The sequence below is a fragment of the Scyliorhinus torazame genome, chromosome 1 (genome assembly GCF_047496885.1).
Source record: "Scyliorhinus torazame isolate Kashiwa2021f chromosome 1, sScyTor2.1, whole genome shotgun sequence".
NCBI classification, from domain to species: domain Eukaryota; kingdom Metazoa; phylum Chordata; class Chondrichthyes; order Carcharhiniformes; family Scyliorhinidae; genus Scyliorhinus; species Scyliorhinus torazame.
Window position 1 is genome coordinate 167,241,180 of NC_092707.1, and position 121,896 is coordinate 167,363,075.

The 121,896-nt window shown below is 47.3% G+C and overlaps 1 protein-coding gene across 2 annotated transcripts; it reads right to left on the bottom strand.

Annotated features, from left to right (window-relative positions):
- Positions 1–8,650: 8,650 nt before the first annotated feature.
- Positions 8,651–121,423, bottom strand: ncmap (non-compact myelin associated protein). Of its 2 annotated transcripts, XM_072501119.1 has the most exons (5): positions 120,874–120,940; positions 117,982–118,259; positions 26,950–27,036; positions 14,794–14,878; positions 8,651–9,599 (listed from the first exon to the last, which is right to left on the bottom strand). In XM_072501119.1, the coding sequence occupies exons 2-5, from the start codon at positions 118,028–118,030 to the stop codon at positions 9,458–9,460; spliced, it is 363 nt and encodes a 120-aa protein (XP_072357220.1). In that variant the 5' UTR covers positions 118,031–118,259; positions 120,874–120,940; the 3' UTR covers positions 8,651–9,457. The 2 variants fall into 2 exon arrangements, with proteins under 2 accessions (XP_072357220.1, XP_072357221.1); XM_072501120.1 differs by lacking the exons at positions 117,982–118,259; positions 120,874–120,940 and adding an exon at positions 121,289–121,423.
- Positions 121,424–121,896: the final 473 nt, after the last annotated feature.

Here is a 121,896-nt window from a genome sequence, read left to right on the forward strand (position 1 = left end):
GGGACTGCATTGGGGTGATGGGTGTTAGGAGTGTGGGACGGGGGTGGTGCCAGAGGCATGGTGGTGGTGGTGACTCACTATGGCTGCCCTGAAGAGGTCGCGCAGCTTCTTCTTGCACTGCTGCCCGGTCATGGCAGTGGGGTCCATTGGGCTCACGGCTTCTGCCACCTATGCCCAGGCCCGGAAGATGTCGGCAGATGACAGCCTCCTTCCCACTGCAGGGAATAGGGTGACCCACCTCTCCTGCACAGCATCAGCAATGTCTCCAGTTCTGCATCGGCGAATCTCGGGGCCGCTCATCGGGGTGACACCTTCTTGGCTGGAATGAGAATGTACAGGGAGTGGAGAGCTTACATGCAGCCCCACCATGTCAGGATCTCGAGTACCTATCCCAAACCAGTGATTTACATGCCAGCGTGCATTGGAATCATACTAGTTCCATGTGGTGCTGGCGCTGGCCTATTAGCATGGCCTGAATGGCTTCAGGACAGGCACCGCCATCGAGACAGTAGAACATCAGCGATTCAGTCCTGGCCAGGACTTAGACTTTCAAACGGAGAATCCTGCCTACTATTTCTCAGTTTTCAATTGCATATAGCGATTTCAACATGGTGACTTGAGTCATGCGACCTTCTTTCCCCACAATCATATCAAAGGGGAGGTTTAGCCAGTTCCCGGAACAGGCTTTCATTTCAGGAGTGATAATGTTCCTGTCATTAGTTGTTGAAAGAATTACCATCTATATTGAGGGTCTGGTGTTGGGAAGTCTAGGTAGATCCAGTGACTCTGCTAGCATGATGAACCTATTGGGGGACATCCTCAGAGTTCCTTTTTGAATTTGGCTTGAACAGTCCCAGGTGTGATACGAGCTTGTTTGCGGTTTTGCAGGTGCAGAAAGTTTGGATGTACAAGTGTCCTGGCTTTGTGACTACAAAGAGTCTGGACAATGAGGTGTGACATTTCCCCAGCTGAGAATTTGTTTTCGTCCTTGTAACTTCTGGGCATCGCTCCCAAAGGATAACCCAGTGATCATGTGAATTGTAGGAGCCATCTTTTTGGTTCAACATTTGAGGTCCATTTTTAAAAATAGTAATAAGGATAACATTTTGAATATACAATGTTGGAATTTTTCTCATATTGTAGGAACCCAACAAGAACACAAAAAAAAGAGACCCAGTTCATCTGTTATGGTGTTGCTGCTCAAGGACTCTTGCTCAGGACATCTGATCGGCGGTGAGAAGAAATCAGTACAGTTTAGAATCATAGAATTTACAGTGCAGAAGGAGGCCATTAGGCCCATCGAGTCTGCACCGGCTCTTGGAAAGAGCACCCTACCCAAGGTCAACACTTCCACCCTATCCCCATAACCCAGTAATCCCACCCAACACTAAGGGCAATTTTGGACACTAAGGGTAATTTATCATGGCCAATCCACCTAACCTGCACATCTTTGGACTATGGGAGGAAACCGGAGCACCCGGAGGAAAGCCCACACACACGGGGAGAATGTGCAGACTCCGCACAGACAGTGACCCAAGCCGGGACTCGAATCTGGGACCCTGGAGCTGTGAAGCAATTGTGCTAACCACAATGCTGCCGTGCTGGCCTTGCCTATCTCTCTCCTGTCTGTAACACTTTTTTTGGGACCCAGCTTTGTGCAAATTAGATGCCACATTGTCCTACATAGAAACTGTGAGTAATTTTAATCATTTGGCTGTGAAACATTGGGATGCCTGGAGGACATCAAATAACATAATTGCATATTCTACATAGGTAAGAACTCAGTTTAATATTTTATCAGGAAGAGGACAACCTCCAACACTGTGCCTCTCTCTCAATGCTGTACTGAAGTATCAACCTTGATTATGAACTCAAATTCATGGAACGGGACATGAACACAAAACTGTATGACTTGAATGATAGTTAGCACCAAGCCAAGCTGACACAGACATGGAGCTGATGTTTAGTGGACTTGTTTTGTTTTGAAAACTTAGTTACTGGGTGATGTGTTGGGTGTTCTGCATCACATACAGGTCACCAACACTTGAAATAGTGCAACACTATTTTATTGAATCATTAACTGTTTAAACATACTCAGACTGTGGGTTAATATGATACTAGCTTTAACTAAATACCTTTGCCTTGTCCTAACCAGTTGGTGCACTCAGCACATGGTGAATGTCTGTGTTGCAGGCTGTGAGCTCCGTCCTCCTAGCTAGCTGCAACTCGAATGAGCGGGAACTCTGATGCCCTCTGTCTTTATAGTGCGTGTGTTCTCACTGGTGATTGGCTGCGGTGTGTGTGTTGATTGTTCCCACTGTGTGTCCATCAGTGTGTGTCTGCACCATGATATACTGGTGTATATTATGACACTGGGTGGGATTTCCCAACCCTTCCTGCCCAAAAGCGACGTCCCCTCGATGGGTCCCCCTGCAGCAGGACGGATTAGGCACGCAAAATTCCGTAGACGTCGGCGGAACTGGAAGATCCCACCAGCGGCCAATGATGAGTTGCCTTTGATGCTAGAAAACTTGCCATGGGAGTGGGGGTGGGTGGGGGGGGGCTGCTGGGGGATGAAAAATACCCGCCCACTTAGTCTCAAAACAGCATTTTCTACATAATGACTATTAAAGTACCATTATCCAATGGTTTCATGTACAGCTTCAATTGTCAGAGTAGCACGGCACTGTGGTGTAAATAGTGTCAACTAGCTTGCTTGTGAAGGCAGATTTTAATTATTTTATTGTTGTAACTCTACAGGAAGCCCAGGGATCTGCAACCTCAAAGTCCATGTGGGCTCATCTGAATACGATTTACCCAGATGAGGGGACGAGGCTACCCACCTTTTCCTCGGACTGCTGGGACATAAATACCCTGGCCTGGGTGTGGGCCTGGTGCGGGAGACCTTTTGGGGAGTAAATAGTAAGGGAAAAAAAATCAAAACTTTACTACAACCGTCGCTTCCGAGTGGTCGCTTGCCTGAGACCTTCAGCGTGATTCTCCGACCCCCGCCAGATCGGAGAATCCCCAGGGGGGTGGCGGGAATCCAGCCCCGGCGCCGGTTTTCGGGCGGGAACGGGGTTCACGCCACGCCGGTCGGGGGCCGTTGGCTGCGGCCCCGCTGGCAATTCTCCCGGCCCCGATGGGTCGAGCGACCGTTCGTTTTTGGCCAGTCGCGCCAGCGTGGGTTAGATATGGTCCCACATGGCGGGACCTGGCAGTTCAGTCTGTGAGGGATAGAAACGGGACATGAGAAATACTCAAGAGGTAGAGGCAAAGGTGATCTGATGGGAGATAATAAGGAGAGTGTACCTCAGATAAAAAAAGAAATCCAGGAGGGTGGAAAAGAAATGAAAAGTTTCAAATGTAATAAACTAGGCCATATAAAGTCAGTGTTGGTGGTTAAAGAAAAGCACTGGGAAGGCTGATGTGATAAAACAGCATAAGACAGTATGGTTTGTTAAAGTGGTATAGGAAAGCCCAAGTGAAGCGAAGGAGGTGCAAAAGATTGTACAGCCTGATCAAGAGGTGATTGATAAGAAGGTGCCAGATCTCTTTAAAGAATTTACTTGTGTGGGTAAAGTTTACTCATGTGTATCAGGAGGAGCAGGTAAAAGAAGTCACAATTTTAAAAGATACAGGAGCTAGTCAATCTTTAATGGTAGGAGATGAGGAGTTATGTAGTTTGGGAAGAATGTTGCCAGAAAAGGTGGTAATATGTGGAATTCAGGGTGAGAGGGGTAGTATTCAATTATATAAGGTAAGGTTGGAAAGTCCAGTGAAGAGTGGTGAAGTGGTAGTAGGAGTAACAGAGAAACTATCTTGTCCAGGAATACAGTTTATCTTGGGTAATGATATAGTTGGATCGCAGGTGGGAGTGATGCCTACTGTGGTTGATAAGCCAGTGGAAAATCAGACAACTGAAGTGTTGAAGGACGACTATCCTGGGATTTTTCTGTATTGTGTAGTAACAAGGTTGCAAAGTCACAGGTTAAGACAAGAGGAGAAATCAAAGAGTGAAGATGAATTTGAGGTTCAATTATCAGAAACGATTTTTGATCAGATGGTTGAAAAAGAACACGAACAGGTGGAGGATGAGGCGGATATTTTTAGTTCAGGAAAATTGGCGGAGTTACAAGAAAAGGATATAGAAATAAACCAGATGTATCAGAAAGCATACACACAAGAGGAATCTGAGTGTATACCAGAGTGTTATTACCGTAAAAGTGATGCCTTGATGAGAAAATGGAGACCTTTACATATGCAGGCGGTTAAAAAGTGGGCAGACGTTCATCAAGTGGTATTGCCGGTAGAGTATAGAAAGGAGGTGTTGCGAGTGGCACATGAGGCACCAGTGGGAGGTCATTTGGGAATAAGGAAAACTCAAGCTAAAATCCAGAAACATTTTTATTGGCCTGGACTACATAAAGATGTAGTTAAATTTTATCAATCATGTCACACATGTCAAGTGATAGGGAAACCTCAAGCTGTGATAAAACCAGCGCCCTTAATACCCATTCCAGCCTTTGAGGAACCTTTTACAAGGCTCCTAATTGATTGCATAGGAACGCTTCCTAAAACAAAAAGTGAGAATCAATATCTTTTGACTATAATGGATGTCTCTACTAGGTTTCCAGAGGCCATTCCAGTACGTAATCTTACAGCTAAAAAGATTGTGGAGGAGTTACTTAAATTCTTTACTAGATATGGATTACCCACAGAAATACAATCAGATCAAGGATCAAATTTTACCTCAAGGTTATTCAAAGAAGTTATGGATAGTTTAGGAATAAAACAATTTAAATCAACTGCGTACCATCCAGAATCACTGGGAGCGTTAGAAAGGTGGCATCAGACATTAAAGACAATGTTGAGGGCTTATTGTCAAGATTATCCAGAGGATTGGGATAAAGGAATTCCATTTGTACTGTTTGCAATTAGGGTGCATCGAATGAGTCAACCAAATTTAGTTATTTTGAACTAATTTTTGGCCATGAGGTAAGAGGACCACTTAAATTGATTAAGGAAAAATTGGTGAGTGAGAAATCAGAACTTACATTCTTGGATTACGTGTCAACTTTTAGGGAACGATTAAATAGAGCAGGTGAATTGGTTAGACAACATTTGAAAGTTGCACAAAATGTGATGAAGCGGGTGGCGGACAAGAAATCCAAAGTTTGTAGTTTTGCCTGTGGAGATAAAGTTTTAGTGTTGTTACCAGTGGTAGGTGAACCTTTAAAAGCTAGGTTTTGTGGACTGTATCAAATTGAAAGGAAATTAAGTGAGGTGAATTATGTGGTAAAAACACCGGATAGAAGGAAAACTCACCGAGTGTGTCATGTGAATATGCTTAAAAGGTACTTTGAAAGGGATGGAGAGAAAAAGGAGGCGGTTTTAATGATTCCAACTCAAAGTGACGAACCAAATCCAGATGACTGTGAATTTGACATACATCAAATTTTAATTGGAAAACGAGGATGTTCTTAAAAATTGGGATAAATTGTTGAGTTACCTTCCAGAGGAAAAACGGACTGACCTGAAAGTTATTGATATCACATGGGCATATTTGTGGAGATAAATTGGGAAGTACTAAAATGGCTATACATGATGTGGATGTGGGAAATGCTGTTGCAATGAAACAACATCCATACAGACTTAACCCTTTAAAATTGGCACAGGTTAACAAAGAGATTGAGAGTATGCTTAAAGATGGCTTAATTGAAGTGGGTTTCAGCCAATGGAGCTCACCCATAGTGATGGTACCAAAACCAGACGGTAACCAATGGTTGTGTGTGGACTATAGAAAGGTTAATGCAGTTACAAGAACAAACTCTTATCCTATCCCACGTTTGGAGGATTGCATTGAGAAAGTGGGACAATCTGCTTTTATTTCCAAATTGGATTTACTTAAAAGGTTACTGGCAGATACCTTTATCCGAAAGGGCGACGGAGATTTCAGCTTTTGTGACTCCAGATGGTATATGCCAATTCAAAGTTATGCCCTTTGGCATGAAAAACGCACCAGCCATATTTCAACGATTAACTAACAAAGTTGTTTCAGGACTACCCAATTGTGCGGTATACATCGACGATCTGGTAATTTTCAGCCAGACATGGACAGAACATTTGAAACATCTGATGGAGTTATTCGATCGACTTCAGGAGGCGGGTTTGGTGATAAACCTAGCCAAAAGTGAATTTAGAAAGGCCCAAGTCACTTTCCTTGGCCATACAATCAGACAGGGTCGAATGGTCCCACGGGATGTGAAAACAAAAGTTATTGGGGAGTTTCCGATACCCTTGACACGATGGGAGATAATGCGATTTCTTGGCATGAGTGGATTTGATCGAACATTTGTGCAAAAGTTTTGTAGCGTGATTGCTCCACTGATGGACTTGCTAAAGAAACGTCAAAACGTTCAGTGAACAGTGGTCTTTCAACAGGCATTTGACTGCCTTAAAGCTGTGATAACCAATGCTCCTGTGTTGGAGAATTGCAAGGGACTCTTGTGATCAGATTGGATAAAGTATCTGAATTTAAAGAGAAATGCCGAGGCGTAGAGAAATGGACGGATCGTGCAGAGACCTTCTTGTTCAAAGAGACTGTCAATCAAGAGGGATTCCAGTGGAGGAAGAAGAACAAAAATGGACTATAGTATTATACCTGTTTGTGGGTGTTGTTTTTTGAAACGAAAATGTATATTTACTGTGAGCATTTCTTAAAGGAAAGTGAAAAGGTGAAAAATGAAACCATCTTGAAGTTGATGGTTTATTTTGTTTCCTTGGGGGGTGTCATGTGAGAGTACCTTTAAGAAATGGGTGTTTATAAATGGGTGTGTGTATATAAATATCTGTTGTGAGTGAAACTTGAAGAAATGGGTGTTTACTACTGCAGTGATGTCAGAGAGTGGGTGGAGCTGGGCTGTCTGTCAGCTTTTTACTTTCGTTTTTGAGCAGGCTGCATTTAAGTTTCATTTTCAGTGTTGGAAACCTGCCAGACCAAGCAGGTGTACTGCTGTTCTCTCTGCCATCAAAAGACTATCTCTTGATCATTTGGTGAATTCAGAATTATAAATGTTTTCAGTAGTGCATTTAATCTGATGGGCTTCTGATAAAGGTTTTGTTTTTAAGTGGTATGGATGTTAAAAAGGAAAGCTTAAAGGTTTACTCAGTGTTGTAGTCTTTGGGGGTTGTATTTGAATTAATGGTTGCCAAGATGTTCACTGTATGTTTTAAAATGGTTAACTTGAGTTCATAGAATAAACATTGTTTTGCTTTAAAAAATACTTTCCCATTTCTGCTATACAACACCTGTAGAGTGGGCCGTGTGCTCCCCATACCACAATCTATTAAAAGTTGTGGATCAGGTGAACTCCATGATACACTTTGGGGTTCTCTAAACCCTGGCCCATAACACTGCATATACCTGACAGCGGCTGTGGATCAGGAAAACTCTATAATCAACTATACTAGTCTGCTAATACCAGACTCTCTAACTCTAAGAAATGCATTTGCACAAAACAGTAAGCAAAAACTATTCAATGCAGATTAGTCTGCCCAAGTGTCATCTTTAATTTCCTTTGGCTGTAACTCCTCTCAGAGCCAAAATATGTGGCCGACTCTTGGAAACATCTCACCACAGGGGCAAACAAAATAAATTACAAGTGATTCGAGACTGTATTACTGTACAAATAAATGTACCCAAGAACCTCGACATTGAAAAGTTAAAACTTGAAAACAAAATAACATAATTGTTTCCGTGGAATGCAGAAAATGCACTGCCTTTTAAACTAAACCATCAGGTTTGTGAAACCTGCAAATGTAAATGGTTCGAACACAACTTCCTTCATTACATGTTTTAACAGAAAATATTTTAATGGCAGGGCGCATCTGTCGGGACTGGAGACGCCCACATTCTTACTGTATATAAATCTGCCAAAAGACACAGATCTGATTTAGGCAACTATCTATCCATTAACCTATTAAGAATTAATAATAAGTAAAATCATTTATTCCAAGCAATAACTTACTAAAAATCAAGCAAAATGGATTTAAAAGGAAATCATCCTGCTAGACTAACATCTTCATTTCTTTTCAGGGCATTAGTGATAAAGTCGGTATTTGAACATCCTTCATACAGTTTACCTACATTTTCAGGTTTTTGGAAAAATTCCATTTAGAATGCTCCAAATTAAATAATAAGCAGGCAGAACGTGGGTGGCACGGTGGCACAGTGGTTAGCATTGCTGGCTTACAGCGCCAAAGACCCGTGTTCAATTACGACCTCGGATGACTGTCTGTGTGGAGTTTGTACTTTCTCCCCGTGACTGCGTGAGTTTCCTCCCACAGTCCAAAGAAGTGCAGGTTTAGGTGAATTGGCCATGCTAAATTGCCTCTTTGTGTAGGTTAGGTGGGGTTATGGGGAGTGGGCCAAGATAGGATGCTCTTTCAGAGGATCAGTACAGGCTCAATGAGGCTCAGTCAGGCTCCACACTGTAGGAATAGGAATTCTAACATGGAACCAGAAAGGAATGTGGCTAAAAACAGAAAACCAAGGTCATGAATGTCAGACTGGAGGCCCATGGGAATCAGTGCTTGGGCCCCTGTTGTTTCATTGATACTGAAACGATCAGAGGAAATTAACGCGAAAGATTTTCGAAAGCCTTTATGTCAGTTACATATTTGGGTAGAAAATCTGCAAATTAAATTTAACACTGATAAATGTAAAGTATTGCACATAGTCAAACAACAAAGGTCACAGGTACATACGAATGAAACTAGGCTGACGCAGATAAACTTAGAATGGAACTTACAATGTGCAGATAATGCAGTGAAAGAATGAAAACAATGGAAATCACATCAGAAAACTCAAATACTTTGGAGACAATTGTGTCCACTTTGACTCTTGGATTCCTTTTTCAGTTTCTCTGTGCTTCCAATTCCATTCACGTATACTCTTTTAATCAGAGAGGTAAACATTTGGGATATTTTACCAACAAGTTAATAAAGGCAGAATCATTTGTATTTTTCAAAATACACTTAGATGTTATAATGAGAGTTAGAGGATTAAGGTTGGTGGGCTTTCCTTGTCTCTGTTTTTCTCACATTCTTTATTCTAATCCAGCGGGAAAGATCAATTATTTCCACGCACTTTTTAAAAAAAGAGCTTTATCTTAGCACATTAGTCGACAAAATGACAAGGTTTTTCGAGGGGCTGTGATCCCGTGCATCTGTCAAGATATTACCATTATTGTTGAAACTGCTTTCTTTCCCACAGTGCCTGGAAAAGCCAGGTACAGCCCAGATAGCAAGTGAAGTCGGTGATAATCATTCGCTGGGAAAATGGATAAAAACAGTCATTTTAACAATGCATTTATTTCACACTCATGTGGCCCAAATAGTCCGGATTCATGGTCTGTGAAAGCACGCTTCTGTCCCAGTGCCATTAGCAGTTCAGTTAATATTTCCTCTCCATTGGAATACTCAACGAACTAGAAATCTGCGATATTGGTGTGCTTGTGGTTAGACTGCTCTTTGGAAATGGGCTTGAGCGATGTTTTGACGACTTTGGTGCCAGCTCGCTTTTCAATCTGTTTTGCCTACAGAATAACATCAATTGTTAGCGTTGTGACATTTGTGTAATAGCTACATCCAAACTATTGATTGTTCTGTGTTCTGAGAATGTAATAAGTATGGGAATAGGTGATTATAGTCCATACATTTTCAGATACTCAGAAATATAACATCATAAAATATTAACCACAAGCACACAAGGGAACCATGTCAGTTTTTGCTCCTACTTCATTAAAAACTTTCTTGTCCCTGCATCTTCATCAAATTTTCCCTTTGTATCATTTTAAAGTGTTAGGAAAATAAAGGTAGTTTTCAGGGATGTGTATTTGCATTGATAAACATTAGAAATAAGAGCCAGATTTCTCTGTCCGTTGGGATTCTTTGTTCCCACTAGCAGTGAGGCTGCAGGTTTTGCTACGGCGAGGAGTGGCTTAAATGAAATCCCATTGACAAGTGGCTGGAGTAGAGAATCCCATCACTAGTGAATGTTGCACCACCGAGAAACATGTGGCTCAGGGATCGGAAAATCCAGCCCAAGATAAAGTTTTAAGTGTGTTTAATTAAATTTTTCGATGGCTAGAAGAGTGAAACCTACAGTTAGATTCATGCTGGACAAAGATGTTTGGATGTGTGAGGGTTGGGTCAGTTTCAACTCTGTTTCTATTAGGCTTAGAGAGGATTACGGCATGTAGAATATATAGGCCAGTTTAAGTATGCGGGCATTGCTTATCAAGTGGAGGTCCTTGTAAGGGTAGTAAAGCTTTTGAGTTTTAATTTTAGCTGGATATAATGGAGTTGGAGATATGAGACCAGAGACTAAACATCTTTCAACTCTTCCAGGAGAAGCTGGACAGCACAAGGGAGTTGCAAAGATGCAGGCTTCCTAAGGAACACGTTACAGTCCAGATAACCAGGAAATTGGGACAGAAAGAACATTTAAGACAATTGGAGTTAAAAGAACAGAGACCAAGGTATTGTTCAGAAGAATTCAAGGAAGAGTAAACAAAACGGGCGGGATTCTCCACTCTCGCGCCGAAGTGGCCGCGCCGTTGTGAACGCCGCCGAGGTTCACGACGGCGCAAAACGGCCCCGATCCCGACCGATTCAGGCCCTGACAATGGGCCAGGATCGGGGCCGCGTCATCTACACGCGCCAGGCCTTGTCGCCCGCGTAAAGGCAGCGCCGCATAGATGACGCGGCCGGCGCCGCATAACGGGCGTCATCCGCGCATGCATTGTTGCCGTCCTCTCTAAGTCCACCCCGCAAGAAGCTGTCTGACGGATCTTGCGGGGCCGCGGAAGGAAGGAGGTCCTCCTTCAGAGAGGACGGCCCGACGATCGGTGGGCACCAATCGCGGGCCGCCCCACATTTGAGGTACCCCCCGGTGCAGGATTCCCCCTCGCCCCCCCCCCCCCCGCAGGCCACCCCCCCAGCGTTCACGCACCGCTCACGACGGCAGCGACCAGGTGTGGACGGCGCCGGGGGGAACCCGCCGTTTTGGCCTGGCCGCTCGGCCCATCCGGGCCTGAGAAAAGCGGGGGTGCCGGAGAATCGCCATTTTGGGTGTCTCCGGCGATTCTCCGGCCTGCGAAACTCGACCAGGCCGTTCCCGCCGCTTGGGAGAATCGCGGGAGGGCGTCGGACCGGCGTCCCGGGAAATTTTGGCGGCCCAGGCGATTCTCCCAACCGGCGCGGGAGTGGAGAATCGCGCCCAATGTTCTGCGTTAAAGAGACCATTGCAGTAATCAGATTTAAAGTGGGACAGCAAAGTTCAGAAGTAAGTGGAACGTTTGATGCCATTTTACTAGAGTCTGGGAATTGTGAATTAAAGCAATTGTAAACAATTTTTACAGCAGTTAAGATTAAGAAATCCTAAAGGAGTTGGTGTGAACTTTGGAGTGGATTAGCTGTTAAAAGTGGAGGGGACGTTTTGCTTAGCAGTGTCATTTGGAAATTCTGGACTGGATTTCGGAATGCAAACCACTAAGGAAAAGCATTCATAGAATTTACAGTGCAGAAGGAGGCCATTCGGCCCATCGAGTCTGCACCGGCTCTTGGAAAGAGCACCCTACCCAAGGTCAACACCTCCATCCTATCCCCATAACCCATGAATCCCACCCAACACTAAGGGCAATTTTGGACACTAAGGGCGATTTATCATGGTCAATCCACCGAACCTGCACATCTTTGGACTGTGGGAGGAAACCGGAGCACCCGGAGGAAACCCACGCACACACGGGAGGCTGTGCAGACTCCGCACAGACAGTGACCCGGAATTATTATGAAAGAAGATTTTAAAGTACATTTTTAGGAGTGGAGTTTGGAAACTCTCATGTGATAGTCATCTGGAGGGATTCTGAGGAGAAACCCACAGACACTAACTTGGGTTCAGAATGGAGTGCGTGTATTTGACCATAGTCATCTTGTGTGCTTAAAAGGGACTTTGTGTGAGACTGAACAAAGAACAAAGAAAAGTACTGCACAGGAACAGGCCCTTCAGCCCTCCAAGCCTGTGCTGACCATGATGCCTGTCTAAACTAAAATGTTCTACACATCCGGGGTCCGTATCCCTCTATTCATGTATTTATCAAGATGCCCCTTAAATGTCACTATCATCCCTGCTTCCACCAATTCCTCCGGCAGTGAGTTCCAGGCACCCACTACCCTCTGTGTAAAAAACTTACCTCGTACATCTACTCTAAACCTTGCCCCTCTCACCTTAAACCTATGTCCCCTAGTAATTGACCCCTCTACCCTGGGAAAAAGTCTCTGACTATCCACTCTGTCTGTGCCCCTCATAATTTTGTAGACCTCTATCAGGTCGCTCCTCAACCTCCTTCGTTCCAGTGAGAACAAACCAAGTTTATTCAACCTCTCCTCATAGCTAATGCCCTCCATACCAGGCAACATCCTGGTAAATCTCTTCTGCACCCTCTCTAAAGCCTCCACATCCTTCTGGTAGTGTGGTGACCAGAATTGAGCACTATACTCCAAGTGTGGCCTAACTAAGGTTCGATACAGCTACATGAATGAGACCATAGAATCTTAAAATGTACTTTGTAATCCGTGTTAATCTTAAAATCCGAGTGTAATTGTTAAGCTAAGGGGAGAGTAAAGGAGTATTGTATAATTATCCAATGTTTTCATATTTAATAAATTATTATTTTTTGTTGTTGAAACTAATTAGTGGTCCTTCAATATTTTATATATAAAAAAATAACATTTACAGTCTTTTGAGTCAGGGTTCCATTCTGGAACCTTCCAGTTATAACATCAACTGGGATCATAACAAAAGTATTTTTTTTCCTCTGGAAATTCCGTGTCCTTTCCCCTGCGGCTTCCATCTCAGCCTATTCCAGCCCCAGGGGCCCTGCCACTGCCTTACAGTTTCTTTGCCGTCCCCCTCCCACCAACCCCTGCACCACCCGCACACCCCTACCTTCATCTCATTTTACTTTCTTTCATCTCTATTCCAGCCTACAACATATATCCTTTTCAAAGAAAAGAGGTTATCTATGAAATATTCTGAAATGAATATTAATAAACTTCTAATTATTCTCCCCAGTATTCCTCGCAGGTAGTGAAGGACCTGGAGTCTAGGTTCTTCTGATTTTTACTGCTGACCCAATACAATCTAAACCATGGCTGCCATCAAGATACAAATATTATACAAAATCTGCAAACCATTGAAGGTGAAATTGGTATCTTTATTTATAGAACATACAGTGCAGAAGGAGGCCATTCGGCCCATTGAGTCTGCACGGACCCACTTAAGCCCTCACTTCCACCCTATCCTCGTAACCCAATAACCCCATCTAACCTTTCTGGTCACTAAGGACAATTTATCATGGCCAATCCACCTAACCTGCACGTCTTTGGACTGTGGGAGGAAACCGGAGCACCCGGAGGAAACCCACGCAGTCACGGGGAGAATGTGCAGACTCCGCACAGACAGTGACCCAGCGGGGAATCGAACCTGGGACCCTGGTGCTGTGAAGCCGCAGTGCTATCCACTTGTGCTACCATGCTGCCGGCAACACTTATAGCAACCAGCAACATTTATAGCAACACTTCTTTAAATCCCCATCTCATGTCATTCCATCTTTCCCATCCTATTCCTTTCACCGCTCTCGTAACATCCCCATCCCATCTGATTCCACCCTTTCTTCCTATGCCACCCCATTCCACCCCTCCAATGCATTTTCTGTACTCCATGCCATCCCTCCCCCCAGTGCTGGCACCCTCCTCCGATGCCCTATCACAAACCCCACCCTTTTCACCAATCTCTCCAGCTGGAGTAAGTGTTGTTGGGATCCCCTTATGTCCACTGTTTTGTTTTCTCTACCAATCTCTTGCCCACCCGCCACTGCCACCCACTGTTCCTCCTAAGCCATTCCCTCCAACTCTTCCCCCCAATACCAGCTTGTGTAACTTCGTCATTGGTCTCCACTTATCTTCCAGTGGTTGCTTCCTCCACAAATCTCACCCCTTGGAAAGGAAAATTAATTGGGTACTTTAAATTTATATGAAAAACAATTGCATCAAACCCTGTATTTTGCAGGCGGCACAGTGGTTAGCACTGCTGCCTCACAGCGCCAGGGACCCGGGTTCAATTCCAGCCTCGGGTGACTGTCTGGGTGGAGTTTGCACTTTCTCCCCATGTCTGCATGGCTTTCTCCAGGTGCTCTGGTTTCCTCCAGTCCAAAGATGTGCGGGTTAGGTGGATTGGCCATGCTAAAATTGTTCCTTAATGTCCAAAGGTTAGGTGGGGTTATGGGGTTCCAAGGTGGGGGTGTGGGCCTGGGTGGGGTGCTCTTTCAGAAGGTCAGTATAGACTCAATGGGTCGAATGGCATCTTTCTACACTGTGGGGATTCTGTGATGCAAATGACCTGATAACTATGCAAAACCCTTTGGGTATGCTTTGGGCTCCCTGGATGGAAAACTGCTGCAAATTCTTTGGGTGAGCTTGCAAGAATCAGTTTTATGCTTAGTTTAGTAAAAGTTGAATCAAGACTCTTCAAACCTATCTCACACATGACCCTTCCAGTCAGTATGAAGACTTTTCGGGATCGAACCTGGGTCCTCAGTGTCACGAGGCAGCAGTGCTAATCACTGTGCCACCGTGTGTACCTAACTACCTTTACATTTGGGGCTTTTGTTTGAACGAGTGAACAGATAAATCAGTATTGCAAGTAGCATTGGTCAATTTCTTCATTACCTGTTGCAATGCTTTACAGTGACCAATACCAGGGTGAATATAATTATCACTCCAATTACAATGACAGCTACAATCGCACCAGAACCTGGAACACAAAAAAGAATTCAGTTAATATGGAGCTCGGATTTCTACCAATATCATCTGTTCTTATCAAAAGAGTTGGGTGAAGGAAAGCTCATGTTGTTAGTATGTTACTCACAATCTATTACTCCAATTAAAGACCACTTCAGTCAAGTTATTTAATTTTGATCTAATGCAAAAATAAGACTATTTTGATCTTTATCTATACTACAGTAAAATGGACCAGAGTAGGAATAGTAAGTAAGTATTATCTGGGTTTTTACACTTCGTTTTCAAAACTTTAAAAGCCTGCTCATCTTTTGTCGCCGAACCAGATTTATGAAGTAGAATAGTGGGGAAAGCTATGAGAAAACTAGAAAAACAGGACAACTTTAGACCATGCAAATAATAACTGTGTGACATTGTTAATGTCCCTCTCGGCAAGTGGAGAAAACAAAAATGCTTTTTAATGAAATGAGCTGCTATGGGGCGGGATCCTCCGACCCCGCTGCCGGGTCGGAGAATCGCCGGGGGGCGGTGTGAATCCCGTCCCCGCCGGCTGCTGAATTCTCCGGCACCGGAGATTCGTCGGGGGCGAGAATCGCCGCCCCCCCCCGGCGATTCCCCGGCCCGAAGTCCCGCTGCTGTAATGCCGGTCCCGCCGGTGTGAATTAAACCACCTCCCTTACCGGTGCGAGCGGGCTCTGGGGTCCGGGGGGAGGGGTGTCCCAGGGGTGCCCCCACGGTGGCCTGGCTAGTGATGGGGGCCCACCGATCCGCGGGCGGGCCTGTGCCGTGGGGGCACTCTTTCCCCTCCGCGTCTGCCATTGCCTCCGCGATGGCCGACGCGGAGGAGACCCCCCCCCCCCACGCGCATGCGCGGGAATGACGTCAGCAGCCGCTGACGCTCCTGCGCATGCGCGGACTTCCGCCGGCCGGCGGAATCCCTTCGGCCCCGGCTGGTGTGGCGCCAAAGGCCTTGCCCGCCAGCCGGCGGGACGGCAACCACTCTGGCGCGGGCCTAACCCCTAAAGGTGAGGGCTTTGCCCCTAAAGGTGCGGAGAAATCTGCACCTTTGGGGCGGCCGAACGCCGGAGTGGTTCACGCCACTCCATCCCGCCGGGACCCCACACCCCGCCGGGTAGGGGAGAATCCCGCCCCTCATTTTGCTAATTTTCATGATTAAAGTTGTTATAAGGTATCTACGAGCATATGCTATGCAATTTTTAATTGAGTTCTGAATTTAATTCTCACTTTTTAATTTAATGTTAACATCTATCTTATTTTAATTATTTGTGCCACTGACAGGATTGTGATGAGAAATGGAACAGAATAATACATGTACATGCAACATCTGTGGAGAGAGAAACAGAAGCAACTGTTGTCATCAACTTGAAACACTGGGCGAGATCTTCATGCTGCCGGGAACTTCCAATCCCCCTGGCAGCGCAACCCTACCGCAGATTTTCCAGTGGCGTGGGGTGGATTCAATGGGAAATTCATTGACTGCGATGGGACCAGAAGATCCCGCTGCCGGCCAACAGCAGGCATCTTCCCCCCACCCCGCCCAGAAATTTGCCATGGGGAGGCCAGAGAATCTCCCCCATTAACTCTATTTCTCTCTCCACAGGTGCTGCCTAACCTGCTGAGCATTTCAAGCATTTTCTGTTTGTATTTCAGATTTCAGCAGTATTTTGTTTTTGCATATGTGAAGGGAAGTTGTTGATAGCCAACTCATAGTCACATCTTTAAAGGGGCAGCTTTCTCCTGGGATATGAAACTTATTGTAGAGCTCCACATCGCTCGAACCTTTGTTTTCATTGTACATTCTATCACATTAAGCACGTCCCTGACCGGAATATTCTGGCCTCAGCGTGGGGAGGCGGCAAGCCATTCAAACACCCATTGACTTTAGCAGGAGTGGACGTTCCTGGGAGGGGCCCTGTATTTAACTTTTTAATTGTGTTTTTAATTGTTTTTTAAAATAAATTTTGAGTACCCAATTTTTTTTTCCTCGGACCGTGTTGTCAGAATCCTTAAGGGGGAGGGGGAACAGTCACAAGTCGTGGTACATATCGGTACCAACGACATAGGTAAGAGAAGGGACGGGGATTTAAAACAGGAATTTCGGGAGCTAGGGTGGATGCTGAGAGCCAGGACAAACCAGGTTGTCATCTCTGGTTTGTTGCCGGTGCCACTTGCTAGCGAGTTGAGGAACAGGGAGAGAGTGCAGATAAACGCGTGGCTGCAGGGATGGTAGGAGGGAGGGTTTCAGTTACGTGGATAATTGGAGCACATTCTGGGGAAGGTGGGATCTGTATAGACAGGACGGTTTGCACCTGAACCAGAGGGGTATCAATATCCTGGGAGGGAATTTGCTACGGCTCTTCGGGGGGGGGGTTTAAACTAATTTGTCAGGGGGTTGGGAAAATGAGCTGTAGTCCATAAGCCAGTGTTGAGAGTAGTGAGGTACTGAGGAGGGTATCAAGGTCGCAGGCGTGTACCGGTAGACAGGAAGGTGGGTTGAAGTGTGTCTACTTCAATGCAAGGAGCATCTGGAATAAGGTAGATGAACTAGGAGCGTGGATTGGTACCTGGGACTACAATGTTGTGGGCATTACGGAGACATGCTTAGAACAGGGACAGGAATGGTTGTTGGAAGTTCCGGGGTATAGATGTTTCAGTAAGAGCAGGGAAGGTGGTAAAAGAGGTGGAGGAGTAGCATTGGTAATCAAGGATAGTTTAACGGCTGCAGAAAGGCAGTTCGAGGGGGATCTACTTACTGAGGTAATATGGGCTGAAGTTCGGAATAGGAAAGGAGTGGTCACGTTGTTAGGAGTTTTCTATAGGCCCCCAAATAGTAATAGAGATGTGGAGGAAGAAATTGCAAAACAGATTATGGATAGGTGTGAAGGTCACAGGGTAGCTGTAATGGGCGACTTTAACTTTCCAAATATTGATTGGAACCTCTATAGGTCGAACAGTTCGAATGGAGCAGTTTTTGTACAGTGTGTGCAGGAGAGTTTCCAGACACAATATGTGGATAGGCCGACAAGAGGTGGGGCCACATTGGATTTGGTACTGGGTAATGAACCGGGCCAAGTGTTAGTTTTATTTTGGGAGAGCACTTTGGAGATAGTGACCACAATTCGGTGTCTTTCACTATTGCAATGAAGAGGGATAGGGCCATACAGCAGGGTAAGGTTTATCATTGGGGGAGGGGTAATTATGATGCGATTAGGCAAGAATTAGTGAGCATAAGATGGGAACAGAAACTGTCAGGGAAAGGCACAAATGAAAAGTGGAGCTTGTTAAAGGAACAAATACCGCGTGTCCTTGATAGGTATGTCCCTGTCAGGCAGGGAGGAAATGGCCGTGTGAGGGAACCATGGTTCACAAAAGAGGTTGAATGTCTTGTCAAGAGGAAAAAGGAAGTGTATGTAAGGATGAGAAAACAAGGTTCTGTTGGGTCACGTGAGGGTTACAAGGTAGCAAGGAATGAGCTAAAAAAAAAAAGGGCTTAGGAGAGCTAGGAGGGGGCATGAGAAGTCCTTGGCGGGTCAGATAAAGGAAAACCCCTAGGCTTATTACTCTTATGTGAGAAATAAAAGAATGGCCAGGGTGAGGTTAGGGCCGGTCAAGGACAGTAATGGGAACTTGTGCATGGAGTGAGAAGAGATAGGAGAAGCGTTGAATGAATCCTTTTCTTCAGTGTTCACCAAGGAGAGGGGTCATGTTTTTGAGGATGAGAGTGTGATACAGGCGGGTAGGCTGGAGGAGGTAGATGTTCTGAGGAAGGAATATATTAGCAATTTTGAAAAACCTTAGGGTCGACAAGTCCCCTGGGCCAGATGGGATATATCCTAGGATTCTTTGGGAGGCAAGGAATGAGATTGCAGAGCCTTTGGCTTTGATCTTTGGGTCCTCATTGTCCACGGGGATAGTGCCAGAGGACTGGAGAGTGGCGAATGTTGTTCCTCTTTCAAGAAAGGGAATAGGAATAAACCTGGTAATTATAGGCCGGTTAGTCTTACTTCGGTGGTCAGTAAGTAAATGGAAAAGGTCCTGAAGGATAGGATTTATGACCATTTGGAAAGATGCAGCTTAATCCGGGATAGCCAACACGGATTCGTGAAGGGTAAGTCTTGCCTCACAAATTTGATTGAATTCTTTGAGGAGGTTACTAGGTGTGTAGATGAAGGTAGAGCAGTTGATGTTGTATACATGGATTTTAGTAAGGCGTTTGATAAGGTTCCCCATGGTCGGCTCTTGAAGAAAGTAAGGAGGTGTGGGATAGAGGGAAATTTGGCCAATTGGATAAGTAACTGGCTATCACATAAAGACAGAGTGGTGGTGGATGGAAATTTTTCAGGCTGGAGACCAGTTACCAGCGGTGTTCCACAGGGATCAGTGCTGGGTCCTCTGCTATTTCTGATTTTTATCAATGACTTGGAGGAGGGGGCTGAAGGGTGGGTCAGTAAATTTGCTGATGACACCAAGATTGGTGGAGTAGTGGATGAGGTGGAGGGCTGTTGTAGGCTGCAAAGAGGAATTGATAGGATGAAGAGCTGGGCCGAAAAATGGCAGGTGGAGTTTAACCCTGATAATTGCGAGGTGATTCATTTTGGTAGGAAAAATTTGAATGCGGATTACAGGGTCAATGGCAGGGTTCTGAGGAATGTGGAGGAACAGAGAGATCTTGGGGTTCATGTCCATAGATCTCTGAAGGTTACCATTCAAGTGGACAGAGCCGTGAAGAAGGCTATAGTGTGTTAGTGTTTAAATACAGGGGGCTTGAGTTTAAGAGCCGTGGGGTTATGCTGCAACTGTACATGACCCTGGTGAGACCACATTTGGAGTATTGTGTACAGTTGTGGTCACCTCACTATAGGATGTGAAAGCATTGGAAAGGGTGCAAAGGAGATTTACCAGGATGCTGCCTGGTTTGGAGGATAGGTCTCATGAGGAAAGATTGAGGGAGCTAGGGCTTTTCTCTTTGGAGCGGAGGAGGATGAGAGGCGACTTAATAGAGGTTTATAAGATGATGAGGGGGATAGATAGAGTGGATGTTCAGAGACTATTTCCTCTGGTGGATGTAGCTGTTACAAGGGGGCATAACTATAAGGTTCAGGGTGGGATATATAGGAGGGATGTCCGAGGTAGGTTCTTTACTCAGAGAGTGGTTAGGGTGTGGAATGGACTGCCTGCTGTGATAATGGAGTCGGACACTTTAGGAACTTTCAAGCGGTTATTGGATAGGCACATGGAGCACACCAGAATGACAGGGAGTGGGATAGCTTGATCTTGGTTTCGAACAAGGCTCGGCACAACATCGAGGGCCGAAGGGCCTGTTCTGTGCTGTACTGTTCTATGTTCTATGTGACGCCACAAAATGTATTACAGAGTGCCAACCGACACATGGATCCACTTCCAGGGGTGGCCGGTTTTGAAAATAAAATTGGCCAAGACACAGGACTGGATTTCCGTGGAGTTGGGCTGATTCCAGAGACCTTTAAAAATGGTGGACCCCCCCCCCCCCCCCCCCCCCCCAGCCGTCCCTTACATTTGTGGCTTGGTTATTTTCTTCATTTTCCAATTAATTTTTTAAAACAGAAGCTGAGAGGGGTCCTTCATGTTGAAGCCTCCTTGCATATTTTTCAGTCACCTGCTCCTTTTTTTGACCCTCTACTCAGAGGGTTCACCTGCCACCCTTAATTGGAGAGGAAATCTGTTTCCATGGCAATTAAGGGCATTCTTGGTCACAATTTCAACAAGGTATTGTTCCCCCCAGGGGAGTGTTTGGAACATAGACAGCCCTGGCTCCTAGATTCCTCACCTCAAAGTGAAAAGTCAGCCTTTGGCTTATGTTGGGCTACTTGGCCTTAAGCGAGGGTTGTAGTAGAGGAGGTCAAATGAGCTAACATCCCTAGGACTGCAGGAATATTGGGAGGTGTGGAGGGGAATAAGAGAGTTTCTATTCCTGATCCAGTACATTTTTTGTAAATCTCCAGTAAACCTTTATAAATAGGCTGATTGAAGATGAGATGAGGTGGGCAGCACGGTAGCATTGTGGATAGCACAATTGCTTCACAGCTCCAGGGTCCCAGGTTCGATTCCGGCTTGGGTCACTGTCTGTGTGGAGTCTGCACATCCTCCCCGTGTGTGCGTGGGTTTCCTCCGGGTGCTCCGGTTTCCTCCCACAGTCCAAAGATGTGCAGGTTAGGTGGATTGGCCATAATAAATTGCCCTTCGTGTCCAAAATTAACCTTAGTGTTGGGTAGGGTTGCTGGCCTATGGGGGATAGGGTGGAGGTGCAGACCCGATGGGCCGAACTGCCTCCTTCTGCACTGTAAATTCTATGATAATGATAATGAATGCACAGCAGTGTGACGAGGATGTGCGAATAGAATATCATTGAAACACTGACAATCTAAGCTTGCTCACGAAGAATGACCACTTGACGATGAAAAACCATACCTCAGCATGAAATTCTGGGAAGAGAGAGAGGAAAGCAAAGGTGGGGGAAAAAATCTGAATGCTGCACTCTTCAACTAGTTTATACTGAGGGAAATGTACCATCTAGTTTTGTGGAATAGTCAAGGTGTGTTTCCACCTCTGATCTTCGTGTCTTGTTGCAGTTCTTTTCCATCCAACTGACAAGATTCTCTTTCAAATTAGAAAGCCACTTCATTCCTTTCTAGAATCTAGTTGTCTGGAATTCAGTGGCAATTGATTAAATGAAAGGTTCAAATAAATGCAGCCCTATTCATGAAGGAGGAGATTAGTGGAAGAAATTGGCACTTAAACAAGTTCCACTGCATCTATTGTTTCTCTTGGGTGTTAATTTTAAACTTTCTCTCACCTTCCCCGCCAAACTGGTTCAAGGTTTCCCTTGTAGCCTTGTCAGCAAAACAGAGGTAGTTTGAAGTGATCGAGATTTGTAATGTGAAATATTGGAAATAAAGTATAATTTTAAGTGGGTTTATGAAATGAAATGAAATGAAAATCGCTTGTCACGAGTAGGCTTCAATGAAGTTACTGTGAAAAGCCCCTAGTCGCCACATTCCGGCGCCTGTTCAGGGAGGCTAGTACGGGAATCAAACCGTGCTGCTGGCCTGCTTTAAAAGCCAGCGATTTAGCCCAGTGAGCTAGTGTTTCTGTGTAAGGAATGGAAATATTATAGTTAGATTCATGCTGGACAAGAGGGTTTTGCATCTGGGGGCTTTTAATTTCAGATAAAACTGTGCTTCCATTTTGCTTAGAAGCATTACGGTGTGAAAAGTAAAGAAGCTGGGAGAAAAATAAAGTCTTTGCTTGATAACCAGTGGCACCTTTAGGGTAGGAAGGCTTATTGAGTTTAGTTTTAGCTGGATTCATTACAGTTGGAGCTAGGAAGTGAGAGGGTGAACAGCTCTGTTCTGCTAGAAGTAGCAAAGCCATACAATGGATGAAAGTGCACAAGAGCAAGCTCCAGACAAACTGAAGGACAGTTAGTTTTAGAAACCAGGGAATGGAAAAGAAACTCCAGGAATATTGAAGTAAAAAAGATTAAAGAGGAACTGGCTATGGGGCAGAATACTGCTGATGGAAATCAAAGTCAGACCTGGGAAAATAAGAGCTGAAGAGGTTCGCTACAGAAAAGCCACAAATCTAAAGCAATCGTAAGGTTTGGTGTCCTTATTTCCAGTTTTTGAAGCAATAATGTTCTGTTGGGGACTGGATACCTGAGTTTGTGAAGAATTTAGGATGCATGTTGCAATTCAAGATAAAGGAAGCCTGGAAGGAAAGGTGGAACATGTGGAACTGGATTCTTTGTTAAAAGTGGTGTGGAAGCTTTGTTTGAAAAGGTAGTTGGAAAACCTGGAGTGCTGACTCATGTTGGGTTACAGTCGCTGAATGATGTTGGGTTACAGGTGCTGACTGATGTTGGGTTGCAGGTGCTGACAATGTTGTTGGGTTACAGGTGCTGATTGATGTTGGGTTACAGGTGCTGACAATGTTGTTGGGTTACAGGTGCTGACTGTTGTTGGGTTACAGGTGCTGACTGATGTTGGGTTACAGGTGCTGACTGATGTTGGGTTACAGGTGCTGACAATGATGTTGGGTTACAGGTGCTGATTGATGTTGGGTTACAGGTGCTGACAATGTTGTTGGGTTACAGGTGCTGACTGTTGTTGGGTTACAGGTGCTGACTGATGTTGGGTTACAGGTGCTGACTGATGTTGGGTTACAGGTGCTGACAATGTTGTTGGGTTACAGGTGCTGATTGATGTTGGGTTACAGGTGCTGACAATGTTGCTGGGTTACAGGTGCTGATTGATGTTGGGTTACAGGTGCTGACAATGTTGTTGGGTTACAGGTGCTGGCTCATGTTGGTTACAGGTGCTGACTCATGCTGGAGTATCGGTGCTGACTCATGTTGGGGTACAGGTGCTGGCTCATGTTGGTTACAGGTGCTGACTCATGCTGGAGTATCGGTGCTGACTCATGTTGGGGTACAGGTGCTGACTCATGTTGGGGTACAGGTGCTGACTCATGTTGGTTACAGGTGCTGGCTCACGTTGTGTTACAGGTGCTGACTTCTGCTGGGTACAGGTAATAACTCATGCTGGGGTACAGGCGATGACTCATACTGGGTTACAGGTGCTGACTCATACTGGGGTGCAGCTGCTGACTCATGTTGGGGTACAGGCAATGACTCATGCTGGGGCACAGGCGATGACTCATGCTGGGTTATAGTTCCATCCTTGCCAGTGGCCCTCCATCATCTTGGCTGTGTTCATTCTTCAAAGTAGAGTCTAGAAAGTGAATGCGAGCAGACGATATCTAACTGAACAATAGAGCCATAGAATTTCTATAGTGTAGAAGGCGGCCGTTTGGGCCATCACGTCTGCATCGACCCAATGAAGGGCACCCCACCTAGGCCCACTCCCCTGCCCTACCCCGCAACCCCACATAACCTACACATCCCTGGACACTAAAGGGCAATTTAGCATTCCCAATCCACCTAACCTGCACATCTTTAGGCTATGGGAGGAAACCAGAGTACCCGGAGGGTACCCACGTGGAAAATGTGCAAACTCCACTCAGACAGTTACCCAAGGTCGGAATTGAACCCAGGTCCCTAGTGCTGTGAGGCAGCAGTGCTAACCACTGTGCCACCAACTGACGTTTTAGCAGGAATCCCTTAATTGCATTAAATAGAATAAACCCTTTTACTCCTTAAATGAGGTGAGATTATTTTAAGTTATTTTCATATTAGTGAGGATATATTAAGACCATAAGACATAGGAGCGGAAGTAAGGCCATTCGGCCCATCGAGTCCACTCCACCATTCAATCATGGCTGATTTCAACTCCATTTACCCGCTCTCTCTCCATAGCCCTTAATTCCTCGAGAAATCAAGAATTTATCAACTTCTGTCTTAAAGACACTCAACGTCCCGGCCTCCACCGCCCTCTGTGGCAATGAATTCCACAGACCCACCACTCTCTGGCTGAAGAAATTTCTCCTCATCTCTGTTCTAAAGCGATTCCCTTTTATTCTAAGGCTGTGCCCCCGGGTCCTAGTCTCCCCTGCTAATGGAAACAACTTCCCTACGTCCACCCTATCTAAGCCATTCATTATCTTGTAAGTTTCTATTAGATCTCCCCTCAACCTCCTAAACTCCAATGAATATAATCCCAGGATCCTCAGACGTTCATCGTATGTTAGGGCTACCATTCCTGGGATCATCCGTGTGAATCTCCGCTGGACCCGCTCCAGTGCCAGTATGTCCTTCCTGAGGTGTGGGGCCCAATATTGCTCACAGTATTCTAAATGGGGCCTAACTAATGCTTTATAAAGCTTCAGCAGTACATCCCTGCTTTTATATTACAAGCCTCTTGAGATAAATGACAACATTGCATTTGCTTTCTTAATTACGGACTCAACCTGCAAGTTTACCTTTAGAGAATCCTGGACTAGGACTCCCAAGTCCCTTTGCACTTCAGCATTATGAATTTTGTCACCGTTTAGAAAATAGTCCATGCCTCTATTCTTTTTTCTAAAGTGCAAGACCTCGCACTTGCCCACGTTGAATTTCATCAGCCATTTCTTGGACCACTCTCCTAAACTGTCTAAATCTTTCTGCAGCCTCCCCACCTCCTCAATACTACCTGCCCCTCCACCTATCTTTGTATCATCGGCAAACTTAGCCAGAATGCCCCCAGTCCCATCGTCTAGATCGTTAATATATAAAGAGAACAGTTGTGGCCCCAACACTGAACCCTGCGGGACACCACTCGTCACCGGTTGCCATTCCGAAAAATAACCTTTTATCCCAACTCTCTGCCTTCTGCCTGACAGCCAATCGTCAATCCATGTTCGTACCTTGCCTCGAATACCATGGGCCCTAATTTTACTCAGCAGTCTCCCGTGAGGCACCTTATCAAAGGCCTTTTGGAAGTCAAGATAGATAACATCCATTGGCTCTCCTTAGTCTAACCTATTTGTTATCTCTTCAAAGAACTCTAACAGGTTTGTCAGGCACGACCTCCCCTTACTAAATCCATGCTGACTTGTCCTAATCCGACACTGCACTTCCAAGAATTTAGAAATCTCATTCTTAACGATGGATTCTAGAATCTTGTCAACAACCGAGGTTAGGCTAATTGGCCTATAATTTTCCATCTTTTTCCTTGTTCCCTTCTTGAACAGGGGGGTTACAACAGCGATTTTCCAATCCTCTGGGACTTTCCCTGACTCCAGCGACTTTTGAAAGATCATAACTAACGCCTCCACTATTTCTTCAGCTATCTCCTTTAGAACTCTAGGATGTAGCCCACCTGGGCCCGGAGATTTATCAATTTTTAGACCTCTTAGTTTCTCTAGCACTTTCTCCTTTGTGATGGCTACCATATTCAACTCTGCCCCCTGACTCTCCTGAATTGTTGGGATATTACTCATGTCTTCTACTGTGAAGACTGACGCAAAGTACTTATTTAGTTCTTCAGCTATTTCCTTGTCTCCCATCACTAGATTACCAGCGTCATTTTGGAGCAGCCCAATGTCTACTTTTGCCTCCCGTTTGTTTTTAATGTATTTAAATAAACTTTTACTATCATTCCTAATGTTACTGGCTAGCCTACCTTCATATTTGATCCTCTCTTTCCTTATTTCTCTCTTTGTTATCCTCTGTTTGTTTTTGTAGCCTTCCCAATCTTCTGACTTCCCATTGTCACATTATAGGCTTTCTCTTTTGTTTTGATGCATTCCCTAACTTCCTTTGTCAGCCATGGCTGCCTAATCCCCCCTCTGATAACCTTTCTTTTCTTTGGGATGAACCTCTGTACTGTGTCCTCAATTACTCCCAGAAACTCCTGCCATTGCTGTTCTACTGTCTTTCCCACTAGGCTCTGCTCCCAGTCGATTTTCGTCAGTTCCTCCCTCATGCCCCCGTAGTTACCTTTATTTAACTGTAACACCTTTACATCTGATTCTACCTTCTTTCTTTCAAATTGGAGATTGAATTCTACCATATTATGATCACTGCCTCCTAAGTGTTCCCTTACTTTAAGATCTTTAATCAAGTCTGGCTCATTACATAACACTAAGTCCAGAATGGCCTGTCCCCTCGTGGGCTCCATCACAAGCTGTTCCAAAAAGCCTTTTTGTATTCCTAGGCAGCTACGCTTGCAGAGGTTGCAGCACCAAATTACCAGAATAATACCTGAGCTAAAGGGTTAAATTATGAAGACAGGTTGGTTTGTGTGTGTGTATGCGCACGTGCCGGATGGTGCAGAAAGCTAGAGGGATTAAATGGCTTCTCCTGTTTCCTACCACCCTAGTTGCCCTCTCTGGTTGGGATGGGGACATGAAGAATATGATAAAACCTGGGAACTTGTGGTTTGTTTGACTCGGCTCTGCACTGACAGATGATGGGGTAAACTCTTTTTTCTCCTCCACACCAATATGTTATATTAACAAGCAGTTGAAGTCAAGATTATTCTTTAAAATTAAACATAGAAGCACATGGGAGCACAGCCTCCACTGCGCCTCCACATAAACCAGTTTACAATAGAAAACAAAGTAACAAGCAGCAAGAAACATCCTTACTCTGGTACAGAATTTCTTCAGGCGATTTTGTAGCCATCGTTGCGTTGACAATTCCTTCTGTTGTATTCGCAGCCATGTTGAGGGTCACTGACAAAGGAAAAAAAAACAAAATCAAGGATCAGAGAGGGAGTATATTTTCCAAACCTGAACACAATCCAGTTGGAATTGCCAAATACAAAACTACAATTTTATCACAGGATTGAAATGCCATTTTTGGGCACATAGTGTACAGAGGGGTTCCGCTCGCCGGTGTAGCGAGAGACCAGGGCACCATTTTTAAATGGCGTCCCAATCTCCGAGGCCCACAAAGTTACCCCTGACCCTCCTGCAAGCCCCAACGCACTATGGGCGGGTTCCTCATCCTCCAACACCCGCATAGGGCACCCAGCCCAATCACACCCATGCAAAAAGAATGCCAGCTTGGCACCTTGGCAGTGCCAGTTCCAGGTGGCACCAGCAGTGTCAGGGTGTCACCCTGCCCAAAGGGCATGCAATTGGGGGCCTCTAAGCCCCTGGGGGACCCCGAGTGCCGTTCCATCTGTTCCCCATTTGTGGAGACCAGTACTGAACGGCGCTTGCCCGAGGTCTCCAAGGTGACGGAGATTGATCCCGCACTTTGGGCAACTCAGGAGTCTGCACATTAAAGTGACACCAGCTGTCTTGCTTTAAGATGCAGATTTGCCAAAAAGTGATCCTGCCAACAATGGGCTGGATTTACATCGCAACGTCTTGCGAGATCACGTTAGATCTCATGATACAGTAGATACAGTTGTTAGCCGGATAGATCCTGGGAGCTGGGTCTCCGGCTTCTATTGGCTATGCTGTGCCACGGCGATCTGCTTTTCGGGCGCAGCGTGACCATTAAATCGTGCCCATGGTTACATTCCACCGAGAGCCTCAAAAATACCTGTAAGAATAACTCCATATGGCCCAAGACATTTTGACGAAGGTAGTGTACTTGTCTAAATGGATTGGGGCATCATTTATCTTGATGATGCTACTTGACTATTACAAAGAGTCAGGCCTCTAAACCAACATTTACAAATAATGTCATCCTCCAAACACATCCATGCATGCACAAATCCAACTTTGGGGCAGAATTAATGCCAGCAGCAGTTTGGAAATACTGAACTAAAACCCAAATATTGCATATCAACCCACCAAGGTTTTATGCTATGACTTTACTAGTAAACTGAATAATACATCATGTGTTGCTATAAAAATGGCTTTTTCCAACACAAACTTAGCTGACTCAATTCCTGAAAAATCCTGCTTCCAAAACGTTTTACATCTAAATATTTGTTCTGCAGCAGTTTGCATGAGAAATGGACACTTGCCCCGATAGGACTTGGTGATATCATTGGACAGAATCTTTCAAAGGGCACGTAACCGCTGTTAGAGCACCCATGCCCATGAATTGGTCTATCGTCTTTTATTTAATATTTATGTTGTCAGTATATGAAACTGTTGGGATTGGATGAAATAGGGACAGAGTGCAGACATTTATATAATAGAACATATGGTGCAGAAGGAGGCCATTCGGCCCATCGAGTCTGCACCGACCAACTTAAGCCCTCACTTCCACCCTATCCCCGTAACCCAATAACCCCATCGAACCTGTTTGGACACTAAGGGTAATTTATCATGGCCAATCCACCTAACCTGCACATCTTTGGACTTTGGGAGGAAACTGGAGCACCCGGAGGAAACCCACGCAGACACGGGGAGAACGTGTAGACTCCGCACAGACAGCGACCCAGCGGGGAATCGAACCTGGGACCCTGGCCACAGTGTGAAGCCACAGTGCTATCCACTTGTGCTACCACGCTGCCTATTGTGCACTATTGTGCTATAGTTTTATTTATTTTACGGCGCTGACTGGGTCACCATTTATTGCTCGACCCTAACTATCCTCCATTTCAGAGGGCATTTAGGTATCATGTACAAGTATTTTAACTAAGTGTGCCTATATTTTGTCAGCAAACATTACAAAACAAATGTTATAATAATGAGTAACTAGCTCGTCACGGTACCAGGCAGTACGTATATGATCTAGGCCACACCTTTAATTTAATTGTACTGTTCATGTTTCAACTCAATTGTGGCAATAAAACAAAAACACTGATTTACTATGTGTTGCGGAACTCTATCAGATTTTAACAGCCCTTTGTTTGGTAGCTCAGTGTCTAATCACCAAGGAAACAAGAAATTCAGTGCATGCAATAAGGGTGAAGCAGTTTGGCCTTGAGGTGCTGTTATATCAGAAAATTATTGTTTCTCACTTCCAATCATTTTCCACTTCTCCTTGACCAATGAGGTTATGCTTTGAAAAATGATTTTCAGCAGATAAATTATTTTCCCTTTATTTTTCTCCTCTATTTTCACCCTCCTCACCTGATGATTGCTTCTGATGTTGAAAGCTTTGGTTGAATGGGAATGGAGTTCTTGCAATGAGTACAGGAGCCCTTCCTAATGCACGGTGTGCAATCCTGACCTCTGCACAGAGTGCTAGCTGCAGCAGGAAATCTGGGGCTGGATTCTCCCAAAATGGGAATATGGCCACACACCGGCGTAAAAACACTGGCGTTTTACTCTGGAGATTCGTGGGAAAAATGGAGCTGATTCAATGACCTGCAGGGGATTAGCAGGGACCCAGAGTAATTCACGCAGCTTTAGCTGTGGATATGGACCCCTGCACGTCCGGTTTTGAGTCCGTACATGTGCACGGCGGCTGCCTCCAGCGGCCATGCTGAGCGCCATGGCGGACTCGGACCGTGGAGCCACACCGAGGAAAGAGACCCCCCTGATCGGCTGCGCGCCCGAAGATTTGACCATGCGGATCTGTCCCCCGACTGCCTATAAGGCCCCCCACCGGTGTCCGATCCTCCCGCCCCCGACCAGAGTGGCCACGGTCTCCTGACCGGCAATAGCAGGTTAGTTCCACACCGTTGGGAACTCGGCCAGTTGGGAGCGGAGGATTGCTGGGCTGGCCTCTGGCAATGGGCCCCCAGCCGCGTGGAGTAGTCCGCGATCACGCCAATTCTCGGGTCCCGGAAAATCGCCGGGCCCTATTTCGGCGTGAAATTGGATTCTCTGCCCCCGCGCCGAACGCGATTTCACGCAGGGCTGCGGAGAATCCAGCCCCTGGTATGTAGCTCACCAGCTGCACAGCCAAGTTTTCCCGCCAGATTCTCTGGCACTCTGTGCACAGAAAGTATGGGGGCGTGATTTCCGCCATCACGCTGGTGGGGCGGGGCCTGATAGAGCCAGCAAAGCCAGATCCTCAGTGATCGGGCCGCTCTTTTCCAATCTGCATTGAAAGCAATACTCCCATACCCCCCCTCCCCCGCCAAAATAGATATGGTGACACCCCCAAGCACCAGGGCATCCTCCCAACCCCTCCTTGTGGTTGAAACAAGTAATTCAGATAAATTTAAGGGGAAACTAGACAATGGGCGCAATTTAATGGCTGCGCCCGAAAAGCAGGTAGCCGCAGTGCAGTGTGGCCAATAAAAGACGAGAGACCCCGGCTAACAACGCCTTGCAAGATCTAACTTGATCTCGCGAGACATTGCGATGTGAATCTCGCCCATTGTGGGCAGGATCACGTTTTAGCAAATCTGCATTCTGGAGCAAGACAGCTAGTGTCACTTTAATGTGCAGATTCCAGAGGAATCTCCCTTGTCTTAGATACCTCAGGCGAGTGCTGTTTAGTACTGGTGTTCACAAATGGGGACCAGACGGTAACGGCACTCATGGGGGTCTCCCAGGGGTTCAGAGGCCCTCAGGTGCATGCCCTTTTGGCTGGGTTATACCCTGGCACTGGGCGCACTGGCACTAAACTACTGAATGCCAGTCAGCAGTTCAGCTGCCATTTGCTGCATCCTATGCAGTGACAACGTATCTTTCAATTACATAATGATCAGAATTATACATTGTACTCTATCTGAGGCTGGACACGTTTGATGCACAAACAATTTAACGTTGCCTCACAGGCAGGTTTGCTAGCAGGGGAGGGCAGCACGGTGGCACAGTGGGTAGCATTGCTGCCTGACAGCGCCAGGGACCCAGGTTCAATTCTGTCCTTGGGCCACTGTATGTGTGCAGTGTCTGCGTGTGTTTCCTCTAGTTGCTCCGGTCTCCTCCCACAATCCAAAGATGTGCACTTTAGATGGATTGGCCATGATAAATTGCCCTTTAGTGTCCAGGGATGTGCAGGTTGGGTTATGGGGTTACGGATGTTGGGGGGGGGGGGGGTGGACACGGAATAGACTTGGGTGCAGTGCTCATTCAAAGGATCGATGCAGACTGAATGGCCTCCTTCTGCGTTGTAGGGATTCTATGATTCTATGAATGAAGCTCGTAACATGCAGTGCGTGGCCTGCCTGCTGCCTACCTGTCGGCCCTGACGTGTCTCTCATTTTACGGCAGTGGAGGCATTGGGCAACTCACTGGCACTTGGGCCTCTAAGAGCCTTAAGTGTCACTTAAGTGCCTCATCCCACTTCTGCTCGCAGCAAGGGAAGGCTCAAGGCAGATGGGTAGACCGGCAGCTTTTACAGGATGAGCTTGTGTCGGGGAAGAGCCTCCTTTCGGAGTCCCTGATGCCCATCACAAGCGCTCTTCTCTCAAGGTCATTGCCACCCCCTCCCTCGCCCTCACACCTACTCCCGTGCCCACTTCAACAGTCCCTTCCTGGCCTCTCAGAACTGGCCTCCCACCTTCTCTCATTGGAGCCTGTCAGCCCTTGACATTCAACGGCATTACCATTGCTGAATTCCCCACGATCAACATCTTGAGGGTGACCATTGATCAGAAACTGAACTGGATTAGCCATATTAATACTATGGCTACCAGAGCAGGCCAAAAGCTAGGAATCCTACGGCGAATAACTCACCTCCTGACCCCACAAAGTCTGTCCACCATCTACAAGGCAGGAGTGGGAGTGTAATATAATTCTCTCCACTTGCCTGGATGAGTGCAGCTCTAACGATACTCAAGAAGCTCAACACCACCCAGGACAAAGCAGCCCATTTGATTGCTCCTCCTTCCACAAACATTCAAACCCTCCACCACCGACAAACAGTGGCAGACACGTAAGTCAGGAACTCGCCAAGGTACGTTTGACAGTACCTCCAAACAAACGACCACTACCATCTGGAAGGACAAGAGCAGCAGATAACTGGGAATCCCAACACCTGGAGGTTCCCTTCCAAGTCACTCACCACCCTGGAAATATATCGCCGTTCCTTCACTGTCGCTGGGGCAAAATCCTGGAACTTCTTCCCTAACAGCACTGTGAGTGTACCTACACCTTAGGGACTGCAGTGGTTCAAGAAGGCAACCCACCACAATCTTCTGAAGGGCAACTAGGGATGGGCAATAAATCTTTACCTAACCAGCGATGCCCACATCTCGTAAATTATTTTTAAAAATTTGTATTCCCAGTCCTGTTGCAACTAGTCTATTTATACCTGTCTCTAGTGCTTCCCTCTAGTGATTACTTAGCTATTATGTCTATATATTAACCCCTTGTGTACATACAGATATGCAGATCACTACATCCCCCCTTTTTTCTTTTACATATTTTCATTACTGTTTTAAAGAAAATTGTACAAAACAGGTAGATAAATGATGATATGTATATCTGTACAAGTTGTGACGATATTGATAATTATACAAAGCCAATGAACATTTATGAGTCCTATCTTTATAAATTTAGTGGTTGGGTTCCTTTCTTCTTCTGTTGGATCTTCTTAACTGTTGAAGTGATGATGTTGATATTTTGATGTCCTTGTTAGCATCTTCTGTCATCTTGTTGTGAAGTAAGTCCTGTCGACTAATTGACTCATTCAGATCCAACGTAGTAAAAACTGGTGTTTGAAGTTGAATCTTTTTTTGTTATCTGACCTAGACTTTTTTTCTGTGCTTGCGGTATCGATTCTGCATGCCATATGCCTTGAAAACTGGTTTGCTTGTTTGTTTTGGAGCAAATATGAATTTGTGAGATTTGTTGTCATGCCATGCTATGTTTGTCCTCTTGCCATTGTTTTGGACTGTGCTGTTACATTGCCCTCCGTGTGCAGAGTTGTACCAAGTTGTACAGGTTGTTGTTTCATTGTTGTTGTTTTTGTTGTGTCTGTTGTTGCTGTGCTTGTTATTGTTTTTGTTGGGCTCAATGACTGTTCCTTGTGAATAATTTGAGTAATTCTCAAAGTTATTGGTATCAGTGTCCTTTGTGGTATCTGATGTTTCATTGAGCTTTTCGACTTGAGGTTTGTGTGAATGATCTGACGTTGCATTGATCTTTCTGACATCAGTCATTTCTGGCTGATTTGATTCCTCTTTGCTTCCTCCTCTTCTGGAGTAATTTCTGTTTGATCTGCTTCATCTTTGATCTCTTAGTGCTCCTCTTCTGGAGTCAAAGTCTTCAAGAATTCAGTTTCTTGTAGGCTGTCAAAAGTAGATGAGGTTTTAATTGATGTGGTCTCACAGGACTCGTGTAGTTTTACTTTGATTGCCAAGTTATTTTGTACAGACAAGCTGAGATCTGTCAGTCTAGATGTGATCTTGCACATCTTGTATGCTGATTGTGATCACTGTGTCACTATTCTTACATACAGTGGTTAGACATTCATGGTCTTCTTGTTGTTCATCAAATAAAGCAGATAGATCTTCATCGTCTTCGTTTTGTTATTCAAATGAGTTGGGTAGACTTTCATAGTCTGCTTCTGGTTGCTGAAATAAGGTGGATAGACCTTCATAGACTTCTTCATGCATGGTTGTCGCTCTGGAGTCTTTAATTGCTTCCATTCTGGAGTTTGTCAACGAGCTCTCTGTGGAGGCTTGCATCACTCTCTGTCTGGAGTCCTTCATCGCTCTCTGTGTGGAGTCATGCAGTGTTCTCTCTGTGAAGTCGATTAGTGCTCTCTCAGCGGAGTCAGTCAGTACTCTCTGTGTGGCATCATTTTCTTCCTGGCTATTTGACAGGTTGCTGTCATCCAATGTATCAACGATCTGCCATTGCATCATGGTATTGGATTCACTTACCATGAGTAGAGTCATATTGAGCTTTTCAACTGTGTTGCTGATGCTATGGTCATCATGTCCGAATAACTCAGCCATGTCTGAGTAGTATTCTTCAATAAACAAATCATCTTCTTTGGTTTGGGATTTGTTATTGTGCTCTTCACTTTTAATTAACAAATCATCTTTTTTAGTTTTGGATTTGTTAATGTGCTCTTCACTTTGGATGCTGCAAACTGCTTGTTCCAGGGTGCTGCAAAAGTTATTTTCAACTGCTGGTCGAAATTCAGGCAATGTTATGCCATTTGACGTAAAAAAAATTGGGTTTTGTACCTTTAAGAGTCTGATGTGTGATTTTCGGGCAGTTTCCATTCAAGTGGGCATGGTCTGAGTCTTCTAAAGTCATGACGGTCATGACGCCATGCGTAATAATCGATTGCGCATGAGCAAATCGATATTCGGACGGTGTGCGATCTTTTTTCAAACTGCATGCGCACATTGATCTTCAACCAGAGTGCGCTTTTTCAACTACGCATGTGCGGCTTCTTGCGCATGCGCAGAACGGAATTTTGACGGTAAACGTCTTTCCTGGATGTGCGCACTGATTTGAATGGGAGCTGCCACCATTAAGAAGCTGTTTTGAATGCAAAGACACCATTTTAACTTCCTCAGCCTCGTGGTGGACATTTTGTATCTTTTCACGGTAGTAAAACTCATTATACTGTTCTTTACTTTGTTCGTGAGTTAAACACTTTTGAATCGCGATTTCCAGCGTTAAATCTTTCCGTTTTAATAATGATTCTCGGAGTCCCTCATCACATATTCCCTGTACAATTTGGTCTCTGAGCATTGAGTCTCTTAAAGCAAAGTTGCAGGCTTGTGCGAGTGACTTTAAATCTGTGACAAAGCTGATGAATCATTCTCCATGTCTTTGCAAATGTCTGTTGAACTTGGATCTCTCAAAGATTTCATTTTTCTGCGTTTTGCAATGGTCTTCAAATGTTTTAATTATTAAATCAACTTTGCCTTTGTCCTCTCTTTCAGAGTAAGTGAAAAAGTTGTATATTTCTACAGCCTGCTGTCCTGCCACGAATAAAAGCAGAGCTATTTTTCTAGCTTCAGAAGCAGTGGTCAAATCATGTGTTTCCAGAAAGATATGGAATTGCTGTTTAAAAAGTTTCCAATTAGAGTTAAGATTACCGGTAGTTTGGAGTAGACGTGGAGCTTGAACTTAGGTTCGTCGAGCCGATTGTTCTTCGAGGGATCCGAATGCTGCAAAGCCTTCCAAAGTCGAATATTTGGTACGAATGTTCTTTTTTTTCTTCTTTCTAGTTCTGATCTAATCTATCTAGTAAGCTTTCTTGAAGTCAATCCTGGTACTATATTATATAACTATTTCTGATAGTTATGTTGTTGTGCAATATTAGTTACTCACTTGCTTCTTCCAGAATGATCTTCCAACTCGGTGTTGATTAACACTCATAATCTTCCAATTAGAGCAAATACTTTATTGAATAACGTTGACAAATTAACTGAGTTTGTTCTCTCGCCAATGCTTAAAACTAGATGTTACATGAACAAGATTAAATAAGAAATACTTATGATGAGCTACACCTGCGCTGAGCTGCCTTTGTCTATCAGTAGTCACTAGTCCCTGTCCTTGTGAAGAGGTGGATCTTGGCTTGAGTCTGTCTATTTATACCTGACTCCAGTGTTGCCCTCTAGTGATTACTTAGCTGTTATGTCTATACATCAACCAGTTGAGGCAAATAGCATAGATGAATTTGACATAAGCTAGATAAACACACGAGGGAGAAAGGAGTATTAGGACGTGCTGATGAGGTGGGAGTTAGCATGGGGTTTGACCACTACGATGGGTTGGGAATGTGATTTGCGCCTGTGTTGTAATACTTTGTAGTGTTCATAGTCTGCACGCTCACTGCCTCTCTCCTAGTGTTTGGCACCCCAATTGCTGCTCTCCTGGTGACTGACACTCCTACCACCTCTTCCACAGTGCTGGCACATTTATTGCCCCTTTCTCAGTGGCTGTTCCACTAACTGCCCCTCTGACAGCAGCCAGCTCCCCTGTCACCCCAGACAACACAGATGGCATACATTGCTTTACATTTAGTTCCTGCACCTTCAATCAGTTCATTTACGCACCTGGTGTAATTCGATTTGTGACCCATACACAATTACTTGCCAATGTGCTGGAAACTCACTAAAATGCAAAGAAACCAAATATCATCAATCCTAGTCTGCTGTATAAACTATGGTGAGGTGAGAATTGTACTCCATCAGTGACAAATGATTCTAACCCCACCAGAGTTCCTGCATACATGATGCTGATATCAAAATATCACAGGTATCTATTAGATGGAGGAGTGTGGAGAACATACTGCTGCAGTTTGCAAAGTGCAGGAAAACCGCTGGTAGGTTCAATAACAGCTTCAACATCACTAAGAATTGGCTCGATCTCAGGTACCAGTTTCCCAGGGAGAGAAATTCCTTTTTTGGTGTTCATCAGGCTAAGAATGCAGCCTAGTGCATTTTGATGGGCCCCACTTACACCACTCCATTGTACCAAATGGTGGTATCCAGTATGAATGGAGACAGGATCAATGGGAATTCCTGCAGAGGATCATCTACCAGGACAGACTTTGTATCTTATGTTAGGTTCCGCAGGAGCAGAGCCAACCTCTGCCCATTCTCCAATCTAGAGATCCAGTGATCATTTAAAAAATGACAGGTATTCACAGTGGCCTAGTAGGTTACACAGAGATTTGACGGAAATTGTGAAAAGTTTTGTGAGACGACAAAGTGAAAGTTTATATATTCTGGTCGCTGAATCAACTGACTCAGAATTTCCTACAATGGCAAAGTCTGTGACCGAGGCAGCAAGGTAGCACAGTGGTTAGCACTGTGGCTTCACAGCGCCAAGGTCCCAGATTCAATTCCTGGCTGGCTCGCTGTCTGTGCGGAGTCTGCATGGGTTCTCCCCATGTCTGCGTGGGTTTCCTCCGGATGCTCCAGTTTCCTCCCACAAGTCCCGAAAGACGTGCTTTTAGGTAATTTGGACATTCTGAATTCTCCCTCTGTGTACCTGAGCAGGCGTCGGAGTATGACGACGAGGGACTTTTCACAGTGACGTCATTGCAATGTAAACCTACTCGTGACAATAAAGATCATTATTATTATAATAGCCTGAAGCTCGTTGTCTTCCGAGAGAATATTTCTGTAGATGAAGAGCTCAAACTTTTCCTGGTTTCTCATTTAGTAGATTCTGCAGTGGGCAAAGCAGAGATCAGGTACTCACCACTGATCTAACAACTGGACTGAAAACATAGTCACCACCTGGAGCAGTTGAGATGGTTTATGTGAATGGAGTGTAGCCTCTCAAATAACATTTAACTTGCACAACAGCCTTTATATTAAACACCGACTTCCTGCTAAAATAATCAGTGCCTGCTGCTGATATATTCATTAAAAAAAAATTTAGAGTACCCAATTATTTTTTTTTCCAATTAAGGGGCAATTTAGCGTGGCCAATCCACCTAACCTGCACAGCTTTGGGCTGTGGGGATGAAACCCACGCAGACACGGGGAGAATGTGAAACTCCACGCGGACAGTGACCCGGGGCCGGGATTCGAACCCGGGTCATCAGCACCGTCGTCCCAGTGCTAATCACTGCGCCACCGTGCTGCCCTTGCTGATATATTCATAATAATAACTGACTTGATGAAGTAAACGAGGATTGTCTTGATTCCTTTGTGATTCGTGGTGGATAAAATGTTCCCAGCATTGTCACCCGGGCAGAATTATAGCAACAAATGGCAAGCAAAGGGCAGATATTGTTGTATTTGATTTTAGCTTCCCGTTTCCATACACATGGAGGATTAACAAATCTGGCCAAGTTACTCATGCCAGTGTGAGTGTCAGTGACATGAAAAATGGCTTAAGTGCAGGGAAATTGCAATTACCATTGATTTCAGTGGAAGTGGAACAACAATAAATATCTTCTGACAGGTTTGGGGTAACAAGGAGTAACGCAAATGTCACTAGAAAATGGAGAGATGGGGCGGGATTCTCCGCCGGCGGGATTCTCCGTTATGCCGGTGCCCGGGGGTTTCCTGACGGCGTGGGGCTGCCCCACAATGGGAAACCGCATTGACCGGTCGGCGTAACGGAGAATCCCGCCGACTGGTCGGGGCAGAAATGTGCCCCATAAATAATAACAGCAGTCACTTATTCCTTAACTCCATTAATTTCTTTGTTCTTTTGCACCATTCAAAGATCCCGCTAGCATGAGCCCCCAGGAAAAGCTGGGGCAATGACAAGGGGGTATAAACTCAAGATTAGGGAAGTGAAAAGCTGAGGATTTTTCACACCTAGCTATTAGGAAACATTTGACTATTGAAATGGAGAACACCTTCATTTACGAGGGACTTAAATAAATATTTGAAGATGAAAGATATTAAAGGGTACAGGGAAATATTATGATAAATAGCTTTGATGGGAATGTACCCCAGTATCAAAAATTTAGCATTGAAGTTTTATGACACAATTTAATTCATGCTGCTTCAGACATTAAAATGTCAATTTTTCATCACTCACGGTATTAAATTAAATGATTTTTTCCATATTTCCAAAAAATTTGTAAAACAGATCTCATTTCACTACCCTATTTTATTGATGGGAGGAGAATCATCCCATAAGGGGATCAGGGATTGTGGGGAGAAGGCAGGAGAATGGGGATGAGAAACATATCAGCCATGATTGAATGGCAGAGTAGATTCGATGGCCCATATGGCCTAATTCTGCTCCTATGTCTTACGCTGTTATGGTGTTATGAGGTGGTTAAGTAGAAAGGGTCTACTATATTCTCTGGAGTTTAGAAATGAGAGGTGATTTAATTGAAACACTCATAGGGCGCGATTCTCCAGAAAAATTTCTAAGAGTGGTAGCAAGTGGGAATTGCCACGAGCTTCCCGCCGCTCGGCCCAGTGAGGCTGGCAACGCAATTCAAGGTCCACTTAATGATGCCCAAGGGGCTTCACCTCGCAAACGAAGGCTCGCCAGCGGATTCGCCAGGACCGCGCTTGCCAGCACCCCACTAACAAGGTCGAGCAGCACTTAAGCTGCACTTACTCAGCCAACCCCAGCCAGATCGCAACAATGACACCCAGAAGACCGGCCCCAAGATTCGGAGATGCTGACCTGGGGAGGCTGCTAGATGTCGTGGAGGCCAGGAGGGATGTTCTGTTTCCCCGGCGAGTCAGCCACAAGGCAGCCAGTGCTGCCTGGGAAAAGGTGGTGGCAGCTGTCAGCTCGGGGAGTGTGACCAGGGGGATTGGCCTCCAGTGCTGTAAGAATGTCAACGACCTACACCATTCAGCACGAGTGAGTAGACACCAACCCCCCCCCCCCCCCACACCCCTCAAGGGAGCATCCTCCCCCAACTCCCCATACAACCCCCAGCCCTTCCTCCACCACCCCTCCCCTCTCAACCCCCCCCCCCCTCCAACCCCTCCTTCACACCCTCCTTCCCACCACTGTGAATCACGCGTGTGGCAACCGATGCCCTCTTTGTCTCCCCTCAGGAGCAGCTCTTCCATAGCCGTCAGGAGAGGACCCAGACTGGCAGTGGGGTGCTGAACATATGAATCCTCATCTCATTTGAGAAGAGTGCCCTGGAGGTGATCGGTGTTGCCGAGGACAGATCGGTCACCTACGTGGAGGCTGGCGGGCCCCCCAGAGATGACAACCACCAGGCTCCACCCGGGGGACCTGTCAAACATGAGTAGTGATTGTCCTACTGACTTGACCCATCCCTCCCTCTGACCACATGTCCATTCTCCTGCAGGTCCTCCTGCTGACGGATCCGGCTCATTCCGAGGAGAACCTCTTGGAGGGGAGCTCAGAGGTTGCAACCGCAGTCACAGACAGCTGGCATCTCCACCCTACACCAGTGCAGATACACTCACCTTGGTGGGAAATGTTAATGGACAGGCTTCTTGGGCACAATCTGGTGAGCACAACACTGTTGATGATGTATATTAGGTGGAGGCAGGAACCCCCAAGCGAGTCAGCAGTCGGAGGTCTGCGGGATCCCAGGACCGAGCTGAGTCCCAGCCTGATGCTGAACCTGTGGTACAGAGGTACCCAGAACTGATGGAGATGATAGGGAGCAACCCGGACATTCAGAGGGAGATGTTACTGTCACTCCAGCAGATCCATAGCTCCTTGGAGGAATCCCAGAGGCTAGGTGCATAGGAGATGGCGCCGGCAATGAGTGGCACTGAGGTCAACACTGCAAGGTTGGTGACCACAGTGGAAAGCATGGTGCATGACATGGGCACCATGAGTGAAGGTGTCCAAGGCGTCACGCAGTCGGTGACGGCCATGGCTGAGGGTCTCAACAGAATGTCCGACTCGCTGCGGATGTCACCCAGCACTAGGATGACTTTCATGAGGTTCTGCGGGACATGTCCACTCTTAGATGGAATGGCCGAGGCGCTGCACAGCCTGTCCCAATCGCAGGTGGGCATTGCTGTGCCGCTGCAGAGCATGGTCCAGTCACTGAGGAGCATCAACGAGGGCGTCGACACCATGGTGCAGACAATGGGGAACCACCAGGGATGGCAGAATCAGATGATGTAGGGGCAGCCGGGGCTCGAACCAGCTGCCCCTCCATCCCAAGGTGAACCCCAGGGCCCTATGGGCACCGATCGGGAGAAAGGGGAACTGGGTGCCAAGCCGGACCCTCACCATAGAGTGACGCCACCATCGGGAGTGGGGTTTGTACAAAACATTAAAACACCTTTTCGCACAACCATCATGATGCCTCTGTCACTTCCTTCCGCAATGCGGGCTGACCGTCGAACACTTTGCCCATCTCTCCAGGCATCACCCCCCCACCCCAACTCCCTGTGGCGTTCACCCACATTCCGGCATTGACATGTCCCCAGCGGTGTGTCCTATCCCCCGTGTGTTCGGATGTTGCATGTATGGTGTTGCCTTCCGCAGTGTTCAAGCACAGTGTCCAGCCATCAGGGTGTGATTGGGATGCTAGGCAATGACTCCCACATGCTTCATGGCCCATCCACCCACGGAAATCCGTTTGGCATGTACGAAGTGCTCATTTAACCATGATTGCCAATTCCATATTAGCAACAGCCTTCAGCCGCGGAGCCAGCAGCCTCAGCAGTCCTTGGGGGTTATGGGTGGTCATTGGGGCAGACAGGCAGGGACAGGGGTTGCCCCCGGAATGGGTACACATGGTCCAGGGGTTGGCATGGTGGTGCCTCGGGTTGCCCCCCCCCCCCCGGTGGCCCACACCTGCAGAGAGTCCCCCACTCTCAGCTGAGGGACCCCACCCCCCACCGAGCACTAGGGCGGCAAGCAGGGAATGGTTCAGTCAAAATGTCAGGGAAAACCCACTAATCAGGATTCTTCCGCAACTCTGCAGTTCTAACTCCACAGCGTTTCTCTGGTTAGCAACTGAGCCTTCAGCTAGGCAGGGAACTGGCCACTGAATATCTCAGCAGCAGTCTACACCGGGAACAATTGATCAGGGTTTGGGGAGTGTTTGACCCACATTGACCAGAGTAGGATGACTGTGGGGAGGGGTGGCAGGTGGACACAAGGCTGGCTAGTGGTTGGGGTAAGAATTGCCGTCTGATTCAGGGGATGGGGGCAAATGAGGGCAGATCAGAGGCCTTAGGAAGTGGGGAAATGTTGTGGGGAACCTAATCATAGAGCCTCTGCAGGCTGGCACTTCGATCTAGGGAGCTGGGTGTAAAGTTACTCACCTCCTGAATCCATTAAGTTCTTGCTTTGACGGAGTTTCTGGGCTTCTCTGACACCTGTTAAATTTCAAAAGCTGAGACCCGGGAGTCCTGGGGGCGAGAGAGGCTGACGTCTTGGCCTTTGCCTCCTTGGTAGCTCGGAGACGGATCCTATTAGCATGGAGGGACCCGGAGCCCCTGAAATCGGGGGTATGGGTTAGCGACATGGCTGGGTTTCTCAGGCTTGACAAAATGAAGTTTGCCCTAAGAGGATCACTGTTAGGGTTCGTCCGGATGTGGCAGCCGTTTATCGACTTCTTTGGTAAACTAAACTGTCAGCAGATTCAATAATAATAATAATAATAATTGCTTATTGTCACAAGTACACTTCAAATGAAGTTACTGTGAAAAGCGCCTAGTCGCCACATTCCGGCACCTTTTCGGGGAGGCCAGTACGGGAATTGAACCTGCGCTGCTGGCCTTGTTCTGCATTACAAGTCAGCTGTTTACTGTGCTAAACCAGCCCTAAAGGGGGGTTAGGGAATGTGGTAGAGGGGGGGCGGGGGTGGTAGGGGGAATAAGTTTAGTTCAGGCGGGATCAGTGAGAGGCGATAGAGGGACTGGGAAATAGTGTGCATGAGCCATGTTGGCTGGGTATGGTTGTTGGTTGGGGGGGGGGGGGGGGGGGGGCTGTTATGTACTGAATTATGTTTACATTTGTATTTGTTGTTATAAAATCATAAATGCCTTAATAAAATGTTTTTTAAAAACATTTCAAAAGCTGACTGACAATGAGGTTGCCAGTCTTAATATTGTATTTAAAATTCTAACTCACTTCCTCGAGTCAGGTTAGTCACCCACCCACCCTCCCTTCTGGCTTCTGCTAAAGCTAAAAATGGGAGGGCTGGAGGCGAGTTAGTTGGGAAACAGATTTCTGACTCTTTAATCCCATAACCTGACCAAGACTTGCCTGTTTTATTCAACTAAAATTCAGCCCATAGCATCAGTCTACAGCCCTCTCAAGTAAAGAACTCCAAAGTTTCACAATCCTCTTTGTTTTCAGGGAAGGCTGCCTTTGCTGTCCCAGGAGGCCCCTCTATTTTTATTGATTTTCTTTTACTTACCTCTGCGCCCACTGAATCTCCGGCCTAGCGCAGCAGCACCCATCTCTCCCCATGGGGCTGCCGAGGCACCAGAGCTACCCAGCTGTCTGATCGGGCTGGCAGCATCAAAAGCTCACCCATTGTCCTTAATTGGATGGTGAGCTTGGAGGCGGCCAATAGGAAGGTCCTGAAATGTGTGATAAAGCCCTGCCCTACATGAGGCCTTTCCATGCCTTCCACAACACACTGGAGTTGCCATTCACCTTGTTTGTATTTTTGATTTGATAAAAGCACTGATCCTCAGGCAGGAGAATTTGACCGTAAGGATATATTGGGGGCCAATCTGCAGAGGCTGTAGGAGCTGGAGGGTTTACCTCAAGCACCGTGGGACATTTGTACTCAGCTAACGTTGCTATATAAATGCAAGTTGTTGTCGTTGCTAAATTGTGATTTCATTTAAGTTAAACTATCTTCCTTATCAGGAGCTCAGACAGCTGATTCAGCTATGTAAATGGAACAAATGTTTGAACTCTGGACTCATTCCACAGTAAATCACAGCACAGCAGCAGAAATTACTAACTGGAGCATTTCCAAATACAGGGCTCCATAAAGACAGCCGAGAGTCTGCAGCAAGATGAGCAATGCTCGTCCAGGCACTGTAACAAGCCAATGAGATTTCACTCTCCAGTTCATGGTTTCCTGACATTCCAACAACTCGTGAAATAATGTCCTTGCAATGCCCGGTGTTCGTACCCACTGAGCCTGGTCTGACTGGGAGTCCAGCAAAATGTCTGACGATCCCCATTCAACCTCATTAAAATATTGCGGGCAGGCTCCAGTCTTTGGGAACACCACTGATTGGGACCCCCCCATTGGGAAATGGGAACCAGCATGCTGCTGCAGAATTTTAAAGGATTTCAACACCACAACGAGCCAGCTATTGTTATTTTTGTTCAACCCAAACAAATTGTCTGCGAGGTCAGATGTTGAAGTTGCCGGCACAGGAGGTTGGGTAAAGGATGGAGCTCCCCAACACTTCCCCCCCCCCCCCCCCCCAACCTCCCCCCCCCCCCCCCCGCCAACCTCCCCCCCCACCCCCCAGCCCCCGCCACCTTGCCAACAATAAAGGGAGCACATTCAGTGCCCACAACTGAAGCAATATATTTCTGTGTGAGGGATGCACTACAATGGGGAACCTACAGTACAAATTGATGGTATTTATTTTCACATGAATGGGGAACATAAAACCCATAGGTGGGTTCCTGGCAATAGGTTATGCTTTGCTTTACATAAATAAAACGTAAATAGCTTGGGCCACTCCTAACTCACTGCTAACAAAAAAATCTTTGAAGCCGTTGCATAAATTCAAGTGTATTGAAGGGACGCAGGTGCTAAACCTCCTCTATTTCAGCTCGCTCGGCAGTTTTGTATGAATGTGTTGCGTGTAGCCACATTAAGTCATGCATGCCAGGAAAGTTCCAAGATAAATTCCATGCTGAATTAGCTGATCTTAGTCAAGACAATTAAAGGGACTATAATTAGAGATAGAGGGGGTGGGAGAAATAAGATTCCCATTCTTGAATACCTCTTTGTCTGTGAAGCCCCAGGAGTTCATGAAAGGGAGTATATATCAAGTTTTTCTTTTATCTTGTGAGAACTACAGAAACATTTTTCAAAAAATATTGTTGTCACTTCTCAGCACACGGGCCTCACTGGCAAGGCTGGCATTTATTTCTTATTCATTGGTTAAGATCATAATAGGCATTCTTTTATCACTGCTTTGCAGGAGGGCAGCTAAGAATCAATTTTGTGAGTATGGGATAAGATCACATACAGGCCCGACAGAGACAGTATGGCTCGTTTCCTATCTGGGGTGACACGAGTGTGGTAGTCACCACTGTTGTATATAATCACATACAAGATGTAATACGGTAAGGCTCCTGTACTACAGGTACGGGGGTAGATCCCTGCCTGCTGGCTCCGCCCAGTAGGCGGAGTATAAATGTGTGTGCTCACCGAGCTGCAGCCATTTCGGCAGCAGCTGCAGGAGGCTACACATCTCTGCTTAATAAAGTCTCGATTACACTCTACTCTCGTCTCGTCGTAATTGATAGTGCATCAATTTATTAAGCAGAGATTTTACAATGATGGATCTCCACATCAAGCCGGATCGCCTGCAGCTGCACCTCCAAGCAGACAACGCCAAGTCGGCCTTCGCACATTGGCTAGCTTGCTTTAAAACCTACATCGGATCTGCGACAGAACCACCCTCAGAGGCACAGAAGCTCCAGATCCTGTATACGCGGCTGAGCTCCGATATCTTTCCCCTCATCCGGGACGCGCCTACCAACGCTGAGGCTATGGCGCTACTGAAGAGAACTACACTCAGCAGACCAACAAGCTCTACACCAGGCACCTCCTGTCCATGCGGCACCAACTCTCCGGTGAGTCTGTGGAAGATTTCTGGCGTGTCCTGCACACCCTGGCGAGGGACAGCGATTACCAGGCCATTTCGGCCGTTGAACATTCCGAACTCCTAATTAGGGACGCTTTTGTTACGGGCATAGGGTCGGCGTACATCCGCCAACGCCTCTTAGAAAGGGCTACCCTCGACCTCGCAGTGACCAAGAAACTTGCGAACTCACTAAGGGTCGCCTCCCGTAATGTACAAGCGTACGCCCCCGACCGCACGGCGCCCCCCTCCTGGACATCGTGGACCCCACCAGCGAACACCTCATCGTGGACTCCACCAGCGACCACCCCCAGCCAACCAACCCCGGGTGACCCAAGTGCTACTTCTGCGGACAAAGCACCCCCTGCAGCGCCGCCCGGCACGGAGCGCACTCTGCAAGGCCTGCGGGAAGAAAGGACACTTCACTGCTGTGTGCCAGGCCCGCTCGATCGCCGCTGTTCATTGTTCCTGCACCCCCACGTGCGGCCAGTGGGCGCCGCCATCTTTCTCGCCTCAGACCACGTGCGGCACGTGGGCGCCGCCATCTTGCTTGCCTCAGGTCACGTGCGGCCTGTGGGCGCCACCATCTTTAACGCCGCCCGCCACGTGCGCCGCCATCTTCCCCGCCTCAGGTCCCCTGCTCGTCAGGCACCTCATCGGGCTGTTCATCGCCTGCCGCCCAGCCAGGGACCTTCCAACACCAGCTACAGCTCGCCTCCATCACGATTGACCAGTCCCGGCCGCACAACCTCACAACTGCGTCGATGGCGGTAAAGGTCGATGGGCACAAGACATCATGCCTTCTTGACTCCGGGAGCACAGAGAGCTTCATCCACCCCGATACGGTAAGGCGCTTTCCTCACTGACCAATGGTCGGTTGCCGTCATGTTCAATAACACACAGCGGGGCAAGATCAAAAATGATAATCTTGAGGTGGAGGATCGAGCTCTCCACCTACAATTACGAGATTTTGTATAGCCCCGGTAAGCTCAACGAGCCTCCCGATGCCCTATCCAGAGGTACATGTGCCATCGCACAAGTGGACCGACTCCGGACCCTACACGGCGCTCTCTGTCACCCAGGGTTTACCCGGTTCCTTCACTTCATAAAGGCCCGCAATCTGCCCGACTCCATTGAGGAGGTCAGGGCTATCACCAGAGACTGCCAGGTCTGCACGGAGTGCAAACCGCACTTCTACAGGCCAGACCGCGCGCATCTAGTGAAGGCCTCCCGCCCCTCTCGACCCGTTGGTCGAGAGGGTACAGCTACTCCATGCGAACCCGCAGTACACCTACGTGGCGAACCCCTACGGCCCCCAAGACACAGTCTCCCTCAGGGACCTGGCACCAGCTGCCCCCCCCCCCCATCTGCCCCAGCACCACCCTTCCTCCCCCCCAGCGCACCTCATCCCAGCCCCCGCTCCAGAACGATCTGTCCTCCCCTTGGTACCACCCGGGGATGAAGATGAGGTCTACACGCTCCCGGAGTCACTGGCGGCCGAGCCGACGCCTGCATCATCACCGGGACTGCGGCACTCACAACGGAGGATCAGGGTACCCGATCGGCTGAATTTGTGAACTTTCCCCAAAATGTTAACCTTAAAATGCATGTAAATACTAACCCCCCCCCCCCCCCCCGGACTCTTTTTTAACAGGGGTTGAATGTGGTAGTCACCACTGTTGTATATATCACATACAAGATGTAATACGGTAAGGCTCCTGTACTACAGGTACAGGCGTAGATCCCTGCCTGCTGGCTACGCCCAGTAGGTGGAGTATAAATGTGTGCTCACCGAGCTGCAGCCATTTCAGCAGCAGCTGCAGGAGGCTACACATCTCTGCTTAATAAAGTCTCGATTACACTCTACTCTACTCTCGTCGTAATTGATAGTGCATCAATGAGTGAGTCAGTTACTGATGGCATCAGCTCTACTTTTAACAACACATGGCCTTCTCTGTCCCACCCTCCACAAACTGTCTGAACTTTTTTTTTACAGGGACACGTTGAAGACCTAGTAATGGCCACATTAAGATCTTATCCTGTCACTATTTAATCCACGGCATGAGGAGACCCATGTCAAGCCTGGAAGCTTCAGCTGTGTGGGCTGGTGTTAGGCAAGGGTTTGTGGTTGTAGCGGGGGGCGGGGAGGGGGGGGGGGGGTGGGGGCGGAGCGCGAGTAACCTCCTTTGCAAATCCTCTGGATCCTTTGAAGGCACCACCCAAACCCCCTGATCACATTTCTCCCTTTACCCTCCGCCCCTGCTGGCTACAGTAAGTGCTGCAGGAGACCATTAGCGCTCATTGATTCAGTGAAGAGACAGGTTTAATGAGCTGCTGAGTTCTGGCAAGGTGAGTAGCTTGGTTCATTCACACACAGCTCCAAGGGAAGCGTCACATCTGGATGCTGTCACTAAGGTGCAAGACATGGCACAGGCCTCTGCTTCAGCATGAGTCTTTTCTGGGTACGCGGATCATGAAGGTGTACACAGGACAGATGTGAACAAGCAGTGATGCACAGACTCAGTGAACAACAATGTCCCTCCATGCACTAACTATGAGGCTAACATGGAAACGTCTTGATGTTGAAGAGCAAAAGGGTGAAAAATATGACAAAGTTGGCCCAGTCTATGGGTGGGTCAGCCTGGCTGAGAACAATTTGCTTGGTTGCCATGGAGGTTTCCAGGAAGCCTGAACAACTGTCTGTTGGTGATGGTGAATTGCCATTGGCAGGCGATAAAAGCGGTTGTTAAATCACCTTGGCACATGGTGGAGGTCATGATGATTCTTCACGAAGCATAAAGGGATGTTGACATGAAAGAGAGTGCAATGATGGGGTTGCATCATAAGGACGACACAAGCATGGTTAAGGCACTGGTGTGTATCAGACCGTACTTTCACAATGTGAGGGGCTATACCTAAATAACTCCTTTTGTGTCTCATACAGGTCCCAACTCTGCCCCCTCACTGCCTTTGGCCAGATTATCCCTTGGGCATCAAGAGATAGCAGTATCAAATCGGATGAGCCCATACTCCATCAATACAGATACAAGCACTTTGGAGGGAGGTAGCACATGTATGAGTGGGACAGGGTGAAAATCACTGCCCAAGAATGCTGTAAGAAGAGCAAGGGTCAGAGACATCTCTGCACAGTTCCCCTCGGAGGAGGGAGGAGAGCCACAATGATGCTTCCGTGGGCAGGATCGTGGAGTCACCTTTTGTGGAACAGTATTTTGATGATCAACACCAGTTATGTGGCCATATGGCGGAGTTCCCTGAGACAGTGGGAGTTCTAGGACTGGGATTGGAGGAGTCCATCACTATCATGATCTCCACATTGTCCCAGGGATTGAACCACATGATCTCTGACCATGAGATGTTGGCCAATCTCAGAGAGACACATGCAGCGGTGTCTCAGCTGAGAAAGGGTGTAAACATCTTTCAGTAACCTGGATCAGTCTGCTCAGTGCTGATATCCATGGAATACATGAGGTGATGACACAGTGGTGCAAGAATGGACAACGTCTGTGCACCAGAAGCCAGTCCCATCAACTTCCTCATGGAGGCCAACCCAGGGCTGTGGAGGTCATGGAGGAGGGTGAAGTTACCGAGAGCTCCTCAGCACCCTCATATTCCTCCACCTCTCAGCCACTCTGCCAGAGCCCATGTCTGCTGCACATATGCCAGTGACCATGGTTGCCCATGCAGAGATGCAGAGGCCACAGACTGAACAAGGTCCCGAATGGGTGTCTGCATAACAGGGCTGGCCATCACGCTCCTTACTGCTGTTTAGCAGAGAAATGAGCAGCCTCTTTCCACCTGCACTAAGGCAACAGGGGCGGCACTTTGCAATAGTGTGCAAATGCGAAAGATGCCGTCTCACCTAGAGTTCAAATGGGCTCACCATGGTTACACTTTTAACATTGCGCAGAGCACATTTGAGCACTTCTTTGTGTGACAAACAGATACATGGAAGCCAGAAACATTACATGTAACACCAACATCTGAAACTGGACCATTGGCTGGAATGGATGGTGTGCAAGTTCTTCCAAATTTGCACAGTTATGGGCTCCTCGTGCGCGAGATGCCTTACCTGAATATTTACCACAATAGACATCCCTATTAGCATGTATAGTGTTTGAATTCTGACATTGTATCACTCTCAGCATTGTGGTATGATTGATTATGGACAATTTGGCATCATGGCCCCCTCATTTATAGACATTGGTGTTCATGTGAGGGGACCGGGTTGGGCATGGCTTAATACCATGTTTATTTGCAATGTGATGAGTGCCCATGGTTATGATGGTGAACATTTCAGCCATATGAATGTGACTGCGTCAAACTAATTAATCTTAATTCACTTCCTTGTCCCCCGAGTAATTGTGGAGTCAATGTACAAGGTTCTTTAGATTGGTATGTCGCCAGGGACTGGCTCATAGTAGTTGTGATATTAGAGGATCTTAGGCAAACTATTTGCACAGGAACCCATCTGGCGATGGACCCCTCCTGCACTCCTGGCTACATGGCCACATCTTCCAGCTGCATTGCTATTGGCAGCCTCCTCACCCCCGTCCTTATCCAGTTCTGAATCTTCTGTATGGTCCTCTTCGATTTGTATGCCTCTCTGCTGTGCAGCATTGTGCAACATGCAGCACATGGTCCTCTTCGCTTTGTATGCCTCTACGCTGTGCAACATTGTGCAACATGCAGCACATCGCTAACATTCTTGATATCCTTCCTGGGGCATATTGCAGTGCTCCACCCAAGTGATTGAGGCATCTGAAATGATACAGATGCAATACGTCTTAGGGACAACAAGGAAGGATTTTCCACACATTTAATTTTGCTGTGGAATATCCATGGTAAACATAATCTGAGTAACAGAGATGCTATGTAAATTAATTAAACATTGTTCTGTGATTGTGAGTAAGATCTGCCTGCTTGCTTATTCTTCATTCCACAGAACTACTGTCTTTCACTGGACTTTGAACACAAAGCAGTCACCCCAAGTTTGTCTAATTAACAAAAGTGAAATCTGCATTTCTTCACTTACTTAATTTAACAGCTGGGTTAGCAACTAAAGGTCAGCAACAATTTTATTGGCTAATCTTAGAATCATAGAATCACTACAGTGAGAAGAGGCTTGAAAAATATCCTGACAAAATATTAGCATTTTCTGAAACCTCAAAAGTATTTATCCAGAAATGAACTTACCATCTTTATGAGATTATTAAAAATCATAGATTGCCTAGTTTTACCATTCAACGGACAGACTACTTATTGAAGACTAATTCATAGAATCCATACAGTGCACAGGAGGCCATTCGGCCCATGGAGTCTGCACCAACCATCCAAAAGAGCACACTACCTAGTCCCACTCCCCTGCCTTATCCCCATAACCGGCACATTGATCATGGCCAATCCACCTAACCTGCATCTTTGGACACTAAGGGGCAATTTAACATGGCCAATCCACCAACCTACACATCTTTGGTCTGTGGGAGGCAACTGGAGCACCCAGAGGAACCCCACGCAGACACTGTCAGGAGTAAATGAACCAGCTCTCTAAAATAATATCAGTATCTTTGGTCCTTATTTAGCTCTCATTGCATAAAACATTCAGATTGTGACTGATATTCCAACATAGCAGAATGCAACTCTTATATATTCACGTACTTTGATCAGACTGTTAATTTATTTGGTAGAGTATTAGTTGATAATGGCAATGATCAGATATGAACATGTCCTTCCAAGCACATGACATACAGGGCACTATAATATGTTGCTTTCTTTCAGCTTGCTCATTGCCCTGCAGTACAAGTGACAAATCTCTACCTTGGTTAATCTTTCCACACAGCCTCAGCATAGCAGCATTTTCAACTTCAAGCAATGTGCGCAGTTGCCGGGCCAATGGACCAGGTCTTGCTGGAAAAGTAAGAATGTGGGAATCAATATGCAAATCAACCAGTAGACTCAAGGGATTAGAGATGTACCATATATCATAAATCTCCAGAATTTGCCAGTTAATTTATTCAGCTCCAATATTTGCTCTGCACAATGACATTTCACCCTTAGCCTCCCTGATATTTTTAAGAACAGATTGGATCATTGTGCTTTTACAAATGTAACCAAAATGCACAGCCTTTTGGCTAGATTCAACCTACGGTTCTCATTTGCTTTATGCCAGAGTTGTTGCTTTTCCTTCAGTAATTTAAACATTCAAGAGATGGTGCTTCCAGTATCTATGACAACATAGCAGAGGGTTTATTGCAATCAACTTCATTCAAAACCAAACAATTTTTCATTGGTAAGTACACTCTGTCTTTAGCCCCATGTTTAATTTCCTGTTTGCAACTAAAAAGTTAAGGTATACAATATGCTGATTGCATCAATGGTACCTGCCGCCACTCAGTCTACCTCACTAAAATATTGCTTTCAAATGGCAATCAAATGATAGATTATCTCTTTGCAGTTGCTTCCTTTGTCTTTGAATGAAAGTACAAAAGGTGCTGACAAGCATCATACTTTTAATATCAACTATAATATTTCAGGCCAGGCAGATCTAATGCCAGTATCCATTATAGACAAGATTTGTCATAGAATCATAGAATTTACAGTGCAGAAGTAGGCCATTCGGACCATCTAATCTGCACCAGTCCTTGGAAAGAGCACCCTACTTGAGACCACGCCTCCACCCTATCCCCATAACCCAGCAACCCTACCTAACCTTTTGTACATAAAAGGGCAATTTAGCATGGCCAATCCATCTAGCCTGCACATCTTTGGATTGTAGGAGGAAACGCATCCGGAGAAAACCCATGGAGAATGTGTGGGAGGAAACCGGAGCAGAAGGAGGAAACCCACGCAAACCCAGATTTACACACAGTGCAATGAAGGCTTTCATCTTGTACCAGCCCATTGTATTCCATGCAATGTTTCCAAGGTTAACTCTTTTGATTGAACAATAATTCTATACTGATAATTTAGCTGTGGCTAAAAGAGCCTTGATTATTGGAACAGTCGGAGAGGTTGCACAGTTCAAATGATATAACTGGCAATTTAAAGGGCAGTGTTAATCCTGCAGAATAAAGTGGAAGTTCGTACTGTTTGCTCAGCAAACACAGTCCTTAGTTACCTAAACTTGTCATCCTAACACAGTGTACAGTTACTCGATATCTTGTGTATTATCTCATGAATGATCTTGTTTGCACACACTGCTTTTTCCCAAGGAGGTCGATGATTGTCAAAATAATGGGAAATGCCAGGTAATACTGAGGCAACAGAATCAAAGCTATTTCTATTTGGAATTTGAAATGTTGGCTGGAATTCTCTGTGTGGTGGGATTCTCTTTTCCCATTGGCAGCGCACCCCGACCGGCAGGTTTCCTGGCAGTGGAAATCCCATTGACAAGCAGCAGGAAGAGAGAATCCCACTGCCAGTGAATGGCATGCTGCTGAGAAACATACGGCTGGGAGACCAGAGAATCCAGTCCATTGTCTGAAAACGTTAGCAACACATCAGTTAATTGAATGCAAATGCCTTTTCCATTTCTACGTTGAACCGCTTACTCATTTACAAATGTAGTATCGTTGTCACATTTATTTCAAGCTTTGCAGTTGCATATGAACATATAAATTAGGAACAGGAGTAGGCCACTCGGCCCCTCGAGCCTGCTCCACCATTCAATAAGGTCATACTGATTTGATTGTAACCTTAACCCCACATTCCTGCCTATGCTCGATCACATTTCGCTCCCTTGTTAATTGCGAATCTATCTAGCTCTGCTTTCACTGCCTTTTGAGGAAGAGAGTTCCAGAGATTCATGACGATGTGAGGGAAGAAATTTCTCATCTCCGTCTTAAAGGGGGCCGCCGGCGTGTATCCTGCGCATGCGCAGGGGGTTTCTTCTCCGCGCCGGCCATGGCGGAGCCTTACAGAGGCCGGCGTGGAGGGAAAGAGTGGCCCCACGGCACAGGCCAGCCCACAGATTGGTGGGCCCCAGTCGCGGGCTAGGCCACCGTGGGGGCCCCCCCAGGACCGGATCCCCCCACCCCGGGGACTCCGCTAACCGCCCTCCAAGCCAGGTCCCGCCGGGATGGACCATGTCCATTTCACGCCGGCGGGACTGGCCAGGAACGCGCGGCCACTCGGCCCATCGGGGCCCGGAGAGCCGCTGCCAACGGCCCCCGACTGGCGCGGCGTGATCCCCGCCCGAAAACCGGCACCGGAGAAATTCGGCAGCCGGCGTTGGAATAGGATTCATGCCGCCCACCCGGCGGGGGTTCGGAGAATTCCGCCCAGCGTTTCCCCATTTCAGGTTGGGTCTGAACTCCGGACTAACATCATACAGTTTCAGCACCGTACAAAACATGACTGTTAGTGAAAGATTAATCACCCAATGACCCATTTTAAAATCTGTGGACAAGTCAATTTGAGTAGCTTGTGCTGTAGGCCCATAAAAAGTGGTCAGAAGTACTGCTACTCTTAAATCATGTTCTCATCTTTTAACAAATAAGCAAGAGGAAGAAAAGCTCCAGCTTCTTAAAGACTATTAGTGCATTAATAAGCAATTGATAGGATCAACAGCAACTAATCAGCATGCAGGGTGTGCTCTGTGTGGTCTTGTCTTAAACTTCTGCCCATCTTCGCAACACAGCCCATGTGGCCTTATGCTCACTTACGCAGAGTATATGCAAAAACGTCATTTTTAGTGTCAGAAAATGGGATGGACTTATATGCTATGACTTACGATTGAACACTCCTCCCACCCTAAAATCTAAATTGCAGATTTAAATTCCAACTAAAAATACATCGAGGTGCTTTCCTTTCACCTGTGAGGGGTAAGTTACAAACAAACTATTTGAACTTGTTGTTCCATTCAGCGATTGCCTACAGGAGATGAGTCAGCAGGCCTTGTGGGGTTGGATAAACTGCCCACAGTCCCATAATTTAGAACCCTCTGATGGAAGACATTCTTATCGATGACTCAGACATTTACAAACTGAATAGTAATTAACCTGTTATGAAGCACAGCAACTAAACAAAAATGATTTATGCCCCAGTCAAGATCAACTTGTACTCCTCCCATCACGTTTTAGCATCACAGGCTAACATCGGTATTGCAAAAGCGATTAACATCAGAAATATCTGTTTGCAATCTTGATTGAGGGACAGATATTGGCAGGACATCTGGAATAGCTCTCCCTACACTTCTTCAAATCGTATAAAGGGATATTTTACATCCATCTGAACAGGGCGATGGGATGAATGACAGCACCTCTGACAGTGCTGCACTCCCCCCCCAGCCTGCACTGGGATATAAACCTTGAATTTGTTTTTCTAATGAGCTCAAGACCTGGAATGGGACTTGAATCCAGAACCTTGTGCTTCAGAGGGCAAGAATGTGACCAACTGAGACACAGCTAACACTCTTGAGACTTGCCAATATTGATTGTAGATTATCCCTGTCCCCACGCCCTCAGAAAATTGAAACGTATAGATTTGAAATTGAAAGAAATTAGACAAACAATTTTCTCCTTCACAATTCTCTTGGCTGTTTCATTGTAACCAATTGTATGTGCAAAGGATGGCGGAGCAGGCTGCATGGTGGCACGATGGTTAGCACTGCTGCCTCACAGCGCCAGGGACCCAGGTTCAATTCCGGCCTTGGGTGACTGTCTTGTGGAGTTTGCACATTATCCCAGTGTCTCCGTGGGTTTCCTCTGAGTGCTCCAGTTTCTTCCCACAGCTCAAAGATGTGCAGGTTAAGTGGATTGGCCATGATAATTTGTCCCTTAGTGTCCAAACGATTTGCAGATTAGGTGGGGTTACAGGGATAGGGGAGTGGGCCTAGGTGGGGTGCTCTTTCGGAAGGTCAGTGCAAACCCAATGGGCCGAATGGCCTCCTTCTGCACTGTAGGGATTCTATGGATTCTAAGAGGCTGAAACTGCATAATCCCAAAAGTTCCCTTTCACATTCAGCACATTCCAGTGACAGAGGCATTTGGACACCAACATGAATCGTGAGCAAATATTTTCAGTCACAAAAAGACTCTGTTGTTCTCAGTTGTTTTCCGCATTCTTCTGCTCAGCCATAGGGCGGTTTGTGTTACAAAGACAACAGGAAAGCTGAAAATATAATTGCTGGCATTCCAATGAATATAAGAAAATGAACGCAGTCAAGCAGAGCACAAGTTTTTACAGCCACAGTACCAACATTTGCTGAAGCCTTTGTACCTGTCGGGGATGTTTCCCCTTTTCAGTGGCGGTGGTAAATTAGCAGTAGCAGATTGGTTGTCTCTTGCATACGCTGCATGAATTTCTGCATCCTGAAAATGGGCCCCAAAACTTTGTATTTTTAATATGTGTTACTTGGTCACATGGGGAACAATTTTTTGGGATTTTTTTTGTTAATTCTTTCCATGAAGTTATTTAGGCGCCATGGTATTTTCACTAAATGAGTAATCCAGGGACCCAAGTCAATGCTCTGGGGACTGAGGCAGAGCAGACAGGGAGATGTTGCTGAAAACAGCGGGTCTGGTGGCCTGAAGTGCATATGTTTTAATGCAAGAAGTATAACGGGTAAGGCAGATGAACTTGGAGCTTGGATTAGTACTTGGGACTGTGATGTTGTTGCCATTACAGAGACCTGGTTGAGGGAAGGACATGATTGGCAGCTAAACGTTCCAGGATTTAGATGTTTCAGGCAGGATAGAGGGGGATGTAAAAGTGGTGGCGGAGTTGAGCTACTGGTTAGGGAGGATATCACAGCTGTACTACAGGAGGACACATCAGAGGGCAGCGAGGCTATATGGGTAGAGGTCAGGAATAAGAAGGGTGCAGTCACAATGTTGGGGGTTTACTACAGGTCTCCCAACAGCCAATGGGAGATAGAAGAGCAGATAGGTAGACAGATTTTGGAAAGGAGTAAAAGCAACAGGGTTGTTGTGATGGGAGACTTCAACTTCCCCAATATTGACTAGGACTCACTTAGTGCTAGGGTCTTGGATGGGGCAGAGTTTGTAAGGAGCATCGAGGAGGCCTTCTTAAAACAATATGTAGTTAGTCCAACTAGGAAAGGGACTGCACTGGACCTGGTAATGGGGAATGAGCCCGGCCAGGTAGTAGAAGTTTCAGTAGGGGAGCATTGCGGGAACAGTGACCACAATTCAATAAGTTTTAAAGTGCTGGTGGACAAGGATAAGAGTGATCCTAGGGGGAATGTGCTAAATTGGGGGAAGGCTAATTCTAACAATATTAGGCAGGAACTGAAGAACCTAGACTGGGGGCGGATGTTTAAGGGTAAATCAACATCTGACATGTGTGAGGCTTTCAAATGTCAGTTGAAAGAAATTCAGGACCGGCATGTTCCTGTGTGGAAGGAGGATAAATACGGCAAATTACAGGAACATTGGATAACAAGGGATATTGTAGGCCTCGCCAAAAAGAAAAAGGAGGCATTTGTCAGGGCTAGAAGGCTGGGAACAGACGAAGCCTGTGTGGAATATAAGGAAAGTAGGAAGGAACCTAAGCAACGAGTCAGGAGGGTTAAAAGGGGTCACGACAAGTCATTGGCAAATAGGGTTAAGGAAAATCCCAAGGCTTTTTACACGTACATAAAAAGCAAGAGGGTAGCCATGGAAAGGGTTGGCCTACTGAGGGATAGGCAAGGAAATCTATGTGTGGAGCCAGAGGAAATGGGCGAGGTACTAAATGAATACTTTGCATCAGTATTCACCCAAAGAAAAGGAATTGGTGGATGTTGAGTCTGGAGAAGGGTGTATAGATAGCCTGGGTCACATTGAGATCCAAAAAGACGAGGTGTTGGGCATCTTGAAAAATATGAAGGTAGATAAGTCCAGGGCCTGATGGGACCTACCCCAGAATACTGAAGGAGGCTAGAGAGGAAATTGCTGAGGCCTTGACAGAAATCTTTGGATCCAAACTGTCTTCAGGTGAAGTCCCGGAGGACTGGAGAATAGCCAATGTTGTTCCTTTGTTTAGGAAGGGTAGCAAGGATAATCCAGGGAACTACAGGCCAGTGAGCCTTACATCAGTGGTAGGGAAATTACTGGAGAGAATTCTTCGAGACAGGATCTACTCCCATTTGGAAGCAAATGGACGTATTAGCGAGAGGCAGCACGGTTTTGTGAAGGGGAGGTCATCTCTCACTAACTTGATCTAGTTTTTTGAAGAGGTCACAAATATGATTCATGCAGGTAGGGCAGTGGATGTTGTCTATATGGACTTCAGTAAGGCCTTTGACAAGGTCCCTCATGGCAGACTGGTACAAAAGGTGAAGGCACATGGGATCAGGGGTGAGCTGGCAAGATGGATACAGAACTGGCTAGGTCATAGAAGGCAGACAGTAGCAATGGAAGGGTGCTTTTCTGATTGGAGGGCTGTGATTAGTGGTGTTCCGCAGGGATCAGTGCTAGGACCTTTGCTGTTCGTAGTATATATAAATGATTTGGAGGAAAATGTAACTGGTCTGATTAGTAAGTTTGAAGACGACACAAAGGTTGGTGGAGTTGCGGATAGCGATGAGGACTGTCAGAGGATAGAGCAGGATTTAGATTGTTTGGAGACTTGGACGGGGAGATGGCAGATGGAGTTTAATCCGGATAAATGTGAGGTAATGCATTTTGGAAGCTCTAATGCAGGTAGGGAATATACAGTGAATGGTAGAACCCTCAAGAGTATTGACAGTCAAAGAGATCTAGGTGTACAGGTCCACAGGTCACTGAAAGGGGCAACACAGGTGGAGAAGGTAGTCAAGAATCCATTCGGCATGCTTGCCTTCATTGGCCGGGGCATAGAGTATAAGAATTGGCAAGTCACGTTACAGCTGTATAGAACCTTAGTTAGGCCACACTTGGAGTATAGTGTTCAATTCTGGTCGCCACACTACCAGAAGGCTGTGGAGGCTTTAGAGAGGGTGCAGAAGAGATTTACCAGAATGTTGTCTGGTTTGGAGAGCATTAGCTATGAGGAGTGGTTGAATAAACTTGGTTTGTTCTCACTGGAACAACGGAGGTTGTGGGCCGACCTGATAGAGGTCTACAAAATTATGAGGGGCATAGACAGAGTGGATAGTCAGAGGCTTCTTCCCAGGGTAGAGGGTCAATTACTAAGGGGCATAGGTTTAAGGTGCGAGGGGCAAGGTTTAGAGGAGATGTACAAGGCACGTTTTTTTTTTTTTACACAGAGGGTAGTGGGTGCCTGGAACTCGCTGCCGGAGGTGGTGGAAGCAGGGATGATAGTGACATTTAAGGGGCATCTTGACAAATACATGAATCGGATGGGAATAGAGGGATACAGACCCCGGAAGTGTAGAAGATTTTAGTTTAGACGGGCAGCATGGTCGCCACAGGTTGGCGGGCCGAAGGGCCTGTTCCTGTGCTGTACTTTTCTTTGTTCTTTGACTGAGGTTCGAATCCCACCATTGCAGATGGTGAAATTTGAATTCAGTAAAAAACGGGAGTTAAAAGTCTAATAATGACCATAAAACCATTGTTGATTGTCGTAAAAACCCATCAGGTTCACGAATATCCTTTAGGGAAGGAAATCTGCCGTCCTTACTTGTTCTGGCCTACATGTGACTCCAGATCTACACAAATGTTATTTACTCTTAAATTCCCTCTGAGATGGCCAAGCAAGTGACTCAGTTGAAGGGCAATTAGGAATGGGCAATAAATTCTGTCCCAGCCAGTGATGGCCACATCCCCTGAACAAATAAAAATAAAGTCTCGTCCAAAGGAAAATGTCAGCTTCCTTCAGTTGTCCCCATAAAAGAACACCTCATTCCAGAAATCAACTGTGTGTTTCAATTCTGTGTCTTGAGAGTAATTATATTTTCTGTTTACATAAATTTAGGCACAATATTCAAGGTACTCCAAATGGGGGTCAGTTGATGCCTGTGGATCAACTATCCTCTTCAAATTTGTACTGAAACATTGGCCTGGATTTCTGTGCTACTGTGAAGATCCTGGGGACTTTACAAAATGACAGGCGGAGCTCGGGACTAGAAGACCGCCTTAATTTCCAACAGATCCAATATCGGCAGTGGGGGCTGAGAACAGAGGCAAGAAGTAACTCCCACATCTGGGAATCCCAAATTCAGCAGGGCTATTTGAACTCATGTTGAATTCAAACAGACCCTAATGACACTGAAGCAAGGGGTCTTATTCTGCAATGTAGGAGTTATGAATCTTCAGAGAAACCATAAATGTGAATAAGATATGTAGAACTGTCAAACAGTCAAGTTATTTAAATGGTCAGTCCTTTAACAATTGAGAGAAAAAAAAACTGCCTGCTTGTGTTTGTGAGAGTTGAAACAAAATCTGCGCTAGTAGTTTCAAACTTGCTTGTTGATATAGCCCTAAGTGCTATCGGGCTGAATTTTACAATGGGGTGGGGTGCCATGGGAGGGCTGCAGCGCATTATGATGTGGGGTGGCCTAAACAAACTGAGGGTCGCACATGTGACCCTCGAGATGTATTTTTGAGACCAAATGGACAGGCACCAAGGGAGGGGGGCCACATCTTTAGATGTGAAGGTGTACACCCGAACACTCAGGACACCTTCCAAAGGACATAACCTTGTCACTCCCCAGCATCTTAAAGGCAATGGAAGTGGTTTGAGGGCTTAAAGAGTGCAATAAATAGTCACTTAAGGGCCTCAATAGACCTAAGCTGGGTTGGCTCGTGGTGCCTTATCCACCCTCTGTATAATGGGGATAGGGATGGGCTGGAAGATGGTGAGCTGGCCACCTAACATTTGTTACATGACCCCCTTTGCCAAAAGTACTCTCGGCTGGAGTGGAGGGAGGGTCAGAGATGGTGCACATCATTATTGCATTATTAATGCTTGGTTGTTTTCCAAAAGCTATCATGGTCACAGAGGAGAGGTTGTCGGGGGAGTAATAGTAAGTTCACAGTTTGATGGACAACTCAGAAAGGTTATTAAAAGATTAGCTGTTTTTGATTTAGGAGTATGTTTTGATAAGGGACTAAATACTCCAAGGGATTTAAAGATTTTGAATGAGCATTCATGAATGATGGCACTTTTTTGTTTATGTAGTGAACTCTGTAATAAATATTTAGAACTTTATTTTATTTCCTGAGGTATGTCTGCCCATGATTGATATTGGATGAGTTGGCATGGAGAGTGTGAGGACAAAGGGTGTTTGATAGGGTATGAGGAGTTTGCATGAGTCAGTACTCATTTGGAATGGGGCTGTAAAGGGACCATGGCACCGACTAGGGTGGGGGTGGGGGGTGATGAGTTGGCACCAGATTGGCATAGGTATATAAGGTTATTCGGTGGGCTAGGGGTCACTGGTTGCCGTGGGGAGTATGAGGGGTCATTGAAGATGGATGGGTGGCACGAGTTGACATGTATAGGCATGAGACATGGGTAGAGTGTGAGGGGGTTTTGAGGTGAGTGTTAGAGCACCTAAAATTTAAGAAAACAATTGAGACTGAGTCCCAGAAAACTTTTAAACAGCCTGCTCCAGCACCCGGAATCCCGTGTGGCCCCATTTTATCTGTGTCCATGGGCAGAGGCCCAACTCCATCCAGCACCCAACCACTCCCTACCCGGAATGAAGATCCTGCCACTTGGGGCACTTTTTCCCCCAATGTGAGTGCAGCAAGCTGGGAAATTCCCCACTTTCTATTACCCAACTCGGGTGTGAAAATCCAGACCATTGTGTGAAAGCAAACCTGCATCATTTTTGCCTTTCTCACATTTAGAAAAGAGTACCATGTATTGGTTTTCCATGCAGTAATGCATCGGATAATATATTCATCAGTAAACAATCAAAGAGGTCAAATCTGTCGAGTCACTATTTGATGTGAGTAGTTCGCTAATGAGCAATATAGACTCAAAGGACCGATGCAAAAAAGTGCAAACAAAAGTGAGGTAACTGAGCCAATGTGCCTTGGGAACTTACAAAAGAAATGGATCTAACGAATCTGGATGATATGGAATTTATTTCAACAGGATAAAGGTATCCATCGCTCAGGCTGAACTTGATAAGGGTTTGGATCACTGAGACTGCTTGTGCCAGCCAAACATGGCATTAATGTGCTTCTGACGATCTTAGTCTAGAAATCAAGGTTTGTTTTAAAAAGTAATCGAGTATCTAGTTCATGGTTCATGTCAATATCTTAGAGGTAATGTTTAGTTCTGGGAACTGTAATGTTGTGAAGGTAAGGTAACTAAAATGGTGGGCGTTAGGGATCAGCAGAACACCTAAACGCAGTTCAGAAGATTACCATGTTTGTTTGGCAGAGTTAGAATAGAAGAGAAAGAGCCCCAAGACATGTAAAGGGCTTACTTTGCTGGTGAAATTGTGAAGGAAATTAGCTAGAAAAGTTCAGAAGAGCACTGGCAATTGATAACACAGGTGAAGGCAGTAAAGGTAAAGAGACACAGATTGGACTTTTTATCTTGTATCCTGTCACAGTGGGTCGATTGCTATTTTTTAAATTCTAAAGACACAAGATAAAACAGACCATGACAAGCAACTTCACTCCAGCTCCAGAGTAGTAGAACCAGAGGGTTTGGCATCCACTTCCAAGGGGGTTAATTTAAAACTGATCAGCAAAAGCACTGGCTACAATATTAAACCCCATGAGCTGTGGGGAGAAGTTAAAAATGTTACCATCAGAAAAACCTGGGGGGCGATTCTCTGAGCCCCGCGGCGGTCCGGAGAATCGCCATAACCGCGCTACGCCGCCCCGACGCCGGCGCGCGATTATCCGAGGTGCGGAGAATCGGCGGCATTTGCGCCGCCGCGTTTGGCACGGCACCGGCCACGGGAATCGGCAGGGCCGCCGGTTCTCCGGCCCGGATGGGTCGAGCGGCCGCACCGATACGACAGAGTCCCGCCGGCGCCGTTCACCCCTGATCGCTGCCGGCGGGAACTCTGCAGGAACGGTCAGGGGGAGCGGCCTGTGTGTGTGTGGGGGAGGGGTGTGTGTGTGTGTGTGGAGGGGGGCTCCTTCACCGGGGGGGGGGCCTCCAATGGGGTCTGGCCCGCGATAGGGGCCCACCGATCGGCAGGCCGGGCTCCCCCGCCCCGGGCCTATTTCCTGGCACGTCCGGCCCCTGAACACCGACCCCATGTTGGTCGGGGCCGGTGCACAAAAGAAGTCCCCCGCGCATGCGCAGGTTGGCACGGCCCAACTGCGCATGCGCAGGTTGGCGCAGCACCCATTTGGCGCCGCGCAAGGAGGCTGGATCGGCGTGAACCACTCCAGTGCCGAGCTAGCCCCGTGGGGGCCAGAATTTGGCGTATTCGGGCGCGGTTCGCGCCGTCCTGAAACGCAACGGCGTTCACGACGGCGCAAACACTTGGGCCCAATATTGGAGAATCGCCCCCCCCCTCATCTTGTTACATGGATATCTGTTCCCGATTTGATGGCAGCAGGTTTTGTGTCATGTTAGATTCATGCATCTCCCAGGCAGAACAATCATGAACGTATTTAAATCCAGTTTTGAAATTATGTTAAGATACCAATGTACAATTAGTTAATGGGTTCATCTAAAATTCCTTTGTTATTTCAGCTCAGGTATTAACCCATTTATTTTAAATAGAATAACTTCCCAACAAATACAGTACAGAGAGGAATTCCAAATGTGCTGTTAAATCATATGTTCATATTCCCAGCCTAATTTCAGGGCCAATCAATTAAAGAAATTAAGAACTTACATTGATTCTGCATCTCAGGATATCCCGCCGCACTTCACTAGTTGATGAAAGGCGATGACAAAAGAACATTTGTAATTGACAATGCGGGGAGCTATCAAAAAATTTCAGTGGGTGAGTGAACTGTGTGATGTGCTGCTGAACTATGCAGGCTGGAAGAGCACTCAGCTAGCTCAGCTGTTAGTGTGTTACAATGGGTTTAGTATTCCCAAGTAAAGGAGAAAGAAATTCCACCATTATTTCCATTGTGCGTTGGTGGTGGAGGGAGTGGATGTTGAAGGTGGTGGATGGTGTGCCAATCATCTGGGCTGCTTTGTTCCGAATGTTGTGATGTCTTCTTGGAGCTGCACAAGCTCGTCCAGCAAGTAGAGTATTCCATCACACGCCTTACTTATGCCTTTTAAGTGGTGGACAGGCTTTGGAGAGTCAGGAGGTGCGTAACTCATTGCAGAACTCCTGGCCTCTGCTCTGCTCTTGTAGCCAAAGTATTTATATGGCTGGTTCAGTTCAGTTTCTTGTCAATGGCAACGCCCAGGGTGTTGATAGTGGAACATTCAGCAATGGTAATGCCATTGAATGCCATGGTTGGATTCTCTCTTGTTGGAGATGTTCATTGCCTGGCACTTATTTTTCTTTTTTCAAATAAATTTAGTATATCCAATTATTTTTTTCCAATTAAGGAGCAATTTAGCGTGGCCAATCCACTGACCCTGCAAATCTTTTTGGGTTGTGGGAGTGAGACAACGTAGTCACATGAAGAATGTGCAAACCCCACACAGACAATGATCCGGGGCCAGGATCGAACCTGGGTCCTCGGCGTAATGAGGCAACAGTGCTAACCACTACATCATCATGCTGTCCTTGCCTGGCACTTGTGACACAAAAGTTACTTGTCACTTATCAGTCCAAGCATGAATGTTGTCCAGGCCTTGCTGCATATTGGTAAGGTCTGCTTCAGTATCTGAGGAGTCATAAATTATGGTGCTGAACATTATGCAATTTTCAGCGAATATCCCTACTTCTGACATTAAGATGGAAGGAAGGGCATTGATGAAACATTAAGATTGTTGATCCGAGGACACTACTCTGAAGAACTCTTGCAGCAATGTCCTGGAACTGAGATGATTACCATCCAACAAACACAATCTTTGATGCTACTTGTGACTCCAACTATTTGTATTCGTCCCCCGATTAGCATGGACTTCCATTTTTCCAAGGCTCCTTGATGTCACCCACAGTTAAATACGGCCTTGATACCAAGGATAATCACTCTCAGTTCGCCTTGAGTTCAGCTATTTTGTCCATGTTCAGACGAAGAATGGAAAGAGGTCAGGAGCTGAGTAGCTCCGGCAAAACCCAAAGTGAGTTTCAGTGAGCAGGTTATTGCTGACTAAGTGGTGCTCGATAGCACTGTTGACCACCCCTTCTATCATTTTGCTGATGATCGCAAGGAGGCTGATGGGCTTGTAATTGGCCGGGTTAGATTTGTTCTGCTTTTTGTGGACGAAACACATTTGAACAATTTTTCACATTGCCTGGTAGATGGTGTTTTTGCTGTACTGAAGCATGTTGGCTAGGGGTGCAGCAAGTTCTGAAAAACAAGTCTTCAGTACTACTTCCGGAATATTGTCAGGGCCCAAAGCCTTTGCAGTATCCAGTGCCTTCAGCCATTTCTTGATATCACGTGTGGTGAATCACATTGGCTGAAGACTGACATCTGTGATGCTAGGGATGGATCGTCCACTCGACACTTCTGGCTGAAGATTGTTGCGAATGCTACAGCCTTAGCTTTTGCACAGATGTGCTGGGCTCCCCCATAGAGAAAATTCCTGTGGTTTTCTTGTTTGCTTCTCTCTTTTGGTCATTATTTTGGGACCTGCAGTCCGATCCTATGTTTTTCTCAGTGTTCGGGGATTGATCTTTCAGTTCTACTTTCTTTCTTTATTCCATTGTATCTTTCAGTTTCCATTTTCCTTTCTTCATCCTCCCTCCTCCTCCTCACACATTTTTCTCTACTCTACTGTCCAAGTGATGCGATTTACCCACTGAGCCGATATGACTGACAAAAGGTTTTCTCCTGGTTTCGACAAGACGGCAGATAAAAAGCAAGATTCCATGCTCTCTTTGAGCCTCCTGGAGAATGTTGGCAGCCAGTGATAATCTGACGCAAAAATGGCCACTCAGAAATGTTTCCCATATTCACATGGAGGGTCAAGGATTCCTGCGGAAAATAGGAATTTCTGTATTGATGAGAACATTGGAGTATTCCTGAAATCAGAGAAATGTGCAATACAGAGGCAGGCCATTCAACCCACCAGATCAATGCTGGCTCTTCAGAAGAGCATGCATGTTTCAATCCACACCCTCACTTTGTTTTCTGTAACCCTGCTAGTTCTTCAACTCCACATTCTCACATCACAAGAGCAAAGCAATAAGTAGAATGCAGCCGAAGCTGAACCCTCATCGCTATGGAAACCGTGTTATGAATGCAAAATTTTTTGAAAAAACACATTCACTTAAAATTAAACATTCGGACTACCTTTTCTGTATCATTGACTGATGTGCATCATGTGAACAGAAAACTGCAGTGCTATATAATTGGATTTATCCCATAATCCACTCATGCCTGTGATCCCGTGGTGCAGGTTTTGATGACTCTGAATAAAATCAGAGTAAATTTAACGCTGTTTAGGAAACACCGTCATCTGTGTTTTGAGCATCAAATAAATGTCACAGATCGGTGTTTCATTTCAATACAGTCAAATGCCAAGGAAACAAAATAAAACAATAAAGCAGAGTTGCCTTTTTTTTTTTAAAAGAGTGTCTTTAATACTGACATCAGTAGGAAACTAAGTGATTTTCTCACTTTCTGGACAGCAATAGTCTTACACAGTGCTGGGGTATAAACCTACCTTTAACTGGATAGTTTGGAAATGCTCTCTCACATTGCCAGTGCATCCTCATGTTAAGATGCACAAGTATTCTTCTTCTTTGGCAATCGGGGTCCTTGGACATTAGGTATACCTATCTCAGGCTCCTTTTCCGGACCTCCTCCTACTGTTGGGTGTTCTCAAAGAATAGTGCCGCTTCAATCAGGAGGTTCCTCCAAGTGGTCTCTTCTGAATAAGAGTCTCCCAGGTGTTGATGCCTATGTTGCATTTCTTGAGGTAAGCCTGTGACAGTTGAGGAGTATTTATCCAAAATCTTCCTGATTATTCGAGGTTGTAAGCTACCAGACAGGTTCTTGTGAATATCTGAAGTAAGACTCGCTATATGGGAGATCTAATTATAGTATACACAATGTGCCTTGCGTTCACTACCTTAAGTGTACAGGAGAAACTGTGACTTAGTGACTATCTTATCCTTAACGTCGACTAAATATTTCTAATTCTTGAGAGCTAGGCATGGGCAAGTGACCCTCCATATAGCCTCAGAGGGTGAGAATATGATGAGTCTTAGATAAATGTCACACTTATTTATTAAAATAGACACGGATCTGTATGGTAAAATATATACGCAATTTATTTAAAGAAAAAAGGGTAATACAAGTGTTTTGATAAATGATAGTTTGACAGATACAGGATACGTGATGAGTTAGCCTGTGACCTTCTTAACTACATAATTGATTAAGCTACACACATTTCATACTTACAATGACTAGTAGTCTCGGAATTTGATGCTCAATCATGAGCAGAATTCTACGAGTCGAGATATGTCAGTTTACTCCAATAAACACCCAGTAATCTCCTCAACAGCTCTCCAAGCGAAACTCTAACTTTTGCAAATTTTGCTTGATTATTTATATTGTTTTTACACTCAGGGAGATCTAGGGAGTTCGAGGGGAGTTTTAGCATAGCCCCTTGCTTCTGAAAAACAAGTTAACTCCCCACAGTTATTTCGAGACAAAGAACATTCTCTCTCTTGGTTGGCAAGGCCTTAATTTCAGGGAGGCCTAACAGGGCACCTGTTTCTAAAGAAACGAGTTTGATACCTCCGGTAGCTATCTCTAGAAAAACACCAGCCTCCCTTCTTAGCAGGGTCTCTTGCCAAGCAGTAGCCCCCATAGTAGCAAGGCCACTCTATAAATTATATCCTCCCTTAGTTGGCAGAGCTTATTTCCAGACAAGGCCACACGACTTAATGAGTTCACTGAATCTGGACTCTTACAAAGATAATATATTAAAAAACATTATTGCAATAAGTAATGGTTTACATTGATAATGGACTTAATCAGTCATCAGCTTTTAATATAGGGTTAAATACATGATTTAATATAGCATCAGCTCTGATCAGCTTTCAATATAAAGTGAATATATGATTTAATATAAAATCAGTTCTGATCAGCCTTTAATATAGGTGGATACCGCCACAAGCCTTCAGGGTGTCTTTGAAGTATTGCCTTTGTCCAGCTCTTGTTTGGGAACATTTATAGAGCTGGATGAAGAAGAATTGCTTTGGCAGTTGGGACTCTGGCATCCTAAGCAGTTGGCCGGCCCAGCGGAGTTGGTTTCGGGCAATCTTGGCCTCGATGCTGGTGGTCTTGGCTCCTTCAAGGGCACTGACATTAGTACCCCTGTCCTCCCAGATGATGCAGAGAATCCGTCTCAGACAGCGTTGATGATTCTTCTCCTAGGCCTTGAGGTGTTGTTTGTACCTAGTCCAAATTTCTGAGCTGTATAAAGAGTTGGGAGGGTGACTGCCTGGTACAAGAGGATCTTAGTATCAGCACAGATGTTGCGGCCATTGAAGACTCTCATCCTTAAGTGTCCAAAGGCGGCTCTTGTGGATTGGATATGATGTTGGATCTCTGCCTACGATGAGAGATGGTTCCCCAGGTAAGGGAAATGTTTCACATTTGGAAGGATTTCTCCGTTGATCTTGATGGAGGAAGAGACCAGATCTTGCCCTGGGGTGGGTTGGTAAAGGGCTTGAATCTTCCTCAGGTTGAGACTGAGACTGATTCCTTGGTATGCTTCCACAAAGGCATCAAGCATGGCTTGGATATTTTCTTCTGAGAGAGCGGAGATGGCATTGTCATCAGCATACTGAAGTTTCATGAGCGATGTCAGTATAGCATTCTTCTTGGATTTCAAGAGGTTCATATTGAAATGTTTTCTGTTCAGCCTGTAGGCGATGTCCACTCTACCTCAAAGCTTGTTCCTGACAAGGTGAAGGGTGGTGGCATTGAAAATGGAGAAAAGGGTGGGGGCAATGACACATCCTTGCTTGACTCCAGTCTTGGCCTCAAAGGTTTCTGTTTTCTTTCCGTCGGTGAGGACTGTCACCGACATCTTGCCGTGGAGGAGCCGGAGGATGTTGATGACTTTCTCTGGACATACCTTTGACAGGGTCTTCCACAGCACTTCCTGACTGACAGAGTCAAAAGCAAAAGCCTTGGTCAGATCGATGAAGGCCATGTAGACTGGTTGATGTTGCTCCTGGCATTTCTCTTAAAGTTGTCGAAAATCATGTCCATTGTTCCACGGTTTGGTTGGAAGACACACTAGCTTTCCGGAAAGATTTTTTCAGAGACTGGGAAAAGGCAGCTGGCGAGGGTTTGGGTGATGATCTTCCCGGCAATGGAGAGTACGGAGATTTTTCAGCAGTTCCCATTGTCCGCCTCGTCTCTTTTCTTGTAGATCGTGGCAATGACAACGTCCCTGAAGTTGGCAGGGATTTCGGCTCTGTCCCAGATTTTCAGGATCAGTTGATGGAGTAGATGGGTGATCTCATCTCCTCCAAATCTGAAAACTCAGCTGGAATCCTGTCCACTCCTGCAGCTTTTCCAATCTTCTTGTGTTTAATGATGGTTTCAATTTCATCCATTGGTGGGAGTCCAAGATTATCTTTGATAGGGAGTTGGGGAATTTCCTCAAACACGTACTCATCTATGACCCGGCTTGGGTCACTGTCTGTGCGGAGTCTGCACATCCTCCCCGTGTGTGCGTGGGTTTCCTCCGGGTGCTCCGGTTTCCTCCCACAATCCAAAGATGTGCAGGTTAGGTGGATTGGCCATGATAAATTGCCCTTAGTGTCCAAAATTGCCCTTAGTGTTGGGTGGGGTTACTGGGTTATGGGGATAGGGTGGAGGTGTTGATCTTGGGTAGGGTGCTCTTTCCAAGAGCCGGTGCAGACTCGATGGGCCAAATGGCCTCCTTCTGCACTGTAAATTCTATGATCTATGATTGTGTCACAGTTTGAGAGTTAATTGACGTGTTCTCTCCATCAAAGGTTGATGTTTTCTCTGACTCTCAAAAGGGCTGCCTCCTTACTCTGTAACATTTGAGGCCTAGAGTTTACATTGCCTTGGTGGCACTGAAGAAGGCTTGGCTGCTGTGCTTGTCAGCGAGGAGTTGCAGCTCCTTGGCTTTGACAGTCCACCATTGGTTCTTAATTTCCCTAGTTTCTTGTGCCTCTTCGCTTTGCTGGTGATGTAATTTTTCCCAAGTGTGGAGAGCTGTCCTCTTCTTGTTGATGGGGTCTTCGATGGTGTGGTCGTTCTCTTCAAACTTGTCTTGGTGATTCCTGGTCTTGTAGCCGATGAATTCGTCACAACTGGATGTGATGGCTGTCATGAGTTCTTTCCAGTTTTCTTCCTCTCCATTAGAATGAATGCTTTGGAGATTTTGTAGAAGACATTGTTAGCTCGCTTGCATGCTTGGCTCTTGGAGCCGCTCAACATTTTGTCCGAGCTGTTTCTTCATCTTACACTAATTCTGGTGGAGTTTGATGGATATAGAGGAGCGGATGACCTGGCTGTCTGCCCAGTAATCATCTGCACTGGTCATCACTTTGGTGATGAGGGCATCCTTTTGGACCTAGGATCGGACAATGACATTGTCGGCCCTGTGCCAGTGCTTTGATCTTGGATATCTCCCGAGGTCTTGAACTTGTCTTTTTGGTGGAACAGTGTATTAGTGAAGACAAGCTGGTGGTCCGCGCATTTGGTGAGCAGGAGAACCCCATTGGAGTTGCTATTCCCAACTCCTTCTTTTCCGACAGTTCCTTCCCAGAGTTGGCAGTCACAAGTATTTTGTGCTCAATTAAACTGCTAAGAGCATGTTGCAAAAAGTTAAAACTTACACCAGTTAAAAATAGCATGCTGTGGATGATGTAACTATACATTTATTTTACATGTTAAAAACCTTTTTAAGCTAGCATTTGCAACATCCAAGAGATTGTGTAAATCTTGACTCAGGGTTGACATGCAGGGATTCTCACCCCACCTTGCTGAGGTGCACATTTGATTTAGCCGATAACTGAAGCAATATCACTCCAAACTGATAGAACAATTGCGTTGTAAATATAGCTTTAATGTTTCACAGTTTAAAACTAACCAACAAACACATTGAAGATACCACTGCATCACTAATTCTATCTCAATTGTTCCCAGACTTCAATATTCTGCTAATATTGTGCTCCCTGAAAGTACAAAAGTGGTAGTTACAGCAATATTTAAAGTTTGCTTTTCAAAAAAATAGAACTTATTATATGACTGCTGTGTTCAACTATTGGCCATAATGTGGTTCTAATGTTTTGTTCCATGAAAACCAGATGATGAATTTTTGCCAGGCACCCAAACAACTTCTCCATTATACAATAAAATTCATGTGTGGGCACAGGCTGCATGTTAATAAATATTTTGACAAGTGTTTTTACCAATTACGGTTAAACACTATGATCAGGAAAGGAATGTTAGGTTCTGAGACATGGAGACTACAATCATGTATCTATACCAAATTAACATTAAACAGAGAAGCTTATTACAGGAAATCAAAAACATAAATAGAAGTTGAAAAGTGGACCTTTGACCCACCAACCCTGTTCTTTTTCTAGATCATGTATAGTCTCTCCTATCTTGATCACTATTGCACTTACTTCATTTCCTGAAGTTGTGTTTAAACATCCATTCCCTGTGCTACCAGTGTCCTATAACTGTGTGCACTGTCTTCAGGATGCACTGCAGCAAGTCACCAAGGGTTCTTCATCAGCACCTCCCACAAAGCCTCCGAAAACGAGAAGAGGTACATGGGAGCACCAGCCCCTTCATCTCCAAGTGCAGAATGTTAATGCCATCCCGCATGTCGCGTTTGAATGGGGAGGCATTTAATGAAATGAATGAAATGAAATGAAATAAAATTGCTTATTGTCACAAGTAGGCTTCAATGAAGTTACTGTGAAAAGCCCCTAGTCGCCACATTCCGGCGCCTGTTCGGGGAGGCTGTTACGGGAATTGAACCGTGCTGCTGGCCTGCCTCGGTCTGCTTTCAAAGCCAGCGATTTAGCCCAGTGTGCTAAACAGCCCCTAAATCAAGTTGGCCAGATGATGGCGGATGGGTGCCGCGCCAATTCCCCATCTCTGACCCGATAAGTCCACCGATAGCGGGCCTTAAGTGGGAAAGTAATATCCACTTAACGGCCTCACCCCTTTGTTGACAGTTGAATACCAGCAGGGTGATGGTGGGGGACTCGGCAAGTGGGGAGCATGAAATACAACACTGTGTCAGGTTGCCTTGTGGGCTTCTATAGGCAATCCTTTGTTCAAAGGCACTTAGTATTCCGCTTCGAGACTCTCTCACCACTCTCCTCCCCAACATGCTCTCACTCAGGCCTGGGACACTCAGTGATCCCAGCCTTCTCCCTGATCCATCGCTGACAGCTGCCACAACTCCAGATGGCGCTGTCTGACATGCACAGCTGCTGGTCTTTGATTGGCTAGCAGTTCTAAATGGGCAGAATTCCCCCCCGCAGGACCCTTGATCCCATGGGAGGTCCGCTGCTGGCCACTGTAAGTGCCTCTTTTACACTTAATTCCAGCAGGCCTTTTTCAAAGGAGGCCACTCGGGTCTCCAGCATGAAATCCCCTTGATTAAATCCTGCCTCAAGTCACACATCATCCCAACTTGGACACATATCACATTCCTCCATCATCACTGGGTTAAAACCCTGCAGCCTCCTATCTTACTGAAGGAATATCTTCACCTCAGAGGCTGCAGTGGTTAGTGTTAAGGTAGAAAAAAGGATGCAATATAACAAATGTGAATTCATCTGCACATGGCTGGAATTTTGTTTTACAGTTAAAATGTTCTTGAGATGGAGCAGAGCTACTGATTACATTTGTTATTTGGGGCGGGATTCTCCGACCCCCTGCTGGGTCGGCGAATCGCCCGGGGGGGGGGGGGGGGGGGTGAATCCCGTCCCCACCAGCTGCCGAATTCTCCAACGCCGGGGTTTTGGCGGGGGGGGGCGGGAATCGGGCCACGCTGGTCGGAGGCCATTGGCAGCGGCCCCCCCCCCCCCCCCCCGGCGATTCTCCGGCCCGCGATGGGCCGAGTGGCCGCCCGTTTTTGGCCGGTCCCGCCGCCGTGCCATGGGGGCATTCTTTCCCTCCACACCAGCCGCTGTCAACCTCCGCCATGGCCGGTGCGGAAAAGAACCCCCCTACGTATGCGCTGGGATAACGCCAGCGCATGCGCCAACTCGCGCCAGCCGGCGGAGGCCCTTCGCCGCTGGTTGGCGTGGCGCCAAGCCCTTCCGCGCCAGCTGGCGCGGCGCCAAACACTCCGGTGCCAGCCTAGCCCCTGCAGGTGTGGAGGATTCCGCACCTTTGGGGCGGCCCGCCGCCGGAGTGGTTCACGCCACTCCTCGGTGCTGGAATGGCCCGGCTCGCCGGTTCGCAGAGAATCCTGCCCCTGGTTTCCAATTTCAATAACCACACACAACTTTTTCCTTATCTAACCATACCAATGGACAACCCTTTGTTGTTTTAATTCAGGATTGCCATTCCAAAACAGTAAAGTTGTATTCGCCAATAAAATCCAACTGACATTCATTAGCCCATTAACTTATTTAGACTGAATCTCCATTTTCTTTTGTTTTGTAGTCATATTGGCCATTTATTTGCTGATGATAATAAACTAGTGTCAACTAAGTGAATTAGTCTCTTTGGAGACTAAGGAGCAATTTAGCATGGCAAATCCACCTAACCTGCACATCTTTTGACTGTGGGCAGAAAACGGAGAAAACCCACACAGATACGGGGAGAATGTGTGAACTCCACAGTCGCCCAAGGCTGGAATTGAACCCGGGTCCCTAGCGCTGTGCGGCAGCAGTGCTCACCACTGTGCCACCGTGCCGATCTTTCCTGCATTGTTCAGAAGCAGAGTTGTTCTTTTGCATTGTCAGAGGTAAGAGTCTCTCTTCATAAAGGGTATTTATTTCCTTTATTCCTTTTCTGTGAAACAAAGCAAGTCTAAGAGGGATTAGCAGCAGATCTTTGGACAAGGTATCAAGGGTTAGACTGTGGCTACACCAGTAATGAGGCAGAGTTAAGAATGTCACTTAATTTGTATTGGCCCAAGTCATAAGTACGCAACACCGACAACTGCTAATCTCCAGATGCAATTCTGCAACTCATCCGCTTCATTCTGGATCACAACATCTTCACCTTCGACAACATGTTCTTCATCCAGACACACGGAACAGCCATGGGGACCAAATTCGCACATCAATATGGCAACATCCTAATGCACAAGTTTGAACACGACCACCTCACCGCACAGGACTTTCAACCAACGTTATACACCGGATACATCGATGACTTTTTTTTCCTTTGGACCCACGGCGTAGAATCACTGAAATGACTACACGATGACATCAATAAGTTCCATCCAACCATCAGACTCACCATGGACTACTCTCCAGAATCGGTTGCATTCTTGGACCCACTCATCGCCATCAAGGACGGTCACTTCAGCACTTCGCTTTACTGCAAGCCCACGGATAACTTCATGATGCTCCACTTCTCCAGCTTCCACCCTGAAAACATTAAAGAAGCCATCCCCTTTGGACAAGCCCTCCGTATACACAGGATCTGCTCAGACGAGGAGGAGCGTAACAGACATCTACAGAGGCTGAAAGATGCCCTCGTACAAATGGGATTATGGCACTTGACTTATTGATCGACAGTTCCAACGCGCCACAGCAAAATCGGCACCAACCTCCTCAGAGGACAAACACGGGACACAACCGCCCAGTACTTCCCCGGAGCGGAAGTACATCTTCCCAGTCCCGGGACATCCCACATCTTCTTTGCAGCCTTCAACACGTCATCGATGGAGATGAACATCTTGCCAAGGTCATCCCCACACCCCCACTACTTGCCTTCAAACAACCGCGCAACCTTAAACAAACCATTGTTTTCAGCAAACTACCCAGCCTTCAGAACAGCAACCACGACACCACACAATCCTGCCATGGCAATCTCTGCAAGACGTGCCAGATCATCGACATGGGTACCACCATTACACGTGAGAACACCACCCACCAGGTACGTGGTACAGACTCGTGCGACTCGGCTAACGTTGTCTACCTCATACGCTGCAGGAAAGGATGTCCCGAAGCGCGGTACATTGGCAAGACCATGAAGACGTTGCGAGAACGGATGAACGGACATCACGTGACAGTTGCCAGGCAGGAATATTCCCTTCCAATTGGGCAATACTTCAGCAGTCAAGGGCATTCAGCCTCTGATCTTTGGGTAAGAGTTCTCCAAGGCAGCCTTCAGGACGCGCGACAACGCAGAATCACCAAGCAGAAACTTATAGCCAAGTTCCGCACACATGAGTACGGGGCCTTGGATTCATGTCGCATTACATTCACCCCCCACCATCTGGCCGGACTTGCGAAATCCTACCAACTGTCCTGGCTTGAGACAATTCACACCTATTTAACCTGCGATTATCCCTCTCTCCAGTTGCACCGTCTGGACCTGTAAAGACTTAATTGCCTGCAAAGAGTCGCATTCAAAGTATCGTCTTGCATCATTGACTTTGTCGATATATATATTTCTGGAACCCACCTCTTCATTCACCTGAGGAAGGAGTTGCGCTCCGAAAGCTAGTGATTCGAAACAAACATGTTGAACTTTAACCTGGTGTTGTAAGACTTCTTACTGTGCTCATCCCAGTCCAAATCCGGCATCTCCATATCATGTATTGGCCTAAGACCAAGAAAGAGGAATAGGGAAACCAGCTCATATATTAGCTCTCGAGTGCAGGTAGGTTCAGTCAGAAATGAAGGGTCGATTGAAACAGGTAGTAGTACATTGACTCAGTCATATATGAGGATACGATCAAGTGAGTTCTCAACGTTGTCAATCATGCATGTATACTTGAAGATTTTGATAGAGTGGCTATTCAAAACTGCTAACTCACCAAAGTGATTACTCTTAAAGTTCTCTCACCAATTTATAACCTTTAGACTCTTTGCACTGCTATCATTAATACTGAACAATTGTTGGTGCTTTACTGTGATGGCCTGTATGTAACAATGCAACTTTTTCTACTTGTTTTGTGAAGTAACCCTATACATTAATGTTCAACAGCTGAATAACTGGTTATATCTAAGCATGTCCAAGAGCTTTGTAACCAATAAACAGTGATTTATGATCTGACTTTTTCCTTGATAATTTAGTAAGAGGGAGCACTCACATGAGTAGCGTGAGAGTATCCTACAGCGACTGATAAATTAAATTCACAGCGTAAGGAAGTCCAATAAGCTGAGTCGAGCATCACTCATCCCTTTACTTAGGGCAGTATTTTACTGCCCCACTGAAAGTCAATGAACTTTTGAATAGCTTGACACATTTTACGGCTCCACCCCCGCTGTGACAGGGCTATAAAATCATAGCCCCATGGTGGATGGTAAAATCCCAGATTATTCCTCAGCAAGAGGGTTTTTTTCTATTCATTTCTAGGCCAGCATTTGTTGCCCATCCCTAATTGCTCTTGAGAAGGGATTGGTGAGTTGCCTTCTTGAACCACTGCAGACCAGGTGGTGTAGGTACACCCACAGTGCAGTTAGGGAGGGAGTTTGACCCAGCAACAGTGAAGGAACAGCGATATATTTCCAAGTCAGGATGGTGAGTGACTTGGAGGGGGATCTTCTAGATAATGCTGTTCCCAGGTACGTACTGCCCTTGTCCATCTAGATGGTAGTGGCCATGGGTTTGGAAGGTGCTGCCTAATGAGCCTTGGTAAGATCCCGCAGTGCATCTTGTAGGTGGCACACATTCTGCCACTGTGTGTTGGTGGTGGAGAAAGTGAATGTTTGTGGAAGGGGTGCCAATCAAGAGGGCAGTTTTGTGCTGGATGCTGTCAGGTTTCTTGTTGTTGAAGCTGCACTCATCCAGTCAAGTGGGCAGTATTCCATCACACTCCTGATTTGTAGATGGTGGACACGCTTTGGGGAGTCAGGGGGTGGGTTACTCGTGGCAGGATTCATAGCCTCTGACTTGCTCTTGTAGCCATAGTATTAACATAGCTAGTCCAGTTCAGTTTCTGGTAATCCCAGTTGACAGTGTTGACAGTGTGGGATTCAGTAATGGCAATGCCAGTGAATATTAAGGGTGATGGTTTGATTCTCTCTTATTGGAGATGTTCATTGCCTGACATTTGTGTGGCGCGAATGCTAATTGCCACTTGTCTGCGCAAGCCTGGATGTTGTCCAGGTCTTGCTGCATTTGCATGTGGACTGTACAATGTCTGAGGAGTCACAAATGCTGAACATTGTGCAATCATCAGCGGACATCCCCACATCTGGCCTTATGTTGGAAGTAAGGTAATTAATGAAGCAGCTGAAAATGGTTGCACCTAGGACACTCCCTTTTTAAAAAAATTTAGAGTACCCAATTATTTTTTTTTCCAATTAAGGGGCAATTTAGCATGGCCAATCTACCTAACCTGCACAGCTTTGGATTGTGGGGGTGAAACCCACGCAGACATGGGGAGAATGTGCAAACTCCACACAGACAGTGACCCAGGGCCGGGATTCGAACCCGGATCCTCAGCGCCGCAGTCCCAGTGCTATTCACAACGCCACATGCCGCCCCACCTAGGACACTCCCTTGAGAAACTCCTAACGTGATGTCCCGGGACTGAGATGACTAACCTCCAACCACCACAACCATCTTCCTTTGTGCTTGGTTTGACTCCAGAGTTGCCCCCTGATTCCCATTGACTCCAATTTTTCTACGACTGATGTTGCCTTGATGTCAAGGGCAGTAACTCTCACCTCAACTCTGGCATTTAGCTTTTTGCCCATGTTTGAACCAATGCTGTAATGAGGTCAGGAGTTGAATGGTCCTAGCGGAACCCAAAATGAATGTCAATGAACAGGTTATTGCTAAGTAGGATGCCACTTTATAGCACTGTTGATGACTCGTGAGCCTATCAGAAAATTTAGAGCTACTGAGACTGAGTGGTGTTCCCATGGTGTTCCCTTCACAACAGTCACCTTTCCGGATGGGCTGCAGCGCTGTGTGTTTCATTGAAAGTCCTCTTCTGCCCATATCCCTTAATATCTTTTGTTGACAAAAATATTTCAATCTCAAATTTAAAGTTAACATTTCATCAAGCATCAGTTCCAAATTTCCCCCACCCTTTTTGTGCACGGGAAGAACGTATTTCCTAATTTCACTCCTCAAGATCTGATTCTAATTCTTAGACAATGGCCCCTAGTCCCAGGCTTCCCAACCAGTCTATCCTGTCTATTCCCCTTAAAATCTTGAAGACTTTGATAAAATCACCCTTTCACCTTCTAAATTCCAGGGGATACAACCACAAGTTGTGCAATCTCTCCATAATTTAACCCTCAGAGTCCAGATGCCATTCTGCTAAATCTATACTGCACTTCATCCAAGGCATATACCCTTTCTAGGTTGTGTTGACCAGAACTGCTCACAGTAGTGTTGTTAGGATTGCACAGATTAGGGAATAAAGGCAGGGAGGCAATATAATCCTGAGGTAAGGACTCTGCTGCTTTCACTGCCTGTAGGTGGCTAACTCCTCCACTCCTGCAGAAGCTTCTCCTGGTCATGCTGTGTCATGGATATCATCGATTCAGAGCTGGACAAAGTTCTCATCCACAGTTTAAAGCCTCTGTGAAAACGTGCACAATCATTCAGTTCTACACCCACACTCTGTACATATTAAACCCAATATCCAGCTCCAACTCAGTGTATGTTCACAACTATCGGCAGCACGGTAGCACAGTGGTTAGCACAGTTGCTTCACAGCTCCAGGGTCCTAGGTTTGATTCCCGGCTTGGGTCACTGTCTGTGCTGAGGCTGCACGTTCTCCCAGTGTCTGCATGGGTTTCCTCCGGGCGCTCCGGTTTCTTCCCACAGTCCAAAGGTTAGGTGGATTGGCCATTCTAAATTGCCCTTAGTGTCCACAAAGGAGGGGTGGGGTTACTGGGAGAGGGTGGAGGTGTGGGCTTGGGTAGGGGGCACTTTCTAAGGGCCGGTGCAGACTCGATGGGCCAAATGGCCTCCTATGATTCTATGATACTGCTGTGTGCTGGCCCCTTTATAAATAGGAAGATCGAAACTAAGTAAATATAAGGAAACAAATGCATTTGAGAAGCACAAAACAGAGTGGGTGACAGCAAAAGAGAGAGAGTGGAGTTGAAAAGGAATATTACTAAAAGAAAAGAGAATGAAAAATTAAATCAAAGATAGAGAGATACCGAGACAATCCTGAGTGAAATAATATAGTGGTCAGGGAGATAAGATGAGAGTGAAAATAAACAGACAAAAGAAAAAGCATAGAGTGGAGAAGAAGCAGAAAGAAACCGCAGAGCCAGAAGAGAGTTTTTTTTAATTTTGTTAGCAAACAATGAACTTAATACACATTCATTTAAAAAAAAAAAAAAAATTCAGAGTACCCAATTATTTTTTTTCCCAATTAAGGGGCAATTTAGCGTGGTCAATTCACCTAACCTGCACATCTTTGGGTTGTGGGGGTGAAACCCACGCAGACACGGGGAGAATGTGCAAACTCCACACGGACAGTGACCCAGGGCCAGGATTCAAACCCGGGTCCTCAGCACCGCAGTCACAGTGCTAACCACTGCGCCACATGCCGCCCTCAATACACATTTACTTTAATAAAAAGGCAGACTTTGTTCCTAGTTCTCCTAATATTACTCTTCTAATATAAGATTACAGTAGCAAAGATTAAAATAAAACTGTTAGCTAAAGGGTCTCCTGCTTAGTAAACAAAAATGCCACATATGAGAGGCATGCACATTTATAATACAGTAACGGTGTTACGGGCCAGAGTTTAGAAAACTCCAAAGTATATCATGGAGTTCACCTGACCCACAAATGTTTATAGATTTTGGTTATGAGGAGCATAAGGGCCTACCTTTCAGAGGCCCTAAGCACTTTTAATCAAAAACGTTTATTCTACGAATTCAGTTAACATTTCTATAAACACAGTAAGCATTTTTATCAACTACAAACATAAATACCCCACACAGCTAGTTATCTCGCTATATACCCTTAATAACTTCCCTTTCAACTGTTTCAATTTGATAACGACATCCAATAAACCAGACAAACCCTTTTACCAAAACAGCAGGTTTGAATTCTTTCCAGAAAACAGTTGTCATCTTTAAATTATCAAGTGATCTGGACACCTTTTAACATGCAGAGAGACCAAAGAAACCTCCTTTGTCCGAATCCAGCTTCCAACAGTGTAAACCAAAAGTAAAACTCAAAAGTCACAGCCAGCACCCAGCTCAAAACAAAAGTAACACCCAGAGCCACAGCCCAGCTCCACCCACACACTTACATCACTGAAGTCATGTGATGAGACAAAACATTTCTTCAAAGGACACTCCCATGCCAATGGACAATAAAGAAATAATGGGTAATTAATCAGGACAGTAATGAAACAATAGTAAATGAATCACATTGGCTAGGATGGGGTTCACTCTACTTGAGAGTAAATTAATCAGTCACCTAATACAGTTTGACCCAAGAGGAGTATAAGAAGAAGAGTCCAGTGAGCTTTAACATGCAACCAAGAGAAGAAGAGATAGACCATGGTCGCCAACAATGCAGCAACAACGAGAACAGAGGAGGAGACAGCACCCTGATCAACCAGAGCGTCCAGTGCTAGTGTTTCAAAGAAGTGTGGCTAAGTATCATTTTGTTGTTCTACTTGTGCTTCTACTTAATAAACCTGCTACTGCTTATACCAATTGCCTCATACTGGAGTGGTCAGTGACTAGTCATAACTAATAGTTAATTGTGGTTCTGCTATTTAAGGAAGGTAGCAGGGATAATCCAGAAAACTATAAGCCGGTGAGCCTCACGTCAGTAGTAGGTAAATTATTGGAGAGAATGGTTTTGTGAAGGGGAGGTCATGCCTCACAAACTTGATTGGGTTTTTTGAGGAGGGGACAAAGATGATTCATGAGGGGAGGGCTGTGGATGTTGTCTATATGGACTTCAGGAAGGCCTTTGACGAGGTGCCTCGCGGCAGACTGGTACAAAAGGTGAAGTCACACGGGATCAAAGGTGAGGTGGCAAGATGGATACAGAACTGGCTTGGTCACAGAGGGCAAAGGATAGTAGTAGAAGGGTGTTTTTCTGAATGGAAGGTTGTGACTAGTGGTGTTCCACAGGGATCTGTGCTGGGGCCTCTGTTGTTTGTAGTGTTTGGAGGAAAATGTAGCTGGTCTGATTAGCAAGTTCGCGGGTGACACCAAGGGCTTGGTGGGATTGAAGGGCCTGTTCCTGTGCTGTATTGTTCTTTGTTCTTTGTAGACCCCAAACATTGTCTCGAATTTACAGTAGCATCTAGGCATGTGACCTTAGAGATTGCAGCCCACTTTAGCAAAGGCAATAAAACAGGGTGCATGGTATTAAACTCCTGCCGTGAATCAAACGGCAATTCATCCAATTTATATCGAACATCACACAGATTTAATGAAAAATAAATAAAATTCCCTATGATTTGCATTCCAAATTATAACCTATGTTCTCTTCAGAAATAAAGGCTGAACATCTCTCCCTTGAGTGACAAGCTGAGAGTCCATCGAGAGTGCACCAGTGAAAAGCCAGGAGCTCAGCTGCGCCGGCGGGACTCTGCCTTTTTAGAGCGGCTGCTCGGCCCATTCGGGCCGGAGAATCGGCGCCCGGCGCCACGCCAAACGCGGCGGTGCCAATGGCGCCAATTCCCCGCTCTGCGGAGAGTCGCGTGCCGCCGTCGGGACGGTTTGGCGCGGTTGCGGGGCTGGGAGAATCCCGCCCAGGGGCTCAGTGAGATGTCCAGTGAAAAGCCAGGGGCTCAGTGAGATGCCCAGTGAAAAGCCAGGGGCTCGGTGAGATGCCCAGTGAAAAGCCAGGGGCTCGGTGAGATGCCCAGTGAAAAGCCAGGGGCTCGGTGAGATGCCCAGTGAAAAGCCAGGGGCTCAGTGAGATGCCCAGTGAAAAGCCAGGGGCTCGGCGATAGTGCCCAGTGAAAAGCCAGGGGCTCGGTGAGATGCCCAGTGAAAAGCCAGGGGCTCGGTGAGATGCCCAGTGAAAAGCCAGGGGCTCGGCGATAGTGCCCAGTGAAAAGCCAGGGGCTCGGCGATAGTGCCCAGTGAAAAGCCAGGGGCTCAGTGAGATGCCCAGTGAATAGCCAGGGGCTCAGTGAGATGCCCAGTGAAAAGCCAGGGGCTCAGTGAGATGCCCAGTGAAAAGCCAGGGGCTCAGTGAGATGCCCAGTGAAAAGCCAGGGGCTCAGTGAGATGCCCAGTGAAAAGCCAGGGGCTCAGTGAGATGCCCAGTGAAAAGCCAGGGGCTCAGTGAGATGCCCAGTGAAAAGCCAGGGGCTCAGTGAGATGCCCAGTGAAAAGCCAGGGGCTCAGTGAGATGCCCAGTGAAAAGCCAGGGGCTCAGTGAGATGCCCAGCGAAAAGCCAGGGGCTCAGTGAGATGCCCAGCGAAAAGCCAGGGGCTCAGTGAGATGCCCAGTGAAAAGCCAGAGGCTCAGTGAGATGCCCAGTGAAAAGCCAGGGGCTCAGTGAGATGCCCAGTGAAAAGCCAGGGGCTCAGTGAGATGCCCAGTGAAAAGCCAGGGGCTCAGTGAGATGCCCAGTGAAAAGCCAGGGGCTCAGTGAGATGCCCAGTGAAAAGCCAGGGGCTCAGTGAGATGCCCAGTGAAAAGCCAGGGGCTCAGTGAGATGCCCAGTGAAAAGCCAGGGGCTCAGTGAGATGCCCAGTGAAAAGCCAGGGGCTCAGTGAGATGCCCAGTGAAAAGCCAGGGGCTCAGTGAGATGCCCAGTGAAAAGCCAGGGGCTCAGTGAGATGCCCAGTGAAAAGCCAGGGGCTCGGCGATAGTGCCCAGTGAAAAGCCAGGGGCTCGGCGATAGTGCCCAGTGAAAAGCCAGGGGCTCGGCGATAGTGCCCAGTGAAAAGCCAGGGGCTCAGTGAGAGTGCCCAGTGAAAAGCCAGGGGCTCAGTGAGAGTGCCCAGTGAAAAGCCAGGGGCTCAGTGAGATGCCCAGTGAAAAGCCAGGGGCTCGGCGATAGTGCCCAGTGAAAAGCCAGGGGCTCGGCGATAGTGCCCAGTGAAAAGCCAGGGGCTCAGTGAGATGCCCAGTGAAAAGCCAGTGGCTCAGTGAGAGTGCCCAGTGAAAAGCCAAGGGCTCAGTGAGAGTGCCCAGTGAAAAGCCAGGGGCTCAGTGAGAGTGCCCAGTTAAAAGCCAGGGGCTCAGTGAGATGCCCAGTGAAAAGCCAGTGGCTCAGTGAGATGTCCAGTGAAAAGCCAGTGGTTCAATGTGAGTGGGGTCATTCAAAAGCCAGAGGTTCAATGTGAGTGGGGTCATTCAAAAGCCAGAGGTTCAGAGGGAGTGCGGCCATGGAAAGCCAATGGTTTGGTGAGAGTATGGCCAATGAAAAGCCAGTGTTTTGGTGAGAGTAGGACCAGTGAAAGGTCAGTGGTTCAATGAGAGTGGGGCCAGTGAAAAGCCAGGTTTCGGTGAGAATGTATTTGGTTACAAGCCAGTGGTTCGGTGATCATCTGTTGGTGAACAGCCAGTGGTTCGGTGAGAGTTGGTAGTGAAAAGCCAGTGGTTCGGTGATCATCGGTCGGTGAACAGCCAGTGGTTCGGTGAGAGTCAGCGGTGAAAAGCCAGTGGTCCGGTGAGAGTCAGCGGTGAAAAGCCAGTGGTCCGGTGAGAGTCAGCGGTGAAAAGCCAGTGGTCCGGTGAGAGTCAGCGGTGAAAAGCCAGTGGTTCGGTGAGAGTCAGCGGTGAAAAGCCAGTGGTTCAGTGAGAGTGGGACTAGTCTCTCCATTCTGTGGCTTCAGAGCCCAATTCGAAACAAAAATTGAGGTATGGCATCACAGGAAAGTTGTAAGTTGATGGGCTAGTGAGAATTGCTGCTTTGGGACTGATTCCAAAAAAACCAGCAAATTATTAACTATAAAAATATTAAGTATTAATAAGAAGTATCAATGAGTAGCTGGTGAGTGTTACCTTTTAGCTTTTATATTTAGGCAAGATTTGTTACTATTATCATTGAACATATAGTGCAGGAGGCCATTCGGCCCATCGAATCTGCACTGGCCCTTGGAAAGAGCACTAAGCCCACACGTCCACCCTATCTCTGTAACCCAGTAACCCCACCTAACCGTTTTGAACACTAAGAGCAATTTAACATGTCCAATCCACCTAACCTGCACATCTTTGGACTGTGCGAGGAAACCGGAGCACCCGGAGGAAACCCACGCACACACGGGGAGAATGTGCAGACTCCGTGCAGACAGTGACCCAAGCCGGGAATCGAACCTGGCACCCTGGAGCGGTGAAGCAACAGTGCTAACCACCGTTTTACCATGCCACCCATCAGTAAGATGCGTTACGTATTAGCAGCATTTGTCAGTACTGGTAAGGTTTATTAATAGCACAAAGCTACATTAGTATTGGCGTGGTTTATAAGCAGTTGCAAGATTAACTAATAATTATAGAAATGACAGGGCTGCTCCGCCTATAGAATGTACACCCTGTGCTATGTGGGAACCCCAGGCACTTTCTGTGTCCTGGATAACCATATGTGCAGGAAGTGCCATCAGTTTCAGCAGTGAGAGCTCCTAGTTTCAAATTTGAGCAGTTGCTGGCATCACTGTGGTGCATCAACAAGGTTGAGAGCTCTGTGGATAGTGTATTATAGATATTGTCATACCTCAGCTTAACAGTGAGGGAAGGAACCAGTATCCACTAGGTAGTCAAAAGGAACAGGCAGGTTGTGCAGAAGTCTCTCAGTGCAACCCACTCTCCAACCAGTATTCAGTTGATGAGAGTCATGGTGCATCTTGGAAGTATAGCCAGAGCTATGTCCATGGCACCGTGGCTGACTCAGCTGTACTGTCAGGTACAAAGAAGACTGGACGAGCAATATTGAGAGCTGACTTGATAGTCAAGGAAATGGATAGGCATTTCAGTATCAAGAGATATTAATCAAGGTTGGTATTTGTCTCCTTGGTGCCAGGGTTGAGGGTGACACTGAATGGCTGCAGAGCATCCTGAGGGGGGGAAAATGAACTGTCAGCAGTCATGGCCTACATTGGTACGAACATCATCGGCAGAAAAAAGGATGTGGTCCCACAGTCAGAATTGTGAACGGTGGTAGGAAATTAACAAGCAGGATCTCAAAAGTATTAATTTCTGGATTACTCCAGTACCATGTTTAAGTGAGTATTGTACATGTAGCAAGAATAAAGCAAATGAATGTATGGCTGAAAAATGGTGTAGGGGAGAGGAGTTTAGGTTTTTGGAACATTGAACTGCTCCTGTACAGGCTGGGCTGGTTTCACCTCAATACAGCTGGAACTGAATTCCTTGCCAGTCATTTTGCAAGTTCATTGGGAAGGTTTAAACTAACTTTGCAGGGGTGTGGAAACCAAGAGATATCAGAGAGGAACATCAAGGTGCACAGAATACGGCAAGAGATGACGAGCACTAGAATAAAGAATAGTAAGTTAATTGGTGGGGTCAGGGTAAGGAAGAAAGTAATAAAGTTTAAATCAGGGTTGGTAGGGGCAGCACAGTGGCGCAGTGGGTTAGCACTGCTGCCTCACGTCGCCAAGGTGCCAGGTTCGATCCCGGCTCTGGGTCACTGTCCGTGTGGAGTTTGCACATTCTCCCCGTGTTTGCGTGGGTTTCACTTCCACAACCCAAAGATGTGCAGGTTAGGTGGATTGGCCTCGATAAATTGCCCCTTAATTGGAAAAAAATAATTGGGTACTCCAAATTTTGTTTAAAAAAAATCAGGGTTGGTATGCATGTATGCAAATACATGGAGTGTGGTGAATAAGGTTGGTCACTTCCAGACACAGCTTGCTATGTGGAAATGTGGGGCGAGATTCTCCACTCCCGCGCCGGTTGGGAGAATCGCCTGGACCGCCAAAATTTCCCGGGACGCCGGTCCGACGCCCTCACTCGATTCTCCCAAGCGGCGGGAACGGCCCCGTCGAGTTCCGCGGGCCGGAGAATCGCTGGAGACACCCAAAATGGCGATTCTCCAGCACCCCCGCTATTCTCAGGCCCGGATGGGCCGAGCGGCCAGGCCAAAACGGCGGGATCCCCCCCCCCCGGCGCCGTCCACACCTGGTCGCTGCCGCGGGAATAGCGCGGGAACGCTGGGGTGGGGGATCCTGCACCGAGGGGGTACCTCAAATGTGGGATGGCCCGCGATCTGAAGGAGGACTTCCTTCCTTCCGCGGCCCCGCAAGATCCGTCCGCCATCTTCTTGCGGGGCGGACTCGGAGAGGCCAGCAACCAAGCATGCGCGGGTTGGCGCCGGCCAACCCGCGCATGCGTGGGTTACACCAGTTATGCGGCGCCGGGCGCGTCATGTATGCAGCGCCGCCTTTACGCGGCGACAAGGCCTGGCGCATGTAGATGACACGGCCCCGATCCTAGCCCATTATCTGGCCCTGAATCGGTCGGGATAGGGGCCGTTTCGCGCCGTCGTGAACCTCGACGGCGTTCACGACGGCGTGGGCACTTCGGCGCGGGAGTGGAGAATCCCGCCCATGATGTTGCGGATATAACAGAGTTCTGGCTCAAAGCAAGGAAGGACTGGGTGTTTAATATTCTTGGATACAAAGTGATCAGGGAAGATAGGAAAGGCAGGAAAAGGGGAGGGGTGGTGTTACTGATTAGGGAGAGCACAGCTGTGGTGGAGAAAGAGAAAGTCCCAAAGAGGTCAAAGATGGAATCTATTTGGCTAGAGCAAAGGAACAAAAAAAAAGATGCAAATACGTTGGTTGGTGTCATCTGTAGGTCACCAACAAGTAGGAAGGATGTCGAGGAACAAAAACTGCAAGGAAATTACAGAGAGGAACAAAAATTATAGCACAGTTAGAAAGGGGCATTTTAATCATCTGAATGAAGACTGAAATAGTAATAGTATAACAGGCAGAGAGGGGCAGGAGTTCCTCAAGTATGTTCTGCAAATCTTTCTGCAGCAGTATGTTTCCAGTCCAATGAGAAAGGAGACACTGTTAGACATAAGAGGCTGTTTAGCACAGGGCTAAATCGCTGGCTTTGAAAGCAGACCAAGGCAGGCCAGCAGCACAGTTCAATTCCCGCAACAGCCTCCCCGAACAGGCGCCGGAATGTGGTGACTAGGGGCTTTTCACAATAACTTCATTTGAAGCCTACTTGTGACAATAAGCGATTTTCATTTTCATTCACATGGTTCTTGGCACTGAGGTAGGTCAAGTATCAGTGGGAGAACATTTAGGGAACAGTGATCATTGTATAATAAGGTTTAGGCTGATTATGGAAAAGAACAGTCCAGAGTAAGAATAATTATCTGGTGGAAAGCCAACTTCAATGGGATAAGAACAGATCTGGGCCAAAAGAATCGGTGTCAAACGTTGACTGGAAAAATGGTAGCTGGACAGTGGGCTACCTTCCAAGAAGAAGTATTCAGTGCACAGTCAAGATATATTCCCTCAAAAGGGAAAGGTAGGGCAAACAAAGTCAGAGCTCACTGGATGACAAAAGAGAGAAAAATTAAGATAGAGAAGAAAAAGTGTGCTTATGAAACATGTCAGGTAGAAAGTACAATTGAGAACCAGACTGAATATAGAAGGTTGAGAGGGAAGGTGAAATAACAGAAGCAAAGAGGAAATATGGAAAGGGCTTGGCCAACATAAAAGGGAACCTCAAAGTCTTCTGTAGGCATAGAAATATTAAACGGGTGATAAAAGAGCAGTGGGGCCAATTAGAGACCAAAAAGGAAATTTATGTATAGAGATAGGGTCCAGAGCGGAGGTATTAAATTAATATTTTGCATCTTTCTTTATCAAAGAAGAAGATGCTACCCTGGCCATGGTAAAAAGATTGAAGTTCATACGTGAGGATTTAAAATCGATAAGGAAGCGATACTAGATTGGCTGTCTATATGTAAAGTATTTTTTTTAAAAATATATTTATTAAAGTTTTTTAACACAATTTTTCTCCCTTACAAACAATAACCCCCCCCCCCCCCGTAACAAAAAAAAAAAAGAGAAATTGCGCAGAGCAAGATATATACATGGCAAAATGATATATTTACACAGCTTTGTACACTGGCCCTCACCCGTACATGCCAGTTTCCCCAACCCTTCATGTTATCTCTTGCTCATCCACCCTCCCAGGCAGTCCCCCCTCTCCCGCCCCCCTCCCAGGACGTCCCCCCCCCCCCCCCCCCCCCACCCAAGGTTGCTGCTGCTGCTGACCGACCTTCCTCTAACGCTCCGCGAGATAGTCTAGGAACGGTTGCCACCGCCTGTAGAACCCCTGCGCAGACCCTCTCAAGGCAAACTTAATCCTCTCCAACTTTATGAACCCAGCCATATCATTTATCCAGGCCTCCAGGCTGGGGGGCTTCGCCTCCTTCCACATTAGCAAGATCCTTCGCCGGGTTACTAGGGACGCAAAGGCCAGAATGCCGGCCTCTTTCGCCTCCTGCACTCACGGTTCGTCCACTACTCCGAATATTGCTAGCCCCCAGCTTGGCTTGACCCGGACTTTCACCACCTGAGATATTGCTCCCGCCACTCCTCTCCAGAACCCCTCCAGTGCCGGGCATGACCAAAACATATGGACATGGTTCGCCGGGCTCCCTGAGCACCTTCCACATCTGTCCTCTACCCCAAAGAACCTACTCAACCTCGCCCCCGTCAAGTGCACTCTGTGGACCACCTTAAATTGTATCAGGCTGAGCCTGGCACACGAGGACGAAGAATTAACCCTACCTAGGGCATCAGCCCACAGACCTTCCTCGATCTCCTCCCCCAGCTCATCCTCCCATTTACCCTTCAACTCTTCTACCAGCGCTTCCCTCTCTTCTTTCAACTCCTGGTGTATTTCCGACACCTTGCCCTCCCCGACCCATACACCCGAGATCACCCTATCTTGAACTTCTTGTGCCGGGAGCAATGGGAATTCCCTCACCTGTCGCCTCACAGAAGCCCTCACCTGCATATATCTAAAGGCATTTCCCGGGGGTAACTCGAACTTCTCCTCCAGTGCCCCTAGGCTAGCAAACGTCCCGTCGATGAACAGGTCCCCCATTCTTCCAATCCCCGCCCGATGCCAGCTCTGGAACCCCCCCGTCCATCTTCCCCGGGACAAACCGGTGGTTACCCCTGATCGGGGACCACACCGATGCTCCCATTACACCCCGGTGCCGTCTCCACTGGCCCCAGATCCTTAGCGTTGCCGCCACCACCGGGTTCGTGGTATACTTTGTCGGCGAGAGCGGCAGCGGTGCAGTCACCAATGCCCCCAGGCTCGTTCCTTTACAGGATGCCATCTCCATCCTCTTCCATGCCACCCCCTCTCCCTCCATAACCCACTTGCGGATCATCACTACATTTGCAGACCAGTAGTAGCTCCCCAGGTTTGGCAGCGCCAACCCTCCTCGGTCCCTACTGCGTTCCAGGAACCCTCTCCTTACTCTCGGGGTCTTATTCGCCCACACAAACCCCATAATAGTCTTGCCTACTCTCTTAAAAAAGGCCTTAGTGATCACGATGGAAAGGCACTGAAACACAAACAGAAACCTCGGAAGAACCACCATTTTTACCGACTGCACTCTACCCGCCAGCGAGAGCGGTAACATGTCCCATCTTTTGAAATCCTCCTCCATTTGCTCCACCAACCTCGTCAGATTCAGTTTATGTAGGGTCCCCCAACTCCTGGCTATCTGGATCCCCAGATACCGAAAGCTCCCCTCCGCCCTCCTCAGCGGTAGGTCCCCTATCCCTCTTTCTTGGTCCCCCGCCTGTAATACAAAGAGCTCACTCTTCCCTACATTGAGCTTATAGCCCGAAAACTCCCCAAACTCCCTTAGAGTCTGCATGACCTCCACCATCCCCTCCACTGGATCCGCCACGTACAGCAACAGGTCAGTCTATATGTAAAGTTGACAAGGCATCCAACGATACTGAAGGAAGAGAGAATGGAAATTATCGAGGCACTTTTCCTTGGACTCTGGGATGGTGCTAGAGGAGTTGCAAAAGTAGAAGGACCCTTGCATAAGCCATTGAAGGTGGCAGGGTAGTTTGAGAACATGGTTAATAAAGCATACAGTATACTAGGTTTTATTAATAGGGCATAGAGCACAAGAGCACGGTTATGTTGAACTTGTATAAGACACTAGTTTGGTCTTGTAGCGCACAATGACTTATGAGAGAGACGAGTAGAGATTAAGTCGATGAGGCTTTATTAAGCGAGACTTGTCCCCAGCAGTTCAGCAACAGAATGGAGCGGCGGGGAGAAGCTCGGGTTCTTATACTCCGCCTTCAGGGCGGAGCCAGGAGTCAACAGCCAACCAGGACCCGGGATCTGTCAGCCAATAGCATCACGGCTTCACAGTCCCACATGACCCCTAATACATACTACCACAGGTCTGAGCCGGTGTATTGCATCCAGTTCTGGGACCCTTCCTGTAGGAAGGATATCAAGTAATTTGAGAGTGTAAGAAAGATTCACAAGAATTGTTGGAGGGAATAGGGGTCGCGATTCTCCGCTCCAGCGACTAAGTGTCCACACCGTCGTGAACGGCGTTGAATCGCCATTTTGGGTGTCCCGGGCGATTCTCCGGCCTGCGCCGCGCAGAACTCGACGGGGCCGTTCTCGCCGCTTAGGTGAATCGCGGGAGGGCGTCGGACCAGCGTCGCGGGGAAAAATGGCGCGCCAGGGGATTCTCCCAACCGGCACGGGAGCGGAAAATCGTGCCCAGGATCTTCAGTTAGGAAAACAGACTGGAAAAGTTCGTAATGTTTTCCTTGGCAGGCCCAAGAGACGATTTGATAGAGGTATTCAAAACCATGAGAAGTCAGGACAGAATAGAAAGGGAGAAGCTTTTCCCACTCATGAAAGTATCGAGAATGAGAAGGGCCAAATCTGAAGAAATTAGTGAAGGAAGCAAAAGCAACATGAAGGAAAAAAATTTCAGCTAGTGGTTGAGGTCTGGATTTGAGGCCAGTTCAATTGAAGCATTCAAAAGGAAATCAGTCTGTTAGCTGAAAAAAGAGAACATGCAGTGTTATGGGATAAAGTGGAAGAATGGCATGAAGTGCATTGCTAATTTTGAGAGCTAGTGCAGAGATAATGGATGGATTAGATTCCTTCAGCTCTGTAACAATTCTGTGACTCTATGTTGACCAAGATGAAAAAGCTTGAATAAACCCGTCACAGACACAGCAGTACTCACTCAGGGCTTCCAATGTCCGAGCAAGCATGGGAAAGTTAGAAGCTCATAACTGTGGAAAAAAATCTCTCACCTTGATGCATAGAAAATTAGAGAAACTGGACTATAAAGATCTACATATGTTGCTTGTGGGGCACTCTAATGGTTTGTTCAAATTCACATTTTCAATTTATTGAGAAATTCCACAACAAGAGTGCCAATTTTTGCAAATTGCTTTTGATATCAGACTAACATCTTGAGCAGTACCTCTCAAGCAGTGAAATATATAAGCTGCTTGTTCACAAAGAACCATCAGAATTTTAGCGCTTGAGGATTTTCAGTGTGCTTGAGGTTTTTCGTAACCAATGGTACAGGAAGGATTTCAGTGCGTTACTGGTGTGCTAAACTACATCTTAATTTAATTCCACTTACAACATTTTTTCTGCACCTCGAAAGGCGAATTTTCAGAAAACTAAATTATGACTGGTATCAACCAAGTCACCATGTCAAAAGAGGCAAGACCTTGGACTGGATTCTCCGATCCTGCAACAGTGTCCGCAGGATCAGTCTGGTCTTACGACCATAAAGTCAGCGCCGCCCCTGCACCGATCCTCCGCCCAATGAGGGGCTAGCAGCTGCACGCAGCATAAACCCCTGGCTTCACCTGCGGATACAGCCGCAGAATGTCCGGGACCGCTGCCGTACCGTACAACATGGCACCGGACGTGCACGGATTCAGCCTGCCAAAATCTACCCCCGGACCACCCCCCCACCAGTTCCCCCCAGCCACCCCTACCAGCGGAATGGCTTCCCCCCCCCCCCCTCCACCCCAACTGTGGTAGCGCTGGACTCAGTGTGCAGCAGCCACGCGAGGTCCCTGAATGGTGTGAGCACACGCGAGCGCCGCCGTCGGGGACTCGGCCCATTGGGGGCAGAGCATCGGGGAGGGCCTCAGATGACATCCTGAGGCCGTCCCGAAGGGCAGCACGGTAGCCTTGTGGATAGCACAATTGCTTCACAGCTCCAGGGTCCCAGGTTCGATTCCGGCTTGGGTCACTGTCTGTGCGGAGTCTGCACATCCTCCCAGTGTGTGCGTGGGTTTCCTCCGGGTGCTCCGGTTTCCTCCCACAGTCCAAAGATGTGCAGGTTAGGTGGATTGGCCATGATAAATTGCCCTTAGTGTCCAAAATTGCCCTTAGTGTTGGGTGGGGTTACTGGGTTATGGGGTTACTGGGTTATGGGGTTACTGGGTTATGGGGATAGGGTGGCGGTGTTGAACTTGGGTAGGGTGCTCTTTCCAAGAGCCGGTGCAGACTCGATGGGCCAAATGGCCTCCTTCTGCACTGTAAATTCTGTGAAATTTTGTGGAGTGCAGCATACTCGAAGGGGGCGGAGCATCTCAAAAACGGCACCACCCCCGATTCCAGCGTAAAAGTGGATTCTCCGGCCGATCGTCAAACGCAATTTTGGTGTCGGTGATCAGAGAATCCAGCCCCTTGTTTTTAAATGTCTTTAACTCTGTGAAGTGGCTGCAGATGAAATGTAATTACTCATACTTTTGTAAGTACAATGCCTTGAAGTTCGTTTGAGTTAAAATGATTATATGCTGCTTAGATGCAAGAGTGAGCACTTTTACCATGTGCCAATCCAAACTATATTGTTAACAATCAAACCATGATGGAATTAATTTAAACAATGTGAACTTAATAAATGGCGCACCTTACAAAGGAACAGTCAGTTGACACCTGCAGAACAAGGAGCGCCTTTGAAACAGGTTATATGTAACTTAAACACATAACTGAATGAATGCAGGTCACAGTCTCTTTGGTTAACATTAGTGGAACTATCGACTTCTACTCTTTTTACAATGAATAGAATCAAATTTCACAATACTTGTATTCGATTTCCATAGGTCACTAATACCTTGATCTGTCACAAAATATCAATGGAACTAATTGACAAATGAAGAACATGCATGCAGCATAGATTGGTAATTCGGTCTTAATATAATAATAATCTTTATTGTCACAAGTAAGCGTACATTAACACTGCAATGAAGTTACTGTGAAAATCCCCTAGTCGCCACATTCCAGGCCTGTTCGGGTACACCGAGGGTGAATTCAGAATCTCCAATTCACCAAACTGCACGTCTTTCGGGACTTGTGGGAGGAAACCGGAGCACCCGGAGGAAGCCCACGCAGACACGGGGAGAACGTGCAGACTCTGCACAGACAGGGACTCATGCTGGGAATCGAACCTGGGACCCTAGAGCTGTGAAGCAACAGTGCTAACCACTGTGCTACTGTGCCACCCTACCTAATTAGAAATGAGACCAACATAACACAATTCATATGAGTAAAGCTATTTTGTTATGTTTTGAAAAGATTTTTAAAGGTTTAACATCTGTGTTTGTTTTCAGTTGTCTCTGAAGATCAATATTAAAGGTTTTCCAATTTAGTCCTGACATTCTCAACATTCATTGTGATGGTAGATTATGGCTCTTGCATTACAACTGTGACAGGCCAACTTCACAGTAGTTTTACGGGTTTACGAGTCACAAAGACCATTATGTTATCATGAAGACAATATATGTGACATGCTGCTTGTGTGGAACCATGACAGAAGAATAGCTGATGTTACATAAATAAACTAAGCGTGAAGACACTATTTAAATTTATGTTGCTATGCATTATCAGTGCAACACTCGCCCAGATTTTGCTCTCAGTGGCAAAGGAATTATTTCAGCTGTTCACCTCACATATAGAATAGAATTATTACCATTTTTTTCCTTAGTGTCAGGCTCAGACTGAAAACCAGCATGCAGCTCTCCAACTGCACAGATCATTTTCTCTCCAGATCGTGCCCCCTGAGCAAAAATAAATTGGGTGTGGTTTACGCTGTCACTCTGGTGGGGCGGGGCTTGATAGAGCCGGCACTCATCTCCACAGAGATCGTGGCACTATCTTTAAAGGGTGCTCGACCAGCACGGAAGTGGAACTCTCCCTCACTCCCACCCACAATGCAGCTATCAAGGGCTCCTCCCCCAGTCCACCAATCATTGGGGGTTTCCCCTCCCACCCCCAACAATCATTGGGAGCTCCCCTCCCCCACCCCTGACAATCATCTGCCCCCACCACAGACAATTGTCAGGGTCGTGTGTCGTTCCCCCCCCCCCCCCCACCCCCACCCCCACCACCACCGAGTGCCTGCTCCCTTCATGCCTGTAAGTTCCCCCCTTTCTGTCTGCTCTCCCCTATCCATTACACAACTAGAAATTGCCCTGCCATGGGGCTCCCATGAGGGCCCACCCGGAACTTCCTGCTGGCATTGCCCCCTGGCATAGGTTTGAACAGTTCTGACCTGGGTAGTGCGAACCTGGCAGTGCTGACACAACAGTGCCAACCTGTGCAGTACAGTGGTCCCTCAGCGGCTATACTTACCTTTGCACCCTTGCAGGGATCTGTTCAACTGAATCTTGTTTTTAAAAAGCTTTTGTAAACCTTACTGATGTAATGTCATGTCAGCAAGATTTGAATATTCAGTGAGGGAGGATCATGTGGTGGGGGATCGGATCGGAAATGACATTTAAATTGATTAAAATCCATTACAATTAGGTTTTCACCCTTTGTGGGTTTGAACCTGATGATGTCACTGGAAAGGGACGGGGAAAAACTGGGAAACGCGATTCGCTCCGGATTTTCCGCTCGTTTCGCCACTCTCTCTGATGACATGCTTGGGCTGAAAATTGCCACCACAGTTGCCCATAGGTTGAGATTTAATGTGGGCGACTTGGGCCTCTCCCACCCATTGGAGAACCAGTAGAAACCCCACATTGCTTTATTCTGGGAGGCCCAAAGCTATTCCATTCCAATCAGGCAATTACCTGGGCAGCGTCAACCTGATTAAGCCACCAGTTGGGCAGAAATCTCACTCCTCAGAGCTGTTGGTCAATCAGTGGCCAGTAGCTGTACATAGTCATGAGAACATAAGAACTAGGAACAGGAGTAGGCCATCTGGCCCCTCGAGCCTGCTCCACCATTCAATGAGATCATGGCTGATCTTTTGTGGACTCAGCTCCACTTTCCGGCCCGAACACCATAACCCTTAATCCCTTTATTCTTCAAAAAACTATCTATCTTTATCTTAAAAACATTTAATGAAGGAGCCGCAACTGCTTCACTGGGCAAGGAATTCCATAGATTCACAACCATTTGGGCGAAGAAGTTCCTCCTAAGCTCAGTCCTAAATCTACTTCCCCTTATTGTGAGGCTATGCCCCCTAGTTCTGCTTTCACCCGCCAGTGGAAACAACCTGCCCGCATCTATTCCCTTCATAATTTTATATGTTTCTATAAGATCCCCCCCGCATCCTTCTAAATTCCAACGAGTACAGTCCCAGTCTACTCAACCTCTCCTCGTAATCCAACCCCTTAACTCTGGGATTAACCTAGTGAATCTCCTCTGCACACCCTCCAGCGCCAGTACGTCCTTTCTCAGGTAAGGAGACCAATACTGAACACAATACTCCAGGTGTGGCCTCACTAACACCTTATACAATTGCAGCATAACCTCCCTCGTCTTAAACTCCATCCCTCTAGCAATGAAGGACAAAACTCCATTTGCCTTCTTAATCACCTGTTGCACCTGTCAACCAACTTTTTGCGACTATCGGGCTGCATCACAGCCTGGTATGGCAACTGCTCGGCCCAGGACCGCAAGAAACTTCAGAGAGTCGTGAACACCGCCCAGTCCATCACACAAACCTGCCTCCCATCCATTGACTCCATCTACACCTCCCGCTGCCTGGGGAAAGCGGGCAGCTTAATCAAAGATCCCTCCCACCCGGCTTACTCACTCTTCCAACTTCTTCCATCGGGCAGGAGATATAGAAGTCTGAGAACACGCACGAACAGACTCAAAAACAGCTTCTTCCCCACTGTCACCCGACTCCTAAATGACCCTCATATGGACTGACCTCATTAACACTACACCCTGTATGCTTTATCCGATGCCAGTGCTGATGTAGTTACATTGTATATGTTGTGTTGCTCTATTATGTATTGTCTTTTATTCCCTTTCTTCCCATGTATTTATTTATTTATTTAAAAATATATTTTATTGAAATTTTTCATTCACAATTTTTCCCCTTACACATCAAACAAAAAGAAAAGTTAACAGTACAAGTAACATGATAACTACAATCTAATAAAGAGTAACTAACTAACATGGTAAACTAACCAAATAACATAAAATGAAACTTTCTCCCCCCCCCCTCCCTCCCTCCCTCCCTCCCCTCCTCCCCCCTGGGTTGCTGCTGCTGGTCATCTATCTTCCCTCTAACGTTCCGCTAGGTAGTCGAGGAACGGTTGCCACCGTCTGGTGAACCCTTGAGCCGATCCTCTCAGCGCAAACTTAATCTGCTCTAGTTTAATGAACCCCGCCATATCGTTTATCCAGGCCTCCAGTCCGGGGGGTTTTGCTTCCTTCCACATGACTTCCCATGTATTTAATGATCTGTTGAGCTGCTCGCAGAAAAATACTTTTCACGGTACCTCGGTGCACATGACAATAAACAAATCCAATCCAATCCAATCATGCACTCGCACACCCAGGTCTCTCTGCACAGCGGCATGTTTTAATATTTTATCATTTAAATAATAATCCCTTTTGCTATTATTCCTCACATTTGTCAACATTGTATTCCATCTGCCAGACTCTTGCCCATTCACTTAACCTATCCAAATCCCTCTGCAGACTTCCGGTATCCTCTGCACTTTTTGCTTCACCACACATCTTAGTGTCGTCTGCAAACTTGGACACATTACACTTGGTCCCCAACTCCAAATCATCTATGTAAATTGTGAACAATTGTGGGGCCAACACTGATCCCAGAGGGACACCACTAGCTACTGATTGCCAACCAGAGAAATACCCATTAATCCCCACTCTTTGCTTTCTATTAATTAACCAATCCTCTATCCATGCTACTACTTTACCCTTAATGCCATGCATCTTTATCTTATGCAGCAATCTTTTGTGTGGCACCTTGTCAAAAGCTTTCTGGAAATCCAGATGTACCACATCCATTGGCTTCCCGTTATCTACCGCACTGGTAATGTCCTCAAAACATTCCACTAAATTAGTTAGGCACAACCTGCCCTTTATGAACCAATGCTGCGTCTGTCAAATGGGACAATTTCCATCCAGATGCCTCGTTATTTCTTCCTTGATGATAGATTCCAGCATCTTCCCTACTACCAAAGTGAAGCTACTGCCACTTTCTGCCTATCTCCTTTTTTAAACAGTGGCGTCACGTTTGCTAATTTCCAATCTGCCAGGACCACCCCAGAGTCTAGTGAATTTTGGTAAATTATCACTAGTGCATTTGCAATTTCCCTAGCCATCTCTTTTAGCACTCAAGGTCCTCATCTGTCATAGCCTCATTTCCATCAGTCACATCATTTCCATCAGTCACTGGCATGTTATTTGTGTCTTCCACTGTGAAGACCGACCCAAAAAACCTGTTCAGTTCCTCAGCCATTTCCTCATCTCCCAATATTAAATCTCCCTTCTCATCCTCTAAAGGACCAATATTTACCTTAGCCACTCTTTTTTGTTATATATATTTATAGAAACTTTTACTATCTGTTTTTATATTCTGAGCAAGTTTACTCTCATAATCTATCTTACTCTTCTTTATAGCTTTTTTAGTAGCTTTCTGTTACCCCCTAAAGATTCCCCAGTCCTCTAGTCTCCCACTAATCTTTTCCACTTTGTATGCATTTTCCTTCAATTTAATACTCTCCCTTATTTCCTTAGATATCCACGGTCGATTTTCCCTCTTTCTACCGCCCTTCCTTTTTGTTGGTATAAACCTTTGCTGAGCACTGTGAAAAATCACTTGGAAGGTTCTCCACTGTTCCTCAACTGTTTCACCATAAAGTCTTTGCTCCCAGTCTACCTTAGCTAGCTCTTCTCTCATCCCATTGTAATCTCCTTTGTTTAAGCACAAAACACTAGTGTTTGATTTTACCTTCTCACCCTCCATCTGTACTTTAAATTCCACCATATTATGATCGCTCCTTCAGAGAGGATCCCTAATTATGAGATCATTAATCAATCCTGTCTCATTACACAGGACCAGATCTAGGACCGCTTGTTCCCTCGTAGGTTCCATTACATACTGTTCTAGGAAACTATCGCGGATACATTCTATAAACTCCTCCTCAAGGCTGCCTTGACCGACCTGGTTAAATCAATCGACATGTAGATTAAAATCCCCCATGATAACTGCTGTACCATTTCTACATGCATCAGTTATTTCTTTGTTTATTGCCTGCCCCACCATGTTACTATTTGGTGGCCTACAGACTACTCCCATCAGTGACTTTTTCGCCTTACTATTCCTGATTTCCACCCAAGTGGATTCAACCTTATCCTCCATAGCACTGATGTCATCCCTTACTATTGCCCGGATGTCATCCTTAAATAACAGAGCTACACCACCTCCTTTACCATCCACTCTGTCTTTACGAATAGTTTGATACCCGTGGATATTTAACTCCCAGTCATGACCATCCTTTAACCATGTTTCAGTAATGGCCACTAAATCATAGTCATTCACGATGATTTGCGCCATCAACTCATTTACCTTATTCAGAATACTACGAGCATTCAGGGAAAGTACACTTATGTTGGCTTTTATACCTCTGTTTTGAATCTTAACACCTTGATCAGTAACCTCTCCTAAGTTATTTTTCCTCTTAACGTTTCTCCTAATTTTCCTCATCATTGAACCCATATCTTCATGTAACAACCTGCTGCATTACCATTTATGTTTTTACTTCCCATTTTATTCCTTTTAGTATCACGGAGCTCCCCTCAGTCACTGTACCTTTTACTGTCGCCCTTTTTGATTTTTGACTATGGCTTCTCTGCCTTATACATTCCCCCTTACTGCCTTTTGTTTCTGCCCTTGTTTTACTACCTTCCGACTTCCTGCATCGTTTCCCATCCCCCTGCCACACTAGTTTAAACACTTCCCAACCGCTCTAGCAAATAGCCCCCCTAGGACATCAATTCCAGTCCTGCCCAGGTGTAACCCATCCAGTTTGTACAGGTCCCACCTTCCCAGAACCGGTCCCAATGCCCCAGGAATCTGAAACCCTCCCCCTGACACCATCCCTTCAGCCACGTATTCATCCTATATATTCTGTCATTTCTACTCTGACTAGCACCAATAGAAGGACAGGCCAGTACGACCGCGGGGTCTTCACCAGGGATCACTGGAGAGAGGCGGGCACAGGCCGGATGGGGTTGCAGGGAGAGGCTCACCGGTGAGAGCGTGTTAGAAGCAGACAGGCTTGTTGCAAGCTTCCCCCTTCCCCATGCTGAATGCCAGTGACAGCGCGTTGAGGTCCTGAAGTGGCCACTGAAGAACCCTTTCAAATAAATTCATAATAACGGGTGACAATGTTGCCCATCGTGCCTGGACTGAGAAAGCAACTTTTGCGCTGTTATTTTTCTAAGATAAGCCTCACCAAGCCAAGGAGGCAAAACCAAATGCCATTAAGGAAAACAACATAAATTATGGAGAAAAGTATTTTCCATCTAAGGAATATGGGTGTGAATAGCAGCCTGTAATTATGTTACTGGACGAGTAATCCAGAAACCTTGACTAATAATCCAGAGGTGTGAGTTCAAATTTCATCCCATCTATTGTGGACTTAAGTTTCATTAATTAAATATATTTGGAGTATAAAACTAGTGACAGTGACGATAAAATGACCAGAATGTTGCAAAAACCCACCTGGTTCATTAGTGTCCTTTACTGAAGGGAAGATGTATTCTTTATGTCTCCACAGCAATGTGGTTGACTCTTAACTTCAATCCGAAATGGCCTGGCAAGACATTCAGTTGTCTCGAAATTGCGATAAAAACCAAGAATTCACATGGACTATTGTGGTTCAAAATGGCAGGTCTTCACAGAATCACGGAATTGTTACAGCGCAGAAGGAGGCCATTTGGCCCATCGTATCTGCACCCGCTCTCCAAATGAGCATCATATAGTTCCATTCCCCTGCCTTTTCCCCGTACTCCTGCACATTGTTTCTATTCAGACAATCATCTAATGCCCTCTTGAATGCCTCGATTGAACCTGCCTCCACCACCTTACAGGCAGTGCATTCCAACTGGATGTGTGAAAAAGCTTTTCTCATGTCATAGTTGTTGCTTTTGCAAATCACTTTAAATCTGTCACCACTCATTCTTGATCCTTCCCTAACTTCTCAGCGGCAATTAGGGATGGGCAATAAATGTTGGCCTTTGCCAGTGATGCCCACACTGTGAATGAATAAATGTTAATTTTAAATTTCACCAGACCTAGCACTCATGTTTTTCTAAAATGGTGATCCTAGCACAAAAACAGCTTGTGGTATTTTAATATTTGATTTTTTTTTTTTTTTTAAATAGCTATGTATTGGTATTCAAGCCAACCTTAATCTCACCCAACATTCACATTTCTGCCCCTCCAATGGGGACACGGAACAATGATAAGGACAGAAGCTCTGAATGATTCTTCCTTCCTCACCAGGCGAGGAAGTGGGTCACTGGGGTCAATTATTACATCCGTGCAACTGCCCTGACTTACACCGTCTAATTTAGCACAGAGCCAGGATTGTTGTCAGGTTCCTACGTGAGTAAAGTCACATATTGGGCAAAGGGACCATGGGGTACACGTGGAAATTTGTACAGCAATAATCAACACTTTAGGGCCAGAAAAGGAGAAAATCGGCAAAGAACGTTGATGGGTAAAATGTTAAAATGAACTAAGGAAGTTTTCATAAAATCTGGCCTTCATTTCCTATTAAGTGATAAGATTGGTGAATCATAATACTCAGAAATCTTCACAGATGACACCTTTCAGGAATATTTACTCAGTTGTCTCGTCTGCCTCTTGTCCATACATATGTAAAGAAATATTTTTATATATTTATAAAATAGTGGATCATTCATGGTGGCCCCATTCTTGATGTTGAATCAAATTTAACTCCTAACTTTAACAAACTTTCCAAACTCAAATAGGCAGTCACCGACCACACTTTAATTTGAAGTTTATGGGGAAAAAAACATCAATTCCTGCAGCAGATAATTTCCTTTTATTCTCGCTGATTTTTCAAACAAAATTATTTAGTCACTGCCATCACAGAATTCCCATGTACATCACTGGCATTCATCACCAGTGTATAGAATTCCTACCTGCAATGTCATCTGGCTATTCTCGGTCATTGTACAGAATTCCCAACTATGTGTCATAGCATTCCGAATTCCTATGGATAGTCTCCTCATGTTTGACAAAGAAGCATCCAGACTCAAAACATTAGCTTCGTTCTCTTTCCACAGATGCTGTCAGACCTGCTTCGATTGTCCAGCATTTTCTGTTTTTGTTTCAGATTCCAGCGTCCACAGAAATTTGCTCTTATTTTAAGTTTGATTTTCTGTTCACTGTCATTCGCTCCAACCCCGCACTGAATCACTTCCTGTGCATAATTACTACAGACGTCTGATTCAAGTCTAAGATATTCAAGATTTAATTGCGCAGACTATCCATCTGGCACTCCTCAGTAAAATTGCTCATATTATAATGCAAGATACAAGAAGTAGGAACCCGAGTTTAAAAGCCATATGCTATCTTGCTAGCTATCTGAAGAATTAACATTAACAGCTTGAAACAACTGGGGATAGTATCATAGTGAATGATTTCACACAACACTGATGGTACACACTTGGACACTCTACTTACCTAGAATATCAACAGAAACAGCTATCGTGTGTTTCAGGTACAGTACTGATCTATACATGTGTTAAACCAATTCAATATGTAGCTGATAATCTTTCAAGAAATAAAACAAGTTTATATTTGAACCATGGCCCTCGTCTTATGAGTCATGGTATGTGATGGTTATAAGCCTTTCAGCTCTCAAAATGAACAATGAAATAAAGACCAGCTTATATCAATAGGGACAAAGTGTTGAACCATAGACATTTGCAGCTCAAGAGGAAGACATTCAACCCATTTTGGCTGTGATAGCTCTTTGTTAGAGCAATCTAAAACTGGTCACACTGCCCTGTATTCTTCCCATAGCCTTGCACCTTCCTCTGCTTTGAGTGTTCCTCCACTATTCTGTTAAAAGATGCAATGGTCTTTATCTCAAATACTCCCTGTGGCAAAGCAAGTTATATTCCAAAGAACCTGTGTAAAATAGTTTTTCCTCATCTCTCTCACTTCCTTTGTGACCGTTTCAAATTGTTGTCACTGATTCCTAAGCAGAGTAAATACTATTTTCCTATTCACCTATCAAAATTGTTTAAAATTTTAAAAATCCCAAATCCTTTTTTAGCCTTTTCTACTCCAGCAGAAATACTCACAATACTCTTCCTGTAATCAGACACTGAAAACTGCACATTGTACCCTCACTATTGAAATATATAAATTAATTATTTCCTCTTTAGTCTTGTAGCCAATGGCCTGATTTCTGTAACCCAAAATATTTTTGCCTTTTGCACGTTCACCTCCCAGGTCTCTATGTTCATTCACAACTGTGGTGCATTTGTACTGAATGTGCACTCCATACATAGCATGCTCTTGTCCGAGATAACATTTTCACATATGCGGTTCGGATTGCCATTTTAAATTAAAAGATAAAGGTGAGGTTTGCAGGAAAGACTTACAAGGATGATACCAAAATTGCAATGTCATACCGATGAGGAAAAAAATGAAAAGATTTCTCTGTTTTCTCTGGGCTGACCTACTAGAGGTTTTTGTAGGTACAGAGGTATGCTTCCACTGGTGGGAAGAACAGAACTAGAGACCATCAATATAAGGTGGTCAACAAGAAATCAAATAGTAACTCCTTTACATGGAGACTGGTGAGAATGAGGAAATCACTGGCACAGAGTGCAGTAGTTGAGGGAAATAGTATAGATCCAGTTAAGACAAACCTAGGTAACCGGGAAGGAAAAGGAAACAGAAGGCTTTGTTGTTTATAGTTATTTGAGGACTTTTGAAAACGTTCATTCATGGGATGTGGGCGCTGCTGGCTGGGCCAGCATTTATTGCCCATCCCGGAGGACATTCAAGAATCAACCATGTTGCTGTGGGTCTGGAGTCACATGTAGGCCAGACAGGTAAGGGTGACAGATTTCCTTCCCTAACAGACATTAGTGAACCAGATGGGTTTTACGACAATCGACAATGATTTCATGGTCATCTTTAGACTTTTAATTCCAGATTTTTTTATTGCATTTAAATTTTACCGTCTGTCATGGTGGAATTTGACCCCAGGTGCCCAGAGAATGACCCTGGGTCACTAGTCCAGCGACAATACCACTACGCCACTGCCTCCCTTAGAAGGTTGAGAGGAGTATAAACACCAGCTTGGACTAATTGGATTGAATGGCCTCTTTCTGCGCTGTATTATTTCATCAATTCGGTGTAGGTCTGCCACCTGTTCATATATTCCACTTACCTGTCTAGTTTACTTAACGCCCCTTTGTGCGATCAGCAAATTTAGATTTAGTACTTTCTCTGGCCAAGTCCAAAACATTGATATCTATTGAGACCTGAAAGACACTTTTTCCTGCAAATTCATTACAACGTTCATCAACTCTAGTCCTTGGCTCCCAAACCAACCAACAAGCTCTATCCACGCTGCTTTATTTCCCTTTATAAGCCTGAATTGTTGCAACAAATCTCCTGTAAGATATTCATTGAAAGACTTCTGAGCATTCACAAACATTACTTCTGCTACGTTTTACTTATACATCTACTATTATCACGTCTTCAAAGACGCCTCTTAAACTTGTTATCACAACTTGTCTGATAAATCTATGACGGCTGTTCTCGATTATCCCCAGCATTTCAAAATGCTCAGTCATTGTTATCACAAATTATCAACCAAAGGATGTTGTCCACTGTTGATACTAGAATAACTGGTTTGATCTTTCTCAAAGGTGGTTTGTGTTTTACTCTCCAGGCTACCAGCAATATTTGCATACTTAAGGAGAATTGAAAAATCATGATTAATTATTTCCTCTTTGAACAACTTAGCTTGCATGTTTCTCCAACACAAAATTAGTGTTTGTACCGTTTGGCCTTGTATATATTTTTTACTGTTTTAATAAAAAGTTATGCCATCCATGCCCACTGACTTGTCCGCCTTGCTTCCTCTAATCCTTTTCAGGCCCAACTGTTTCTCTGATTATCTCTAACATCATCAACTGGTACTCCTTCATTCTCACCACCACCCTCATTTCTAAGCAGAGACATATCCAACATTTCATCCTTATGTTTCTACCCTCGGCTAAACTGTCATTTTACTTTTAATAAACTTAAAACAGCCTTAATTCTGCCCTTTTTCATATGCTCCTTTAGCTCTTTGAATGTGGTTTACCACCTCTCCATTACCTCCTTTAATATCATTATCATTAGTGTTGTCACCCACACGGCGGTCACGGCCATGGCTTCACCTGAATATGGGGCGAAATTCTCCGGAAACGGCGCGATGTCCGCCGACTGGCGCCCAAAACGGCGCAAATCAGTCGGGCATCGCGCCGCCCCAAAGGTGCAGAATGCTCCGCATCTTTGGGGGCCGAGCCCCAACCTTAAGGGGCTAGGTCGGCGCCGGACGAATTTCCGCCCCGCCAGCTGGCGCGGAAATTACATCTCCGGGCGGCGCATGTGCGGGAGCGTTAGCGGCCGCTGATTGATGGCTTTCCCGTGCATGCGCATTGGAGGGAGTCTCTTCTGCCTCCGCCATGGTGGAGACCGTGGCGGAGGCGGAAGGGAAAGAGTGCCCCCACGGCACAGGGCCGCCCGCGGATCGGCCCCCCCCCCCCCAGGCCAGATCGCCCCGCGCCGCCGGTAAGGTAAGTGGTTTAATCTACGCCGGTGGGACAGGCATTTTAGCGGCGGGACTTCGGCCCATCCGGGCCGGAGAATCGGGGGGGGGGGGGGGGGGGGGGGGGGGAGGAAGCCCGCCAACCGGCGCGGCGCGATTCCCGCCCCCGCCGAATATCCGGTGTTGGAGAATTCGGCAACCGGCGGGATTCACGCCAGCCCCCGGCGATTCTCTGACCCGGCGGGGGGTCGGAGAATCTCACCCATGATCTTCCCCGATGAAGGGGCAGGGCTAACCACTTAACCTAGAAGCTCTGTAGACATAAAAACCCCAATCTGAGTATGGTTCGGTTCAGGAGACCCTTCGGGGAATGGTGAGTATAACTTGTTATTGTGTACTAAACTTTTTTGTTCCACGGAGACCCACTTAGCCCGTTTATTGTTCTACTACAGACCACGCCACATGGCACCATTGGGATGGCGCCATTCGAGCTGCTGATGGGGTAATTACTGAGCCTTGTGTTGCCCGCTATTGGATATCGCACAACGTGGATTCAGGCACATGTCCGCCCGTTAGAGAATTTTCCGCAGTGATGTGTTCTAAGTTCGGAACTTTGCTGATGGAGATTTATGGATTCCGGGGGTTGTGGACTGGGCTGGTCTCCTACTCAGTATGGGTGCAGGGTAGGGGGGGTCAAACCGGCATGTGGACCACTTCCGCAACCAGGAGCCGCTCGATAACTATCGGAGGTTCCGTGGCCGATAGTGCCGATCCCTCCCGCACTGCCGCCAGTACCATCCCCCAAGGTGCACATACTCCACGACATGGAGATGCAGGATGCTGACACATTGGATCCAGATTGGGACATGGAAACCCACCCGACCGAGGGGACTACAGATCCGGTGGCGGCCCGCTGCTCTGGCGCATCAGCGCCACTCTGATGCGTGGCCCGTAAATGACGTTCCCCAGTGTGTTATGCACCTCCAGATCCGACCGACAGCCCAGGGCCAAAAAGACGAGGTCCTGCTCCTCAAGCCGTTGAAATTGACAACGTTTTGAACTTGGGGGCGAGAGGGGTGTTGTAACCCACACGGAGGTCATGGTCTGGGCCATCGGATTCCCCATGGCCTCACCCGAATACAATCTTCCCTGATGAGTGGGTGGGGCTAAACCCTTAACCGGGAAGCTCCGTGGACATAGAAACCCTGATCCTAGTGTGGGTTGGCGCAAGAGACCCTTCGGGGAGTGGTGAGCGTAACTTGCCATTGTGTATTAAACCTTTTTGTGCCCTATTCAGTATCACTTCCTCGTGATTGCTTGCCTGGATCCGACACCGTTTTATTAAATTACTTCCTTTTGAACTTGTGTTTAGTTTTAACTCCTACTTATCCACAAGCTCTTACTTTGATGTGTTCTATTTTTGTCTTGCAGGAATCTATCTATTTTATACTCTTATCATATATTTGAAGGTCACCCACTCCTGATTTGCTGTCTTGTTCGCTAACTTAAAAGTTAACTCTGGTGTACATGAGCATACTATAACAATCTGAATTGCTTCATAATATTCATCACTCTGCCATCCAATGTATTTACTCCTACTCTAAAAGTCAGATATCACAGCAAACAGCTATCTATTCTATTCATCTTACACGGTACATCGCTACCAGTAATGCATGTAAATCACATATGCCATAAAATGCACCAACACATAATGGTGCTCCATTTAATGTGAGAAGATAGTTAACACTGATACATGCAATAGGCGAAGCACAAGCAATACAAATGAGTGACGTTTATGAACTCACACTTGTGAGTCAAACAGGGTCAGGCTTTCAAATGTATTTGATAGCTACCTGCAACCTCCCAGTAATAATCACACGTATGTTCTAAATCAAGCTCTTTCGGGCAGGCGGTGACATTGTTGCTGGACCAATACTCTAAATCCCCTCAATCGTTTGAACTCATAACATTTTTTAAAAATCACTTCTATTGGGTGGCACAGTGGTTAGCACTGCTGCCTTAGGGCAGCACGGTGGCGCAGTGGTCCCAGATTCGATCCGGGCTCTGGGTCACTGTTTGTGTGGAGTTTGCACATTCTCCCCATGTTTGCGTGGGTTTCGCCCCCACAACCCAAACGATGTGAAAGGTAGGTGGATTGAACACGCTAAAATTGCCCCTTAATTGGAAAAAATAAATTGGGTACTCTAAATTTATTTTTAAAAAGCACTGGTGCCTCATGGTACCAGGGACCCAGGATCGATTGTGGCCTTGGGTGACTGTGTGTGTGGAGTTTGCACTTTCTCCCAGTGTCTGGGAGAATATCCTGGAAGTGAAATTTGCTACAGCTCTTTGGGGTGGGGTTTAAACTAATTTGGCAGGGGGATGGGAAACTGATTTGTAGTCCAGGAGATAGCGTTGCTGGAGTTCAGGAAGTTGAGGGTAGTGCAGTACTGAGTAAGGTACCAAGGTCACAAGAGTGTACCTGCAGGCATGAAGGTGTTTTGAAGTGTGTCTACTTCAATGCGAGGAGCATCAGGAATAAGGTTGGTGAGCTTGAAGCATGGATTGGTACCTGGGACTGCGATGTTGTGGCCATTATGGAGACGTGAATAGAACAGGGGCAGGAATGGCTGTTGGAGGTTCCAGGTTTTAGATGTTTCAGTAAGATTAGGGAAGGTGGTAAAAGAGGTGGAGTAACATTGTTAATCAAGGATAGTATAATGGCTGCAGAAAGGCAGTTTGAGGAGGTCTGTCTACTGAGGTAGTGTGGGCTGAAGTTAGAAATAGGAAAGGAGCGGTCACTTTGTTAGGAGTTTTCTATAGGCCCCCAAACAGTAACAGAGATGTGGGGGAAAAGATTGCAATGCAGATTTTGGAATGGTGCAGTAGTCACAGGGTAGATGTCATGGCTGACTTTAACTTTCCAAATATTGATTGGAACGACTATAATTCGAATGGTTTGGATGGGGCTGTTTTTATCCACTGTGTGCCGGAGGGTTTCCTCACACAATGTGGATAGACCGACAAGAGGCAGGGCCACATTGGATTTGGGACTGGGTAATGAACCGGGCCAAGTGTTAGATTTGGTTGTGGGAGAGCACTTTGGAGATAGTGATCACAATTCGGTGACTTTCACTATAGCAATGGAGAGGGATAGGAACATACGGCAGGGCAAGGTTTCTAACTGGGGGAAGGGTAATTACGATGCGATTAGGCAAGAATTGGTGAGCATAAGATGGAAACAGGAACTGTCAGGGATAGGCACAATTGAGATGTGGAGCTTGTTCAAGGATCAAATACTGCGTGTCCTTGATATGTATGTCCCTGTCAGGCAGGGAGGAAATGGTCGAGTGAGGGAACCATGGTTTACAAAAGAGGTTGAATGCCTTGTCAAGAGGAAGAAAGGGGCTTATGTAAGGATGAGAAAACAAGGTTCAGTTAGGGCACTTGAGGGATACAAGATAGTTAGGAAGGAGCTCAAGAAAGGGCTTAGGGGAGCTAGGAGGGGGCATGAGAAGTCCTTGGCGGGTAGGATCAAGGAAAACTCCAAGGCTTTTTACACGTGTGTGAGAAATAAAAGAATGACCAAGGTGAAGTTAGGGCCGGTCAAGGACAGTGGTGGGAATGTCTGAAGATATAAGAGAGGCCCTAAATGAATACTTTTCTTCAGTGTTCACAAAGGAGGGGGGCCATGTTGTTGAGGAGGATAGTGCGATGTAGGCTGGGGAGGTAGATATTCGGAAGGAAGATGTGTTAGAAATTTTGAGAAGCTGAGGAGAGATAAGTCGCCTGGGCCTGATGTGATATATCCTAGGATTCTTTGGGGAGGCGAGGGATGAGATTGCAGAGCCTTTCGCTTTGATCTTTATGTCCTCACTGTCTACAGGAATAGTGCCAGAAGACTGGAGAGAGGCGAATGTTGTGTCCTTGTTCAAGAAAGGGAATAGATATAACCCTGGGAATTATCGGCTGGTTAGTCTCACTTCGGTCATAGGTAAATTATTGGAAAGAGTCCTGAGGGATAGGATTTATGATCATTTGGAAAGATACAGCTTAATCCGGGATAATCAGCACGGATTTGTGAAGGGTAAGTCTTGCCTCACAAGTTTGATTGTATTCTTTGAGGAGGTAACTAAGTCCATAGATGAAGGTAGAGCAGTTGATGTCGTATACATGGATTTTAGTAAGGCGTTTGATAAGGTGCCCCACGGTCGGCTCATGCAGAAAGTAAGGGGGCATGGCAGAGAGGAAATTTGGCCGATTGGATCAGTAACTGGCTATCACATAGAAGACAGAGGGTAGTGGTAGATGGTAAATTTTCATCCTGGAGCCCAGTCACCAGCAGTGTACCACTGGGATCAGTCTGCTGGGTCCTCTGCTATTTGTGATTTTTATCAATGACTTGGATGATGGAGTTGAAGGTTGGGTTAGTAAATTTGCTGATGACACCAAAGGTTGGTGGAGTGGTGGATAATGTGGAGGGCTGTTGTAGGCTGCAAAGAGATATTGATAGGATGCAGAGCTGGGCTGAAAAGTGGCAGATGGAGTTTAACCCTGATAAGTTTGAGGTGATTCATTTTGGTAGGACAAATTTGAATGCGGATTACAGGGTTGACGGCAGGGTTCTGAAGAATGTGGAGGAGCAGAGAGATCTCGGAGTTCATGTCCATAGATCTCTGAAAGTTGCCACCCAAGTGGATAAAGCCCTGAAGAAAGCCCGTAGTGTGTTAGCATTTATTAACAGGGAGATTGAGTTCAAGAGCCGTGAGGTTATGCTGCAACTGTACAAGACCTTGGTTAGACCACATTTGGAGTACTGTGTGCATTTCTGGTCACATTATTATAGGAAGGATGTGGAAGCATTGGAAAGGGTGCAAAGGAGATTTACCAGGATGCTGCCTGGATTGGAGGGTAGGTCTTATGAGGAAAGGTTGAGGGAACTAGGGCTTTTCTCATTGGAGCGAAGGAGGATGAGAGGTGACTTAATTGAGGGGTATAAGATGATGAGAGGGATAGATAGAGTGGACGTTCAGCGACTTTTTCCTCTGGTGGATGTAGCTGTTACACGGGGGCATAACTACAAGGTTCATGGTGGAAGATATAGGAGGGATGTCAGAGGTAGGTTCTTTACTCAGAGTGGAACGCACTCCCAACTATGGTAGTGGAGTCGGATACTTTAGGAACTTTCAAGCAGTTATTGGATAGGCATATGGAGTGCACTAGAATGATTGGGAGTAGGTTGATTTGATCTTAGTCTCAGACTAGTTCGGCACAACACCGTGGGCTGAAGGACAGTACAGCCCCTCCCCTATGTTCTATGTCTGCGTGGGTTTCCTCCGGGTGCTCCAATTTCCTCCCAGAGTCCAAAGATGTGCAGGTTAGGTGGATTGGCCAGGATAAATTGCCCCTCAGTGTCCCAAGAGTTGGGTAGGGTTACGGAAATGGGCCAGGGTAGTGGGCCTAGGTGGGGTGCTGTTTCAGCGGGTTGGTGAAGACTCAATGAGCCAAATGGCCTCCTCTGCACTGTAAGAATTTGATGGCTCTATAATTCTATGGTAAAGAAGGAAAGAACTGACATTCATATGTCAATCATCTCAACTCCAGGACATCACGGCAGTAGTGTCCTAGGCCCAACTATCTTCAGCAATTTCATCAATAACCTTCCTTCCATCGCAAGGTCAGAAGTGGGGATTTTTGCAGATGACTGCACAATGTTCAGCACCATTTGTGGCGACTCAGATAATGAAGCAGCCCATGTCCAAATATAGCAAGACCTGGATAATATAAGGTTTGGGCTGACAAGTGGCAAATAACATTCGTGGCATACAAGTGCCAGGCAATGACCATCTCCAATAAGAGAGGATCTAGCCAGCATCCCTTGGCACTCAATGGCATTACCATAGCTGAATCCACCACCACCAACATGCTGGGAGTTACCATCTTCCAGAAACTGAACTGGACTAGCCATATAAATACTGGGTCTACCAGACCAGGTCAAAGGCTAGGAATCCTGCTGCGAGTAACTCGCCTCCTGACCTCTCAAAGCCTGTCCACCATCTACAAGGCACCAGTCAGGAGTGTATTGAAATTCTCTCCACTTGCTTGGATGGGTGCTGCTCCAACAACACAAGCTCAACATCACCCAGGGCAAAGCAGCTTACTTTATAATAATAATCTTTATTAGTGTCACAAGTAGGCTTACATTAACACTACATTGAAGTTACTGTGAAAATCCCCCAGTTCCCACACTATGACACCTGTTTAGGTATACAGAGGGAGAATTCAGAATGTTCAATTCACCTAACAAGCACGTCTTTCGGGACGTTTGGGAGGAAACTGGCGGGCGCCGATTTGGCGCCAAATCGCAATTTTCTGTCACCTCGACAGCCGTTCAATGCGGTCCGCAACGCACACACAGAAACATCTTTGGCATATCTTTAGCAAGCCCGACCCAATATTCTCCGGTGAGCCAAGTTCCCAACGGTGCGGTTCTCTTGTGCCTTTAAAACCTGTGAAACCGGCGCCGTGGCTGATGAGGGACAGAGGAGGTAGGACAGAGGCATGACCGTGAACTGCCGGGCCGGACACTGGTCGAGCTGGCAGGGGTTGGCGGGTGGTGGGCCTGGCCAGGGCCACGGGAGGGGGAACGGGCCATGTGGCCAGAATGAACCCCCATGGGACTGGGTTGGTGTCCAGACACGGACCGCCATTGCCATGGCCTGCAAGGCACCCCACTGACCACCATCTTTGACCCCTGGTTCTGCACAGTGACACAGACTGTATGGGTGCCCCCACCATCCGCCAGAGCCCCCACCACTCCACTGACCACCACCCGCTGGCAGGCATCATGGGCAGTACCCACTGTAACCACTACGGGGTGCCAGGCAGGGGCCGCGGAGTGTACCGCTGGCAAGGGCAGTACCAGCCAACAATACCCCTGGCATCAGGGATAGGCGCCAGGGCCTGGGGCCCTCATGGTGCCAGCCATCGATGGGACCAGTGGTGTGGGGATTGGTGGTGGTGGGGGGGCGGGGGGGGACACTGCAGTGCCAACTGGGGCCACCATGTAGCCCATTGGACCTGGTTGGGCACAGGGGTACGCACCATGCTAACATGTCAGCCTTTCACCTCCTGCAGACAATGGATATTGGAATTCAACCAGCAATGGTGGCCTTCCTGCTAGACGCCACAATTCTGGGGGAGGCTTGCGGCTGTACGAGCGGGCGCTGCTCGAGGAGGAGGAAGGGGAGCGTGCCGCAGGGGGACAGGAGACAGCCGCCCAGGATGGAGAGCTGGCTGCCCAACAGGCCAAGGAGGAGGAAGTGCCAAGGAGGCGTCACATGAGGCCTCATGTGTACCGGCGCCGCCTGTCATTCGAGGACCTGCCGGACCGGGCATGCCATCGAAGGCTCAGGCTGAGCTGCTGGATAGTGTGACATTTCTGCCAGATCACAGCACACCAAGCATCGTGGGGGTATGGGGGAGGAAACCCTCTCAAGGTGATGGTCGCCCTGACGTTTTACATGTCGGGCTCCTTCCAACCGCGGAGTGGGGACCCGTCACAGACCTCGGTGCACAGGTGCATCCGCGACGTCACGGAGGCCCTGTATGCCCAGGCGACTCACTACACCCACTTCAATGTGGACTGTGCCCAGCAGGATGCCCGGGCAGCGGGGTACGCCGCCATCGACAGGATGCCCCGGATCCAGTGGGTTATCGATGGGATGCATGTCCTCCTACGAGCACCTGCAGATGACAGGCCGCTCGACAGCAACCGAAGGTGCTCTTCACCACTCGATGAACGTGCAGCTGATATTTGACCATGAGATATGCATCATACACATCTGCGCCCGATAACCGGGCTGTGTGCATGATGCCTCCATTCTGGCACACTTGGCGACTCCTGACATGTTCAAGATGCCCCCTCAGCTGGGGGTTGGCTCCTGGGTGACACGGCTTATTAACTGCGGTTGTGGCTGATGACGGCCACAGTCCGACGCAGAGACCCACCTATACAGCGACTAGGAGCATGATCGAGCGGTGATTTGGCCTCCTGAAGATGGGGTTCAGGTGCCTGGACCGTTCAGGATGGGCCCTCCAGTATGACGCTGAGAGGACATTCCGCATCATGGAGGCCTGCTGCGCCCTCCATAGCATCGTGCAGCAGAGAGGCGACGTACTGGATGAGGAGGAGGAACCCCCAGTCCTCATCCGATGAGGAGCGTGCGGGGGAGGATGGGAAGACATGGAGCCCAGGAAGGCAAGAGAGGCTTCACGACGTGTGCGCCAGGGCCAATGTGCACTGGACGCTGTGATCGTCTCCCGGTTCACCAACTAGGGGGTGGGGGGGGGGGGGGGGGGGGGGTGTCGGCCAGGGGCATAGACACCGCTTTTCACCCCCACACACCACACCTTGGCCGTGCCCTTGCCTTCAATCCTCTCCGTGATACATACCTGCCGCACTAGAGGGTGTGGGCCGAGGGTTGGCAGTAACACCGGGTCTGATCCATGGGATGGAGGATGATGACAACTTGCTCTGGTGCTCCACATAGTTTGGCAATATCTGACTCCTGCCCACGATAGCACTTTCCACCGTCCACCTGGGTATTCCCTGCATGCGAGCTGGTCAATCCATATCACGGTGTCATCGGATCCCTGGGGTGAGGTTGGTGGGGACGGTCGGGTGGGGGAGTGGTATTGGAGAGTGGGGAGCTTAGGCCACCTATATCAGCCATCCATTTCTTTCCTCCTCCCCCCGGCCGCCACTGTCTGCCATTCCCCACCTCCACTGTCTGGCCAGCCCAGACCAGCCCACCCCGCACACCCATCTGACAAAGCTCCGAGGCAGGTTGTAACAGTGGTAACGGGTGTTTAATGTGACAACATATATGCAGATTTATGCTCTAGCACCTGTAACTAAATTGTGCACTGCGCCCGTGCCAACGTAACTAATGACTAATTTTCTGGCCTTATGGGCCCTAACCCTACAGCTTGGTGGATCCCCAGACGGTACAGCAGGAGTGGAGGCAGCCTGCTGTGATTCCCGTCCTGCGACGTAGGTCCCCGTGGGTGACCGGGCCTGCATAGGCCCAGCTGCTGCTCGGGTGTCCCAGGTGGCGTGGTGCAGCTCTGGTCTGCCGGCTGCCCACCTGATGCACCAGGGACAGGGATGGGGGAGGGGGGGGGGGGGGGGGAAAGAGTAGTCCGAGGTGCTGCGGTGTTCCGGCACCTCCCCTGCAGGAGTCATCGGCACGAGCCACACCACCACCTCCTCCCTGGGGGTGCCTGATGGCCCCCGGGCTACTCCATGGGACAAGAGGTGCGAGCACAGCTCCCGCTCTGGTCACGACCAGGTTCTGCATGCTCGCGGCCATGGAGCACAGGGAGTGGCCATCTCCATCTAGGACTGCACCACATTACCCATTACCTGCGCCGCCACCTTCTGGGTTTGTGCCACATCAGCTAGTGACTGCACCATCTCCCTCTGGGTCTGGGCCACTTCCCTCTGTGTCTGTGCCAGTGCCTGGGCAATGCCGTCGACGTTCCCAGTCATGGCCTGCCGTGACTGGGCCACGTTCAGGAGCACCGCTGCGATTTCCAAGTGGCTCTGACACATGGCTGCCTGGGAGTGTGGAACCCTGTCCTGGGCCTTGGCCAGCACCTGCACAGAATGCCCCAGGCCTTGGACATGCTGGTCTGTAGCCAAAACCATCGCCCCAATGCCTCCATCATGGATGCCACCTGTGCGGTGTTGGCCTGGGTTGCATGCATGGTCAGTACCACCTCCTACTCCTGCACATGGTTGGACTCCTCCAATTGTGCCTGCAGGTGCTGGATGCTCACCAACATCCCCTCACATAGTCCCTGGCTCTGTCGGTTCCAGAAGACCGAAATCCATCTGGATGGCAGTTAGTTCTGGTTTTGCTGCCATGCAAGTCCATGAATCCTGCACCGGCGTCAACACTTTAGTATCAGAAATGGAGAATCCAGCCCATTGTCTTTGGATACCCACAGCAAACTCCATTCTCCAGCCACTGATGCAGCCTTTTACCTGGAAATAGTCTATGGTGGAACCAGACTTTTGTAAACTTGGTGGACACTTCGTGTAGATATGTTGATGAAAATTCATCTATCATTAAGACCACATGTTCCCATCTCTATAGCACTACCTGACTGTGGCCTGGATTTTTCGCCTCAGCTGTTGAAATCCTCATCTGCACCTTTTCTACCTCTGGCGCTGACCATTCCAATGTATTCTTGGGCTGATATCCCACATTCTATCCTGCCAACCAGCACCTCCACCCCACCATCACCTTGCAAATCTGAGGTCATGGAAAACTCTGCTGTGTTCTAGCTTGTGCTAAGTCTTGTTCACCCGTTACCCTATGAATCACAGTATTGTTATGGTGCAGAAGAAAGCCATTCAGCCCATTGTGTCTACGCAGGCATGCAGCCGGATTCTCCGTTCCTCAGACTAAGCGTTGACGTCGGGGCAGGATTCGTGGTATTCTACACAGAAGAATGGGCGCCGCACCTGGACCGATTCAATGACCAATGAAATGAAATGAAATGAAATGAAAATCGTTTATTGTCACAAGTAGGCTTCAAATGAAGTTACTGTGAAAAGCCCCTAGTCGCCACATTCCAGCGCCTGTTCGGGGAGGCTGTTACGGGAATTAAACCGTGCTGCTGGCCCGCCTTAGTCTGTTCCAAAGCCAGCAAGGTCGCCGCTAGCACTGGTGTCACCTCAATCACTATCGATTCCAATGGAAAACGGTGTCGGATTTGCCACGGTCAGGATTGACACTCGAGGCTGACCAGCTGCAGCCGCATATTAGTACTCCACTCTCCACAACACTCATCCCAGCCAACAAGATGGCACTGGTTGCGCTGGAGTGCGCCCATCCCATTGATGGATTGGCTGGGGTCAAAGGGTACCTAGGAGGGGTGGTCTGGGGATCACCCATACGACACGTGGCACAACGTTCACATTGGGCGGTGAGCGGCGCATGCAGCCGCACGGTTGCCTGGCAGGCTGCAGCAATGGGCATCCATGCCCATCCACCCCGACCCACATCCTGGCCGCCCCCCACTAATCCTCCAAGCCTGGCAAAAGTCCCCTGACCAGTATCACAACTGTCAGCACACTATGGCGATGTCAGACACGTTCCGGAACCCCTCCCTCGCCCTCATCAACTGCGGCGCCTGTTTCACGATTTTTAAAAGCAGAAGTGAACCTTGACGTCGTGAATTCCCCCGGGAGGCAGAGAATGGCGAAGGCCCCAGAGAATACCAGGTCAGGCCCGCTAATGAGATGCCAACACCGTTTACTGTATGTGCGGAGTGGAACACATTGACGCTGCTATCGAAGCACTGGAGAATTGCAATTCGGTGTGAACCCTATGTCAAAACCGATTCTCCGCCCAATCATGTTTCTCGATTCTAGTGTTGGCTGACGGAGAATCCCGCCCATGCGGTTTGCTGACTGCTTTGGCTCCAGGTTAAGGCAATGCCCTCAATGGCAAAAATTCTTGTCCTGGTTTTCAAATTCCTTGTGGTGAACCACTGTAATAGGAGATGTAAGGTAGCACCTGCACTACAGGTTCGCCGGTAGCTCCTGCCGGCTGGCTCCGCCCACGGAGAACTGTATAAATATGCATGACCTCCAGTGCCCTGCCATTTCGCCAGCTGCAGCAGGAGGCCACGCATCTGACTGTAATAAAGCCACAGTTGTACCCAACTTCAGTCTTTGTGCAATTGGTTGCGCATCAATTTATTACAGTCAGAGTTTCCACAGAATGGATATCCGAATTAAGCCCGATCGCCTGCAGCTGGATCCGCACTCGCCCTACGCCAGGAAAGACTTTACTCACTGGCTCGCATGTTTCGAGGCTTACATCAACGCAGCAGACCCTGTGCCAACAGAGGCTCAGAAGATAAATGTTCTGTACTCCAGACTAAGCTCCAGCGTGTTCCCGTTGATCCAAGACGCCACGACTTACACAAAAGCAATGGAACTCCTCAAAGAACACTACGCGCGGAAGGTGAACACGCTCTTCGCCAGGCATGTACTTGCCACCCGCTCGCAACTACCTGGTAAGTCCATCAAAGACTTCTGGCGGGCCCTAATTCCACTCGTCTGGGCCTGTGATTGTCAGGCCGTCACATCCGCCGAACACGCAAATCTCCTCATGCGCAATGCCTTCGTGACGGGGATTGCGTCAGACTGCATCCGAGAACGATTGCTGGAAGGGGCCATGCTAGAAGTGGCGGAGATGAAAACCTTGGTGCTCTCCAAGACGGTCGCATCCCGTAACGTACAATCGTACCTCTCCCGCCGCGCTGCCCACCCTTCTACCCCCTTCCTACCCCTCCTGGATCCCGCCAACCTCTTCAGCCGGGGCCCTGCCTTCACAATACACCTGCGCCGCACGCCGATCCGCGCACCCCGGGGGTCCCCGCTGCTACTTCTGCGGTCAGCAGAAGCACCCCCGCCAACACTGCCCGGCCCGCACTGCAGTTTGTAAAGCCTGCAGTAAAAAGGGCCACTTCGCGGCTGTGTGCCAGGCCCACGCAGTTGCTGCGATTGCGTCCGCTATCGCCCCCTCCCCCACGCCAGACGCACAATGGGAGCCGCCATCTTCTCCTCCCTGGTCCATGTGCGACTAATGGGCGCCGCCATAGTGTCCCCCTTCGGCCACGTGCGCCCCATGGGTGCCGCCATCTTGTCCCGACTCCATAATGTGCACACCATGGGCGCCGCCATCTTGTTCCCCACAGGGTCCCCGTCATCCCGACATCGGAACCGCACACGCTTGCCACCCGAAGCATCCGCTGGACCAATCTCACCCGCGCAACCTGGCCACCGCGTCGACGACTGTTAAAATCAACGGCCACGCGACCTTGTGCCTGCTGGACTCCGGAGGACTGAAAGCTTCGTTCACCCAGATACGGTAAGGCGCTGCTCCCTCGCGGTCCACCCTGCCAATCAAAGGATCTCCCTAGCCTCCGAATCCCATCCCGACCAGAGGCTTCTGTACAGTCACCCTCACGGTCCATGGTGTGGAATTTAGTAACTTCCGCCTCTATGTCCTTCCTAATCTCTGTGCTGCACTCCTGTTGGGCCTGGACTTCCAGTGCAACCTCCAGAGCCTCACCCTCAAATTTGGCGGGCCCTTACCGTTTGCGGCCTCGCGACACTCGAGGTCGATTCCCCCCTCCCTTTTTGCCAATCTAACTGCGGATTGCAAGCCCGTTGCCACTAGGAGCAGACAGTACAGCACCCAGGACAAGACCTTCATCAGCTCCGAAGTCCAGCGGCTGCTTAAGGAGGGTATTATCGAGGCCAGCAACAGCCCCTGGAGAGCCCAAGTGGTAGTGGTTAAAACTGGGGAGAAACACAGGATGGTCGTGGACTACAGCCAGACCATCAATCGGTACACACAGCTTGACGCGTACTCCCTCCCACGCATATCTGATATGGTCAATCAGATTGCACAGTACCGGGTCTTCTCAACAACTGACCTGAAATCCGCCTACCACCAGCTCCCCATCCGGAAGTCGGACCGGCCATACACTGCTTTTGAGGCGGACGGTTGCCTCTACCACTTCCTTACAGTCCCTTTTGGTGTCACAAATGGAGTCTCGGTCTTCCAAAGAGAGATGGACCGAATGGTCGACCAGTACGGTTTGCGGGCCACCTTTCTGTACTTAGATAATGTCACCATCTGCGGCCATGACCAGCAGGAGTACGATGCCAACCTCGATAAATTCCTCCGCACTGCCACTCTTCTCAACCTGACCTACAACAAAGAGAAGTGTGTGTTCAGCATGACCCGGTTAGCCATTCTCGGCTATATAGTCCAAAACTGACTTCTCTGGCCCGACCCCGACCGCATGCGCCCCCCCATGGAACTTCCCCTCCCCCCAAGGCCCTCAAACGCTGCCTCGGGTTCTTTTACTACTACGCTCAGTGGGTCCCAAACTATGCGGACACTGCCCGCCCACTCATTCAGTCCACCCAATTCCCCCTTGCGGCCGAGGCACAACACGCTTTCGCCCGCATCAGAGCAGACATCGCCAAGGCCGGGATGCGCGCAGTGGATGAGTCACTGCCTTTCCAAGTAGAAAGCGACGCTTTAGACGCCGCCCTTGTTGCCACTCTAAACCAGGCAGGCAGACCCGTGGCATTCTTTTCGCACACCCTTCATGCATCTGAAATTCGACACACATCCGTCACAAAGGAGGCCCAAGCTATCGTTGAAGCTGTGCGGCATTGGAGGCATTACCTGGCCGGTAAGAGATTCACTCTCCTTACAGACCAACGGTCGGTAGCCTTCATGTTCAATAACACACCGGGGCAAGATCAACAATGATAAAATCTTGCGGTGGAGAATAGAGCTCTCCACCTATAATTACGAGATCTTGTATCGCCCCGGTAAACTCAACGAGTCCCCAGACACCCTCTCCCGAGGTACATGTGCCAGCGCACAAGTGGACCAACTCCGGGCCCTACATGACAGCCTTTGTCACCCAGGGGTCACTCGATTGTACCATCTGGTCAAAGCATGCAATTTGCCCTACTCTGTCGAAGAAGTAAGGACAGTCTCCAGGGACTGCCGGGTCTGTGCGGAGTGCAAGCCGCACTTCTACCGGCAGGACCGTGCGCGCCTGGTGAAGGCTTCCCGCCCCTTTGAACGCCTCAGCGTGGATTTCAAAGGGCCCCTCACCTCCACCGACCGTAACACGTACATTCTCAGTGTGGTCGATGAGTACTCCAGATTCCCCTTCGCCATCCCATGCCCCGATATGACGTCTGCCACCGTCATCAAGGCCCTCAGCACTATCTTCGCTCTGTTCGGTTACCCCGCCTACATCCACAGTGACAGGGGATCCTCATTCATGAGCAATGAACTGCGTCAGTTCCTGTTCAGCAGGGGTATAGTCTCCAGCAGGACGACCAGCTACACCCCCCGGGGGAACAGGCAAGTAGAACGGGAGAATGGGACGGTTTGGAGGGCCGTCCAGCTGGCCCTACGGTCCAGGCACCTCCCAGCCTCTCGCTGGCAGGAGATCCGCCCTGGCGCTCTACACTCCATTTGGTCACTACTGTGCACTGCCACTAATAACACACCCCATGAACGTGTTTTTACCTTCCCCAGGAAGTCCACATCCGGGGTGTCACTTCCGACTTGGCTCGCTGCTCCAGGACCGGTCCTTCTCCGTAGGTACGTCCGACTCCACAAGGCAGACCCCTTGGTGGACAGGGTTCACCTGCTCCACGCCAACCCTCAATATGCCTACGTGGAGTTCCCCGTTTTCCGCACAAGAGGACGAAGTGGACTTCTGCACGCTCCCGGAGTTCCCCAATGATTGGCCAGCATCAGCACCGCCACCTCCGCCAGCACCGACTTCGCTGCCACCGTTACGCCGCTCCCAACGAAGCACTGAACCGGCTGAACCTTTGACGGACTCCGGACCGTGAACATGGACTTTTCTTTCCCTACCACTGTACATAATTGCACTAATTGTATATAGTTTCACGTCACCCCCGCCGGACTCATTTTTAATAGGGGGTGAATGTGGTGAACCACTGTAATAGGAGATGTAATGTAAGACCTGCACTACAGGTGCGCCGGTAGCTCCTACCGGCTGGCTCCGCCCACGGAGAACTGTATAAATATGCTTGACCTCCAGTGCCCTGCCATTTCGCCAGCTGCAGCAGGAGGCCACGCATCTGACTGTAATAAAGCCACAGGTGTACCCAACTTTAGTCTTTGTGCAATTGATCGTGCATCATTTCTCCTTGGCCTCACCCTCTCCCTATCTCCTCCAGCTCACAACCCTCTCTGTGCTTCCCCCAAATCCTGTCCTCTCCATCTTCCCTGGTACAAACCGCTCCACTGTTGACAACCATGCCAACTGCCAAAACCCCTCGGCTTTGGAATTTCCTCCCTAAATCTGCCTCCCTTCTCTTTCCCTCCTGAGACATCCTTAAAACGAACCTCCATCACTGCCCTAACCTCTATGTGGTGGCTGGTGTTGTGTCAAAGGTGCTGTGTAAATGCAGGTTTTTGTTGTAAATCACACATACACTAGGTGCCTGGGCTCCAACCTCAAGCAGCACTGAAAAGCATTCATTTTGTAATATCATCTGAGCCTCTCATTGAAACGACGACTGGCTGCTTCAAGAGCAATTTCACCACTTTTGTCAGTGCCGCAGTTCCAACTGCAAAACCAAAAAACACGGAGAGATGGAATCTCCTCACTTGTCTCGTCTCCTCGGGGACATTCCAGACTCAAAACGATCCTTAAAAACGCCGGGAGCCCCGCAACATTCCTTCCTCCCGGCAGTCCAACACCGGGCGAGTGAACAACATTCACAACCGAGCCCAGAATAGTCACAGAAGTCTTTACCTGTCCCGCTCCCGGACAGACGGCGGGCCAAATGTTGATGCTTCGAAACGCTTGTCCTTCCCTTTCTCACCGGGTTAAAAAACAAACACCTCCTGTCACCTCGGGGGGGCTTTCTCTTCCCTTCCCTGTTCCTTCTGTCGCCGCCGAGCAGTGGACGGGTCGCTTGGTGCTGGGGAACTGACTTTCTGACGGGGTTAAAGCAGCCTTCCCCTGGAAAGATGTTGCAATGATTCTGACCCAGCCGGACAGGTTCAGCAGCTTTCCCGCCTCGACAGGTGATCACAAGCAACACAATCCGCCCTGCTGGATCCCTCCAGTCACTTCCCCAGTTACTGTTAAAGGGGAGAGGAGGGACTTTGAGTTAGTGCCCTCTCCTGTGCCGTCTACAATCTCCACAAAGACGCCTTCAACTTACCTCAGGACGTCCCACAGCTACATACAGCCAATGATGTTTGGGATCACCCCCGTACCTTCCTCAATTTCCCTAACTCCATATCATAGCAGAGGTCTAAAAATAATCTATTTTTTAAATGTGTAGCGCGATGCTCCGGAAAGAATTTTAAGTGCTGTAGCGAGCGGGAATTGCTGTGAGCTGCCCAGCGAGGCAGGCAACCATTTCAACGTTAATTGGTCCACTTAACAAAGCCCCAAGCCCCACCGGCTTCTCGCCGCAAATGAAGGCTCACCAGTTGATTCGCTGGTACCGCGCTCGCCAGCCACCCCCCCCCCCCCCCAACCAGATCGAGCAGCACTTAAACTGCACTGGCTCAGCCAACCCCAGCCAGCTGGTAACAATGGCACCCAGGGGACCGGTCCCAAGATTCAGCTATGCAGACCTGGGGAGGCTCCTGGATGCAGTGAAGGCCAGGAGGGATGTCCTCTTCCTCAGAAGGTCCTGGAGAGTCAGCCACAGGGCAGCCAGTGCTGCCTGGGATGAGATGGTGGCAGCTGTAAGCGTCAGGAGTGTGAGGGCCTCCAGTACCGGAAAACGTCAACGACCAACACTGGGCAGCACAGGTGTAT

Bases quoted from the DNA above. Each gene is read 5' to 3' on its own strand.
- ncmap (XM_072501119.1), bottom strand. From the start codon at position 118,030: ATGGCCGGTCCGACTTCCGGATGGGGAGCTGGTGGTAGGCGGATTTCA. The intron at 27,037-117,981 runs GTCAGTTGTTGA...TTCCTTTGTCAG, and splicing joins TGGTGGTAGGCGGATTTCAG to TGACCCTCAACATGGCTGCG. The intron at 14,879-26,949 runs GTAAGGATGTTT...TTTGTGTTCCAG, and splicing joins TGAAGAAATTCTGTACCAGA to GTTCTGGTGCGATTGTAGCT.